Source organism: Musa acuminata, chromosome BXJ3-7 (assembly GCF_036884655.1).
Source record: "Musa acuminata AAA Group cultivar baxijiao chromosome BXJ3-7, Cavendish_Baxijiao_AAA, whole genome shotgun sequence".
In the NCBI taxonomy this organism is placed as follows: Eukaryota; Viridiplantae; Streptophyta; class Magnoliopsida; order Zingiberales; family Musaceae; genus Musa; species Musa acuminata.
Window position 1 is genome coordinate 34873526 of NC_088355.1, and position 142659 is coordinate 35016184.

The 142659-nt window shown below is 37.5% G+C and overlaps 13 protein-coding genes and 1 long non-coding RNA gene across 22 annotated transcripts; 6 read left to right on the forward strand and 8 right to left on the reverse strand.

Annotated features, from left to right (window-relative positions):
- Positions 1 to 10382: 10382 nt before the first annotated feature.
- LOC135641985 (cytokinin hydroxylase-like) lies at positions 10383 to 13180 on the reverse strand. Its single transcript, XM_065157714.1, has 5 exons — positions 12819 to 13180; positions 12497 to 12726; positions 12149 to 12390; positions 11422 to 11797; positions 10383 to 11085 (listed from the first exon to the last, which is right to left on the reverse strand). Exons 1-5 carry the CDS (start codon positions 13102 to 13104, stop codon positions 10663 to 10665), a joined length of 1557 nt encoding a protein of 518 aa, XP_065013786.1. The 5' UTR covers positions 13105 to 13180; the 3' UTR covers positions 10383 to 10662.
- An 11848-nt stretch (positions 13181 to 25028) lies between these two features.
- Positions 25029 to 26674, forward strand: LOC135642796 (zinc finger protein CONSTANS-LIKE 16-like). The gene is made up of 2 exons (XM_065159234.1): positions 25029 to 26172; positions 26265 to 26674. The coding sequence occupies exons 1-2, from the start codon at positions 25135 to 25137 to the stop codon at positions 26496 to 26498; spliced, it is 1272 nt and encodes a 423-aa protein (XP_065015306.1). The 5' UTR covers positions 25029 to 25134; the 3' UTR covers positions 26499 to 26674.
- Positions 26675 to 26917: 243 nt separating this feature from the next.
- Positions 26918 to 27689, reverse strand: LOC135642797 (uncharacterized). Its single transcript, XR_010498070.1, has 2 exons — positions 27339 to 27689; positions 26918 to 27226 (listed from the first exon to the last, which is right to left on the reverse strand). It is a non-coding gene; the product is annotated as an uncharacterized LOC135642797 (long non-coding RNA).
- A 4720-nt stretch (positions 27690 to 32409) lies between these two features.
- LOC135642846 (protein CURVATURE THYLAKOID 1A, chloroplastic-like) lies at positions 32410 to 37108 on the reverse strand. 2 transcript variants are annotated; one of them, XM_065159319.1, is made up of 7 exons: positions 36856 to 37108; positions 36461 to 36564; positions 36277 to 36384; positions 35968 to 36039; positions 35391 to 35451; positions 34549 to 34823; positions 32410 to 32537 (listed from the first exon to the last, which is right to left on the reverse strand). In XM_065159319.1, the coding sequence occupies exons 1-6, from the start codon at positions 37004 to 37006 to the stop codon at positions 34576 to 34578; spliced, it is 744 nt and encodes a 247-aa protein (XP_065015391.1). In that variant the 5' UTR covers positions 37007 to 37108; the 3' UTR covers positions 32410 to 32537; positions 34549 to 34575. The 2 variants fall into 2 exon arrangements, with proteins under 2 accessions (XP_065015391.1, XP_065015390.1); XM_065159318.1 differs by lacking the exon at positions 32410 to 32537 and having other exon boundaries at positions 34420 to 34823.
- Positions 37109 to 37674: 566 nt separating this feature from the next.
- LOC135642008 (protein PLANT CADMIUM RESISTANCE 2-like) lies at positions 37675 to 38824 on the reverse strand. The gene is made up of 4 exons (XM_065157751.1): positions 38490 to 38824; positions 38340 to 38411; positions 38041 to 38256; positions 37675 to 37934 (listed from the first exon to the last, which is right to left on the reverse strand). Exons 1-4 carry the CDS (start codon positions 38674 to 38676, stop codon positions 37861 to 37863), a joined length of 549 nt encoding a protein of 182 aa, XP_065013823.1. The 5' UTR covers positions 38677 to 38824; the 3' UTR covers positions 37675 to 37860.
- A 1259-nt stretch (positions 38825 to 40083) lies between these two features.
- Positions 40084 to 43610, reverse strand: LOC103992260 (formin-like protein 11). 2 transcript variants are annotated; one of them, XM_018828741.2, is made up of 5 exons: positions 42702 to 43610; positions 41629 to 42605; positions 41355 to 41545; positions 41026 to 41261; positions 40084 to 40956 (listed from the first exon to the last, which is right to left on the reverse strand). In XM_018828741.2, the coding sequence occupies exons 1-5, from the start codon at positions 43329 to 43331 to the stop codon at positions 40231 to 40233; spliced, it is 2760 nt and encodes a 919-aa protein (XP_018684286.2). In that variant the 5' UTR covers positions 43332 to 43610; the 3' UTR covers positions 40084 to 40230. The 2 variants fall into 2 exon arrangements, with proteins under 2 accessions (XP_018684286.2, XP_009410170.2); XM_009411895.3 differs by having other exon boundaries at positions 41629 to 43610.
- A 2686-nt stretch (positions 43611 to 46296) lies between these two features.
- On the forward strand, positions 46297 to 47611 carry LOC135642242 (cell number regulator 2-like). The gene is made up of 4 exons (XM_065158218.1): positions 46297 to 46635; positions 46716 to 46787; positions 46898 to 47110; positions 47228 to 47611. Exons 1-4 carry the CDS (start codon positions 46443 to 46445, stop codon positions 47299 to 47301), a joined length of 552 nt encoding a protein of 183 aa, XP_065014290.1. The 5' UTR covers positions 46297 to 46442; the 3' UTR covers positions 47302 to 47611.
- Positions 47612 to 65415: 17804 nt separating this feature from the next.
- On the forward strand, positions 65416 to 66500 carry LOC135642162 (cell number regulator 10-like). Its single transcript, XM_065158077.1, has 4 exons — positions 65416 to 65632; positions 65717 to 65788; positions 65885 to 66097; positions 66170 to 66500. Exons 1-4 carry the CDS (start codon positions 65416 to 65418, stop codon positions 66247 to 66249), a joined length of 582 nt encoding a protein of 193 aa, XP_065014149.1. The 3' UTR covers positions 66250 to 66500.
- A 2871-nt stretch (positions 66501 to 69371) lies between these two features.
- LOC135643515 (aluminum-activated malate transporter 4-like) lies at positions 69372 to 75461 on the reverse strand. The gene is made up of 6 exons (XM_065160556.1): positions 74998 to 75461; positions 74287 to 74424; positions 73914 to 74183; positions 73169 to 73305; positions 72921 to 73067; positions 69372 to 70345 (listed from the first exon to the last, which is right to left on the reverse strand). Exons 1-6 carry the CDS (start codon positions 75350 to 75352, stop codon positions 69653 to 69655), a joined length of 1740 nt encoding a protein of 579 aa, XP_065016628.1. The 5' UTR covers positions 75353 to 75461; the 3' UTR covers positions 69372 to 69652.
- A 3005-nt stretch (positions 75462 to 78466) lies between these two features.
- Positions 78467 to 83716, forward strand: LOC103992197 (probable glutathione S-transferase DHAR2, chloroplastic). The gene is made up of 6 exons (XM_009411808.3): positions 78467 to 78782; positions 78952 to 79042; positions 79141 to 79284; positions 80448 to 80565; positions 82116 to 82256; positions 83303 to 83716. Exons 1-6 carry the CDS (start codon positions 78581 to 78583, stop codon positions 83387 to 83389), a joined length of 783 nt encoding a protein of 260 aa, XP_009410083.2. The 5' UTR covers positions 78467 to 78580; the 3' UTR covers positions 83390 to 83716.
- Positions 83717 to 87981: 4265 nt separating this feature from the next.
- LOC135642381 (GDT1-like protein 5) lies at positions 87982 to 97919 on the reverse strand. The gene is made up of 12 exons (XM_065158502.1): positions 97765 to 97919; positions 97622 to 97690; positions 96626 to 96685; positions 96498 to 96545; positions 93973 to 94061; positions 93833 to 93869; positions 93703 to 93750; positions 88856 to 88924; positions 88726 to 88770; positions 88582 to 88643; positions 88411 to 88483; positions 87982 to 88316 (listed from the first exon to the last, which is right to left on the reverse strand). Exons 1-12 carry the CDS (start codon positions 97783 to 97785, stop codon positions 88242 to 88244), a joined length of 696 nt encoding a protein of 231 aa, XP_065014574.1. The 5' UTR covers positions 97786 to 97919; the 3' UTR covers positions 87982 to 88241.
- Positions 97920 to 101580: 3661 nt separating this feature from the next.
- On the forward strand, positions 101581 to 107165 carry LOC135643263 (uncharacterized). 2 transcript variants are annotated; one of them, XM_065160007.1, is made up of 8 exons: positions 101581 to 101761; positions 101830 to 101922; positions 102010 to 102205; positions 102338 to 102393; positions 102475 to 102553; positions 102650 to 102788; positions 105790 to 105907; positions 106697 to 107165. In XM_065160007.1, the coding sequence occupies exons 1-8, from the start codon at positions 101596 to 101598 to the stop codon at positions 106882 to 106884; spliced, it is 1035 nt and encodes a 344-aa protein (XP_065016079.1). In that variant the 5' UTR covers positions 101581 to 101595; the 3' UTR covers positions 106885 to 107165. The 2 variants fall into 2 exon arrangements, with proteins under 2 accessions (XP_065016079.1, XP_065016080.1); XM_065160008.1 differs by lacking the exon at positions 105790 to 105907 and having other exon boundaries at positions 106693 to 107165.
- A 541-nt stretch (positions 107166 to 107706) lies between these two features.
- Positions 107707 to 109866, forward strand: LOC103992200 (uncharacterized). Of its 6 annotated transcripts, none has more exons than XM_065160011.1 (2): positions 107707 to 108318; positions 109851 to 109866. In XM_065160011.1, exon 1 carries the CDS (start codon positions 107824 to 107826, stop codon positions 108286 to 108288), a length of 465 nt encoding a protein of 154 aa, XP_065016083.1. In that variant the 5' UTR covers positions 107707 to 107823; the 3' UTR covers positions 108289 to 108318; positions 109851 to 109866. The 6 variants fall into 6 exon arrangements, with proteins under 6 accessions (XP_065016083.1, XP_065016082.1, XP_018684060.2 ...); XM_065160010.1 differs by lacking the exon at positions 109851 to 109866 and adding an exon at positions 109299 to 109801 and having other exon boundaries at positions 107707 to 108333; XM_018828515.2 differs by lacking the exon at positions 109851 to 109866 and adding an exon at positions 108993 to 109801.
- Positions 109867 to 111698: 1832 nt separating this feature from the next.
- LOC103992202 (probable WRKY transcription factor 9) lies at positions 111699 to 113627 on the reverse strand. The gene is made up of 5 exons (XM_009411816.3): positions 113295 to 113627; positions 113088 to 113228; positions 112683 to 113003; positions 112484 to 112597; positions 111699 to 112400 (listed from the first exon to the last, which is right to left on the reverse strand). Exons 1-5 carry the CDS (start codon positions 113514 to 113516, stop codon positions 111849 to 111851), a joined length of 1350 nt encoding a protein of 449 aa, XP_009410091.2. The 5' UTR covers positions 113517 to 113627; the 3' UTR covers positions 111699 to 111848.
- Positions 113628 to 142659: the final 29032 nt, after the last annotated feature.

Here is a 142659-nt window from a genome sequence, read left to right on the forward strand (position 1 = left end):
GAGACTGGTTAATGACACGGCTTTTGATTTAAATGCTTATTTAACTCTTTGTTAGGAGTGGTCACGAAGGTCGCGCTGTCAAAGCGCCGAGTAGCGACGACTTTGTCTTCACCACAGCGGGTTGACGCTGCAGCTCTCGTTGGACGGGGATTGTTCGTCGGCTCTCGCTTTTGCGACAGTAGCTGTTTCGTCACCGTGACTGCTTCATTACGACAGAGAGAAGGGGAAGACTCCTTTTAACTCGTAGAGACAAACCATCGCTGAAGTGTGAATTTAACTCATTATTCATGTGCCAATAACACCACAAATTTGTTCTTTGATTATTTTCTTCCCTTTTTCTTCTTTCCAAACTCATGTGATCAGTGAGAAAAAACAAATTGCCTCAACAAATCTACTAAACCCCATTAATTTGCTAGGAAAAGTCCAACTGCAGGTCATCTTCCTGGTATGAACATTTGTGACCTTCATCAGAAACAATTCCATGAACCTTCGTGTGGGGCATGCAGAAATGAGGTTAATGTAGAGGCTTTACAATCACATGAACAGCAGAATTTATCCACTTATTTTGACTGGATCGAGGGTTCAACGTTAAAAGAGAGGGATTGATGATCATGAGATTGACTCCTCGGTTGCTACCTTTCTATGGTGGATTTGTAAGAATGTTACTTGTCTGATTGACTTTGTTTTTCATTGCATTATGGTTGATTTGCTTCCTAACCCGCAAGTGAATAAAAGGGTTTCTCTTATAGCTCTCAGATGGGAAGATCCAACATGAGTTGGTATAAGCTCAACAGTGATCAATAAGGTAAGGGTGGTATTGACTTTTTGATCAGAGATACTAATGGTGGCTGTTGGATTGTAGGTTGCAATGTTACCATTGACGGCAACAACAGCTACAGTTAAAGAGGGACTGTGCAATCTACAATCAAACAGCCACCATTAGTAGCTGTTGGAATACGCCAAATGTATCACAAGGCTAATCCAAATGAGCTGACTTGAGACTTCACAGACTAATCCCGACCCGTCCAAGCCCGTCCCATGGTCGGGTTGGGCTTGTGTGGGCTAAAGAGTGCAAATATAATTACTCCAAATGCTTGTAGAAAAATCGAGTCAAGTCTCAATTTGCAGCACAAAAGTGCAGTTAAGAACTTGGATGACGAGGGACTGTGCTTTGGCTTGAAATCGACAGACGATTAATTGCAGCAACATTTTCTGAACTTTTTGGAGAGAGTTTTCTGCATGGTCAACGCTTTCACGAGTACTTGATGTAGGAAACATTTTGATGTATGTTAATGTTGAATTAGTAGGCTAACATTTCACTGGATGATACTTTAGATGATGTTAAAAGAGCAGGCCATTTCACTGGATGATAAAGGCAAGTTTTCCTGGGAAACTTACAGCTTAGGAGGAACCAGTTCTATTATGCACCGAAGTGAAGAGCGATTAGTACTCGACAGCACTATCTCCACTGCCAGGAGCCTTTATCTTAATCTGCCCACAGATGATCTTCGCTGCTTTTGGTTTAGGTAAAACTGTTAGAATAATTTTTTTCTTCGGTTTCTCATAAATATATTAATTTATTATCAAAATATAAATATTAATCGGAGCAATATAAATAGTAGAATAATAAATCAATTAGAGACATTATTTTTTTATATAAAAAATTTAATGTAAAAAAAATCACGGACTAGATAATATATTTACAATAAGTTTTAATAACTAAAGGATCAACGCAATAACATATATTCATTTCATGAAAAAAAAAAATTTAATCTTATAAAATGAATATAGTAGGAAAACACTTTAAAGAGGATAAATTATAGATCGGTACCATTAAGATCGCAAAAATTATTGCAAGAATTCTTTATATAAAATTTGAGCCAAATCCAATAAAATTTAGTTGCACGATCATATAACAAAAACCCTAAAATCCTTTTTTTTTTCTTTTCCTTTTCTCTCTCACTATGCACGTCTTCTTTTTTTTTTTTTTTTTAATAAATAAGATTTAGGCTTACTGCCTAAATCATCTAATCCAAACCCAGATATGAGTTGGATCCAAAATTATTTTCCCTCTAGCTCATATGATGGGCTGTATTAAGCCCGCTTTTTGTCTACATGCTTTAAGCTTCTTTTTAGATAAATACTTTATCTATATATAATTCATTTTCATTGATATGTATCTTTTCCAAGTATAATTTTTTTATCTCAAGCATATCACGAATCCACCAGTGACAACATCAATATGCTTGGATCTTGTATGTTGAATTCAACATCAATATGTTGAATTCAACATCAATATGTTGAATTCTTTCTTCTTTTCTCTCTCACTGCCCTTATCTCTATCTTTTTTTTTATTTTATTTTTTAATAAATAAGATTTAGGTTTATCGTCTAAATCATCTAGTCCAAGCCCACATATGGGTTGAACCTAACAATTCTCTCCCTCTAGCTCATATGGTGGGTTGTACTAAGCCTACTCTTTGCCTACATGCTTTAAGTTTCTCCTTTGGCAAACACTTTATTAACATATACGATCCATTCTCATTAATATACATATTTTCCAAGTGTAATTCTTTAATTTCAAGCACATCACGAATCCAGTGACATTTAACATCAATATGTTTGGATCTAGAATGATATATTGAATTTTTGGAGAGATGAATGACATTCTGATAAACAATATATCTTTTCTATTTCAAGCCCAATTCCTATAGAAACTTTTTCATCCATAAAGTTTCCTTACATGCTTCAGTAATTGATATATATTCTGCTTTTGTGATTGTTAGAACAATATAATTCTATAACTTAAACTGCTAAGAGATTGCTCCCCCTGTAAATGTCATCAAGAATCTTGAAGTGGACTTCTTGAAATCAGTATCACTTGCCATGTTTGTATATGCGTACCCCTCTAGAATAGGTTCATCATTGCCAAAACATAAATATAACCTGGAAGTACCTCTTAGATATCTTAATATCCATTTCACTATTGTCCAATGTTAGAGAGAAATCGATTGACAACTCCAACTACATGAGCTATATCTGACCTAGTATAAATTATAGCATACATCAAACTGTCTACTACAGATGAGTAAAGCACTCTCGATATTTCTTATTTTTCTTTCTTACTTGAAGGACATTGTTTTGAACTAAGCTTGAAATGACCCGCAAGTGAAGGACAAACTGCTTTGGCTTTACTAATGTTACATCTTTCAATAACATTTTCAATGTAAGTCTCTTGAGATAGTCAAATATTCTTTTTCTTTCTATCACGAAGAATCTTCATGTTAATTATTTGTTTCACCGATCTCAAGTCTTTTATAGCAAAAGACTTAGCTCTCTTTTAAGTTTTTTAATTTTACCAATATCATAGCCAACAATTAATGTATCATCAACATATAGTAAGCGAATAATAAAATCATTATTTAAAAACTTCTTTGTAAATAGATCAGATGTGGTTCTATTATATACTTGGCTCATCATAAAAGAATCAAACTTCTTATACTATTATCCAAGGTGATTATTTGAGTGCATATAAGCTTTTCCTAAGCTTGCACACCAGATTTTCTTGTTGCTTCATGTAAATTTTTTCTTCTAATTCATCATAAAGAAATGATATTTTCACATCAAGTTGCTCAACTTCTAAATTTAAACGGGTAGCCAAACCAATAACAACTCAGACTGAGGGCGTTTTCACTAGAGAAGAAAATATTTCTTCAAAGTCAATACCTTTCTTTTGATTAAATCCTTTCATAACTAGTCATGCCCGGTATCTTTTTATAAGTTATTATTTTTGGTTTTCAATTTGTAAACATATTTATTTTTTAGAGTTTTTTTCTCTTTAAGTAATTTTATCACATACGTGTGGTTCTTAAGCAAGGATCTTATTTCTTCTTGTATGACTTTAACCCACTCATTCTTATGCTCATGTAGAATAGCTTCTTAGTAAGTTTTTGGTTCTCCCCTATCAGTAAGTATAACATACTTATGTAGAGGATAGATGGTTGTTGCTCTCTTGTGGATCTTCTCAATGAAATCACAGTTTATGGTGGAGGTACTTATTCAGTTGGTTTAACATCATCAACTATAGGAGTATCATCATCGACATTCTCACCATAATCTTCTTGTTCATCTCCCTCATGATCATCATAAACTACAGGTGAAAGAACTGGACCCAAACTCCAATGAATACAAACATATATTTTTGGCTTCTCAATATTATCACCATTATTAAATAATTAATTTTTAAGAAACACAACATCTCTATTTCTAATAATCTTTTTATTCATTGAATCTCATATTCTGTACCTAAACTCTTCATGACCATATCCTAAGAAGATACATGTTTTTACCTTATTATCAAAATTAGACATCTTGAGAATATAAACAAATGCTTTATACCCAAAGACTCTCAAGTGATTATAAGATATATCACCTTTCAGATGAACTGATGTAGACAGATTTATCAGGTCAACTGTAGTTCTCATAGCCTCCCTCCAAAATGACTTAGGTAACTTGGCATGAGAAAGCATATACCTAATCCTTTCTTCAATGGTTCTATTCATCCTTTCTGCTACATCGTTCTACTAAGGAGTTTTAAGAATTGTTTTCTCAAGACTAATACCATGGAACTTGTAATAATTCTCATTCTCAAAATGATCCCTATACTCGTCACCATTATCTACTCAAACACACTTTAATTTTTTACTAATTTCTCTTTCAATATTGATATGAAACTCTTTAAAAACGTCGAGTACATGGTCTTTAGATTTCAAAATAAAAGCCCAAACTTTTCTAGAATGATCATAAATAAAAGTAACAAAATAAAGAACACTTTCAAGAATTCTAGTTTGTATAGTACAAACATCAATATAAATCAAATCAATAACATTTGATCTTTTAGATAATAGATACGTATGAAAGGCAACTCTATGTGTTTTTTTCAACTAAGTAATGATCACAAGATTTAAGAGATGTACCTTATAACTCTAGTAAGAACTATTTTCTAGCAAGAGTTTGAAGTCCCTTTTAGCTGATATGGCCAAGCCTCTTATGCTAAAGATCTATACTTTCACCCTTCTGAATTACATTAATATCTTCTTTATGTAGTTTAGCTTCTATGATATAAAAAGAGTTAAGCTTCTTTTCTTTTATCATAATTAGAGAATCTTTAGTAAGTTTCCATTTGCTTTCATCAAAATAGCGTGTAAATCCTTCATCATCAAATCTATTCGTAAATATCAAGTTAAGACAAATATCTTGAACATGTCTGACATCTTTGAGTATCAATTTGCTTCCAATACTGGACTCCAAGCAAATATCTCCAATACGAAAAATCTTAGATGTACCACTGTTTCTCATTCTGACATTATAAAAATCACCAACAGTATAAGATACGAAGAAATCATCATGAGAAGTAACATGAAATGAAGCACTAGAGTCAATTACCCAATTATTGTCTTGAGCTACAAGACTAACATAACCGTTATCACAAACAATAATGATATCACATTTAGCAGCAATTGTATTAGTTTCTTTCTTATTTTTCTTCCTTTCATTATGTTCTCGCTTCCACCTACACTCTTTCTTCATGTGACCTGACCTATTATAGTGGAAACATTTGATATCTCCTTTAGACTTAGATCTTCCTCTATAACCATATGGATTTCTATTATGACTTCTTCCATGTCTTTCTTATTTTTCAGTAACAAATGCATTAGAAGATTCTCCATATTATTTTCTTTTGATATCTTCATTTAGCAAACTGTCTTTAATAATATCTATAGTTAAAATCCCCTCTAGCATAGAGTTACAAATTGTTACCACATACATTTCCCAACTTTATGGTAAAGAGTTGAGAAGTAATAATCCTTGCATCTCATCATCTATATTTATTTTCCTAACAATCGGCTTGTTTGCAAGACTCTAAACTAGGTTTATGTGCTTAACAATGTTACCACCATCTTTATACTTCAAATTTACAAGTCTTCTAAGGAGAAAAAATATATTTCTTGCTATCTTTTTCATAAAAAGAATTTCTAATCTTTGTCGAACAATATCAATTTCCTTATTTTCCACCGTGGAAACTTTATCTTTAAACTTGATGGGCTTATACAAATCTTTGCAATAGAGTAAATCTTCCATCGTGGAATAATTTGATGAGTTTAATTTAATCATATCATCTAACTATTCCATTTCAATCATATAAGAAAAACTAGCACCAAATAACATATTGCACTGATACCATTGGTTGGGAAAAACTATTATAGCGGAATAATTCTTTTATCTCTTTGTGTATCAAAATGAGTTTCGTATCAAAATACCAACTTATTACCAAAATATAAATATTAATTAAAGCAGCATAAAAAGTAAACAATAAATCAATCACAAAGTGAGACAACAAATTTTTATGTGGAAAACCCAATATGAAAAAAATCACGGGACCGTAGTCCACCTCAAACTTCAACTATCACCAATAATGATAACATATTTATAATAAGTCTTCTCCAGATAACCAAAGAATCATAATAATATCAAGAATTGACTTAATATTAACATATCATCGTCATCATCAAAGATAAATTTCATGAAAAAAAAGAAGATAAACTATAGATTGATGCAATTAAAATTATAAAATTTATTATAAAAATTTTTTATATAAAATTTGAATCAAAACTAAAAAAGTTTAGTCACTCGATCGTCTAACAAAAGCTTTAAAAACCTTATTATTATTTTTTTCTCCTTATCTTCATCTCTCTTTGTTTTTTTCTCACGCTGTCACTATTGACTGCATAGACACCTTCGCTGTGCACGTTTTTTTTTTCTTTTCATTTTTTTTAACAAATAAAATTTAAACTTACTATCCAAATCATCTAGTCCAAGCCGGCTGGACCCAAACATTTGGGTCTTAGAACTCATCTTTGATGAGCTTCCTTTTCCTGCTGCAAATGTCTGTCTATAGAAGAGCAAAACGCAGCGCATGAAAAGGGTGGCAAACCATGTGTGCGTCTCTCGGGTTTGAGGTTGACCCAAGTCACAGAAATGCTTGATGAGGCTTGGCATGAACAAAACCATTGCTTTATCTATCCTCATTCGTCTGCTTTAGCTTTTCTTATATGTTCTGTAGCTACGGCGATATTGGAGGTGTGTTTGCAGATCTCATTAGTCTAAAATTGTGCATCGTTGGACGCCCACAGGAAGTCTTAACGAGGCTTGGAATGTCCAAATATGAGGTCTTGCTTAAAAACCACGTTGCAGATGAACTTTAGCTTTGCTTTGCAGCTATATAATATCGAGAGGAGCTAAATCTTTCTTAAATGTGACTTGTTGGATACCCACTGGGTGCATGACATGTACATGACGCAGTCGTTGTGTCTATCTATAAAGAGATAGACACACTTCCCATGTGAACATAGCTTGCCACTAATTAATCATCATGGTCAGTCTAAGATAAGAAGATGAATTATCATCTAAATTAGTATGACATGTACGGGTTAATCAATGTAGTTTAGTATTGAAATCTAAAATAAAGTAATAATATATTTAAATTTATAAATATAACTTTTGATATTATTCAGAAATTCTTTATCTAATTTACGAAATGTACCATCGATTTGCAAAAAAAATTAGATTCATAGGAGAGAGGAGATAATATATGTAATCTTTTAATAATGTCACATATCAACACATCTATATATTCGTATATTTATTATCATAATTAATTTTTTTTATTAATTGATAATCATAATTAGAATCCAATAATATTCATAATATATCTTGCCTAACAATATAAAGTTACATAATCTAATATTCTTCCACTTAGCCAAGTAATTAGTAAGATATATTCAAAATAAAAAAAATAAAAAAATAAAATTTATATAACTATAATTTTACCCAATTGGATTTTAAATTTTAAAAATCATTCATATACACATGAATAAAAAAATAGATCAATAAATCTAATAAATATAATAATACTCTATATTAAGTCTAACTAGTAATGCGAGTCTATATATCATTAATATTATATTTCCTTTAATATACCACAACAACATTGTTATCCTTTACTAATGTAGTTCAAAATGACCTCATAATTTGTATTGTCAAATTAATCCCATTATCACATTCAAATTGTACATAATGTGAATAGAATAATAAAAATAAATAACTTTTTAAGTACATAAACAAGAATATCAATAATTATGTTGACTCATATATCATCATATCTTTTATGAATTATTTACTAACTCAATTATAGAAATATATTATTTCAAATAATTTAGATTGTAAATCATAATCGAATGAATCAACAATTAAATTAGATTGCTATAATTTAGATTATAGTAAAACTTAAATTATTAATTGACATTAGTTATTTCTGATTTTTTTTTTCCACAAGAGTATCAAGTTATTAAACGGACGCCCACAGAAAGTCTTAACGAGGCTTGGAATGTCCAACTATGAGGTCTTGCTTAAAAACAAACGTTGCGGATGAACTTTAGCTGTGCTTTGCAGCTATATATAATATCGAGAGGATCTAAATCTTTCTTTAATGTGACTTACCGATACCCACTCGATGCATGAACATCTACACGATGCAGTCGTTGTGTCTATCTATAAAGAGATAGACACTTCCCGATGCGAACAGAGTTGCCACTAATTAATTATCACGACCAGTCTAAGAAGTTAAACAATCATCTAAATTCGTATGACATGTACGGGTTAATCAACGTCGTCAGCATACCTAAAATCTAACTTCCATGTTAGGGACATAGCTGCTGCCTCTATGGTGACGGAAGGGGCCATGGGGAGAACATTGACTCTTTACATGCACAGGCCGCCGCTTACCTGTTCTCTTAAACCCGAGATGGTGCCATGGCCTGCGCGAGAGAGCCTCGATGGGGGACTTACCACCAATGCCAAGTCTCAGCACTAGCCGATCTATCTATCTTCCTATCGTGGTGGATGCAGGAGATCATGTAGCGTAAAAAATGACATGGTGCTCGAACAGTTCAGCGGGCGACCCCGCAACAGGCGATGAGTGCGCGGACGACGGCGAAGCTCATTGTGAGTGCGGCAATCTAAGAAGGCAAGCGGAGCACTGAGACTATTGTGACAGTGAAAAGGAGAGGAAAGTTCGGTCGAAAGCAACGAAAGAAGAGGATGGGGCTGTTTGATATCCAAACTTATTGGAGTCAGTTAAAATTGCTCCTCTTTTCGTATACTATTTCAGCACATTATCTTTGTTGTTTGGCACACAAATCTTTAGCGAATCTGAGTTAACCAAGCATCAACAATTCACTGAGTCCAACTAGAGTTTAAACGAGTTTCAATCCTGGCAAAAATCCAAGGTCGAGACGACTTGAAATCTTGATGAGCTTAGTTTCATGCAAGCTAAATGGCGTCCTAAAGAAGAATCGGTTTTGATTGGATGTGTACCACATTATGTAGGAAGGAGAAGTTTTTTATAGTAACAAATGGATTGAGAAAATGGTGGAATGAGTCATGACAGACAACGACAAGCAGAAAGCTAGATAATGGTAGAGAGGAAAGTTGGCAAGCTTTAAATCAAGTTGAGCAGCACTTCACATTAAACTTTAAGCTACAGAAATATCATGGGATGGCACATGAGAAGCCTCAGATGCTGCTTAGTTGCTCCTTTACGAACCTTTAGGGTTTATCCACTCTTCATTGCATCTAAGGACATTGCTCTCTGATATAAAGTAATTCGAGTGATAGCTTAATTTAATCCTTGAAACAAAGCACTTCGGAGTCCACCAACTGCCCATTAACTTAAAGCAAGCTCGTTAGGAAGACACGTGCTCCTGTTATTGAATGAACAATCGATTCAGATTAGGTTCCCGCACAAGCCCTCAGCTTGTTTTGAAGTTGAAGGATCAGCAGCTGTAAACCAACTAAGCCGATGAGTTTCTTGCTGCTTGTCAGCTGGAGCTGTAGAGCTCAGCTCGCGTAAGCTTAGTTCTCATTCGGTCATTTAGCTTTCCTAGAGTTGGTTTTTCTCGGTTCTACATATTGGAGGGTCAATATCATACATACTCTCTCAAGACACTAGTTTGTTCATCAACCGAGAAGACAATCTTTTTAGGACCAAGAATTTTATTTTGCTCATGAAATCATTAGCTACTTGGTGATAGTGGGCATCTTAGCTTAAAGAGATGGGCCCCCTGATGCTTTCTACCTTCCCAGTTCAAAGCTAAGCATAATGAGAGGGGCTGACAACATGAATCAAATTCTCTCACATACATGGGGGAACTTGTCAACTAGTTGCTGCACTTGCTTTGCAACAATCAATGGCGTTTCACATTCCCGTCTCCTTTTGAGAGGTAGGCCAACCTGCCAAAGTTCTCATCGGACACCAATGAATCATATCCATCCACATACCTTTCCTTAAAAAACTATAAGAAGCATATCCAGTACATTGCAATTTGCCTTATGATACACTTGGTCACGCTCGGTAGCATGAAAAACCTGTGCCTGCGGACTTCAGCGACTTACTGAAGGCGACTGGGCATTCAGAATGCTTGGCACATTATTTTTGCATCATATTCTTCTCATCTTCTGGTCCTCCTCAAAAAGCATGTCCCTCGAAGTCCTTAATACGACTCTCGTTGGAAGAAAACGGAAAAGGGATGTCTCGGTAGGAAGATCAGTGCCTGAGGGGTCTCAAGTGGACGGGGACGCCATACTTTGGCTTCAAGGTGAGGACGTTGATCGGCGCGTGCCGGTAATTATTGGAGATGGCGAAGCTGAAGCTGGAGAGAAGCATGGCCAGGATTATCTTAGCTTCCATCATGGCGTAGGCCTGCCCGACGCAGTTGCGAGGTCCGGAGGCGAACGGCAGGAAGTGGCGAGTCAGAGCAAAGGATCTACCGGCGAACCTCTCTGGGTTGAACTCATGCACATCCTCGCCCCAGATTGTCGCGTCGTGGTGGATCGCCAGCACCGGGATCCAAATGGACAGTCCCTTGGGAATGTGAAGGTCCCCCAGCCTTATATCCTCGAACGCCATCCTCGGTAGAAGGGTTGCAGGAGGGTACAGCCTCAATGACTCGTTAATGATCATAGTTAACTGCAAAGAACAAAGATCATGCAACGTAGTTATAAACAGAAAGCAGACGGGTATGCATCGTTGCGAGTCGTCATTGACACAGCTATAGTGGTCCTCTGGTCAAACCGTTGTGCGGCCACAAGTCCACTGATCCCATATCAACGAATACTTTATGCTCTACGTGATGATTAAGGTGGAATTCATTGCAGTTAAATTCGGTGACCGCAGCTACGTGATGATCATTATATGATTGGCCGGATCTCGTTATCATCATTATGAGTCATCGGATGGACTTCATCTGATATTTTATATGTGAATTGCTTTTTCTTGGTCATGCCTGGACGTGGAATTGCTTACCAGTGTGAGCTTTGGGAGATGCTCCGATGAGGGTGGGTCGTCCCCACAAACTTGCGCAACCTCTGCACGCGCTCGCTCTTGCCATGTCGGGTTCGTGGCGAGGAGCATGACAGTCCATGTGAGGAGCAGCGCCGAGGTCTCGTGCCCCGCGAAGAAGAAGGTCTTGCACTCGTCCATCACCAGCGGAAGGCTGTAGCTAAATCCCTCCCTCTTCTTCTGGGCCTCCGACAGCAGCATACCCAGAAGGCCTCTACCGTACGATGAACTCCTCCCTATCTCGACGCCATCTTTGCTGCTCTGTATGATCTCCATCAGCAGCCTCTCCACTCTTACCTTCATCTGTTTGATCTCCCTCCGGAACCTACTGGGAAGGAACCTGCAACACAAAAAATTAGATGTGCAATCAGTCAATGTGCGGAAAAGAACAAATCCAATTGAATTAACAATATGGTGATTCCACAACACGAAGAGGCCAGTTGTTCGAATCATGCAGGCCTCGAAATCTGTGCTCATGTCGAAAACCAACCGACAGCTGTGGACATGCCAGGGATGGAGGGAATATTAAGTAAGAAAAGAAGAAGATGATGAAAGAAGAAGAAGAAGAAGAAGAAGAAGAAGAAGAAGAAGAAGAAGAAGAAGAAGAAGAAGAAGAAGAAGAGGAAGAAGAACATCGCACGTGGATGCGAAACCATTCATTCTTTGAATAAGTTGGTAAAATCTGAGTCACCTGCTGCCGGGAATCCACAAGTAGCGGCTCGATAGAGCAGTGAGGCTCTGCAATCTCTCAAGAAGCTGGAAAATCTGCTTGCCTTTCTCGTAGCTGCTATCGAACTCGGTCCGGGATATTATATCTCCGGTAAGGCGAGTCAAGTAGCCTCCGATCTCCACCTCGTCGTCGCCGGTCGCGATGGCATCATGCATGGATTTGATCATTGTCTTCGTGCAGGTCACCATGTAACCGGCATGGCTCTGGGTTATGACATTATAGTCAAGTAGCGGTAAGTCGAGTTGGTACAAAAAGAAGATTGACCCGTTCAAATAACGAAATCGAGATGACACACAGGGGATCGCGTACTTTCAATCTGTCTGCCATGAATGCCGGAGACACGATGCGGCGCTGGTGGAACCAGCTGTGGCCATTAGCCATCAACAAGCCCTGCCCTACGAAGTGCTTGGATCCTTGCTGTTGGAGCCAAGACCTGCCGGTGATCTGCACATATTTGGATGAGAGGAGCTCCTTGATCATGTTGGTCTCCGTCAAGCACAACCTCGGCTCGCTGCCGTACCAGTACATGAACCTCTTGCCTAAAAAACGAAAAGCTTCGGTTAGAGAAGATGCTGGTGAAACTTTGCGTGCATGAAATGAGTTCAAGCACAAAACAAAGAGAGCTACGCACCGTAGATTTTGGACCAGAGGACGTAATGGGGCATGAGGCGGCCGACGATGTCGTGACCTATCACCTCCATGTCATCGGAGGTAGTCTTCTTGACGAGGACGGCTATGTCTTTTAGATTTCCGACAAGGAAGCGTGGGTCGGGGCCGTGAACTCCTTGCTCCGCCATCGCTCTCCTGATGCGCTTGGGAGTCAAGTAGTAGCAAGAGATGGTGATCCATACTGCTCTCAGCAACAAGGACAGAACGACCGCGCCCGGTATCAGTATCATGAGCGCCATGAACACCATCTTCAAAGCCTTAAAGAGAGAAAGAGGGGATGCGGCCAAGGAGGTAGACGGGAGGTGTTATGGCCACTGAGACCGTCAGTGGTTCTCTTTATATAAACCCCAGTGGTTGATTCCTTTAACTAGAAAATGCAATGTGTAGAAGAGTTGCATGCTTCAATGCAATTTGGCTAAAAGAGTAGAAGAGTTATCTGCAAGGATCCTCCTGCTGCAAGCCACTTAAAATGCTTGAGGAATAAGAAGCAGGAGTAAAAATTCAATAAAGAAGTGAAAAAGATCTTGAGAATTTTCAAAAGATAAGTTATGACCATGGATTTTGATACTCACTTTCATATTCTGTTCTTTGACAAAAACCAATTTGGTAAACAAAAGGGCCATGCTGAAAGCATCTGTGCTTCCACTCAAACCTCAAAAAGAAGTCTAAAAAAGAAGAAAACAATGTTAAGATAAGGAACATTTTTAACTTAAATATTGTGTTCACTGCATGCAGTTGAATAGATATCCATGGAAAGGCTGATAGATGTATTCTTGGCACAGTTCATGTAAAGTGCCAATCACATCCATTAAGTAAAAAAAATAAATTAAAATTAAAAGGTGTTCTATGTGTACAGTTCACACCCACCTTCTCTAGTACTAGTCCTTACTAAATCTCTTCTCCCATCCAATTGATTTGGTCTTGCCCATGCCCAAGCCAGTCTAACAACACTTCCCTTTTGTTTCTTAATCTGCTTTGGATGTGCATCTACACTTTGAATTATTGGATCAAGGCTCAGTGGGCTTTCATACATGGCATATGGAACAGAAGTGGGAATGCTTTGGCATGCCATTGTTCTAAATGTGATGGCATGCTTAGGAACTGCATTTCTTCCTCACCTCCCTCTAAAAAGTCATGGCTTTTGCACATAAATACTCTTTACTGATTTATTTATCCTTCTTTTCCAAGGTGACCGGTAACAGCATTAGAATATCTTGCTTTGGACTATTAACTCATAGTTCCATGCATTTCTTTATGAGTTAAATGTAAGCATTTTGCTTTACTTGAGGAGGTGTTTACCTTTAATCAGCAGTTTTTTACTATAAATATTTGATGTGTGTAGATTATATCTCTAAATAAGTTATGAGTTTCGTTATATTATAGAAAAAATAAAATTATATATTCATATTATAAATTATTTTTCAAAAATATATTTGTCAGAATGGGTTAATTGATCTATTAATTTCGTTTGGTCTAAACGACTGATCAAAATACTTAAACTAAAATTAATAATACTATACTCGTATCTTTATAAGTTAATCTTAATCTTTTAAGGTGTTATAATATCAAGTGCATTAATAACCTAACTTTTTTACATATTATATTATATATTTTTTAAAATATATATTATACAAAGATAAATTAATCTTTAATTTTTTCTTTTTGTATTAAATCTTGCATCCATTCAAACAACGAATATTGCAGCAATAACCTTGCTTCACAGGAATGAACTTGATAATACATGGCTTATTAATTTTATGTACTTGGATCATTGTTGTTACTATAATCCTTCTTTAGCTTCGCTATAAGTCATTATGGCTTATAATAAATACAACACAAAGAAATACCTGTTGCCTTAAAATTAAAATAAATAAAATTCAAAATAATTTAATATAAATCACGTCAACAATTACTTATTATTATTATTATTATTGTTTTCCGGTAATTCTCAATGCGTTTCACCAATTTGGAAACACCCAATGGAATTGGTTCCATCCATATCTTTCTTAGGATGCGTCGTTATTCTGAACACCTATATCTGGTTTTTGAATTCTACGTAGAATATGTTCCTTCCAACTGTTAATTTTTTTTAGATTTTTAATATTCTTTGTGTTTTAGAGAGAATTTGGAACAATTTAATGGTGAGAGAGGTACGGAAGAATCAACCCATTGAAACATTCTTTTTCGCCATAAGAATATTTGGTCTAAATATTTAAAACAAAATCAAATTGGCATAGGTTAAAAAAATAATTATTTATGAAATAAAAGAAAATTTTGATAATTCATTATTTCACTCTTTTCAATAAACCAAAGTGTAAATCGTACTATGAATACAATTATTCAATTATAATTGTTATATTTTATTTATATTTATTTTTATAAAAAAAATTAAATTATATTAAATAGCGTACCAAATGCTGACACGGATACATTCAATTTCTTATAAATAGCAACATTTGAATCTATTTGTGGCTTTCCCATGACATCACCAGAGATTTCATAAGAGCATATTGTATCTATTTACGCAAAACATTATCTTGACTCAATTTGTTTTGGATTTATTAGAGAAGCAATTTGATTTAATGTGCAATTTTTTGTAAGTGAGCACCGAGTCATGTCACAACTCGAGTCACAATCGGCTCGTGCACATCACACTTTTGGACGCCCTTCCACACTCGTGGCTTAAGTGGTGCTGTTCTGGTGCTTCTATATTAGCATGTACCTCCGACGAACCGAGCAAAACTCGATGGGGACCCAAAGGCACTTGGATAAAGAGGAGGAGCCCATGCTGACAGAGGTCGGAGCAAAGGCGTCTTGCTCCGAAGATTGGGAAATCATGGGATGCCACCAAGCCAAGTCACTCTCACGGATGCTGACACCGCTAAAATAGGGCCAAGATCTACTCGACTCATTTGGTGACTGGCTACGCGCAGACGTCTATGCAAATCCATCGTCTTGCTCAGCCACAGCATGGGCTCGACGTCGACATCGACATCGACGTCCCAAATCTGCTGTACACTCTGCCCTCCTCTCCGAGTTCAAGGAATGCAGAATATCCGTGCAGCTAAAACATGCAGTTCGTGTTCTCGGTGTGGCATCATGGAAGATGCTTGTGAAGAAACCAGTGGGATGTTCCAACTCCACTGGCTGTTAGATTCCTCATAGCTAAGTTAATTTGCAGTTCGTTTTCGGATTAAATTTTGATAGCAATGCTGTTGATGCTCTCTAACATGCAATTTAAAAAAATTAAAAGTTGGACGGATTAAAGATAAATATAGAATGATAATTTTATATTTATTATGTATTTTAATCCACAGTCAATCTATATGATTCGAGAATTAATTACTATGATATATGTGCATGATTTGAGCATATAATTGAAAAAAAAATTCTCCCTCAAATCTGTATAAATTAAATTATCTTAGATTATCATGATATTCTTCGTGGTATTGGAGCCTTCTTATTTTGAAGTAAGATTTTCTCTTTCTCCTATTCTTCAACGGAGTTATCTTAGCATTTCCTCAGTTGGGGAAGTGATTTCTTCATCCTTTATTGTTTTGGGACATCAACGTCTCTCATCATGGGCTTCTTCTAGCAAGCAAATCTATGCTCTACTTCACAAACAACATATAACTCCGGCACAATGCTAGGGATCAAGCTTCATTTTCTCATCGAAAACTATTTCTTTGATTTACACATGCAACTATAACATCATCTTCTTTCTTGCTATTCTACTTTAACAAAAATTTCTCTTACTCACCGATTCCTCCTCTCAATTTGTGCTTTCCTTACTGATTTACGATCGTTATTGTTACAAAGTAAAGCCTCCTCCCTACCCATGATTTCTCTGTTAAGAAATCAAAGTATATTTTTGAAATATCATAAATTAATATTTTTTTATTTTAAATAAAATTAGATAGAATTATAGGGATAAATAATTCTTAGTTTAAAAAGTTAAAATATATTTTGAAATATTTCAAATTGATGTCTTATCTTTTAACTAAGATTAAATAGAATTATAAATATTAGGAACTTTTATATTTTATATCTATAAATAGGTAATATATACATGTTTAAATCAATCCAAACCTCAAGTATTCAAGCTTATAAAGCTGAAGTCTAAGAGTCTTGTTTTTCTTTTTTAGAAGTTTAATATAATTTTTTTCGTCTTGATTTTTTTTATTTTATTTGATTTGTGTTGAATCTCGGGTTTTGATGATGAAGTCAATTGTCATTTGTTATCTAATCTATGTGTTGAGATAAGTGTGCAGGATTAACTACGATAAAGAGTAAGACAAGCAGCAGGTGTTGCCCCGGAGTCAAGATCAGGATCACGTTGGGAGTTCGAGAGTTCGACGGAAGTTCGGACGGTCGTCGGAGGTTCAGCGTGAACAGATCCGAGAAGTCCAGAAGCTTGCCAAGCGAAGCTCGTCGGAACTCGCCAAGTGGATCGTCGCAAGTCCAGGAGTATGCCGGATGTCCGCAGAAGGATCACCGAGGGTTATCGGTTGATCGACGGAAGTTGGCCGGAAACTCGCCGGAAGAAGCGATTGACGCATTGGAGCAAAGCTGCAGAAATTGTCTTAGAGTTAATCGTAGTTAGCACGATGATTAAGCATGAAAATGGGAGGTGATCCCATTAGCTTAATCTTGGGGCAATTGGGCCCCTGAAAAGATTCAAAGTGGGCCGAATGGAGTGAACCATTCGGACCCAGATTGCACCAGGAGGTGCAACCGCCCCAGCCAGGAGGTGCAACCGCCTGGGCTGTGGGGTTGAGAGGTGCAACCGCCCCAGCCAGGAGGTGCAACCGCCTGGGCTGTGGGGTTGGGAGGTGCAACCGCCCCAGCCAAGAGGTTGCACCGCCAGAGCTCAAGTTTCGAGCTCTGCCAGGCGATGCAACCACCGAGCTCAGTCTTCGAGCTCTGGCAGAGAGGTGCATCAGCCTGAGCTAAGTCTCGAGCTCTGCCAGGTGATGCATTCACCAAGCTCAGTCTTCGAGCTCTGGCAGAGAGGTGCATCAGCCTGAGCTTAGTTTGGAGCTCTCCCAGGTGATGCAACCACCGAGCTCAGATTTCGAGCTCTGCCAGGTGATGCAACCACCAAGCTCAGTCTTCGAGCTCTGCCAGGTGATGCAACCATCGAGCTCAGTCTTCGAGCTCTGGCAGAGAAGAGCAATCGGCTGAGCTCAGTCTTCGAGCTCTGCCAGGCGGTGCCACCTCTCCAGTTGAGAGGTGCAACCGCCTGATCCCAGAATTCTGGGATTTGATCGATTTGATCGTTTTGAGCTCGAATTTTGAATTGGGTTGGGGCCTATAAATACCCCACCCATTCAGCACTGAAAAGATACAGACATATACCGAAATCTTGATCTTTTCTGTGATTCTAAGAGCTCAAAAGTGTTGTAAAGCCTTTAAGTCTCCTCCTTCTGTTCTTCAAGTTTTCAATTGTAAAGTGAGGAGAGAAAGGTCTGTAAAGGTTGTCTCCTAAGCCTGTCAAAAGGAGAGAAATTGTAAGAGGGAAGTTTGGCCTTCGCCCATTGAAGGAAGGCACCTAGTTGACGTCGGCAACCTCATCGGTGGAGGAAGCCAAAAGTGGAGTAGGTCAAGGCTGACCGAACCACTCTAAATCTCTGGTTTGCGTTTATTTTCGAGCACTTTATCATTACTGCAAACCTCCCTCATCACTACTGCTCTCTGCGCTTTCACGAACAAATTCTAAGTGCTGTTCTTCCAAATCTGCACTCAGACGTAAACTCATATTTTCATACAGTACAGTTTACGTTTACGTTTGATTCTGCAGAACTGTTTTTCGTGCTTTTACGAACGAGCCTTTTTTGCAGTTTACGCTTACATTTTTATCCTATTAATAACTGCAATCTGTCCTCTGTGATTTTACGAACGAGTTTCAACATTTAGACGTAAAACTGCATTCAGACGTAAATCGGCTTTCCTCGCTCAATCGTCAGATTTCAGTTCACGTTTACATCTTGATTTCAACTGCATACTGCCTTCTGCGAGTATACAAACGAGTTTCAAAGTTTAGACGTAAATCTGCATTTAGACGTAAATCTGCGTTTAGACGTAAAACTGCGTTTAGACGTAAATCTGCGTTTAGACGTAAAACTGCGTTTAGACGTAAATCTGCGTTTAGACGTAAATCTACGTTTAGACGTAAATCTGCGTTTAGACGTAAATCTGCATTTAGACGTAAATCTGAGTTTAGACGCAAAACTGCGCTTAGACGCAAAACTGCGCTTAAACGCAATCTGCGCTTAGACGCAAACTGCACCTAGATACAAACTGCGAATTTGCTTTTGCATCATAATAGTTTTTGAACGAACGCAGCTTTTGGTTTTTAAATTAATATAAGATTTCCGCTGCACTAATTCACCCCCCCCCTCTTAGTGCTCTCGATCCTAACAATTTGATCTTCCGCTAGTAGAACATTGTTATACTTAAAGTGCTATGCTTGTATGTGATCCCACCTTTTCTTACTACTTTGTAGCTACTACAACAGCAATAGCAACTTATGTTTACGTCTACAACCAAAGATTGAAGGCTAGTTGCACCCTTTGACCAACTTCGTTTTAAATCATCTGATCTACTACATCAGGCACGAAACAAAGTAGATAAAGACTTCCTAAATTATCTATTCTTATCATATCAGTTAGGTTAGATCTTATTAGAAGAAAGACATCAAAGGCGACTTCATCATAATAGATTCGCTTGATCTAACATAGATATGATCTACTCTAGATTTGATTAGATATAATTAGTGTCATCCTCCATTTGCTATCTAGGATCAACAACCGTAATTGTCACAACACTAAATGTAGTGCAAGGAAGTCATCTTTTTTCAACAATAGCATTAACAACTTATGGTATCTCTTGTGATTACTTATATAGTTCTAATCAGTCTCTTTTTTAGACAACACTTATTATCAACATTTCTTTTTTCTCAAGTTTTGATGCTTCGATTGTTATTTTATCTGAAAATAATAGTTTTTCATAATCTATCATGCTCATATCTACTAATCTTCTATTTGGATATAATTTAGTGGGCTACATCAATAGATCTTTTCCTTCTCCATCCGAAAAGATTCAAATACTTAGAGAAATAAACTTAATGATAAATCCTGATCACATGTTATGGTTATGTTAAGATCGTCTTATTCTGCAATCTATCCAAACTTCAATCATTAGCTCCATAGCATCATCAATTTTTTCTTATAACACAAAAGTATAACTATGGTCAAAATTATAAATCAATCGCTCTCGCACTCACATTCTAAGTTATGAAAACCACTCAACAAGGGATTACTATTTTTTATTACATGCAAACTCTATAGGTTATTGTAGTTGACTTAGTTTTAACGAGTCATCTTCTAAGTACCGAAGAAGTCATCGTTCACACTCTCAACTTAGGAAATGAATACAAAGAATTGATAATTACTATTCGAGCATGTGATTCATCGATATTTTTTTAAGAACTATGTAACAAACTACTTAATCATAAAACCTATATGAAACAAGAAGAAAAAATGATCAGATTTGCAATCATAAGTCTCTAAAAAGATCTAAAGGCAAAGAAAACTAAAACAATCAAAACAATAAGAAAAACAAGATGCATTATGGACATGTGGGTAACCCAATCATCATCCATCACTCTACTACCAACCTACTAATCATTGTGGTCATTTCAACTCAAGAAGTAACTCCAAATACTACCATTACTAAGAAGCATGACACCTTAATAACTACTATAGTCACTGAAAAGTCGTCTATCAACTATGTGATAAGATTGATCAGACAATCAATATGTGTCATTCCTAACTAAAGTCCAATCACATACCTAATTAGCCTCAAGCAAATATTATGACTAATCTGACTACTTATTCAACTAATTATATTATCGATTCGGGTGCTTCACATAATATCAACTTTGACTTATAGAATCTATCCACTTCAACTAGGGTGGTAATAAAGACATTCTCATTAGTGATGATAATGGAATCCCTATCATTTACACTGGTTTTATGACACTTAATTTACACATGAATATTTGTACACTTGATGATATTTTATATGCATTTCATATCAAAAGAAATATTTTTTATATCTCTCAATTCTGTAAATAAAATAACACTTCTATTGAGTTCTGTTATGACTTATTTCTTGTAAAAGATTTGAGCAATTGAGTATCCTTAGTTTGAGGCAAGAATAAAGATAATATATACAAGTGGCTGTTAGCTCCACAAATCACCTAGCTAATCACTTTTGCTTCAATTGCTACTCTAATCTATATGTGACATCGTCGTCTTAGTCATCCATCATCCTTTATTCAATAATAGTTACCTTGGTCTTTACTCATTTTAGAAAGATGATCAAAAATTTCTTTCAATCTACCATTAAAATAGTTTATACTAATAGAGAGGTGAATATTAAGCTTTAACATGTTATCCCTCATCATGTGATATACAATATCTCAAGTCATCATCATACACATCTCAACTAGTTAACTCTCCCGAATGAGCACCAACACATAATTGAAATTGGTCTCACTCTCCTACACTAAACCTTCGTACCATTAATCTTTTGGTTAGTATTGTTATAAATTATGATCTACCTCATTAATTGTATGCTCATCCCAATCTTATAACACAAGTCATAATTTAAAAAATTATTTTATAAAATTTTAAATATTTAAAAACTTAAAGTAATTGATTATTTATGTTATCCCTTGCTACATCTCTATGCTTTACATAATTTAACATCAAGATTTATGTATTTTCATTAGGTACTCCCTTGAAAATAATATTTTTTAGTATTTTGATCCTCAAACTTATAAGATCTTTGTATCACATAATATTATTTTTGTTGAGTCTATATTTTCCTTCTAAAATCTTGCTCATTCAGTAATGTGAGCCACTATAATGATCATTCATTGTTGGGTTCATATCATTATACCTCAAACCCCCTTAAGCACACCTCTTACCACATCAATCAATAGTTCTCATTTAAACATGTACTCTTCTATTACTCTAGTTTATTAATATTTCACCTCTTCTATAATTTCTCCATCCACCTATTCACCAACTTACTTTATGATATTTCTCCATCCACCTATTCACCTCTTCTATAAACGGTCACATCAAGCAATACCCTCAACACCACAAATGATATTTTTGTCCTTTTCTCGACAAGTGATATCGAAGTGCATTAACTTGATGAGGCATATGTCATTGACTTTTCACCAATTCTTATACCATCAACATAACCTAATAATACCATCGAGTTTAAACATCACATGGCAACAAATACCAAAAATTACATCTTTAAACTATACTAAATCCTTAATTTTTATGTTACCTTATGCTCTCTACCCGACCCTACTAAACCCACAAGCATCATTAAAGCCCAAAAATAATATGTAAGAAATATAATGCTCTGCTTCACAATGTCATACAAAATGTCATCGGGTGTAAGTAGATCTTTCAAATTAAGTAGATCCTAGATGGATCCATTACCAATATAAAGCATGTCTAATGGTAAAAAATGTTCACCAATAATCAGGTATTGATTTCATAAAGACTTTAAGTCTAGTTGTTAAATTGATAATAATTTGATTCATCTTAAGTTTGACTATCACTTAAAGCTATGATGTACGTCAACTAGATGTTAACAATACTTTCTTACATGATAATTGATATATCTTTATATAGCAACTCATTGGCTTCATCCACAATTAATATCTAAACTATGTTTGTAAATTATGAAAAGTTATTTATAGACTTCATTAATCTCCAAAAGCCTAATATATTGAACTTAGCTTTTTTTTTTTATGTCAATTGACTTCATCAACTCCAAATCTGAAATCTCTTTATTCCTTACATAATTAATAGATCAATTATCCATCAAAGTCCTAAGAACCTTAAGATATTTTTTTCAAAGTGGAAGTAATGTTCATATGTTATAGACTTATTCTATCTCCAAAAAAAAGTACATTTAAAATCTATTATCAAGGATAAAAATATATATTATGCTAAAAAAGTTATCACCCTACCCTCCTTCACCAAGTCACTCAGATTATAATAGATAACCCTATTATGGATCCCCCACAATATTGATAGATACTTGTTCCTTATAATATTTTTTTATTACACATATAAATATTTCATTTATAATCAATACATTATCATAATTTATAGCTTCCACCACACTTTGGTTTGTACTATAATGTGATATCCTAAAGAGACTTTCAATCATGAAAATTTTCTTTATAAATACTCATTCCTTCATTTTTATACCTTCGTTGATGCTGATTGGATGGAAAATATGAATAATACAATAATTACATCAGTCTACATTATGTACCTTAGAATAAATATGATCAATTATAGTTTTAAGAAATATAATATAATTACAAGATCCACCACTAAAACTCAATAATGTCACCAATATACTATAGAACTTATGTTACCTCACAATTCACTCCAATAATATACTGTGATAATATTGGTGTCACCTACTTATGCTCATATTCGATTTTCTATTCTCACATTAAATATATTGTCATCGACTTTCACTTTGTTAAAGATCAAATTTTTACACATTAACTACGTGTTTCTCATGTCTATACTTTTGACCAATTAGCTAACTCTCTCATAAAATTTCTTGCCTATAGGATATTTCAATTATATCATTTCATTCTTAGATTGACTTTGATGAAAGCTCAATTTTCCAAGATATGATAAAGGATCATAATTGAGATAAGTCTAGAATGATAATTTTACATTCCTTTTATATCTAATTCTCAATCAATCTATTATTTAAGGATCAATTATCATGATTTAAGAAAAAAAAAATCTTAAATTTATATAAATATATATTATATTAATGAATTAGATAATCAAGCAGCAAATTGTTCAATCGGCTGCATATATTATTATACTTTCCTTAAAAGGGTTTTATGGGCTGGTATAGTCTGTCGCCATCTATCATCATCCATTCATTATGAGATGACTGATTAGAAGCCCAGTTATGATGATTGACATTTAATATCTGGCCACATCCTTTCTTTAATTTCTGCATCACTTTCGGAGACATTTATGGAACGAGTTCACAGACATACAACAATACCTGACGCACAGCTTCTTATCTCGGAACAGAGATGCTAACATTAACATGATCATTTAATTCTGAAAAGAGACTGTTTTCATCTGTTTAACCTTTGTTTTATCTCTGCAGATAAACAAATAGCAGATGCCATTACCAGACACCAAACAGTTTAAGTAAGCTAATCGAGCTGATGGCATGTTGCACTTGTGCAGCAAAATGTTCATCCACTACTTCACACACATGAACAACAGTGGATCACTGTTTCCCGTTTTCCCTCAGGTAAACGGTCACATCTGTACAAAGGAGCCCATTCTGTGGGTCAGTGAGCTATCGTGGCTCTCCAAATACCTTGCTCTATTCTCACTTCTGACAGAGAGTTGTTCCGCAAAAGTACAAAGGTACAGTAGAGGCCCACTGGAAATCCCCATACAAGTCTTGAGCGTACTCTGGAGTCGCTCATCCTCCTTCTTTGCCTCTGAAAGCTCTGTCTGTTCAGCCATCTTTGGATTTTAATGCTCCTTGCAGTTTATTATACATATTAAGATACAGATAGAGCTCTGTCAAAGATCACTGTATTAGCAAATCTGGAACAGATTTGCATCTTCGAGCACTCGCCAGTTCCTCGAGGATAAGATTGGTTCTGGCAGACACAGAGATCCAGAAGTAATCAGCAATTCCGCGTTGAACAAAACGCCCGTCGTCGTCGCCACCATGGCGAAATAAAGATCGAACCTTTAAGATTGCAATCCATGAGAGACGTTGACACTGAGCGACTTGTCCGGGGGACCGCCGCCGGATTTCCTTCTTCCAAACGAGGAATTATTGCTGCGGTCCCGGGCCGATGGCGAGGGCGAGAGCTCCCCCTCGTGGACCCCGCAGGGAAATCTCGACCGCGGCCAATGGGAGTGCCGGGAAGCGGATGCCCTTCCTCGCCTCGGCCAATGGCGTTGCGGATAAGGCCCGCGGCCGTGAGGAAAAGCGCACCACCGTCTCAAAAGTGCACCTCCGGTGGCCCACCCGGACTTCCTCCTTTTTATAACGTTCGCTTCTCTTCTAGTCTTATCCAGCTCCGGAAGATATAAGCCACGCTCGTGCGATATTTCTGTGCTGCAAGTACAGTGTTCTTGTGGATCTCCTCCAATCTACCATTGTAGCTAGTAATGAGCCTATACGAGAAGCAGCGAACGGCCGCGGTAGCGGCGTCGAGCGCCGTGGCCGGGAAGACGGCACGTGCCTGCGACGGCTGCGGACGTCGCCGCGCTCGGTGGTACTGCGCGGCCGATGACGCTTTCCTCTGCCAGAACTGCGACTCCTCCGTCCACTCCGCCAACCCCCTCGCTCGTCGCCATAATCGCATTCGCCTCAAAACTGCGACGTCGTCCGGTGCGCCCGATGTGGATTCGGACGATTCGGCTCCCTCTTGGCTCCGGGGGTTCAAGCGAAAGGCGCGGACGCCCCGGCCGCACCAGCATGCGAAAACGGCCTCTGAAGCGAGGACGGCGCATCCGACTGCGGTGCCGGAGCTCGTCGAGACATCCTTGGATGAGACCGAGGACGAGGAGCAGCAGCTTATCTACTGTGTCCCGGTGTTCGACCCGGCATTCGCGGAATTCCGCTCCCCTCCCCCTCTGGACGACTCAAACGCTCCTTCCGGCAATGAAGCTAAGCCGACGATGGATTTACAAGAGTGCACCCCTGCGTCCACCCCAACCATTAATACCGCCAATAGGCTGACCGCCTTCCTTCCGTCAGATATGGAGATTGCGGAGTTCGCAGCCAACATGGAGAGCCTCCTTGGCGGCGGTCTCGATGTCAGCGACGGCTCCTTCTCCATGGAGAAGCTCGGGCTCGTAAACTCTATAGAGGACGGCGTCAACTATTGCTTGGGCGATGCAGGGCGCTTGAAGACGGAGCAGCCGGACGACACGGTAGGGTGCCCAGTCGAGCTGGACATCGACATGTCGAGGGAGACGCTGGAGCTGGACTTCAACTGGACAGGGTCATCGACAGCTGAAGAAGAGGAATTCGAAGAAGAGAAGATAATGGTGGCCACGGAACAGCAACAAGTAACACAGAAAGCCAGACTGAGTCTCGACTACGAGGCGGTCATAATCGCATGGTCGAGCCATGGCTCTTCACCGTGGACTGACGGCGAGCGGCCTCAGATTAATCTAGACAGTTGTTGGCATGACTGTACGGTAAGCTCAGTACTCCCATCACCCAAAATATGTTTAAGCATTGTTTCTCTGGCGTTCGATGAAATGAAAACTGTGGTTTTTGGCGGACTTAGGGCATGTGGGTGGAAGGAGCGGACGCACTGGGAGTCGGGCATGGCAGCGACACCGGAGGGGGGTATGCGGATGTGGGGAGGCAGGCGAGGGTGACGAGGTACCGGGAGAAGCGGCGGACGAGGCTGTTCGCGAAGAAGATACGGTACGAAGTGCGGAAACTGAACGCCGAGAAGCGGCCGAGGATGAAGGGCCGGTTCGTGAAGCGAGCTCCGGGACCAGCGTTCGCTCACTGACAGAGCCTCTACAAGCAAATCTAGTTCTTCTAATTTCTAAGTGCTCGGCTTAGTTAATAACCGACTTCTGCTCTTTTTACCCTATCATTGTCTTTGGGCACTTCTGCTGCAAGAGACAGTTTTTGAGTGCCCATTGTTTTTATGATGGGATATATAATAAATCCACTTTTTCTTGATGTGGAAGGACTCAGATTTGAAAGATGAGATAGTTTCAAAAGAAAAAAGAAAAAAAAAAAAAAAAGGAAGAACAGGAGTTGAGAAAACCATTCCCAGGATATATTGCTAATATACTGTGTTTATGATAGAATATATATAATGTGTTCTAGCTAGCCCCTCGATTGTGAAGAACAAGAATATTCTGCTCTCAACTTAACCTTGATAACTATTTTCTAGGGACATGTTCGAGCAGAGCCTCTGGGTGATCAAACATCATTTTCAGATCTTCTAAATGGCGACAAACCATTTCAATTTATCAAAGTATAAAGGATTACAGGCAAAAGCACCAGAAGGAAAGGTCTCAATTGTCTGTTTCATCTTGATTGGTGCTCCGACCATGCAGGTCAAGAAGAACTCGACAACATCCTGGAAAACAGCAAGATTATAAGACTTCGCAACATTTCTCTTTTCCCTTACAGTCATATTTTTCTTGATTGCATCATCCCTCCAATTCAGCCAAGGGTAACCAGTAAACAACTGGGAATCCAAACCACTGTAGTGCGAAGACATATCTGGATCAGGAACAGGGAGAGGTCAGAAGTTTGAGAGCAAGAAAAGGTAAGAGAGATTTAAGGTGTTCATTGGTTTTTCTCATGGATTAAGTTGTCCTCAGAACACAATTACCTTGCACGGCAGTGTTGGCCATATGTTAGGACTTGGATGTGAGTCTCCCCAGCATGAAGAGATAGCTGATGCTTTCAGCTGATGAGAGTCATGGATAAGATACAGTGTCATGGGATAAGTCCAAGCAGATAATGCATAGGCTACAGAAAATTCCGTCCAAATAAATTTCCCCAATAGTATTCTCGATGTCACCATCCCCGTCTCTTTGACAAACCCAGCCAATGAAGTCTTTCTCCGTTGGGGGATCAAGTGAGAGCCATTGCAGATTGCATTCATCCTTTGTTGTCAATGACATCGCCCTCTGATGAATAATCAAACATGCTCCGTTTCAAATATTTGCTACGGCTGCACTGTTACGAACAAACTTCTAAACAGTATATTTGATGCAATACTTATGTATATTCGTGTCTTTTGATATGTTCATATTTTGTACAACATGTAGAGGGACGATCGAAAACTTAATAGTCTCATCTTAGTTAAGTTTGTGATCGCTTTAGGCTTGTAAATAAAGGTTGTATCATGTGGACATGCGCGAGAGATTTTCGGTCTGTAACGGATCATTTTACCCTTTGTTGTGCAACTGTTCAGAGCTTGTAAAGTCTATTTGTAATTTGCATTATCTATTAAGTGTTTTCGGAAATGTTTGCTTGTGGATCCCGAATGAGGCGTTTTCTCTAACCCGTTCTCTCTTTTGTGGGTCCTAAGGAACATGGGAGGTTTCGGGGAGGCTGACTTTTGCAGACGGACACGCAAGGGTGCCACACGACTTAGGCAAAACCAGCTAAGTCCGTGACAGATGGTATCAGAGCGGGACAAGCACTCATAGAAACACTTAGCGTGCAAACGTGGGGGACCTAGCGGGGCTGCGTTAAGGGCAGTTAGCACATGCGCGACCGTTTGGGGGAAAACATGCATGGAGATGTAGGGAAAAGGAGTCGCTCGAAGGAGCGGGCATTTGACATTGACATTCAGAGGAATGACCAACCCTTCACGCAAGAGGCACAACGAGAACAGGCAAGCTTGGAAGAATACGGAGTGCACAAAGGTTGGGATGGCTGAGTTTGAGCTATGGCTCAACGTTGACAACTATACTTGATGGTGCTCAAGACAAGCGAGACGCTTGGTAAAGGATGAGACCATACAAGGTGGAATGAGTTGTTCAGCGATTGAAAGAGTTGTGCAAAGCTCACAGAGGTGAGGGGAATTGCTAATTCAAAGAATTTGGTACTCATGCATAGACTTGTATGCGGACGATGGAATGTTCGCGGCCATCCCAAGGCGACCGAAACTCGACGCCATGGAGCATTGAAACTTTCTCTTCGGCATGTGAAGGATACGTACGTAGGAGGCTGAAGGGTGCAACGAGTTCAGCATGTTGCTAGGCCTTGAGTGGTGTAACGAGAGCTATATTGACGTGGAGTCGCAATCTAGCAAGTTGCAGGAGGCAGAACAATGCACAGTTTGTTCAGCAAATCGGAGTAGTCCAAGGGGATGGTGGTCTCCGAAACGAAGAGAGATGTTGCTCCAACGGGATAGTTATCCAGGAGGGATAAGTCTCGGCTCTCCAGAGGGAGAATCATGTGGGATGGACCTCACATGTTGAGGAGGAGTACCTCAACAAACAACAACTCCACGAAGCTCAATGGACTGAGCAAGCGACGAGGAGTCGTTGCATGATCTCGCTCGAGAGAATGCATTGGTGGATGTATTACGAGATCAAGTGGGGGAGCAACCCAAAGCAACTCAAATGAATGCACACTTAGAGTCGATATGGAGATCAGACTCAAGGGAGGGCTAACCCGTGGAATGGTGGGCGCGAGGGCCACCATCAACTCAATGCAAAAACGAGCGGAGCAACTTGGGTGTAACTTGGCGAAGTACCCAAGCCGCATGAAGGGAGCCAGCATAGAAGTTGGAACATGGAGCAGAGGCACGGTGCTTTCCTTAGACAGAGGTCAATGACACGAACTCTTGCAGAGGCAAGAGTAGGATCATATTGTTCCATGGGTCCTTCATTCTGACGGAGCGGACTCATCTTGCATGGTATAAAAGACGAAGGGAGCTTCTGGGCACATGCACCTTATCCCGGAAAAGCATTTGATGGAGGAACTAAGGTGACTCAATTTGCGGAGGTGAAGTTGGGTTCAGAAGGCCTTAACACGGGGCAAGAGGACGCAGAGGCGGGTACTCTTGAAGAATATGCCACAGTGTTGCAAATCAAGTTACTAGGCGACGGACTGTCCTAAAGCGGTGCTTCATCTAAGTGTGACCCAAGAGTGGGTGGATGAAGGTCGATTGCCAAAGGAGCGAACAAAATCGAATGTGGAAGAGACCCAACGATGTATTGGCAGAGGCCACACATGAAGGGTTCACAATTCGAGTTCATCCCACAAAGATCAGAATGCAATAGAGATGTCACCAGGAGGCGACATGGTGCAGCGGATCGTGGTGGAATAGTTCGTGGCAATGCGATATACACAACCAAGTCCCATGAGGGACTAGATCATATGGAGGTATGATCGGGAGCTACTGGAAGCTCCACTTCAGTGAACAACACGACGACAAGAAGGGCTATGGATTCAAGGAGTGAAGGCCATGGTACCGTAGAGGCGAGTCTTCCGTGCGTGCATCGAATTTTACATCGGATGAAAACCTTGGTCATCAGCATATAGGGGCTGGGTTCCACCAAGGGAAAAGTTCGTATGCAAGTACCAGTGAGTCCCATGGGAGGGACTTGATCATACAAAGGTATAATCGAAGCAGCTGGAGAGTTGGACTACTCTAGAACTCATATTCGCTTAAGAGAGCCCGGTATGTCAGAGGACAAGGTCGAGTAAGCGAACGTTGCTACCAAGGAAGCTAAGGAGAACAGAATCGGTGCAAACCCTACAACGTGATGGCAGAGGCCATGCATGGGAGTTGTAGTCTGTCTTTCCATCGACCAAAGAGAGCTGCTTGGAGAACACAGAGGTGTTGAAGCAGGGGGTCGAAAGGGGCGAGGAAGCGACGACGAGTCCAGAGGGACTTAGCTACCCAAAATCAAGCATCAGTTGGAATGAAGGTGAACTCAGAGGAGTGCCACAAAGACATATCTATTGATCATGAAGAAAAGGGATGCAGATGCGAGGCGACAGATAGTAGGGCCATGGGCATGGCAGCGCCATGGTACCGCAGAGGCGGGACTTCCGTGAAAGTCATTGATCTCTTGCTCTCATGGAGGGAGAGCACTTGGTCGTGAAAGGGGCCGAGGAGGCGGAGCATGCAGAGGCAATCTTCAAGTACCGAGACAAGACTGAAGGGCAAAGACCAAGAAACTTTGTAAGACCGGTGTCAACAAGCTTCTTATCAAGATAGCCGAAAATAAAGGACTTCGAGTCAGGCAAGAGTGCATGACCAAGGAACGAAGCAGACAGTACGCGGTGTTGTACCTTTGCTACTCAGTGGAGTAGGTGGCAAGGTTGATGGAGAAGACAGTACAATCCCAGAGGCGACCAAACCTATGAGAGAATCACTCCAAGTTGGGGTGAAAACTTCCTGCATTCCAGAAGTTCGATGGTATTGAGAAGGTGAATCACAGTAACTAACTCAACGCAAGGAGTGCAAACACTTCAAGTGCTTCAGAAGTGTGAGCAAAGAGCAAGCGAAGGCTAGTAACTAACTCGATGCATGGAGTACAACCTCGAGGAGGCGGGCGAAGTCAAGTAACCTTTGCCTTCTCAACTCTTAAGAGGATGGGCGAAATCGAGTACCCCAATTCTCTTATCTATCCAACAAAGGAGCTCTGCATATATTCAAAGACCCTTTGAAGATAATGGAAGATAATAGTTGTCAAATCCTCACCAACGGTGAGCAGTGTTACTGAGAGTAGATTGTCCGCTTCATTTCCCAACGAAATGCCAATCAAAAACGGAAGTGATGCGAACCTACTTTGATGTGACAACTAAGTGAAAGAAGAGTCAATGAGCAAATTTTGTGGAGGAATGACCCAAAACTTCATAAGTTTACGAGGCGATGCTCGTTAAAGCTCCAACAAGCATCCACCCAGTTCAAGTAGCATGAGGCATTTGAGAGACTAGCGCAGTAAGGATGGTCTTTTCCTTCATCTGGAGGATCCGCAGGAACCAATATGGATCAACACAACTCAGCCAACCCCATACTAGAGTTAGAGTCATTGGCGAGTTGAAGCAGCATGACATATCAAAGGTTCGACTACTCAAAAACAGTAGTAGAGAGTAGTTGGGAGCCAAGAGGTGCATTGCAGTTGGAGCAGAAGATTGAAGACTCAGCAAAGGCGAGAAGTTGTAGTGTCGACAAAGGCTTCGACGAGGACGTCAAAGGAATAAGTGAGGGAGAATGTCACGGACAAACTTCTAAACAGGATGTTTGATGCAATGCTTATGTATGTCCGTGTCTTTTGGTATGTTCATGCTTTGTACAGCATATAGAGGGACGACCGAAGACTTAATAGTCACATCTTAGTTAGGTTGGTGGCCGCTTTAGGCTTGTAAATAAATGTTGTGTCATGTGGACACGCGCGAGAGATTTTCGATCTGTAATGGACCATTTTACCCTTTGTTGTGCAACTGTTCAGAGCTTGTAAAGTCTGTTTGTAATTTACATTGTCTATAAAGTGTTTTCGGAAATGTTTGCTTGTGGATCCCGAATGAGACGTTTTCTTTAACCCGTTCTATCTTTTGTGGGTTCTAAGGGACATGAGAGGTTTCGGGGAGACTGATATTTACGAACAGATATGCAAGGGTGCCACACGACTTAGGCAAAACCAGCTAACTCCGTGAAAACATGGAAGATGAGTAAGCTCAAAAACCCATACTTTCCTAACTAGAAGAAGCAATGAGTAGGGCTTTAGGTAATCTAAAAAGTGTCGTATGTGTTGCAGCTTCTGGTTGGCATATAATGATTTTTTTGCCAAGATCACTATTGTACATAGAAAGGTTGATTCTTCGGTTTAGAAGATGACAACACACGATGATAGCTCTTAATTTGCTTCACACTTTTCTATCTAGCATTTCAATGGTGTAGAGAAAAAGGTGTTATCTTCCACATTAATGAGTGTCTACTTTCCACCACAAAATAGCATTCGATGGCCTGAGAAGTTTTCCATCATACAAAAACCATACAAAACATTATTCACTCCGCTTGATCAAAGACAGTGCAGGAGTAACCCAGATTCTTGATATACTGTAATAAACAAGGATGAAATGTCTAAATATGACAGATGTGCATAAAAGAACTTTGCCAAATGAGCGGTTAATAGAAAAAAAAAAAAAAAAAAAAAACTATGCTGGAGGTTTATAAGTAGCAGAAGCCTTGTCAAAATCACATTTCATGTAGTATTACAATGTTGCAAAGTAATAAAGAAAGAAGAGAAAAATACTTAAAAGAAAAAAAATCATGCAACTTGGACAGTCACTTAGCAATCAAAGACATCAACAGCTCAACCATGTAGGTGACAAGAAGAATGTGTTTGCGGTAAGTGATGCCAGCAGCAGATATGTTCTTAAAAGTATTAATTGTGCCACTGTCAACATCAATGGGAAAATATAACTGTGCACTTGCACATACATATACACATCCATACACACATAAATATAGATTATATATATCTGGAGTATCATAAATTATTAGAATTATTTTTCTTGTTAATAATATAATTGCACTGCCATATTTGTGAGATGCAATAGTCATGCTATTCACATCACAGCAACAAATTTATGAAATGCTGAAAGAAAAAAAAGAAAGAGAATAACGAGCACAATGGCTAACCAAATAGAAAAGCAGAATTAAGAAAATATTCACTTATGATACACAAATAACAAACAATTTATAGAAAGTTTTGATGTTCCAATTTCAGTTTCTTGGTTAGTGTAAATATTGTAAATATTTTGGTGGTCTTGGAAGTTCAAAAGATTCTTCCTACCTGTTTTCTATTTCCCTCCTACATGGAGAAGTGAAGGCAATCAGAATGGTGAGACAGATCCCTAGAATCTACTAGAAGGTCCGGCAGGGATCAGTGTTATCCTCCATTACTTTGAAAAAGATATTGCTCTTGGAAATTTTGCAGTTTTGGCAATTCCTATTTTAGAAAATTGCATGATTTTAAAATAGAAAAAGAGAAAAATGCATAATTATCTTGATTAACATATTCAATTAACACCATGCCACCATATGCGTATCTCCACAAACACAGAAATAATTCATCTCGAGGGAGACTCTTCTTGGCACTATATATTTTATATACCTATGTTTCTCTAATGTACATAATAAACATCATCGGGTACCCTCAAAATGTATTTAAATATGTTACAGTGTAATCCCGTCAAACTCGTTCTCACGATCCTAGAGTTCTATTGTACCTATTCTGATCTCAAACTTTCGTAGTTGGACCATTTTAAATTTACATTTTTTATTCAGGTGATTAGAGGATCTTTCTCAGTCCAAGTTAAGATCCAAATCAAAAGCAAATCAAGTCTCGGGAAGGAGTCCTAGTCCTACCCTAATCCTGCTTGGATAAGGAGTTTACATCTACTTGGATTAGGATAAAAAATGATATATTCAACCTTATTTTCAGAGGCAACTTTGAAAAGCCTCTAAAAACCCCATTATGGATGCAGTACATGTTAAGCAGATCTTTTTATTAGCCCGAATAGAGCGAGCAACATTTTGCAATGTGGATTAAACTTTCCATTTTTTGACTTCTATGATTATAGATTCCTAACTGATCAAAAGAATAGGGGAGGGAAGGTATAAAGTATAAATAAAAGGCCTTTTTTGCTTAGCCCTATTAGGAAGAAAATCCTATTACACACCATATGCATATTTTTTAAGCATCAATATTGACTTGAATCTCTAAAACATATGCATATTATTAATTCAGTATAGAGTGTACCGTTTATATCAATTTCATTGCTAGATGTGTATAATGAATCACGTAGATTTCGCATTGTTCCCCAGCTGAATGTAAACCCTAACTCAGCTCCTGAATTGCTAATTAGTGTATGTAGTGTGGACACAGAACAGAACATGGGTGTTGCACATAGGAAACATGAAAGCATATAAAAGATCAGAAAAAAATCAAATTTTTTTATCGTGACTAAGGAACAGAATCACAATTAGACTATGCAGCAATAAGGATAGAGATAAACCAATAGGCCAAAATACCCGAAGCGAACAAGATTATCAAAGTCCTCACCAATTCGAACTAATTGTATGATTCTATTTAAGCCGTGGGTTTGCGTTGGAACCCTTGACCGAGATCCTCGTCGGAAGGAAAGGAGGCAAGGGCGGTGACGGAGACTGAGGAAGGGCCCACTCTGCAGCGCCTCTCGACCATCTGGTCGACCGCGGAGGGGTCGTCGGAGAAGAGGGCCTCGACGGAGCCGTCCCCTCGGTTGCGGACCGAGCTCCCGGGTGGTCTGGACCGTCCAATCTCCAAAGAACGCCCCTTGATCACCACCCGGAGCTGAGCTGGAAGGAAATCCAACCATATCAGAGATCAGATGAGAAGAGGAGTCGAGAACGAAGAAAAGGTCGGAGGGAGGGACGATAAAGTTTTGGTGGACGGAGGCATCGGCGGCGGGGTTGCAGCTGCGGCTATATCGTTCATGGGCGATCCGCGTTGAGAAGATTGGAAAAAGAGAAACAGGGCCGTGGATGGCAAAATAAATAAATGAATTTATATTAAATACCACTGATTTACTATATATATATATATATATATATATATATATATATATATATATAAATTCGACTCAATTTAAAATAGATAAAGATAAACCCTTTGATTCACGAACGATTATCGATTACTAAGATTTTATTTTGATATAAAGGAATCTATTTTGATGTAAAGGATTAAAACTTTTTTATTTTGGTTGATCAGTAACTATAAATAATAATTAATAACTTTTTTATCGGCATTACAAGGAGGAAAATTCTCAGGAATAGCATAAGGCGCTGTTTGATATGCTATCAATGCATCTTAGAGAGGTCATCAAGAGAATCCTCAGAGATTGCCGGCTAACTACAGTTGTTCACCTGTTCCGACAATCTTCTTCTTCAAAGATTCAATATCACTCGCTAATTCTTTTCTGCTTTCCTGTAAATAACAAGTGATCTGTCAGGAAAGAGAAGATGAAGACAAAGAACAAGTAGGGCAAGACTAAGCATTACATTTTTATGACAATTAGATGTACCAATTTTTATGACAATTGGCATCGCATTTTGTCAAAACGAACCAAACAATATGTACACTGTTTAACATTTTAGACTTGAGATCATGTAAGCAATTATCCTAAGCTACTCTGGCTTTCCATACCAAGCAAAAGAATATTAGACATGCATGAAATTTTAGATACTTTAGAATTCTTATATTTACATACTTTAGCAGCTATAAATGCAATACAACCTATTTACAGATGATTTAGATGAGATATATTCTTTGGTAAGAATCTCTTCTAAGTCCTTTGGATAACTTACAATTAAACTCAATGGTAGTAATGATCATAAATAGCATTGGTGTTCATCAAATAAGTAAAATCTAAAATGACAAATGGGTTAGAAGTGATCAATTGCTTTGAATCAAACAGTAGAACATCTGTATCTTAAACTTTACCTTGAAAAGTAAATAACGGTATACGAACCATCCAGTGTATCCAAGCCCCACTAATTCCATGATCTTTGGAAGCTGAAATCACAAGTAAGAAGCTTTGAGGACAACATGACTTGGAACAAAGCAACTACATTTTTGTGTGTCAACTGTCAAAGATATCACGAGTTTGGCATCATAAATGCTGATTGCATTTCTGCCTTGACTACTCAAAATGTATCAAATGTGGCAGCATTCGATGCTATCACAAGGATTGATAATTGGTTCATAAGAACATACGAATCTGTAATCAGAGTCAATAATTCATCTTAATACCAGAGGAACTGAGTTGACAGCACCGACGATTATGGAAGATAGCCACACTGCAACAATTGCACCTCCGCCGTACAAGAAGACCGTGGATTTGTTCTCAATCGAGTCCCACTGCCATCACAGCTCAGTTGGATCAGATTCCAAGACAGGTAAAGAATGCTAATGTGCATGAATTGGGCAGGCTTACTTTGTCCTTCAAATCTGCCAGGAGCTCATCAGTTTGAACAGAGCCAGATGACTCTTCTGATGATGAAGATGCTCTTACCCGGAGCGAAGAAAACCTGCAATCATCTGCAAATAAGAACCTGAATCAGTCGTGCGATGTCACTTGATAACCTGTGCTTAATGCTAAAAGACACACTTGTTTTCCCTTTTTGATTCATAAAACTCAACTAAGGAAACCCTTTGGTATCTTCTAGGATTCACACTCAATCAAAAGAGGAAGAGAATCATGAAACTTCCTCAAAATCTAATCTTCTCTGTGCAAATTGTACCGTATAAGTGATTCATGGAAGTTCCCAACTAGAAATATAAGAGATTGAAGCTGAAGTTGTATAAGAGGCATGATAAGCGTAAGGATACCATGGGAGTGGGAGGAGGAAAGGGGGAGAGGCAGGGACGAGGAACGGCGAGGTCGCGGCGGGATGAGGACCGCGGAGCCGGGTACAGGGAGGCGAGCTCCGCCCAGCACTGCGGCAGCCGTTGAGGACGCCGCAAACGCCATCGCCGCCATGGAGGTCTGCTGCGAGAGGACCTACGGCAGCTGCCTTTCTTGCTTCGCTGCCGCTCCTGACTTCACTTTCCTCTGAGCACTAACCAATGGACAGGTGGCAGATAGGCTCCTTCTGATTGGTTGCTTTCCTGTCATTAACGCATGGTGGTATAAAACTGCGATACTGACACTCCGCCCAACTTACGTGCACTTGGGTAATTAATATTTCTGGCTCAATTATTTTCTTAGTTTAAGTAACTTTGAATTAATTGAATTTGATAAATTACTTTATAAATGACTCTAAAAAAATCCTTTACTTTGATAAATTACTTGATAAATCCCTTAATCATACCTATTTGAAAATATAAATATATTTTTTTTAATTAAATTATTAAGCAATTAATATTACGTATTTCTTAATTTAATTATTTAAGATTTATAATTTTGTTGTTGTTGACGAAATCTAACATCGATATCATCTTGAGGAGATGACGCGGAGTAATAATTGAGTGCAGCCTGGTTTCGCCGAGATGGGGCCCAAACATGACATTAATGTTTGAAACGAGGCTAAGAAATATCATCTGGAAGATGCGTGTACATCCACTGTTGTCCTACTTGAGTCAAAGTCCACCTTCCAAACATTAGAAAGTAAAGAACCGTGTGTAGACCGCAAATGAACAACTTTGGGCTGACATCTTGAACCATCAAATGCTTCATTAAACCATAATCCATATGAAATTAAGCATCCACGAGACATACATTATTTACTTTTCATACAGGAAGAAACGGGTCGTACAACCGTAATTTGTTCCGTAATTCAACAACTGCAGTCACTTAATTATAATAGCATGTACTTTCCAGGGTGTGTGCGTGTATCACCCGCTCATGCTTTGGACCGGCGGCGGCAAGGTCGCCGTTTCTCCCTGTCTCTCCATGTTTGCATGCCAACCTGCACAAAAGAAAAGGAAGTCAGATCATGCAGAACTCAGAGAAGAACTCACGAAGAGAGAGAGAGAGAGAGAGAGAGAGAGAGAGAGAGGGTGTGGCTCTGGAACCTATGCTCATGTCGAAGCCACGACGCTTGAGCTCTCGGTACATCTGGCAGAGAGAGCAGGACTCGCAGCAGCAGCAGTGGACGAGGCAGTCGGCGCAGGGCTCCTCCTTCAGCCCGTACTGCCTCCTCAGCTTGGAGCGGTAGAAGCACGAGTAAAAGCACGGGCAGAATGTCACGAACGCTAGAAGCGCGTACAGTGCCCCACTCACCCCACACGCTTCTCGGATATCAATCCATGGGTTCAGACAACCAAGAAGAACAGATTCCACGATTACATATATATATAAAGAAAAAACTCACAGGTGGATCCTTTGTCGATGATCTCCGCGATTTGGCCAAAGGTAATACAAGGGCAGAAGCAAGTGATGAAGCCTGCAATAACATGCGTTACAAGGAAGAACCAAGATGAGTAACAACAGTTGGGATGAAGAGACCGGAGGGATTGATTACAGTTGCCGACGTCGTCGCAGCAGTCGCAGAGGCCGGTCGACCATGGACCGGTCACCGGAGCTTGGATATGGAAAACGCCGGGAGCTAGGGGCACCGGAACGCCCGTGGTCGGTGGCGCCGTAGGGTAGTAGGGGCCCTTCGACTGCGGCGGCGGAGGGTAGTAGGGATCTGGTTTGGATGCATACATCGTGGAAGAACTGGACTTGGTTGATCTACAGCTGGAAGAAGAGCCACTTGTGGGTTATCTCGGGTGGGAAGATCGCTCTAGGAATTAGCTGATCTTGATTTTATATCATCCACTGGGTCATAGGCGAATGCGAGCAATGGAGTCATCATTGCAAATGTCACACCTTGACCAAATGCTTCGCTGGGTCTTCGTTGTGACAGACATCTCATCTTTATATATATAATCATCCTATGATATAATATATCTACAAGTTCCATCAAATTCTAGGCAATTAAGTAATTAAGCCCGATTTAAATATCCACTTTTCTACTTGAATTAAACCTAAATTTGATTAAAAGAAAAGTGACCTCACCATCATACTTATTCGAAGTTGGCTTTAGTGTATATATCCACAAAGCATGTGGAAGACCCTAATCTTAATTATTCTTTCACTTTGGAACACGGTTTGATTAGAAAAGTCATCTTCGTAATACAAATGAAAGAAGGAAAAGTCAAATAGGCGTGTTAGAGAGGATTGACATTTCATTATCAGCAAATAATTACGAGAAAATGATTGCCTCGCTCGTAGAAAGATACAACAGTAGACTCGTCTGAGAGACCGATCGTGCCTAAGAACGTCTCAGTTTAGTCAGAATAGCACTCAAGTCATATGCAGCTTCCAAAGCCTTTCTTCTGCAGAAACTTGAATTCTTCAAAAACAAAAACACCTCCTCTTTTCTTTAATGCTCAATCTACAGTCTATTTGTTAGCTTTCTAAATGAAAATAAAAGCGATCCTGATATAAAAACTATTATCGTAAGGATTGCTGAGGAAAACCATACTAATATACACTGACAAACCACGACAACATCTGATACAGTACGGTAGCCGGGAGGATTCAAGAACAATGAAGCATAGCTTTTTCCTACGGGGGAAACCAACGAGACAAAAGAACAGTGTTCTTGCGGCCATATGCAACTCTTGGAAAGCCAAAGGCAACGATCGAAGCCTGCCAAATTGGACTGTGGCCACTCCACTCCAATGATGAGACTTCGTCAGTCGTGTTCTCCGTAGAATTGTCTGCATTCCTAAGAGACTACTAGTCAAACTAGCTAATAGGTTGATTGCTACGAGAATGGTGGTGTCGAACCGTTCAAAAATAATATAAGTTTATTAAAAATATTAAAATTAATATAAAAATATTCATATTTGGTTATTTTTGTTTCTAGATCAATAAAGATAAATCTTATTTTTATATATAAATAAGTTTTTATTTAAATTTGGAAGTACTAAAAATACAGTGAGTCTATTCAAAAATAATAAATTGATAGTATTAAGTCTTATAAAAGAAATATTGGATCAATTCATTTATGTTCTTGGATTGTTTGAGGTAATACAATTCACAAATTAATTCGCATAACCAATGTAACATATTTTTATCAACACGTTCCAAAGCAATATCATGCCGAGGGTTATCTTCTCATCATGGCTTCTTCACACAAAAGAGAAAGAAAAATTAAGTGATGGCTCTACAATTGGAAGAAATATCATATCAGGGAATGAGGAGGAAGAAACTTATCCGCGTCTATCCAAAAGCAACAACGAAATCGGACCCTGATGAGTCTTCGAGTTGCCCACCTCTTTACATACTCGATCCAGCATGCACAGGAAGTCCCTCACGATCACGAAGATCCGAAGTGGGTTCGCTTCATCCTTGCTTACATCTCCATGATAGTACTCCGCGATGTTCCTGACCTGAAGCAACACTTGGTTTTCGTCATCTTTCAGCTCTTTCACTATCTTTTCGGCTTCATTCAGGAAGGATCTCATGCGATGCACGAATCTCTTGCTCTTGTCGTCAACCGTCATGTCTTGTTCTACTAACTGTTTCGACTGAGACAGTCCACTCGAGAGATTTGAGACGGAGCTGATCAGGACATCCAAGTCCATGCTTGCAGTCTTCTTGACGTTGCCGAGCTCGGTGATCAATCCCGAGACAAGTTTCAGACCTGTTGCCCTGTGATCCTCTTCTTTTTCCTCCGCCGTCTTCGACTTGTGCTTCTCTGTTTCGGTCTCCATTGCGTTTACACCTTCCAGTCGAACTATCTCTTGAACGACAAAATGCAGTAAGGTAGTCTTTCCATCAGTTCCTTTCACATCAGCCAGTTTTAAGAGAGCATCGAGCTTGAAGGCTCTTGCACCTCCTCTGATGGTTCCAACGTTCATCCGGTTTCCAGTTTTGAGCACGGCTTCCAGCAGTCTGAAGAAAAGCCTGCTGGATCTGAGTTCCTTGCAAGCTTCCTGGAAGCAAATTAAGATCGATTAGCACCCAAGTCTCTGATCAATAATAATCTGAATTCGAGTCTTCACCTCGATCATAGCAAAAGAATTTCTTAGATGTGCAACTTCGTCTTCGAATGTTTCCCTGTACAACATGACTTCACTCCTCTGGAACGCAAAGGATACTTGGAGTACCGCCTTGAGGAACTTCTCCGCTGGATCTAGTTCGTCGCCCTTGCCTTCGACGTTGGAAAGCTTTTCTTCTTCTTCCTTCGTTGGCGCCATCTTCACCAGTGCCTCCAGTTGTTGCACGGTCAATCCTTCACCTGACGAAACCCAACCAACAGTGTCTTGAAATTAAAAGAATCATGCCAAAGGATGAGCGAATGCGACTACGGAGTATTCGTTTCTGGATCTACCTAGCATCAGAGCATTGCGAACTTGCTCGGCATTCGCATTTAAGGCCTTCATCAGTATGGTGATGTTCTGCAGTCTCTTGTGCTCCATGACATGCTTGCCGGGAGATGGCGTCTTGCTCTTTCCCTCTTCCGTCCTGGATGAACTTCGCAAATTGTACCCGAAAAGTGATTCGATCATCTTCTCATCGAACCTGTAAGGATTCAAATAAAAGGTTGAGTAAGCACCGATCTCGTCCGACCAAGGAACGGAAGAAGATGAGGATATGTCGCTTACTCGAATGAGCTTGATCTTATCTTGTCCCATACCATGGAACGGTCGGGGGCGGCTCTCACTTTGTCCCAGTGCAGGGGTTTCAACTTGGGCAGTGGAGTACCATCTTTGCCGACCGGCGTGCTTAGCTGAGCCGGGCACGGTGGTGGAGGAGGGGCATGGCCAGAACTGCACCCTTTTGGAAATGGTGGTGGCCTGATGGGTGGTGGTGGAGGTAGTGGTGGCGGGCCTGGTGGCTTTGGAATGCGTCCATTACTAACCAATGGCATCGGAGGGGAGAACCCCGCTTTACCATTACCATTACCATCAGGGGAAACTGATTTGCTCTGATGTGGGCATGTCATGGGTTCTTTTGCTGCAGATTCTGCTGTAGAAAGCAAGTCTGCCTTCGAGGGAGCAGGTGAGCTTTTCAATTCATCGGAAGGCGACGACTCAACCGACGCCATTTCTAGCTTTGAACAGAGTTCAGTGCTTTCGAGATCATGAGATTCAATGCTGTGGACGAAGCCAAGTGTTGAAGGTTCACTGCGGCTAAGAGAACTTCTATCCTCAATGCGAGGCGCAGCTCGAGGTCGAGAATCGCTTCCTCCAAATCTTCTTGAAGAAGAACAGAGGAAGGAGTCCGTGGGAGCTGTTACCTTCTGAGGAATCACAAAGTTTCTTGCAGGGATTGCTGAGGTAGTGCCATATGAAGATGATACATTGTTGTGGCTCGATGAGGTAGATCTGTAGGAACTGATTGGAGAACAAATCTCTGAACGGCGACTGAAGTTTTCCTCTGACGAACTCACTGATTGATTCAAAGGATGAGAACTTACTGAGTGGAAGGAGTCGGAGTCGTCGTCATCGTCATCGTCACCGTTGTCGGAACGACACGCGGTCTCCGCCGGAAGATTTTCCTCGTCCAAACAACTGACATTGTCCGACTCACAACTCTTCATGTGTTCTAAATTAGTCATGCTTTCAACCGAGGCCACGCTCTTGAGTTGAGGTGTTTGATGGAGACTCAAATCACTCTCCAGGTACTTGGTTAAAGAATTCAGATAGAACTGGTCCGAGCAGGGATCGAAGCTCACCTTGTTGGAGGGAGCAGCAGCTGCGGACGCTTGAAGCTTCGGTATTCTGCAAGGGAGTAGCATCAGCCTTTCCGGCCTCTTCTTGGATGTCCGTCTTTGGGCCCTCTTGCAGGCTAGAGTGACCGCAACACCAAGAACGACCAGTGTTGCGCCGGCACAGGCCACAACAACGACGATGAGTATCCTTCTCCGGTGCCTTTCTTTGGCTTCGCTTCCACTCCCGTACTCCAGGATCTGAACTGGTGCAATGTGAGGCCGACGGTGCAATGGCGAGGCAGGAAGGACGTGGGTTTTGAACAGGGGAACAGGAGCAGGGGTTTCGGCTCCAATGGCAGGGGCAGGTGCTGGGGAGTAGGCAGCTCTGGCGTGCCCTGCTCTTCTGTGCTTGGGGATCTTCATGCCGAGGAGAAACCTGACCCTTGTGATCAGCCGAGTCCCCAAATCTCCACCGGCATTGTCTTCTCCTGACATCGCTTCGACTCGGACCTCCCTCCCTTCGCTCTCAAACTGCAGAATGGTCCTGCTCTCATGCAGAGCCCAAGATGCGTCCATGAACCGGGAGTTCAAGAAGAGGAAGGTGGAGACAGCGACCAAAAAGAGCATGCGAAGGAACCTGGAAGCTGAGACCATGTTCTTTGGCTCAACTTTTCACCACGGCAGGGAAGAACAGCAGAAGGGGGAGGGGGGGTGGGAGGAGTTAGCAAAAGCTCATAAAGGAGACGAGAAGCCTTGTTTCTCGATCATTGAAGTTGGGTGGCGAGGTGGATCCATTGCAAAAGGCTTTAATGCTACTCCAAGGAATCCCTGAGCACGGCAGTTGTCTGCAGTAATGGCCCTTTGCTTATTTTGCCTCATGAGCTATCCTTTACCATACCCTTCCTTCCTCCTCCTCCTCCTCCTCCTCCTCCCCTCCCTTCCCTCGGGTCCTTTTTGTCTCCCTCTGCTGCTGCGTTAGGTGGGATATCACTGCCTTTGGATCCAAGTATTTACCCTGTCCTCTGCGGCCACCCTTTTTGCGTTTGGATCTTCTGATCTATTGTCCCATCATACTCGCATAACCAGCAATCCTCTCTCTGCAACCTGAACTTTTCTGAATGATAGCATGGGATTTGAGCCAAATGGGTTTTAGCAATGAGCTACGCCTCTCGGGACCAGGAGGAACTCATGGAATGTTGTGTATGGGGGAGGTGCATCAGTGGACCACCATTTTTGGTTGGAACTTTTGCTTGCTTCTCAAGAGTAATGGAGTTGGGAGACTTCAAATGTTTCCTTCGACGCCCACTCCTTTTAGTGCATGGAGAGAGTCAAATACCACGTAGTAGTAGTAAAAGATTAGGAGGCATTGGTCTTTTGACTAACGCAATTTGCATTGCCACATCTTTAGGTCGTACACTTCCGTGATTGATGGGGCTCTTAAAATTAAGTATTGGCCTACGTTCATTAGTTGAAGGCACTACTGATCTCACCTACAACATCAGCTACATAGTTAATGTGTTGTCACATGATGACCAGCTTTTCTCATTTACATTCGTCCAAACCTAAGTCTGTCCTTCGGAGAAATATTGTTTCTTCGTTAGCCCACCTTATGCCTGCACATTCCTTGAATTGCCTCTGTGAAATTGCTCAGACGACATGCAATTCTTGGCCAGAGAATTCATTCCATGTCCGGAAAACCATAAATCTAAAGTAGAAATGGTTCCTTCTCTGATGTCTCGCATTGACTCATCTATTCTGAGTCATGCTCAGCACAATTGAATTCTAGTCTAAACAAGGGGAGTGCGGGTTGGCTGGTTCTCCTCCTTCACCTGTTCTTAGCTTACCTGAAGAGCAGCTGCAATATGGTAAAGCCATTATTTGGTTCCTTTACTCCCAAAATGTTCATTCATTACGATGATTGCGCAGCAGAACACATATATATACACATATATATAATATATAATTTTATATATAACTTTGAAGGAAGGCATTTCTTAGGCAAAAATACACCAATGTTGTACAGTGTGATAGTTCTACATATATATAGAATATATAATTTTATGTGTCCAGTTAGCATCAACTTTGAAGGAGGAAGGCATCTCTTAGGCGAAATACACCAATGTTGTACAGTTTGATAGTTCTACCTTAAATTGGATTGACTGCTATTCATAGTCAAACACGGAAAGAAAAAGATGAAACGAAAACATTATCCTTTTATATAAACAAATTAAACTAAATCTATTTTTGATGGGAAAAAAAGTTTTAAATCTGAGCTATAAATGTGTATGGAAACGAAGAAAAGATGTCGTGACAAAGAAATACATCAAGCACCATAGTGTAATATCCTGATTTATTTTTGAATTAGAAGTGGATAAAGATTTGAGTTGAATGATAAGGATTCATGAGTATGATGTCATTAACCTCGACTTAAGGATCTTAGTTCATCGATTTAGATTTAATAAACTAATAATTTAGTTATCTCAACGAGTCTTTCATCCTAAACTACATTAATACTTGTTAGATATTGTGAATTTATAATATCTTAAATTATTTCATACAAAAAGTGAATAAATATTCAAAATTAACTTATAAGAGTTGATTGATGTATTATAATTAACTTGGGATTAAGTATTTTAATCTGTAGTTTATATTCAATAAGTTAAGAGATCAATCTAATTCCTTGGATCGTTTCTACGTTTGAGGTAACTTTGAATACGGAGACCTTCTTTTGTTTCTTGATGATGATCTAAAACTAAACTCATGAACTTATTAAGATTGATAGAATTTTTCTTAACGTTCTCGTTCATAGAAATAATAGAAGATAAGAACAATAGAATATAAGAAGCTTTATTGAAGAAATGAAAATACTTGAGCTTGAAGGATTTTCCTCAATAAAATAAACAGAATAGAGAGATTTCCTGGGGGAAATCTTATCTTCTATCAAGTTGGGGAAATTATCTTCTATCACTCGTGTCCCTCTCATATGATAATATAAGAATATAAAAAAGAAAGAGAGAGAGAGTTTTTATTCCTTTTGATATATAGGCCTCCTAATCCATGGACTATTAGCTCAAGTGCATCTCAAATAATTGCATCATTATGCTTGTACTACGAGGGCTTATCAACCGCATCAATGTGTTAATCAACACATAATCATGAGAAATGGATCATTCAGAACATATGAACATAATATACTTCTAATTAGAATTTAAAATCAAACTTCTCCTTAACAAGATAGATGAGACGATTAGGTAGGATCTTACATTCTATTCATTGATTAGATTTAGATGATTCATGGCAACCATCATAGCTTAATTCTTTTTGAGAATCCATATGTCCTTTATTTAAATCTACTTAAATTTAAGTTTCTTCAAAAGAATATTTATCATTAGAAATTATATATCACTTCAGGAAATTTCTGATCATGCCGAACCAATCAAATATAAAGATCTTTGGGCGAAGAAAATATATGGCTGATTTAGCTTGCAAATAATGTCGGTCACACTGTGCGCTTCGTCTTCGTCCCAATGGGTTGGCGTCTTCCATTGGCCACACTAATAATGGCGGTGTCTCTTTCGACAAAGACAGATCCGTTGTTGACCCACCTTTTAGAGCAACCAGCGAAGCCGTGGTCGAGTAGGTACAACCACATGCCGTAATGCCTGAACTCCTCGCTCACCTATAACAGTGGCTGATGGATATGATATCAAGATCATCTCCAAGCCCTCTTCCCCCATCTCCCACTTGATCAACTGCTCTTCCACCATGTATCCATCCAAACAACCACAACCCTACTACCCTCCACCGCCGCCGCCGACGACCGACCCCTACTACCCTCCGCCGCAGCCGACGATGGGCGTGCCGGTGCCGACCGCCCCCGGTACTTTCCAGATCCAAACTCCGGCGGGCGGCGCTTGGTCCACCGGCCTCTGCAAGTGCTGCGACGATGGCAGCAACTGTAATCGAGCCCTCCTCCACTTTTACTCGGTAATTCCTTGGTCCAATTGCTGTTGTTAAGCATCCGATTCCTTACTGCAGGCTGCATCACTTGCTTCTGCCCTTGTATCACGTTCGGTCAAATCGCGGAGATCGTCGACAAAGGAGCCACCTGTGAGTACTGTTTCTTCTTGGAGTCATTGGATCCTCCGTTCTTTTTTGTTGTCTGGCTTTTTACTGCATGGAGGATTGAACGGCGAAGCCTTTGATCGGTATCTGTGAAGCATGCGGGACGAGTGGGGCGCTGTACGCGCTTATAATGTATGTGACGTGCTGCCAGTGCTTGTACTCCTGCTTCTACCGCTCCAAACTGCGGGCGCAGCTCGGGCTGAGGGAGGAGCCCTGCGCCGACTGCCTCGTCCACTGCTGCTGCGAGACCTGCTCCCTCTGCCAGATGTACCGAGAGCTCAATCGCCGTGGCTACGACATGAGCATAGGTCTCTCTCTCTCTCTCTCTCTCTCTCTCTCTCTCTCTGTGTGTGCTGACTCTTCGTGTGTTCTTCCTTTTGGGAGAGAGGGAGACTGAAGCAACGGCGATCTTTCCTTTCGTGCAGGTTGGCATGCAAACATGGAGAGGCAGGGGCAACCCGCAACCATTCCGCCACCGGTCCAAGGCATGAGCCGTTGAGATCTCAACTCAAAGTCCAGTGCTGCCATAATTAGGGACTGCAAGATGTTTGATAAAATGCGAGGTATGGATTTCGTTGTTTATTACTAAACGTCATATGCAGATAATACGACCTATAAGAGAAGAATAAAATCAATGTCTGCGGTGGGCATGAATTGGATGATGATCCAAAGTCGTTTACTACGAGTCTACAATTGAGCATTGTTTGGAAAAGTGGACTTTCACTGTGATTGGCCAAACCTTATCGTCCTTTGTGATTGTAGCCTCACTTCAGATACATGGACATGATGTTTGGGCCCCAATTCGTTCACACACAGGCTGCACTCAATTATTATCTCTGCATCATCTTGATATGTTTCTTCTCCCGCTATCATTAATTATATTAAAAGGCGGCACTAATTATCTATTCCTATCACCCACGTCATGGAGTTATCTATTATATATATAAATACAAACTTATATGTTTCTATCAAAGTCATCACATGGAATATTATTTAATCATAACTAATGTGGATATTGATCATAGACTCATAAATATTTTTTTTAATATTGTAATATGTATACTATTATTGTTTTATATATATATATATATATATATATATATATATATATATATATATATATAATGTAATATCTTTTGAGTGATATTTTAAAAAAATATATATTTGGATATTTTCCAATTGATACTCTGCTTTTTCCCAAATAATACCCTTAATTTGATAAATATCCAAAATGCCCCTTAAAATTTTTTTTTCGTTAAAATTTTTCATCCATTTTTCATCAGTATTAAACTGTTATAATATTTTTATTTGGTTTGTTTATAGTATTTTTTAATAACATTTATAGTGTTTTTATTGATGTATTGAAAATACGTGGCATCTTCTTTAGTTATCATTGCTCATAGATCATTACAATATAATATTTTTAGGTTTGTAGTTAGTTTAATTAAGGTTAGGAGTTCATTTCGCTTATTTACAATATTTTCGAGTAAACTTTGTAGTATTTTTATTTTGGTGACCAAAATACTATAACAAGTCAAATTTTTATGTTTATTTAGGTAAATTATGATAACTTCTCATATAAATCATAGTATGATATTTTAAATAATTTCTAGTATGTTTTGATTCTGAACTCATTTATAATATTTTTAAATAGGCTTTATAATGTTATTATCATAGTGACCAAAACATTATAACATGTCAAAAACATTATAGTAAGTCAAAAATATTATAACATTCAGAAAACCTTTTCAGGAATAGTTTAGATTTTAAATTAGGAGTATTATTTTAGAAAAACGATACGGATTGAGAAATAGTCAAAATACAGATATTTTCTAAGAAAATCGCCTGTATCTTTTTTTTGGCTTTATCCTTTTCATTTAAGCATGTCATTACCACAATAACTTCATCGAGAAAATGCTAAATGAGTCTTTTAATTGCTCACATCCAACAAGGTGCATAATATTGGCTTATATGCTAGTAATGTATGGGAGTGAAGACGTGAGAAAGAGAGGTATCAAAATTGATCACATTTCTATTTGTAACCCGATCTTTAACAACAAACTGTGGACGATATGAATCGCGAAATCCAATTACAAACACAAATACATATAATACAAATGATTTACTTTGAAGATTATCTAATGCTTGCAAATATATTGCTTGTTTTAAAAAAATTATAAATAGTCCACTTATAGGAAAAACCTACCAACTATATGAAAAATATGGAATATTCATGTCTAGTCTCATATTGAAATAAGATTTCGATCTACTTGTAAGAGGCAAATATTTGTATTATTATTAACATAGGCTTAAATATCTTAAGTCATTGGTTTACACTAAAAAAAATTCAAATTTAGTTAAGATAATTAAATCATAGGTGTTGTAATTGATAATAGATGAGATTTCCTTAACTGTTTGAGGAAATCTCTCTACTCTGTTGTGGAAAATCTTCTAACCTATACGAAAATTCTCCCTTCTAACTTGTATAAAAAGAAGGGGATATGTTAATAATAATAACTTCTTCTACAAGTTGTTTATCTATTTATTTTCTAACATGGTATCAGGAGCAGTTCCTTCTTAGCGACAGCAGTATCGTCGTGTGTTAGTCAAGCGGCCATAGTAACACACTGCCTCAAGCTGAGTCATTGAAGAAGCACTAAGACACAGATTCAGAGCCAGTGCTAATGAGCATCGTCTTGGCTCTGCTCATCCACTCCTTCTCTTCCTTCATCGCCGGCCTTGCTCCCTCTCCTATTTGCTGCCTACAGCAGACACTCTCCGTCGCCGCCACATAAGGAGGAAAACATTCTCTCACTGCCTCCTCAATAGCGGCGAACAGCGAACAGTGGTGTCTTCCTCGTTTCCCGGCCAGCAGCAGTCGCAACTGCTGCATCTTCCTTCCTCTACCGCAGCAGCTTTCGCTACCGCTTCCCTCTACACAACGACGCCTCCTCAACGGCGGTGTCTTCCTCCTCAATAGCGACGAATGATGAACGGCGGTGTCTTCCTTGCTTAACGACGGTTGCCGCGTTTTCCTCCTTCGCTGTCGCAACCGCGCCAATAGTAGCCGCAACCGCTGCATCTTCCTTCCTCTACCGCAGTAGCTTTCACTGTCGCTTTCCTCTATACACCTAATTGCTGCAGATTTCTTTCACTACAGTTTCCTTGAGTACCGCTGTAGATTTTCAAGGTCATTTCCCGGCAAACCACAGTCTTAAGTATCGTTGCAGTTTTCGCGGCCATCTTCCGACGAACTGCAGCCTTTATAATCTGTTGCAGCAAGCAGCAATCCACAACAGCTGCCGACAACTTTGGGCACTGTTGTAGATTGCCCAATCTGCTGCAGCAAGCAGCAATCTATAGCAGCGGCCCCCCCTCCCTCATTCTCCACCTTGTGTGACTTGAGTACACAAGGTTCACTGCATTGCTTCTAAAAAAAAAAATGTCTTCGTTCACTTCTTCTGTTGTTTCAGTTCCTGTAAGGACTCCCACTTCTTGTTCTTCTACAGGGCTTATCTCCATCAATGCTGCCACGCTGATCCCCTTTAAGTTATCAAAGGATGACAACTATGCGTTCCGATGAGCTCAATTTTCTAATCTTTTATTTGGATACGACTTGTTATGTTACATTGATGGCTCCTTCAGTTGTCTCAACATCCCCGGAGATCCCAGTCCAGTACCCAATCCAGCTCACAAACTGTGGCTACATCAAGATCGTCTCATCCTCCAAGCTATTCAAGCGTCAGTTGCTGGATCCGTTGCTCCCTTGATATCTTCATGTGTGATAGCTGTCGATGCATGGTCTAAACTGTAAACCACCCTGGTAAATCGTTCGCGTATTGAGGATGAGTTTGCAAACATGTTGTGGATACTGAGGATGAGTAAAACCGGGGGGTTGTTGCATAAAAAACATCTTCGGTTAGAGATCCCTGCATAAATGTATTATTAACATCCAATTGTCGTAATTGTCAGCCTTTAGTGGTAGCTAGACTCAAGATAAGCCGGATTGTAGTGGGTTTAACAACAGGACTAAATGTCTTAGTGAAATCAACTCCAGGTCGTTGATGAAACCCTTTTGCGACCAAGCGTGTCTTATATCGGGCAACAGAGCCATCTGGATTCCGCTTAATTCTAAAGACCCACTTACACCCGATGATATTTTATGAAGGATGGAAAGGAATGAGATCCCACGTTGAATTATGCAGGAGGGCATTATATTCCTCACTCGTGGCAGTACACCAATGCGGAGATTTTTGGGCTTGAGTGAAGGTGGTGAGTTCAACGTTGGGGGATGAGGAATTCATGATAGCTTGTAGATTAAGTACCTGACGAGGTTTAAAAATACCATGCTTAGAGCGAGTGGTCATAGGATGATTGGAGACGATAGGATTGGGAGGTGACGTTGGGTGAGGATCTGTGGCACAAGCCAGGTCAAGTGGAGACACGTCAGGGGCACTTGGGCGAGAAGGTGGTAAAGAGGATGGTTGTGTTTCGGAACATATTGCCCCATCAATTGGGGAAGAGTGGAGTGGAGTAGGTGTTGGGAAATCATTGGGGGCGACATCATATGCGCAGCGGAAGAACAAGAAAACAAAAATCCCCGATTCCCAAAAAGATGTTCGTCGTCGTGCGAAGATTGGTGCGCAAAAATCCGCAAAACACAAAACTGCGTATAGAGATTGTGTTACCTAGGGAGATCGTATATCCCTGTTTCCTTGCAGATCCTTAGGAGAGGGTGAAGGAGGTCAAGCATCCTCCTCTCTAGCGGTGATCCACACAGTAGGGTTGCGACGACGCTCCTCAAAACTCCAGGCCTACTCTGAGGTGGAGAGGGAGAGGAGAATAGGAAAGGCAAGCAAAGACTCTAGCCTATGAGGCTGTGAATCCCTCCTATTTATAGAGATCCAGTGTCAAACCCTAATGGGTCCTTCCCTAGTGGGTATTGGATCTGCATCCAATAAGACAAGGGCTCCGTCGGATATCTCATATCCGAACCTCTACTCATCGCAATGCCTACCATATGTGTGTGACCCTCTAGCCCCAATATCGAGCTGGTCGTGAGTCATACCTGTTAGAACTCCTTCTAACTCAGTGAATTATTATCTTTGTAATAATTCACTCGACTCATCGACTACGGACGTACTAGGCCACTACGCCGTAGTCCCCAGACGATACAGGGGAATCCAATCCATTGGACCTGTCTATCCTCAATTACCATGTACCTATAATCCCTCATCCATCTAATATCCCAGAGACCGTATATCGAGCATGGTGTTGTCAGACCCATACGGTTTCTACTCGAGTCTCGCTCTAATCGGATTCTCCCGGAGAACTCTTTCTCTCTCAACCCGAATGACCCTGGCCAGGGATTTGTCTGAGCAAGAACACATAGGATATTCCTCTCATGACGTCGAGAGTGGATGATCCTCTATTGACACTCAATAGCCCTCGTAAGGTCGACTACCACTCCCAATGACCAGCTGTACTAGATCTGGGAACAGCCAAACCTATAAGTCTGGTATCAAAGAGTGGAGCACTCATACAGGACATCCTTGGTGTCTCAAGTCTAAGGACCAGATACACCACTAGGACTACGGAATCGCTGTCTGACAATAAGGCATCATCAACCATCCAGCATTCCGTAAGCGGATCAATCAGTGAACTCATTCTCCAATGAGCACCTGTACTGTATCCCTAGTGTCCCTACACGAGCAGCTATGAGACCAGCTGCATCCATCATATGGACGGGTATACAGCACACCAGTCTGTCCGGTTATCACGATGTCCCTCTCGAGTAACCTATAACCGGGATTATTAAGGATATGTGTTTAAAGGTAAATCGATCTCATTATCGTGATCTCATCACGATCCGATTCCCATTGCACAAATCCAAGGACATCACAATATATATATAAATATATATATATATGTATATATATATATATGTATATATATATATACATATATATATATAAATAAATATATGTATACATATATATATATGTATACATATATATATATGTATATATATATATACATATGTATACATATATATATATGTATACATATATATATATGTATACATATATATATATGTATACATATATATATATATACATATATATATATATACATATATATATATATATATACATATATATATATATATGTATATATACATATACATATATATATATATGTATATATATATATACATATATATATATATATATGTATATATATATATATATATATATATATATATATACATATATATATATATATATATATATATATATATATATATATATATATGCATTTATACAATAGTTATAAAGTGATATACGCCAAAATATAATAAGCAAAAAAGATTCTGTATCAAGTCACACGTGCCATCACTCACGTGATTGGCTTGCTGGGCACCTATGACTAGCAATCTCCCACTTGACCTAAAGCCAATCACCTATCTGTCTGATCCCCATCAGACTCCTGTGACGCTCATAGACAATCTGAGACAACGGCTTTGTCAGTGGATCTGCAATGTTATCTTCGGATGGAACTCTTTCCACTGCTACATCTCCTCGGGTTACGATCTCTCTGATAAGTTGGAACCTCCTCAGAACACTTCTGATGAGACCCGGGTTCCCTTATTTGAGTAATCACCCCATAGTTGTCGCAATATAAGGAAGTCGACTTGTCGCTATCTGTATCGACTCCCAAATCTGTGATGAACTTCTTCACCCAGACTCCCTCCTTTGCTGCATCCGATGCAGCGATGTACTCTGCCTCTGTGGTCGAGTCAGCAGTGGTATCTTGCTTGGAACTCTTCCAGCACACTGCTCCTCCATTCAAGGTGTACACATACCCTGAATTCGACTTGCTATCATCGACATCAGACTGAAAACTTGAGTCAGTGAAGCCTTCAACCTTAAGGCTATTATCTCCATATACTAGTAAAAGATCCTTAGTCCTTCCCAAGTACTTAAGGATACACTTTACTGTTTTCCAGTGCTCCAAGCCTGGATCCGCCTGATACCTGCTCGTGACACTCAAAGCATGCGCTATATCAGGCCTAGTACATAGCATGGCATACATGATAGACCCTATTGCTGAGGCATAAGGTATCATATCCATGTTCGCCCTTTCTTAGAATTTTCAATGCCAAACATTTTAACAATGGTTTCTATGTACGTGGACTGAGACAAGCCAAGCATCCTTTTGGATCTATCTCTATATATTCTAATCCCCAAGATATAGGATGCTTCCCCTAAGTCCTTCATGGAGAAGTGTCTAGATAACCAAGCCTTTACCGTGGATAGCGTTCCTACATCATTCCCAATGATCAGGATGTCATCCACATATAACACCAAAAAGGTGATAGCGCTCCCACTTATCTTCCTGTATACACAAGGCTCATCTTCGTTCTTAACGAAGTCATAAGATCTGATTACCTCATCAAATCTTATGTTCCAACTTCGGGAAGCTTGCTTTAGTCCATAAATGGATCTAAGCAACCTACACACCTTATCTGGGCAGTTCTTGGACACGAATCCCTCAGGTTGCATCATATACACCTCCTCCTCGAGGTTCCCATTAAGGAATGCGGTTTTCACATCCATCTGCCAGATCTCATAACCATAGTGTGCTGCAATAGCCAATAGAATTCTAATGGATTTTAGCATTGCTACGGGTGAGAAGGTTTCGTCGTAGTCAACACCTTGCCTTTGACGATTCCCCTTAGCCACTAACCTTGCTTTATAGGTCTCTACCTTTTCATCTACTCTGATATTTTTCTTAAAGATCCACTTGCAACCGATGGGTACAATACCTTCGGGCGCATCAACTAGGTTCCAAACCTTATTAGAGTACATAGAATCCATCTCAGAATTCATGGCTTCTTGCCACTTCCCGGAGTCTATACTCATAATAGCCTCCTCGTAGGTCTGAGAATCAATATCCTCTACATCCTCTCCTCTAATATGTCCCACATATCTCTCAGGAGGATGTGATATCAGACCTGCGTAAAGTTGAAACTTGTGTATTAGGTACCTAAACAGACTTGGGCTGTAGAGTGGTGCTTGAGCTTGGTTCTCCAACCTCGCTCAACTCTATCATTCTCCCACTGTCTCCGCCAATAATGTGCTCCTTCTCAAGGAACACTACTCTCTTAGCTACAAAGACCTTTTGGTCCTCGAGATGATAGAAATAATACCCACAAGTTTCCTTGGGGTATCCCACAAATTTGCATCGCTCTGTCCTTGATTCTAACTTATCGGGGTTGTGTCTTTTAACGTGGGCAGGGCAGCCCCAAATCTTAACAACCTTAAGATCAGGCTTCTTCCCTATCCATATCTCATATGGTGTAGACACTACCGACTTAGTTGGAACTCTGTTCAGTAGGTAAGCTGTGGTCTCTAGGACATATCCCTAGAAGTAGGTCAGCGAAACTCATCATGGACCGTACCATATCTAATAACGTACGATTTCTCCTTTCAGAGACACCATTGAGCTGAGGTGTGTAAGGAGGTGTCCATTAGGATAATATCCCATGGTCTTTGAGGAACTGAGTAAACTCTGTACTTAAGTACTCACCTCCTCGATCTGATCGAAGAGTTTTGATACTCTTTCCAGTCTGGTTCTCCACCTCATTCTTATACTCTCTGAATTTCTCAAAGGCCTCGGACTTGTACTTCATTAAGTACACATATCCATACCTTGAGAAATCATCAGTAAATGTAATGAAGTAGGAGTAACCTCCAATGACATGAGTTGACATGGGTCCACATACATCATTATGTATGAGTTCCAACAACTCAGTGGCTCTCTCTCTCTAGTTCTACTAAATGGAGATTTGGTCAGTTTTCCACGAATGCAAGGCTCACAAGTTGCATATGACATATAGTCGAATGGATCTAGATATCCATCATTTAGCAACTTTTGAATCCTTCTTTCATGGATGTGACCTAGCCTACAATGCCACAGGTATGCACTATTCAACTCATCTCGTTTCCTTTTGGACACATTTACATTCATGATATGTGGAGTGGTGTCTAACATAAATAAACCATTATGCAATGTTCCTTTCGTGATGATCTTATCATCTAATAATATCGAACAACCATTGTTCTCAAAAACAAATTTATATCCACTAACTATTAAACATGAAATGGAGATAATGTTTTTGATAATAGAAGGAACAAAATAACATGCATCTAATGCAATAAAAGCTCCACTAGGCAGATGTAGGGCGACCTCGCCAACAGCTAATACAGCAACTTTTGCTCCATTACCCATCTTGAGGTCCATCTCGCCTCTCTCTAGTCTCCTAGGCCTTGCCAGAACCTGCAACGAATTGCATATATGATAAGCACTACCGGTACCCAATACCCATGTGTTATCATAAGAGTCTGACAAATGGAGACTGATCATGAATGTACCTGAAGCTTCATCAAGCTTTTGTTTCGCCCTTTCTGCAAGGTACTCTTTGCAGTTTCTCTACCAATGCCCATCTTTACCATAGTGGAAGCACTGGCCTTTGTCCTTTGCTGGGTCTTTCTTAGCAACCTTTGCTTTACCTTGTTTGCCCTTGCCCTTTCCCTTCTTAAGGGACCTTTCTGCTTTCCTTTTCTTTCTGGTCTCACCAGTGTAGAGAACTGGCTTCTCTTTCTTAATAGTACTCTCTGCCTCCCTCAACATATTGAGGAGCTCTGGGAGAATCACCTCAAGCTTGTTCATATTAAAATTCATTATGAACTGTGAAAAGGAATCTGGTAGGGACTGAAGTACAATGTCCACACACAAGTTATCCTCTAGGACCATTCCTAGACCTGTGAGTTTCTCTATCCACTCAATCATCTTTAGGACATGGTTCTGAACCGGTGTCCCCTCAGTCATCCTAGCGCGGAAAAGGCTCTTGGATATCTCATATCGTTGAGTCCTTCCCTGTTCCTCAAACAATTTGCGGACATGTAGGAGAATGGATCTGGCATCCATCTTTTCACGTTGTCTCTGTAACTCTGGAGTCATAGAGCCCAACATATAGCACTGAGCAAGAGTGGAGTCATCAATGTACTTCACGTAGCGAGCGATCTCATCCTCGCTTGCCCCTTCTTCGGGCGTAGGCATCACTGTATCAAGGACGTACACGATTTTCTCCGCTGTGAGAACAATTCTCAAGTTACGGAGCCAATCCGTATAATTTGGACCAGTGAGGCGGTTGACATCAAGTATGCCACGTAAGGGATTTGAAAGCGACATTTTCTGAAAATAAAGATGTAGCAGAAATGAATAACATGAAGATTTTGCAAGAAATAAACTATCAAGATATGGACTTCTATCTTAATATGCTCCCACTATTTTACTATCGAGTCACGCGACACCCTCAGCACGTAAAACGGAAGTCTCCGGCAGACTTCTAGTGGGGATCAGGATCCAATCAGCGTCTTAGTGTAACCTCGAGGGACTCGACCAATCACACTAAGCCTAAAAGGTAGGCAACTGTTACCGATCACAACTCCTTGTGATTCCCGTCCTGTTCGGCCTCCGAATCACCATGGCCTCGAGGGACTCGACCAACCATGATGCTCGGTTAAGTCAACACCTTCGTTACAAGATGAGTCTGATTTGATGATATACCCTCGAGGGACTCGACCAAGCATACCATGCCCTCAGGTCACCGGTGACATCTCTGTGTCGTAAGCAAGATAGCGAATCGCGATATAGGTGAGTCTCGAGGGACTCGACCAACTCAACCTACACCGGGAATCGGTTCCTACTCATAACGATGGAAGGCCACGTGGGTCAATCTAATTGCCTCACGTTTACCGACTTAATATTATCGAGAGATGTTTCTATAATTTAGTCTCCTAATATGACATGTCACACATATACATATTTAATATATATCTACATCGCATGCAAATATATATACATATCTAGTATGTGTATAAGCAATCACACAAGATGATCATGGACCACAACCTAATATGATTAGGCCCGAGCCAGTAGGCCTAATCACTCACATCAAGATCTATGTGTGCAACGGTGCATCTCCATGCCCTGTGATCGTCCATCTCGTCCTCGTCGGTTTCGTCGACATCTTGATGCGTCTCCATGCAACACGATCGTCCGTCTCGTGGGTCCCGCTATCGCATCCACGCTCCCGCTGCGCCTCCTCATGTGATTACAACTTAATCATAGGCACGCAGGCCCGACAATAAACGAGAAATATAATGGAGGTTCGCAGACCTCAATAATAAAAATCACAAGTACACACATCACACGGTCCATGATCATCCGTCCACACATCATACATCACATGTATAAATAATCATCATCATGTAGGACTACTAGATAATAATAAAAATAATAATCAACTAAACCTTTTAATTAATTAATATTTTTCTGAAATCAGGGACATGTAGGAAATTTCTCAATTCCTAAAGGTATTTTCATAATTTGGACAAAAGACAGAAATTGGAATTTCTCAAATTCACAGGGGCAAAACTATCTTTTTGCCCAAAACCCTAATTCCCTCTTACTGCTGCCATTGCCGCCGCCGCCACCCTGCTGGCGGCGGCCTGTGCGGCGGGGCGAGGGCGCTGCCCTCGCCTGCAGGCGGCACGCCCGCTGGCGACGATGCCGCTGCGGGTGGGCGCCCCCTTCGAGCGCCGCTGCCTCCGCAAGCGGTGCTGTCCCGTCGGGCGGCCGCCCCTGTGGGGGGAGTTCCGCCCGCGGGAGCAGCGGCGGCAGGCGTCGCTGCCCTGCGGCGGCAAACGCTGCTGCCCTTCGGCAGGCCGCCGGCCGGCTGCTGCAGACGCAACCCCTGCGCTGCACGCACGCAGATCGAGGGCAGCAACTGTTGCTGCCCTTTCTCGCTTTTGCGTCAACGATTTTGACGTCAATATTCTTCCTAAACACAACACACGCAGTTCAAAACCAATCATTCGCACGAACAACCTGGCTCTGATACCACTGTTGGTAAATCATTGGGGGCGACATCATATACGCAGCGGAAGAACAAGAAAACAAAAATCCCCGATTCCCAAAAAGATGTTCGTCGTCGTGCGAAGATTGGTGCGCAAAAATCCGCAAAACACAAAACTGCGTATAGAGATTGTGTTACCTAGGGAGATCGTATATCCCTGTTTCCTTGCAGATCCTTAGGAGAGGGTGAAGGAGGTCAAGCGTCCTCCTCTCTAGCGGTGATCCACACAGTAGGGTTGCGACGACGCTCCTCAAAACTCCAGGCCTACTCTAAGGTGGAGAGGGAGAGGAGAATAGGAAAGGCAAGCAAAGACTCTAGCCTATGAGGCTGTGAATCCCTCCTATTTATAGAGATCCCGTGTCAAACTCTAATGGGTCCTTCCCTAGTGGGTATTGGATCTGCATCCAATAAGACAAGGGCTCCGTCGGATATCTCATATCCGAACCTCTACTCATCGCAATGCCTACCATATGTGTGTGACCCTCTAGGCCCAATATCGAGCTGGCCGTGAGTCATACCTGTCAGAACTCCTTCTAACTCAGTGAATTATTATCTCTGTAATAATTCACTCGACTCATCAACTACGGACGTACTAGGCCACTACGCCGTAGTCCCCACACGATACAGGGGAATCCAATCCATTGGACATGTCTGTCCTCAGTTACCATGTACCTATAATCCCTCATCCATCTAATATCCCAGAGACCGTATATCGAGCATGGTGTTGTCAGACCCATACGGTTTCTACTCGAGTCTCGCTCTAATCGGATTCTCCCGGAGAACTCTTTCTCTCTCAACCCGAATGACCCTGGCCAGGGATTTGTCTGAGCAAGAACACATAGGATATTCCTCTCATGACGCCGAGAGTGGATGATCCTCTATTGACACTCAATAGCCCTCGTAAGGTCGACTACCACTCCCAATGACCAGCTGTACTAGATCTGGGAACAGCCAAACCTATAAGTCTGGTATCAAAGAGTGAAGCACTTATACAGGACATCCTTGGTGTCTCAAGTCTAAGGACCAGATACACCACTAGGACTACGGAATCGCTGTCTGACAATAAGGCATCATCAACCATCCAGCATTCCGTAAGCGGATCAATCAGTGAACTCATTCTCCAATGAGCACTTGTACTATATCCCTAGTGTCCCTACACGAGCAGCTATGAGACCAGCTGCATCCATCATATGGACGGGTATACAGCACACCAATCTGTCCGGTTATCACGATGTCCCTCTTGAGTAACCTATGATCGGGATTATTAAGGATATGTGTTTAAAGGTGAATCGATCTCATTATCGTGATCTCATCACGATCCGATTCCCATTGCACAAATCCAAGGACATCACAATATATATATGCATTTATGTAATAGTTATAAAGTGATATACGCCAAAATATAATAAGCAAAAAAGATTCTGTATCAAGTCACACGTGCCATCACTCACGTGATTGGCTTGCTGGGCACCTATGACTAGCAGTAGGAACAGAGGAAACATGCAAGTGTTGAACTGGAGTGATATAGTGCGAATCAGGAGGGAGGAAGTAGACGAAGTCATGGGAGGCTCGTCCGATTGGTTCGAAGGTATACTCCAGTGAGATAGTGAAGTGGTCGGTATGGCAGAACATGGAAGGGTTTGGAAAGGAAAGTTAGACTCAACAAAGACAACATGACGTGATATGAAGATTTTGTGAGTGTGGAGATTATAGTAGTGGAAAGCATTATGTTCAAGTGAGTAACCAATAAAGACGCAAGGAGTAGATCGGGATGTTAACTTATGAGAGGCATAGAGATGTAACCAAGGATAACATAAACAACCGAATACTCGGAGTTTACGAAGGTTAGGGGGTTTGTGAAATAGTGTGTCAAAGGGGGATTGGTATTGTAGGACTAGTGTAGACATTCGATTAATAAGGTAGACAGTAGTTTGAAAGGCTGTTGTCTAAAAAGTTGAAGGCATGAAAGCCTGATGTAGAAGTGTGAGTCCAGTTTCTACTATATGCCGATGTTTGCGTTCGACAGAACCAACTAGTTGAGGAGTATGTGGGGGAGACTTGAGGTGTTGAATGTCACAAGCTGAGAGATGGGATGCCAGGGCTTGATATTCACCGCCACAATCAGAGTAGACTATTTTAATGGTAGACTGAAAATAGTTTTCGACCAACTTCTGGAAAGTGGAAAAAAATGCGAGAAACATCAGATTTATGGGAAAGAGGATATATCCATGTGTACTTAGAAAAGTGATCTACAAAAATAACATAAAATCGGAACTTATCAAAAGATAAGATTGGAGCAGGACCCCAAACATCAGTATATATAATTTTAAAAGGTTTAGAGGAGGAAATGGAAGATGAGCCAAAAGGCTGCCGATGACTCTTATTACTAAGACATGCATCACAATGCATCATAGAATTAGTGAACTTAAAAAGAAGAAGAGAGTGACGAGAAAATAATTTCTGCTGAATAAAGGACGAGAGATGACCAAGCCGACGATGCCACACATCAACTGGAGCCGCAACAGAAGAATGAACAGTGGGCTGGGTTATTTGAGAGGCTGACGGCCATTCGTAAATGTTGTCTTTATTCGGGCCTTGGACCAATGATGCCCCCGTGCTCAAGTCCTTAACAAGAAATGAATCAGGAAAGAATTCAATGGAAGTATTGTTATGTTTGCAAAATTGAGAAACAGAAATGAGGTTGCGTTTAATATGAGAGGCGCATAAAACATCATCGAGGGTAAATATAGTAGAGTCAGAATTAAGCGTTGTGGAACTAGTATGAGTATGAGTTATAGGAAGTCCTTTACCATCACCGATGATGATATTTTCATCGTCGCCATAGGGATTGTGAAGAGACAAATTCTGAAGATCAGCGGTGATGTGATAAGAGGCACCAGAGTCGACAATCCAGTTGGACTATAGTCAGGATATTTGCCTGAGGCCAGTGTGACAGAGCAGGGAGACGAGAACGAGACCGGCAAACTTTAGTGGAGTGGCCGACTTTGTCACACAGTTGGCAAACGACCCGTCTTTGATGGCTCGATAAGGTAGGATGCCAAGACGGATGATGGCTGGAGTTGCCACTTTGCGAGAAGTGATGACTAGGAGGATAGGAGGGGTGTTGTATAGAACTCACATAATCAAGAGGCGCATTAGCCAAACCTTAGGTGATGTTCGGCGAGTACCAAGTGCTCTTCTGTTTAGACTTGTGACTGACTTGAGCCGTGACAGTCGATCCAGGCAGTTTGTCTACACGCTTCAAGTACATCTCATAGTCAGTCAGCTTATCATAGAGATCTTCAAAAGAGACTGGTGAGTCGCGTGCCCGAATTGCAGTAGCCAATTCCTTGTAGTCGGTGTCGAGACCATTGAGGGTATGAATGACAACCTCTTCGTCACATAGGGAATGACCTATCAAAGCCAAGTCATCAATGATAACCTTGATATGTTGTAGATAATCAAAGATAGTACTTCCCTCTTGTTTTGTCACCATAAGCTTGGATAGAAGACTGAGCTTGTGAGTACACGAATGATTTGCCAGGGTGGTTTACAGTTTAGACCATGCATCGATAGCTGTCACACATGAAGATATCAAGGGAGCAACGGATCCAGCAACTGACACTTGAATAACTTGGAGGATGAGACGATCTTGACGTAGCCACAGTTTGTGAGCTGGATTGGGTACTGGACTGGGATCTCCGGGGATGTTGAGCATGGCCGAAGGACAACTGAAAGAGCCATCAATGTAACCTAACAAGTCGTATCCAAATAAAAGATTAGAAAATTGAGTTTGCCATGACGCATAGTTGCTACCCTTTGATAACTTAAAGGGAATCAGCGTGGCAGCATTGATGGAGATAAGCCCTGTAGAAGAACAAGAAGTGGGAGTCCCTACAGGAACTGAAACATCAGAAGAAGTGAACGAAGACATTTTTTTTTTTTAGAAGTAGTGCGGCGAACCTTGTGTGATACTCAGGTCACACAAGGTGGAGAATGAGGGAGCGGGGGCCGCTACTATAGAATGCTGCTTGCTACAACAGATTGGGCAATCTACAACAGTGCCCAAAGCTGCCGGCAACTGCTGTGGATTGCTGCTTGCTGCAGCAGATTATAGCAGCTGCAGTTCGCCGGAAGATGGCCGCGGAAACTGTAGCGATACTCAAGACTGCAGTTCATCGGGAAATGATCGTGAAAATCTACAACAGTACTCAAGGAAACTGCAGTAAAAGAAATCTGCAGCAATTATGAGTTGTGCTCAAATTTGAATCAACTTCTTCAAATTTGTATAAAAAGAAAGAAATATGTTAATAACAATCAACTTCTTCTATAACTTGTTTATCTATTTATTTTTTAACAGTAATGTCATTAAAATCTCAAATTTGAACTTTAACGAAAGTTATTGTTGTTAGCCCAAGGAATCACGAAGATTTTTTTTTGTTAAATTTTATAAATGATATAGTGATATTTCCAAGGAAACTATAAATATTAGTTAAATAAGACACTTTTAATGTTATTACAATTAATCAGCTGAGGAAGCTCTTATTTTTTAGAAAATTTTATGAAAAATTCATAATATATAATCAAATCAACAGACGTTTAGTTTTGGTAAAAAAAGCTGAAAATTTTGACATGAAAAAGAATATATGTTAAACAATAACTATTTTTCGTATTTTGACGACTTATATATAATTTAATTGTTGTAAAAATTTACGTTGAGAAACACGGAATAGAATAGATGGGGTGAGAAGGATATAAAAAATTGGCGTGATTAGATTATGAGTTGTGCTCTAACTATATATAGTTTATAGCATCATCATCTTAGCCTTTAAGTGTTTTGCAAAGCCCTAAATTTAAGTAAAAATTTCCTAGGCTTTTAGAAAGATCGATCATAAGTTCATTCAGTGAAGCACAAGATTACTTTTAGGAAGATCAATCATAATATTCTTTTGTTAGATGATACCTCCCATCATTTTTTTCATTTGGTGCTTCATTTTTAATTAATATCCTTAATGTCTTTTGTTGTCACCAATATCTGGTCACCTTCATCTCATTGCTTCACCTGTCACCTCCATCCCTTTAGCAAAGTCGTCGTAGTCACTTTCACCTATGCCACTACATCCTTAACATTGTCATCCCTTATATTCGAACATATCATGCTTGCACTACTTCTGTCTCTTACGTGCTTAGCACAAACTTAAACGCATCATTCAACTCTTCCCACTTCATTGCTTTCGACTATAATGCTTTTAAGCATGGGTGTGACATTTGACTTTACTCTTATTATTGGTACATTCATGTCTCCACGTAGATCACCATCATCAGTGATGCCAACTTAGAGAACCATACTAGTAGTATTAACATCCCATGAAATAATAGGATAATTATTGGATTCTGTTAGGCTTGTGTGCCCTTTGCTCACTTGACCATATCGGTTATCCACGAGTATTATCACTATCTGGTACTAAAGTGTAGACCTATTATATCCTCTACTCATGTGGCTCCATCATCACATCCAGCATCGAGATCTTATAGAGAAAAAGAGATCGAGGTAGAGGTAAAAGTGATAGGGTAACAAGGTTGAAGTGATGGAACAAAAACGATAAGACGAAGACGGTCCCGATGGAGCATTGACGATGACAAGGGACATTTAGGATAGTAGAGAAAAATAAGGGCACAAAATGAGAAAACTGAAAATGAGGATATCTTTCTAAGAAATTAAAAAATAATAATTTTTCTACCAAATCGTCCAAAATATTATTATTATTTACATATATCAACTTTACATACGTAAAAGACAGCATTATACGTATATGCTTTTAGTTGCTTTTGCCACGTATCTATTTTCACATACATCAACTGACAAGTGACCTGAATAGCTTTTACATATATCAATTTTTACACCGAACTCTCTACACACACAAACAAATATCCTATTCTTAGAATCCAGTTCAATCCAAACATGAGAGTAGTAAGGTAGGCATCACATGATGCTCTCAAATGTGTACCCAAATAATGGAAGTCCACGGGATCGCCAACTTTGAGATTATCTCGTGGAGGCACGTCTGACATCTGCAATCAAAATTTCCAACGCATGTGCAGATGGCGTCGTACCATTGCTCACAGCAGTTTTTGACTTTGTCCGAGTCAATTCCTTGTTCCGGCCGTCGTTTTCTCGTCATCTCGGACGGTTTTGTCCCATAGGAGACGACGCAGCCTCCTCAAAACGTATATGAGACTCAGCTCTGCAGGTAGCGTTTACCAGATATCTTATCATATTTCCACTATAATACCTTTCCTCCGAACTGGCACGGAGTGTTCCTTAAGCTTCTGAATCTGACTTTGGGCGATTCAGCAATGCCAAAAATAATAAAACTACGTGTGCGATAATGTCGATGATATATTTTTATCGGATATGTTCTCACTTCTCAGTCACATGGTTTGTTTCCTTAAATTACTTGTTCTTCGTGTCATCATGCGGAATACAAAGTCTACCAGTGATATTCTACGTTTTGTTGAGCAGTTCATCTCTGACCTTACCGTGTATGCCCTTCTAATTTATTCGATTAGGAACTTTCGGTGTGATAGGATAGCTCGATCGTGCACAGCCAGTCGAGCAGGACTCGCATGTTTATATACGGGATGCTTCTTGCATTCCTCGCATCAGATATCATCTCTGTATCTGTCATTGTCTCCGAAGAAATGTATCCATCCAAGGTTGGTGGGCCGGCATCTGCACCGCCGGTGACCGGCGTTCCCATGGCTCACAATGCCTTTGGTGGTGCTGAAACCCAGCCGGTGTGGTCCACCGGTCTCTGTGATTGCATGGATGACTTCGGCAACTGTGGGTTCTTCTGTCGCCGTCGTCCTTATCGACGTCGTGATTGAGATGGCCTAACGTTGTTCTTGTCTTTGTCCATCGACGCAGGTTGCATGACTTGTTGGTGCCCGTGCGTTACTTTCGGCCGGGTCGCGGAGATCGTAGATAGAGGCACAACCTGTAAGTTCCTTAGCTTCAATTTGTCTTCTCGCGAGCAGCAGTTTACGGTGGTTTACCGGCCCGAGTAACGTGTGCATCGACGATGTAAACATGCAGCGTGCGGGGCGAGCGGAGCGCTGTACGCGTTGATAATGGCGTTTACTGGCTGCCAGTGCATATACTCGTGGTTCTACAGGACGAAGATGAGGGCTTATTACAACTTGCCCGATTCCCCGTGCTGCGACTGCTGCGTCCACTTCTGCTGCGAAACCTGCGCTCTGTGCCAGGAGTATAGAGAGCTCAAGAACCGTGGATTCAACATGGCCCTCGGTCTCTCTCTCTCTCTCTCTCTCTCTCTCTACAGCAGATGATAATGAAGGTTCTTCTCGTTAAGTATTGCAGGGTGGCATCTTAACGTGGAAAGGGAGGCCGGAGGAGGAATGACACAGCCACCAATGATGCAGGGAGGCATGATGCGTTGAGGAGATCATGAGAAATGGACGAGTGATGCTTTCGGTGATGTCACATGTAACAGTAGCTACCGTAATATCTGCTCCTTTTTCTTCGCTTGTATGTGGTGCAATGTAATATATTCATTCGCTCTAGTGTTGTTCTTGTCTTGAATAATTGGCGAACAAAGGATACTGTTGTTTGGATCCAATTCTTGTCTACAATGTTTAAAGGGCGTATGTGCTATGCATATATTCGAACAAAAAAGATGGTTTTACGTGGATATTGATCTTATCTTTTCGAGGCCTTCATTTTCATTTTGTATGGCTACAATTTAGCATATACATCACCATAGACCTTTAATTGTTTTATGAAATTGAAAACACAGGTAGATATATTTAATCATACGTGGCAACGACATGCATTCATTCTACCCACGCTTGCCTGTCCGTCTACCTTCCTTCTGATTGGAGTAGCAGTTGCAAGCCTCGTTTCTGGTCACATCACGAGACGGGTATGCGACGCGAGTAGCGACGTGCTCGGGTAGGTGAAAGTATTGTTCTGTTGCGAAAGTCAACTTGACTAACGAAGCAAGTGGCTCAAGTCCAACAGAGAGATACATGGCAATTGGCTTGGTGGGTCCCACGATACCATCAACCTACTACAACTAAAGTCTTCGGTGAAAATGAAAGGAAGTGACAAGAACAGATCAAGGAGGATGAATGCAACCTTATCCTTGAAAGATTATTTTTATGACTTTAATATCTTAATCTAAGGTCATTATTTTATGGTTTATAAGGCCATCAGCATTAGTGGAAATTTTACGGTTATTTTTTTAATATATTTATCTAAGATATTTTTATTAATGTGTCTAATTAGATAAGATATATTATAAATCTTACTAAATTTTGATTATGATTATTGATCAATAATCTTAATTTTTTATGAGATAATCTTGATGGTAAAGATTCTCCTAATTATTATCATAAGTCTTACTAAATTTTGATTATAATTATCGATCAATACAAATATATATTTTATGAGATAATCTTGATGGTAGAGACTCTTCTAATTATCATCATAAATCTTATGTTTTCATCTAAAAATATTAAGATTTCATCGGGATGAAACACCAAAGATTATATATGTAAAGAATAGAAAGAGAAAAAATATATGAATATAGTTCTTCTTGTATATCGTATGTTCGTACGTCAAATAAATTTTTTTTTGAATGGTATCAAAATGTATGTAAATATTAATATATCATATTTGATTTTGATTCTTATATTAAAGTTTTTAATAATAATAGGATAATTATAATTTTTATACTTACAATTTTAGGAGGATTTTAATGGATTCAAGTAATTTTGGAAAAAAAATTTGATTAGAATAGAAGGAATAAAGTTAAAATTTTAAACAAGAAAATCATAATAATTTCTAAACCACGGGGCGTTATACGGTAAAATGTAAATACTGAATTATTTTCTAGATAAATTATCTCGAAACTCATGGATAGAATTATAAAATACACCATTGTGATGAGATCCATACCGTTGATCATCAACATGAGCATTCTAGCCTCCAAAGAGTTGTTCATCGTAGGACAGGACCTCTTTAGGTTTTTTCCTTTTGGATCATATTAAACATGTAAGTTTGTCCAATCCACTTTTGTGAGCATTTAGAAGGGAATGTATAGGCCAAAGTCAGGTCCAAACTTGGATAATTAGATTCAACTCGAGGACACATAAATTGCAACTGAGGGACAAATACCTAATTAGTTACTAAGGTTTGGAGTCAAAATAGATGGAATTAGTAAGTATCCTAGCAGTTGTAAACGGGAAGTCAATGAGCTTCTAAAAAGGGTCACGAGAGATCATTAACCTATCAATTATTGATTGGCAAAGGGAAAGAACAAGACCAAAAGGAATCGAAAATAGCATACCTTTGACATTGATTCCACCTCAATCATACTAGACTCCACGACCATACCTTTGACATTAAATCATGACACCGAGTTTTTTTTTTATTTTTTCCTGGAATAAAAAATCTAATCATGACATCGAATTTTTTTTTTAATCTTGTAAAAGTATAAGGGACAATTTGATCGATCGATCATTGGTGTGGCTCATAGGCTCACGAGAAATTATCTGCTTTAGGAGATAGATGTACCCATACGATTTTATCATTTCGGAGCAATGTGAACTTCAAAAATCATCTTTAAGGATAAAGGAGATCTATCGGGTTCATAACAGCTTTGATGATTGGGGTGATGATTAAACTGTCTTATTACTTTTTTATTTGATGATTGGGGTGATGATTGCTGATTAAACGAGAGCTTTAACATTAGGTATTTTGAGCTTAGTAACTTTCATTCTAAATTGTCTTTAGTAGCTTTGGTTAAATCGTAACAGCAATCGCTTTAGCAATCACTGCTCCGGTGTATATCCCCTCTAAGCGATACAGATGATCTTTGCATTCTCAAAGCTCCCGTATCCCCTTTGCTACAACTTAATGCCATGAATCTTTTGACCACTGATGATTTTGGTCTTACAAATGATGGCTTTGTCATCGAAGACATTGAAGAAAGAATATCGTATGGCCTCCTCTATAATGATAGGCTCTCTACTTGAAGGACTCTAACAAGCCCTTCAACACAACTTGCACTCCTTCAAAGTTAAAAGACGTACTCGTCAACTACATCTCCTCCTCCTGCAATGGCACATCAAAATCATAATTATGAATATTCTCTCACTTGCTAACCTGTTAAATATTATGAGATTCAACCAATTTTTACAGAACAATCAACTCTGCTATCCATGAATGAGCATCCCACTTTTTCTAAGGTGCAGCACATTCCCCTTTCAATTCTTGTCTACAGGTCTCCAACGCCTCAGTTTTTGGTAACCCCCAACTAATTTATACAGCATTTTCCTTTCAAAATAAACTCATACCTTTCACAATGATTAAGCACAACAAAAGTTTATAGTTTCTTTCACAATCCATTGCTTTTCTAAAAACCTAATAAATAAAACAAGCAATTGTCTTTAGATATCATTCAGGATGTCAAACCACAAAAGCTCCACCTTCTGAGCCAATTTACCATCGCTGAAACAGTACAAACGACTTGAAATGAATGGACAACATTCCCAGGATATGGCTATCGGAAATAATAATAATAATTTATAGGATATTGTTGTAAAAAATACACGGGGTTATATTTTTTGGGTCATCTGCATGCCCAACTGATACCAGTAGAATCCAATTTCTTGTCATTATATGTTTACATGAGCCTTTGGATATTTACATGCTTGCGAGATAGCAATCTGATTGCCAGACGAGAACTCTAAAAGTTCTCCAAAAGTTTTAGCTGCAACACCGATATTTCACTGCAAAACACTCCGTTAGGAATCTTCGAACAACGAATTCCTTGACCCTCTAAACTAATTCCTCTTTTCTCACATGAAACTTCCTGATTCTGGTCCACAGCCCAGCAGTCTCCGACACTGGTTCATCTACATTCCCCTTGAAATTGGCTTGTTCACTTAGCTCTTCAAATGCATCCACCAAATTTTGAAGCCTCGCAACAAATTCAATGAGAAGCGAAGCAAACGTTGCCAGTGACAATGCACTAGCGCTTTCATAGGTTCTCGACTCTTCTCCATTAAGCATGGCTTCTAAATTAAACGACTGCCTTCCAGGCCACTGCATCTGCCTCTTGAACATGGAGTCCATCTTTGGCAGAGAACCGGTGTCACTTGTGACTAAGTTGTGAATATCAGAACTTGTAGAAAGTGGTGGTGATCGATGATCGACAACTGCTTCACCATTAGATCTTCCTGTGTAGCATTTGCTATCATCTTCCGTGATGTTAGGTCTGCCAGGGATTCCCTTTGTTCCATCAGTGAACTCTACACCCTCCCAGCTTTCTAGATTCACTAGAAGGTACGATTTCCTGTCTATCTTCTTCTGCAAAACTTCAGCTGCCTCATGGACTTCAAAGAGAAAATTTGGTTTATCCAGTTTTCTCATTGTCTTAATTAAATCTCCAAGCTCGCGTAACACTTTAGCACCTTCAAAACCAACTCTCTTCAGCTCGCTGCTAAAAATTTGTCTGCTTTCTGGTGGGGCCTGTGATTTTTAATCACACAAGTGGCAACACTGGTTAAAATGAAAATGAGAACACTTAAGACTTTTATTATGCACATGCAAGTGCATAATACATGTGCTAAAAATCAAATAATTACAATAATCTGCGGGTTCCAGATTATCACATTAATTACATAAATAACAAAGATAGCCTTATACTTGCACAAAGTACCATACTGTATCGGACTTTAACATGATCCACTTCTGCAGGAAGAGAATTCCTTTTTATCAGGTACGATTAGTAAAGCACAGACAGATGAGATTTTAACAGGTAAGCGTAGTAAAGAATAGATAGTGGAAGGTTTCTGAAGAGAATTCCAAAGTCATGCATCTACAAGGATCCTTTTATATCATTAGTTGTACAGAAGAGAATATCCTGAGGCAGTCCAAGGATTCTAATATCAACTACAAGGATCCATTTCTATCATTTAGCTATATTGAAGTAAATATTCAGAGACAACCCAAGGATTATCATATCCTTGCTATTTCTGATGGTCTTCTTTCATCTTTGTCATTTCAATTTGTATTTTCTAGCTATTTGACTAACATTTTCACCCAGATATGGCATGATGACTCATGGTGATGAGAAAGGATCATTTTCTATATGTTGCAAAGCAAGGCAAACTAATTTGTAGTTGAATATATTCTTCAAGTGAAGATTGATCCATGATTCTAGTTTATCATGTAATGAAAATTAAGCATAACTGCACCAAGTATAGTATTCCAAGGACTAAAGAAGTAGAGTTGGCCCGGAAATATGTACATGACATCTCTAACTTTTTCAAGTTTTCCAATGATGCAGAAATAAGCAATTTTACTAGCCAAGAATTACCAAGTGTAATGAAAATTTTGGCACAACTTCTGAAATTGACAAACCTAGAAGGATCCAACTCCAACAACCAACATGAAAGTTTCTACATGGATCAAGGAACAATTCCTCAAACAAATAATTCCCTTGAGAAATATATGCTTATTCCTTTATGTACATGGTGCCAGTTTTTGTTATTGAGCAACAATAGTAGGACATCAATTAAAGATGTGGAATTATTTTATGGAAATCCCGTTGATATTTATGTTCCTCCAAAAGTAGACCTTTAAAACTCTCCGATTATGACATTGATTAAGATATACTAATAACTTAAAATTAGGACTATTATGAATCCATGATTGCAGTGTAGGTTCCTGAATCTCTAGCCTACTATTTGATGTATCTTTTTCATTTATCTTTTTTTTCATATAATATCATATCATGTCGATCACTCTATTGCATGTATAACAGCCAAACTTGGAAGATGTTATATAATAACATGTCATGCCATCTATCATATCATGTGACTGCAAAAAGATTCATGCTGCTCTTATTCAGAAGAAAGAAGTATGGTATAATTACGGTACAATTCACCAAATCAACCACGATATAAGGAAGCTTGTGGAAAAAGTCATAAGAACTGAGCAATACTTGCACCCAATGGCAGTTCCAAATATAGAGCTTAATAGAGGCAGAACTCTTCAGCTGGAAAATCCTAGTACAAATTATGTTTTTGTTTTTTCAATGAGAGTGATGCTACATTCTAAAGCAGTAAGACAATAATCCTTCTTTTGAACTTTCTGCCACTTTACACATTTTTTATACTATGCTTCTTAATGCGATTTTGCACCTTCAATAAAATTAGGCCTATAATAACCCAATAAGGCCTATAATGACCCAATATGTCAAGACCACACCCAAAAGGCTAAGAGAGTTCTTTTCTCGCATTGATCCCATAAAAGACCAGTATTGTTCATTTACCAAAATTTATGTATGATAAACACACACCGCATATAATTTTCTGTTTATGATATAATCTGCTTGTTAGAATTCTAAGGTTCAATTTACATAACAACATCATGATCGGTTCATTGTCAATCCTAATCATGTTCATAATTAGTTCATGATCAACCACAATAACACATCTGCTCTTTGATGTACCACAGTCAAATATGAATGCGGACTGGACTGGTACTCATACCATTCAATGACTAGTCATGAGTTATTATTCAAATCCTATGGCCCTACAAGCACCAAAAGCCTCTTCTGTGTACACCCAATGGACTGCCGACTTTAATCATGTAGTTGGCCATAAGTTATTATAGACCTCAATTAAGTTTTGTTAGACTTGTACAATTTCTTAAGACTCATTCATGCTCTGTCTTCCAAACTGTCGACCCAAGAACATGGTCCTATCACTTAATTTCCTTGCTACATATTGTCAGACAGAAATCTTGCCTTATATGCCACTAAGACCATGCTACATAATTTCCTTGCTACTACATATTCTCAATCATCAATCTTATCTATGCCACTAAGCCATGTGGTAAGATAATGTTATCCACTATTATTTAGGATTCTTAGAATCAATGATAGACTTAGTTAATCATTTTAATAAAAAATATTTCCCATTCTTACCAGATTCAATAAGCGAAAACAAATAAGAACAAACTGAAAGAGAGCTTTCAAGGAAATATAATGTACTAAATCAAACAATGCTAGAAAAATAACACAAAAAAAGCATCCTACCTGAATCTCTGATAGTATACAACCATGTAATGCCATAACCATGAAGGCACAGTGCCTGAGCGAACCACTAACTTTAACATAGCACTTCCAGGGATAATTCCACATTTTGTAAGGACCATGTGGTGGCTCCCAGATAGCAAAACCTAACTATGATAAAACATGGAAAAAAATACTTATAAAAAATACTCATCTTCCATTCAACCAATGACAGATTTCAGGAATGCATAGAAGTTCAAAAAGATACATACAAGAGCATCCTCTTGACTTGTTGATTGTACAGCAGATCGATACCCACTGTACAGAGGATCATCATAAGCCTGGTAAGTAAGAATTTTTGAAGGAACTCTTTCATATTCAACGCATTGAAGGTATCCATTGACACAACCTACAGAAATAACAACAGGATCAGCTGATAAGTATTATGGTTCTACCAATGAAGGATTTTAATTTCAGTCCAACACCAATTTCCGTAACCTACTGGAGTCGTGTGATATCAGTATGCACCGAGTAGTATACCATTCTGTACTGCCAAATTTCATTAAATAACATAACAAAAAAAAAGAATAGTATTGTACCAATACCAAGATATATGTTTCAGGAAAGGTACTTGGTTGGACTGGAAAATACTGGTGGGTATTTATCAGTCCATCTGGTATTAAAACCTTGCTTCCAATATTAGACTAATCCAGTTATAACTTCAGATTACTCTGCCAACTGAAGATTACATTTCACTTTCTGCCTAACTCTCTGTAGGCAGAAAAAAATTGTAGTAAAAAAATTGCAAAAGTCTTATGTTCAAAATTTTGAATCAATTATTTGACAATGAGTTCAAGTACCATTGTGCAAAATGTACCGATTATCAAACTATTGGAAACAGATTACATTGCTATAGTTGTTGAGCCTGGTCCAAGTCATGAGCACCAAGATGTTTCAAAACTTCAAATCAGATACCATGTGAAATGATAGGATGAAGCGTATTCATATAATAATTACCTTCCAAAGACTTAGCTAGACCTGTGAAGTTCTTTGCTACCAGGTTGTGCAGATCCTCTCCTGCCCAGATTGGATAAATGCAAATATTTATTCCCAAACCAACACCAGCTCCAAGAGCAATTAATAGAAACCGGCTCACTGCAGTCTCAATAAATGCCCTTGTCCTATATCCGGACACCATTATGAAACAAAATGTGAGCAAAAAGACTCGAAAGCCATATTCATAAGGCTTCATTGTCGGGTAGAGCTTTATGAAGCTTGCAAAAAATCCTGCATCGGTGATGGATGAGAAATGAAAAAAAGGAAAAAGTCAGTCCTATATAATGCAAAATACTCAACGATGAAAGCAAGAGACAGGTGTTATGCATCTCACCAGCAACAAAGATGCTAATAACTACAGTTACTTCCTCCAAATCTCCGGTGAGTATTGCTAGTTCTGCAACACCTAGAGCAAGGCCTCCGGCAAGTAATGTTCCTAAACCCCGATTAAGCCCTTTGCTTAGAGTGGCACCTGCATGATGCAGACTTGGATACTCAGGCTGGATTAAGTATGCATGGGGCAAGAATTTAAAAGGAACTAGTAGGAAAATTCATTAATGGGCCTATGATCTGCTCACTCAGAAATTCTCACAAGTAGATAAAAGACTAATTACAACTTCTTTATCTTCTAGCGGTCAAACAGCTCCAATAATGTTCCATCAGTCTTCACACTTTCTCTAAAGAATGTGTTACAAATGTAGAATCGACTCTGTTGACCATGATGAATGACCGTTATAAATTAATTTACAAAGTCAGCTCACTTTTTATAAACATGAAGTAGACTAATTGGCATGTCCATTAATCCAAGGTTTATTCCACCAGAAAAAGAAACCTCCAAGATCTTATACTATACATGAGGGAATCCACATGACAAAGCATGAAGAAGACAGTATCTGATATAAGGAAGCGCATTCATCTTCAAAGCACAGATAAGCAATCAAACTGCGATTTTAGGCATTTTTCGTGTCTCGGAAAATAAATTTGCACGAAGAAAAATAGACGACATGAAGATCTCATCGATCATTCAAGTTCCCACCCACCCCACCTATGCTGAACTCGAAGACCACGACGACGGTGAGGATGGCCCAGACGGAGTACTTGGTGAGGTCCCGGAAGGGCTCCCGGAGGAAGATAAGGAGGGAGATGAGGGTGAGGGCGAGGCCCATCTTAGCGGCGAACACCACCTTCCGTGGGTCCGACCGCCCGAACTCCCAACCCTCGACGGCCAACCACCGGATGAAGGCCCACGCGGCAGCGATCCGATCGGCCAGGCGGCGGAAGCAGCCTCCCTGCCGGGTGGAGGGGTCATCGTAGAGGTGGGGGAGGAGGGTGGAGGAGAGGAGCCGTTCCTTGCTCCGCTGCTCGAAGTTGTAATGGAAGGATCCCAGTTTAGGGGCCATTTGGTGGTGCGTATGGAGTTCTCGGTTACTTGCGGTGGCGAGAGAGAGATAGAGAGAGAGAGAGAGAGAGAGAGAGAAGCTTTTAGGCTTTTCAACGTCAAGGAGGAGTGGGTCGACGCGAAGGTTAGATGGGAAAAGATAAAAGAGGGAGAAGCGACGGCTGATCACATTCCACCAACTATAAATGGCGAATTTATGGGGAAAAAACTGTTTTTAGCTTTTTCCTCATAAAGGTACCTAATTTTTTATTTTTTATTTCCTAATACCAGCTACTTATTATTATTTGACAATCTACCCATTTTTGCTCTTTTTTTTTTTTTTTTTTGGGATGGATTGAACCCCTACGATAAATCTATCCTTTTATAATATTTTTATATTATATTTATATAAAAATATTATACTTGAATTGGTTCATTTTATCCCTCCATCCATAGGCAAAGAAAATAAAAAGAGATTGATGGATTGATATTTTAAATATTAAACAAAAAATACATTATATTTTCTGCGAAAAACTCAAAAATTGATCTTTTTCGAAAATTCAGCCAACTACGGTTAGGATCTATTTATATTTACATTTATACCCCTATATATATATATATAGCCTCAAATTACTTCAAAAGTAGGACTGCTAATGATCGAAAAATTCTCATATTCTAAATGTATATTAAATTGTCTTGCCTTTAATTTTATGTATTAAATTAATTTAAATCAAAAGAATCCATTATTCTTTAGTAGTAGTGCATCCATGCAAGTGTAAATACGTAAATTTAGAATTTAGTAAAATAATTATATGTAGAGGGGCTATATAGTAAGAAAACTCAACATACGAGCCGCCCAAACCAACATTTCTTAATAGCGCACGAGATACACGAGGGGGTTTCATCGTCATTTCAGTTTCATTCTGTGCGGTGCCGGCATGCCCCCGAAACATGTGGTTGGAAATGATTTCCATTCTCAACCAAGAAAAGTGGACATGTCTTTTTTGACTGTTCCCTTTATTGGACGGTCCAAATATATATATATATATATATATATATATATATATATTTATTTATTTATTTATTTATTTATTTATTTATAATTGGTCAGATATAGGCTTGTTATGAAAATAATGGTTTCCCTATCGGCCGTTTGGCTTTTCGATACAAAGAAGGGTTGTCAACCCCGTGCTTGTGTAATCTGCAACGACACTAACAAACATTCTATATAGTGTACGATTTTTAATTTCTAATAAGATGACAAATAGCTAACAAACGTCACAAATTTATTAATTAATTTTTTTTATTTTTATAATCATTTAAAAAGTAATCATGGATGACTTTACCATTGTGTGAAGGCGTTCTTATCCAAAAATTTGAATACATGTATTTATTTTTTGTCAGGTACATTTTTAATTTTATTCTATTATTATTTTATCCAATCGATTAATCAATCATATGGTGGCCTACCATCTTTGATGATGATGATTGCTTTGCTTAGAAGATTGATTTAGCATTCTTAAGATGCAGTCAGTGTGTTAGAGATCAATCGATCATAATCTGTCTTTGTGTTAAGGAGTAGATCTACATGTAACCTTTGTTCTGAGAAGTAGTAGGTCACCATTGTTTAAGCCTTGAAGGCATTCATCGATGGGCGAATTCTTTTTTTCCTAAGAAGCATTTTCATTTTTAAAATTCTAGAATATATATATATATTTCTTATAAATCAATCATAAAGTTAATCAATCTCGTATAATATTTTTTTTTATTGTATTATATTTTTTACAAAACATTAAGGTATTTTTAATAATATTATAACATAGTATATAAACACTATTACACAATACCTTTGTACTATATTATAATATTTTTTATATTACTGGATTGATTCATCATGTGCATTGATCGCTAAGAAAAAAGACAGACGATTGGGGTATTTTTATTTATTAGAAAAAATAAAAAAAGGAGCGTTTATGAAAAAAGACTCAAAAAATAATTTTTTTGCTAATGGATATTTATAGGTCAATGTAAAAATGTTATATAATTTTAGTAATAGCAAAAAAGAAATATTATTTTTATAGTACTTTTACACAACGTTAACGTATTTTTAATTATAATAATTTTATTTTAAATAATATTAGGAAAAATATTGTAACATAGTATATAAACACTAGTACACAGTATCTTTGTACTATATTATAATATTTTTTTATGTTACCTATTGTAGTTAAAAATATTATAATTGGATTGATTCACGATTGATCCATAAAAAAAAATAGATGTTTCGGATATTCTACTTATTAAAAAAATAAAAATTTTAAAAATAAGGAGCGTTTCTGAAAAAAAAATCAAAAGATAATTGTTTTGTTAATGAATATTTAAAGGTCAATGTAAAAATGTTATATAATTTTAGTAATAGCAAAAATATTATAATATAATAATTATATATATTTTTATAAAAATATTGTTTTTATAGTATTTTTAATTATATTAAAAAATACTAAAGTAGTACAGCAATATTATAATACATTTTTTTTTATTTTTAAATAATATTATAAAAAATATTATAACATGGTATATAAACACTATTACACAGTATCTTTGTACTTACTCTATTATAATATTTTTTTATATTAATTAATGTAGTGTAAAAATATTATAATAGGATAGATTCGCCGTTAATCCATAAGAAAAAAAAAGATGATTGGGATATTCTAATTATTAAAAAATAAAAATTTAAAAATGAGGAGCGTTTCTGAAAAGAAATCAAAAAATAAAATTTTTTTGTTAATCAATTTAAGTCATTAATCTTATTGATCAATTTAAGTTATTATGTTAAACTAAATTGGGATATCACACCCGAATCATAAATATTAGCCTAAGCTGAAATGAGCACCACAAATTCTTCTGAAAAAGAAAGAAAAAGCCAATTTTTCGAATAATTTCTTCAATTAATTGTGTTTTTCTATTCTCATTTTATGAGGAAACGATTTCGCTTCACTTCTCCGCGACATGTGATTCACGTGAGCCGCTGGATATGCAGGCTTCACTTTCATCCGCCGTCCATTTCCGATGGCGAACGCGTGCACGTCCCATCTTAAATCTCATCCGTTGATGCCCTACCCGCGCAAACGTCACCAGAAGGAACACCCGTTCGTTCCATCCCATCCCACCATCGCAAACCGCATCCATCTCGGGGTGCTCTCTTTCGTCGTGTACCCACGGCCGCGAGCGGCGAGGGGAAGCAGCGATGTCGGCGGCGACGGCAACCATCGCTCCCGCCGCCTTCTTGTCCCGTTCCTCGTCCCTCCTCGCATCCACCGCCGCCGTCCGCCTCCGCTCATCCCGGCGCTGCTTTCGTGTGCTCCCCGTCCGCGCCTCGTCCCCCTCGGAGCCCCCTTTTGAGGTCTGCGTCAAGGCGTCCATCACCGTCCCCAACCGACTTGGCGATTGTAAAGCCTCTCGATCTCATCTCTCTACTTCCCCCACTCTCATGAATGATTCCTTTATAATGTTCTGGTGGAACTAATTGGAACTATGTACTAGACATGTTTGTCTAATTGTCGGTGGTTTTCAGCATCGATGTTTGCTAGAATTAGACCATTCGTAATGTCTGTTCAGGTCCTTTCTCGCAAAGGGTTCTCTTGACCCTCGAGGAGAAGCGTTTATCGTATGACATGAAATTGGTCGATCTGGGAAACAAGCCAGAATGGTAAATCTTTAATTCTTGTTCTGGTAAAGGAGGAGCAAAATGCAAGGGATGGGATGGATTCATCTCATGATATGTTTGGTTACCATTCACTGCTCTAGGTTTCTGCAAATAAGCCCTGAAGGAAAAGTTCCTGTCATTAAGCTTGATGAGAAGTGGATTGCTGATTCAGACATTATTACAAAATCATTGGAAGAAAAATACCCTGTTCCGTCTTTAGAGACGCCTCCAGAGAAGGCTTCAGCGTATGGATTTCACTTTTTTTTTTTCTTTAAATTTGTCATCGGATTGGTATTTAGTGAAAGATTAGATACAGTTTTCTCTCTCTTTTTTTGTTGGTTCAATTATTTTATATTAATTCATAACTCTTTGCAGTATTTCATTGGACAGAAAGCATGCCTAAGTCATTTAATTATAAGCTATCACCTAGTGTTCCCAACAATTTTGAGAGTATCATGCTTGTTTGATGGTTATCTCAAATAGAAATCTAGATTAGCCATCTAAGAGTTCCTCCGTGCTACCTATATAAACAATGGAGTTATACCAGGAACAGGTGTTCTATGTACATGATAATTAGTGATTGAAAAATAGGCATAAAATACTGTTATAATTGTTACCGACTCCTTGTCACTTTTCTACAAACTCAAGAAAAGGGAGAAAGAACTTTTGGAATGTGTGCAATCAAGAGCCTAGTGCTAGTGTAGAAAGTAGTTTCTGCAGTTCACTTTTTTTATGCTTTAATGATCTGTTGGATATATCAACTTTTGTGATCAAGGGACATCTTTGATAGTGTCACCATGTAATATGTTCTCTTGATTCTTGAGATGATGTGATCCATTACTAACAAGTCCTTTGGCTCATTACTGAATGGGTTATGTTGAGGAGTTCATCAATGACACTAAACCATTTTAGTGGTTCTGAGACAGTTACCATGATGATGTAAAATCCATGACATTTGAATTTCTTAGGTAGCTTTTTAATTATCATAGTGCTATTTTACGAGTTTATCACTCTTGCCATTGGCAGCTTCTTGCAGGAATGAGGTAATTTATCACATTTTGAATCATAAATATAACACATAGGAGACCTGTACTAATACCCTTACATCAAGAATTTATTTTCATATTAATCTTGTTGTAAGTGTTTTAATCTATCTTTTGATCACTCACTGAGGTGTCTGGAATATTGTCTAGAAATTTCTACAAATTGTGGTAACTTGTAACTACACTATTTTGGAGTATAAGACAGCAACCGACGAACCGATTTACCTAATCCAGATCCAGTATTATCAATCTCCTTACTTTTTTCCCAATCTATTTACTTTCTGTGAACAACTTTTATTTACATTTGATAATTTCTTTTTACATCTTTTTAATTTGATATGACAATAACATGACTTTTCTTGTAGTGGTTCAAAAATCTTCTCAGCTTTTATTGGTTTCTTAAAAAGCAAAGATCCTAATGATGGCACAGAACAAGCCTTGCTTGATGAGCTGACTTTGTTTAATGAATACTTAAAGGACAATGTAAGTTTGTCTTGTCATTTTGTTTTGAAAAAAAAAAAATTCATACTACTTTCCGGTCATGCATTTACCGCCTTTATTTTTTGAACTGTCTACTGGATTTAAAATTGTGTGCTACATGTATTTAGGGCAGCTTTTTGACATATTCATGTCCTGTTTTGTTGTTAAAACCTGTTTTTTTGTTAATGCTGTCTAAGTATAACTTTTGTTGAAGACAAATGCCTACGGTTTCTTCTTTATGTTTTATTTAATGATTTTATCTATCCCTATTTACTTGTATTATGTTTTATTTTATCTTTGAAAGTTGCATGTGTGCAGGTGGTATGGTTCTGATTGTATTATTGTCATCGAATGTGAAAAAAATATGAAGGCCAAGACATTAGACCAGCAAAGCAGTGTATAGTTTGCCTTCTTGCTGAAACTTGTTAATCAAATTTGATATTAAATGCTTGATTTGACTGATAGAGTCAGGAACACCATTTGCTAATTTGAAAATATACCCATCCCATTTATTTTATTATTGTTAGCAATGATGGATAATAAAGACTTGTTTGATACTTCAATGACTTTTTCTTTTTACATTCAATAATTAAACCAAGAAGTTAAAAATTAGAAGTGTTACGGTAAGTAACTTTTTTAGCCGTGACCTGGGGGTCGACGCGGCTGGATCAGGGGTCCAAACGGCTGGGATCAGGCGTGACTGGGGGGGATCTTGTGACGGCCGATTGTGAGGGATCTGGCTGGAATGCTCCGTGACGCCTGGCTGGGTCGGCTTCGGTCGAGTACCTGCATAAAGGTCGGGTCGGCGGTTCGGCCCGACCCCTCCGACGATCAAGTCAGTGATTGGGAGAGGAGTTTTTGGGAGAAGTCGTGCTTTTGTGTGCTTACCCGGCTTGTTTGAAGCCCGAGGGTATTTATAGGTAAATTCGATGTTACCTGATGCGCCATCCCGCCGGGGCAGGGCCGTACACCCAATTGTGTCTGTCGTCGTCGTGGGCGTTGCGTGGGAGGCCGAGCCGCCGCAGGGTATGGCGAGCCTTGGTCGACGCCTTCCCCTGCCTCGTCCGGTCGTGTGAGGTCAAACGATGAGGTCGTCTGGGTACGGTGAGCGAGGGTGCACATTACGTTGGTGTTAATGCTCGCCCCTTAGGGCAGTGTGCCGTCCAAGTGTGCCCGACGTCGGGGTGTATTACGTCAAATCTGGTGTGTTACGTCAAATCCGTTTTTACCCCTATCAAGAAGTATGTCAGACTTATGATATTTTTAGCTCTTTAACATTTTTAAGTTGATTGATTTGAACAAATAAAGCAGATGCCAAGTTCTACTTGTTCGCCATCATGGAATTTTTTTGGCTAGACATTTTTTGTGAATTGTATACTTGATTCTGCTCTTTGGGATTGACTTGAGAATTCATTGTGCAATATACAACAGTAAGTTTCATGTGGATAACCATCTAGTTCTTGTTCATTTCTGATTCCAATGATTGAATTTTTGGTAGTGGTTACAACTAAATTAAGAAACTTAAAACTTGGTTTGTTTGTTTTCTTTGTCAGGGGCCTTTTGTGAATGGTGACAGTATATCTGCTGCTGATTTATCCCTTGGGCCTAAGCTTTATCATATGGAGATTGCCCTTGGTCACTATAAGAACTGGTCAGTTCCAGAATCACTTGCATATGTGAGGAACTACATGAAGGTATGTAAAATAATCTTGAATTTTCTGGGTTTTTTAGATATTTTGTGATTATATGGTTAATCAATCCGTTATGAATATTATGACAAACTTTATTACTGCACTTTCAATACTTTGTTTACTCTAATATATTTGGTAAAATGTATGAGGCATAATTTATATTATATTTCAGTTGATGATTAATCATTTTATGTTCTTCATGAGATATCTATCCTATGTCCAAAAAAGCAGACAAGAATATTTTACAACATTTCTCTGCTTTCCTAAATGTGATACATGTGTGCAAACCATTTTCATCATTTAATCAAATGCCTTTCCACTTTATTATGGAGACTTGTTTGTAGACAGTTATTGATGGAGGATTATGATAGAGACAAATCTGGAATAACAATTTTGCATTCCTTGCATGTTTCAATCCAATCTATGATATGAGGATCAAGCACCGCATGATTGAGGGAAACCTCTCCCTCAAATTTGTATAAATACATATTACCTCATTGAATGAATTCATTAAACATTATAGCAAATTCTTTAGCTATCTTCAGAGGACAACCAAGAGTCGAAAGCAATTATGGATGAAAATTGTGGAAAGTATTGGAGAATACTCACTAACTGATTTCTAGTTTCTGTTTTAGAAAAGTATATAGATAATTGGCGATATTTTGGTTGGATTTCATATCATCTTGCTTCTCTTGTGAATAGAGAATTTCTCTGCATTGTTGCTAGAATTTTGTTAAATCACAAGTTATGTCATTGTGTACAAGCAGATTTTTTATATTTTGTTTCTGTTGTCATGTCGGTACTACGGTAAGTGATCTACACATTTTAGCTGATTTCATCCCTATCACGAGTGATAGTTCTTCACACTTCACTTGCTTGCTTCCGTTAGACTTTTACCTCATGATGCATGTTTACCTTTTCTTAAAGCATGAATCTTAGGTTATATACAATCTATGGCAAGTTGATATATCCATTAAGAAAGAAGTGATCTTTTTCCTTTTTGTTCTTTTCTTTCGCCTTCCTACTAATGCAAGTTGTTGGTGTTGCAGTCGATTTTCTCCATGGATTCATTCGTCAAGACTCGGGCACTCCCAGAGGATGTCATTGCTGGATGGCGTCCAAAAGTCATAGGTTAAACCATTTAACAACCCTCATATATTTCTGCTTGAATTTAGCATGGCAGCACATGAAATGCTAGTCAAATTTTGGCTTCAGTTTTTAACATGATTACTATATCAGTCTGTTGCTAATTCGTAGAAAGGCTTATGTATCTTCAGATTTACCAAGCTTTGGGTTTCTTTTATATTTATAAGTGAGGTAAAAGCCTATATCTGGTTTCATAGGCTAATCTGTAAGAGGTCCAGTAGGAAAAGGGTGATCACATGCTCTACTTGAGAAATCCTTATTGAAGTTCCAATTTACATATGAATACGTTTATCAATATCAATGATCTTTAGATGACACTTCCAAGAGTATTTAAAGAGAACAATGCTTGACTGGGGCCTTTAACCCATATAAACATTTTTCTTCCTTGCACCTCATGCCCTTTCTTGAGCTCATCTATTTTTTTATGGAGATAATTTTAGATCATATAAAACTAAACTAATATTAAAGGGTAATATGATGATATCGTGGCCGACATATGTCGCTTAATATATTCTTTAAGTTTTTTTTTCCTCTCATGTTTATTGTCATCATCGTCTTGTCTTCTCCTTCCGATTTCTCTCTCGCATCTTTCTCTTGTGTGCATCTTCTATGCTTCCGTTACTACGACGTCTTTTCTAATACCCACCCACCCCTTTAATACTCTTTTTTGTTACTAAAATATATCATAGTTGGCGAGCTTACTATCTGATCCTTAACATATCATAAAGTTAAGACCGCAAAATAGCTCTTTGGGCACCGTTAACCCTGCTTTATTTTTGTATTCGATTCACGAAATGGAGATTCACTCAATCTAAAATCTATTTATACACTAGATGAAATCCGTTTCATAGTGTTAGTGCTCCTTATAGTTGAAAAAATCTCGATGGAGCCAGTGCAAGTAGTCTCCTCGGGCTAGAGTGTCCGACTTGCAAGAAGTTGTACAGGGTGTTCTTTGATACGAACCTTTCTACGCTTTCAGAGAGTCGAATAACAAATATTGCAAGAGAATTCGTTTGCTCTTGGTATTTTTGAAGGTATTATTTTTCACATGCGAGTATAATTGGCGATGCGGCAATTGGTCATGTTTCGTGCGATGTCGTGACGCGTCGTGGTGGCCACCCACGTGTTGCAAATTAGCCCCAACATGAAAGCTGACGTGGGGTATGTTTGAGTGACTTGTGTCAGTCTATGTCCACGTGGATAGTAAAGTGTCGGATACATACAGCACATAGAAACAAGGATAACACATAATTTGTTCTGCTATTATTCTTGTATACTCCTTCACATCTTTCACACCATCGACACGCATACATAGCCCACCGCGAACACGTTGTGCACGATATGTTCTAGACATCGTACGATTAGCATGCGCAATATTTAAAGCACCTCGTAATCGTACAAGTACAATTTAACACCTTAGAGAGAACGAAGAGCTCATATAAACACTCACATTTTATATAATGGTTACAATTCATCGATTGCCCGAGAAGACGCTATAACAATCCGCTCCGGTAAGGCAAGGGGTATTTGTGTTAGATTATGTGGCTCTATTAATAAGATAAAATATATATAATAGAGCTAATTGAATTCTATAATATATATTAGTTAATAAAAAAAAAATTATATCATAGTAGGATTCTTTAAGGGATGTTTTTGATAGGAAGAACTCGCCCAATAATTCATCTATTATAACAGTTTTATACTAACAATTGATATCAAAACCTAAGTTCTTGATATCAAATATCGTAGATATATTATTTTCTGATTTACGTTGTTCGAATGATTCATATTTTATCGATCTAAATTTCTATCTATTTTGTCTTGTCGTCTACTTGCAAGCGATAATCTATTTTTCTATTTTATTTGTCCTATCATTTGATTACGATCGATGGGGTTCCTAATAAATAAATTATATAACTTCTTTTAAGTTATAGAATGATAAGAAACCTAACTTAAGATATTTACATATTTAGAATTATCCTACGGAGAAAAGGATCTTCAACTCACATAAAAGAAAATTAGATTTACTAACTATTTTTAACTATTTTATTATTTATTCAGAAAAGTTCAAAGTTCAAAGGGATATATATCTTATTGTCCTAATTATGGTAGGAGGATAGTTAAATATGATAATATAAGATTCCTATAAAATAGTGAATCAATAGGAGTGAAAATCTCAAAATTTAATTTTGATATTGAGGAGATATAGATTGATACTCCTTTATTATTCAAGAGATTGTTATTACTCAAATTATTAAATGATTTGATAAAGGTTAATAATAAAATAATATTACTAAACTCTCACATTATATTGATATCGCTATTAATGATCTTGTAGAATAACCATAATTGACGGTCTTAGGAATATCTTGAAAGGAAAGAAATCCTATCATTTATGGTTATTATATGCTATTTCTATAGGAATTATACAATGATATAGGAATCAGAATGATTCCTCATTGTTTTCACATGTCATGAAAAATAATGATTCTGAAAAGTAATATAATGTAATAAAAAAGAGTTAAAATCAATAACCAGAATAGTGTTTGATGAATTCGTTGAATTGTTCAATAATTATAAAAGAAATTATTATATAAATATGATTTAAAGGATAATATCGAACGATATAATGATCAAAATTATAATTAAAAATTTTACTCATAAAGAATATATCAGTCAAAATATTTAGTTTTTAAATGAACTCATTAAAAATCATCATGACATTAATGACTCATTATGAGTTTGAGTTACGATATAAAAATAAGTTTTTGATTAAGGATCTAGCTATGGGTTCTCTAAACAATTTATAGAGAATATAAAGATAATGATCTTAAACAAGCTTCAAGATAATGATATATAAAGGTTCTTGACATCATTACTTTTTTTCTTCATATTTAAGAAAAATACTATTAATCGGTATTTATATCAATATGAGTAAGTTTATTATATTAGTCTTATATATGGATAATATTTTATTTACCAATAGTGATCTTGGTTTATTATACTAAATTAAAAAATTTGTCACAAAGAATTTTAAGATGGTTGATATGAATGAGACATCTTATTATTATTGAATTATTTAAGGATATATCTCAATGATTATTAAGACTATCTCAGAAAAGAATATATTAACCAAGTCTTAAAAGGATTTAATATACAGCTTAGTTCAATAAATATAAAATTTTAGTCAAAAGTAAATGCTTTAAAATGATTTAAAAAGAATCAAAGAAAGAAAGTATTTTTTATATATACACAGTTAGAAGTCTATGTTCAAGCTTATCGGAATAGAAAACACTAAAGAACTGCAAAGAAAGTAATAAGATATCTAGAAAGGACGAATGATTACGTACTCACATATATGAATTATATCAACTCGAAATGATGATATTTTTTAAATATTGATTTTATAAATTACCTCCATAATAAGAAGTTCATCTTGTGAATAATATCTATATCAATTAGAGAGATAATTTATTATTATATTATTAATAATAAAATTTGATTTTGTAGCATGTTTTGAGCCATTGATTAAACTTTATGACTGTAAAATTTTATCTTAGGCAGTGTGGTCAGACTCAATTACTAAATCACTAAAGATATTTTATGACATTGTAGTAGTTTTCTCCTCTAAGATAAGTATTATTACATCTCTATGCATTATTATATAAAGTACTTAGATGGTCAGAGAAAGGAGTCCAAAAATATCCAATATCAATTAATTACTTGAGTTATATTGTATTGGTTGTTGATTAATTCACTTACAATATAAAGTATTGTATTTTGAAAGAACATGTTCTTATGATTGGGTTTATAAGCAACTCATAAAGGATATAATGATATATGTTTTAGTGGACACTATAATTGATATTCGTACTTACATACTTAAAATTATTTGTTTCTAGTATCTTATTCATAATTATATATATATATATATATATATATATATATATATATATATATATATATATATATATATATATATATATATATATATATATATATATATTATGGTTGAATGTGATGATATGATTGTAGACAAATTATAAGAATCATTTTGGACTGTATTAGGAAAGAGTAATAGTGTTGTGATACATAGAAAGAAATATGACAATGATGATATACAACCGTTATGACTCATATTATTAGTCAGACTTAATATAGTATTATTGTATTTATTAGACTTATTGGTCTATTTTTAAAATTTACGCGTGTAGATAGTTTTTTAAAATTTTAAAATCTCATTGGGTAAAATTATTTTCAAATAAATTTTATTTATTTATTTTTTATTTTAAGTCTTCATGTACTTTATTAATTAATGGGTCAAATGAGAGAATATTAGATTATGTAACTCTATATAATTGGATAAGATATATAATAGAATTAATTAGATTACAAATATTGATGAATAGAAAAGAAATTCATATTTAGGATTCCTTAGGAGATTCTCTTAGTGGGAGAAACTCTCCTAATAACTTATTCTAGATCCTCTATTCTCACTTATAAATAGACAATACCTCTAAAGGAAGCAGGATATAGTTGAGAGATTACAGTTTTTCTCTCAACCCTCATGAGAGATAAGAAGGAAAGTCTAATTCTCCTTATAGATTGACAACATATTTTGAATATAAAGACCGTATCTTTACATATTACACAGAGATCATTTTCAGATACATATCATAAAAACCAATATAATATTATTTGATTTTAATCCTAGCATAAATTTTTTTTTTGCATTACATATAACAGTTTTTTGATCGTAGATTCTCCATGGCTCATTGAACAGAGGATGATATACATGATCAACTACATTTAAGTTCAAAGAAATTGTGGAGCAGTCAGGATTCATGACTCTCCTGTTACTGATAGAAAGGAAAGCAGACCAAATATTAAGAAAAGTACGCCGCTGGAGAGTGCAACCTAAGAAATCGGATTAAAGTATGCATCAACTCCAACGATAGTGTTGTGTTTTGTAACTTTCAGGAATAATGGAAAAGAGAGGACAGCTGCTTACCATTTTTTCTGATATCTGGGACGCCAAGCTCTTTCCTCCGAGTACTGCTGCTGTGGTGCAGAATGCTTGTCCGCTGCATCAAAATAAACGAAGCAAATCCACACTGAGCCGTTGGGCTGAATGAATGAAATGAACCCACATATAATGAGAATTGAGGAATGGATGCCATACACGATGCCCCCGAGAACCACACCAAATGGGTTTTCATCAGAGGCCAACCCGATTGTAGCTATCTGAGAAATACAAATGGCTGAATTGAGTAACCATACCCAGTCAATGCGAGGAAAAGATTAATCACATTTAACCACGAGTTACCTGGCTCTTGTCACCCCACTCGCCGAAGAAAGTGATGGAGAATGCCTGGGTTATCAAAGTGGCAGGACGGTTCGCATGACAAAACAATACATTTTTTTTATTAATTTAGTCTTTTAACTAAAACAATTACCTTTAGGAAGACGGGCGAGAAGAACTGAGTTAGAAATGGCCTCTGTTGTTTCTTTAAGTCTTCCCTCACCTGATTATGGCAAAAGCATTTACATTATAATCTCTTCCAGGCAACAGCTTAAAACACTGGAATCTAGTAATAGGGGAAATTGACTGTTGTGTTTATCTGATTTTGCCAATTTCGTAAAATGGAGATGCCTTGGCACTTAGGAATCAAGTAGTCTCGGTAATTTCTCAATGTGTTATGTTCAGAGTTCTTAATTGAGATTAACTTGGAATTCTTGTAAAATCATATTTGATAAATATGAAACAATTACACTAAAACTAACTAATATATTCACACTGTACAAGGACATCTGTCAGCATCAAAATTGCAGAAGAACCTTAGACACCCATTGTATCAAGAAGCCATTAGTTGTACATGGTGGTCACGGATTCATGTTAAGTAATTCGAGATCAGAAAAAATAAAATTCTCCTTAAGGGTTCAGTAAACTCTATGTACTGATGAAATATTGTTAGAATAATTTTTTTTAACTTTTGCAGACAATATTAAATGTATGGAAAAATAACTAGGACTAGAAACGTCTTGAAATAACCGTATGTTTGGCCATAAACAAACTGAAATTGTGCCTTCTAAAATATTTGATTGAACGCTGCAATTGCTATTTGAGAAGAACATGGCCAGCAAAGTAGCACAGGCATAGTTCAACAATCGCAAATGAATTGACTTGATTAAAAATTATGTAAATGATAAAATGACAAAGAAGGAAAGAAGAAAGCCAACAGATCTTGGCCAAATCAAAAGGTTTAAAATCTTGGGCACCAAATCTGTACCTATCACCAGCCGGACTAGTACAGGTCCAGTTCATATTGGCATATTGACACATGGTATATTAGTATATGATGCAGTAACTCCCTGGTCATAGCATACGTAATAATATTTTTATTGTATAAGAAACTACTTACACCATGTATTCTTCCAAAGGTAAAAACCCTCTTGTCATAGTTAAACTAGATCTTGAAAAAGGGTTTGATAGATTATCTTGGACTGCAATTTTAAAAACTATATCCTCCATGAATTTTCCTCTAAATTTTTAGATTAGATTCAAGCTTGCATTTCTTTACTGAGCTTATTTGTCTTATTAATGGTGAAATCTCTTCATCTTTTTCTGGCCACTGTGGGGTTCGACAAGGTGACCCCTTGTCACCCTATCTATATATTCTTGCTCAAATTTTTACAAATATGATAAATCAAGCAACAAGAACAATACAACTTACCCCCTTTCTCTTGGGCCTAAATACAAAATTAGTCATCTTATGCTTGCAGATGACTTATTACTATGCTTTAGGACTAATGCAAAATCTTGTTTAACAATTACGAAAATCTTTAGAGATTACGAACGCATTACTAATCAACGTATTAATTTCTCTGAATCAGAAATATTCTTTTCTAAGTCAGCTTCTAGATCTTCCATAAATCATCAGGTTTGCTCAACATTGGGTTTCAAACATGGTTTTTTCCCTTTTAAATATTTAGGTGGCAAAATTGTCCCTTGAAGGGTCACCTCATCAATTCACAAAGAAATGCTCAGTTAGATTAGGGCAAAACTTGGTAATTGGTATTGTTACCACCTTTCTCAAGCTAACAGAATTATATTAATTAAATAAGTCCTAAACTCAATTCCCATTCACACTTTAAGTGTTACCTAGATGCATGATACTTTGTTTAAAAAAATAAAACCTTGATAAAAAAATTTCCTTTGGAAAAACTCATCTCAATCTAAAGGTCTACATCTCATAAATAGGAACACAATAACCTCCGGTAAAGAGGAAGGTGGCCTTAACCTTCATGATATTAATTATTTCAAATATACTTTACATCACAATTTTTAATTTTGAGCAGTACATACCGGTTCGACAACATAACGATATACGGAGCGCACGCAACCAGGCAGAACGCTTAATATCGTGCAATATCAGATGATACGAGGGTATATCGGACGGTAATGGTCAAAATTTCGACCATTACCGCTTGACACAGCTCGATAATGGTCGATTTTGATCGTTACTACTCGGCACAGCTCAGTAACGATCGATTTTTGCTGTTACCGATTTGTAACAGTGCTCCAACGGTCATTTCTCATGGGTTTTAAACTCATTTCTCCCCTATTTCATTCCATTTGACTCTCACACTCTCTTAAACTACCTCAAACTCATTTTTTCTTACATTTAAACCTCCTAAATTCTACAAAGCAATGATTTATAAATTGATAATTCAAATAATTTTCTGTATATATTTTAATATTTACAAAAGAGCAATCCATAACGAACCAAAATACGAACCTTATACAAAGCTATTCCTCAAAGTCTGAAAAAGATATGTGTTATTATTCTTACCTAATTTATATTGATTTTTCTAAACTTATACTATTACTATATTTATTTCTAACTTAAAAACTCCTATCCTAACCTTTTTTTTTTTTTAAGTATTTTGGAGGATTTTACACCTAAATTAGGTGTATTATACTGAGCGAAGCTCGAAACTCCGGTATGATACAAAATTTCAATCCTTGCTTTATATGCCTCCTGTATTAATCGCAATCTAAACCAAGATAATACCCTTTAGAGTAATACCCTACATTCTAAATATGGAACGATTCATCCTTGGAGCATTCCCAAATTTAAAAATATAAGTTGTTGTAGTTGGAAACTCTTCGTTCAAGCAATGTCTGAATCAAAAGAGGGTTTCTCTAAACACAGAGGGAATGGTTATAACACTGAATTTTATAAGGATCCATGGATCCTTCTCAACTGGCTACCTCTTTATATTAATGTTAATCTATTGCCTGCAGATTGTAAGGTTGATGTGCTGATCCAATCTAGTAGCTAAAATACCCAGTTGCTATTGGACATGTGCATGCCTGACTTGGTTTTTGCTATTGAAGCCTTAGATTTTGCTCAGGTCCATTGTGATGATAAATGGATCTGGAAGGCCCATCCTTTTGGAAAACCTGTTTCAAAAGGTGCATATCATTTATTGCATCCATCCAAACTTGAGCGTTGCTAGCACTCCACAAAGGTTCAAATCTTCTGCTGGAAACTACTCCACAAACGTTTACCAACTGCAGACAGACTTATACGTTTTAACCTTACTATTCAATCCAATATCCCCTTTGTCTTACCACCGGTGAATCTATTGATCATCAATTCTACCACTGTTCCTTCACTTCCCAACTTTGGGATCTATGGCAACAAAATTTTGATATCAGTTTTACCCAAACAATTTTCGGATTTGGGAGATTGGTTAAAAGATGGTGAACTTTTGGGATTGGGGAAACTGCTACGAACAGCTATAGTAAACCAGTTTTGGTTTATTTGGAAGATACAAAAAAGCCCTCTTTAATAAAAAAGTGCCTTTTATAAAATGGGCCTGGTCAGAAGCTGTATCTCATACTAGCTATTATGCTCGATCTATATTGTCTAAAGGGACTAAAATGAGCAATACTATTATACTTCATTGGTAAAAACCACCTGTAGGCTGGTTCAAACTGAATACTGATGGAGCCTCTCTTTTGCAGGATGGAGGCATTGGATACATTATTAGAGATCATGAAGGAAATTTCTGTGCTGCTGGACAAAATTTCATAGACAACAAATCTGACCTTCAATGTCAAGCTTTAGCAATCAAATTGGGATTACAAACTGCAATCACAAAAAAAATCACTCATTTGCAATTGGAAACAGACTCTTAAGGTTCTTCAAGACCTGCTGATCACCAACAATGATACACCATGGTCTATTTCAAACACTACAGCTGATATCAAGATTCTTCTACAGGAATTTATCACTTTTAATGTGATTCATTGTTATAAGGAATGTAATCAAGCAGCCAATTGGCCTGCTAGAAATGCTAGGATTCAAATCTCTCCTTGTTGTGGGAGGCTTCTTTTCCTACAGAACTTTGCTCCCTTTTGTATAACAATTTGCCCGGATCCTTTACCAGATCTATGTTAACTTAATATATTTATTTTTGTTGAAAAAAAAATATATGCTGCAGTATCAAGAAGGGAGGAGGTGGATAAGGAGAAGAAGAGTAGAGGAGGATGAGAAGAATTAGAGAAGAGGAGAAGAGTCCCAGTAGTACTGGATGATGAGTGGACCAGCAAAGGCAAGCAGAAAGTGAGTGGGTGGCGATGACATGCCCTATACCCAAGGCTCAGGTGTCATGGTTGATCAATTGATCGATCAATATAGAGAGAGAGCGCTCAGGGGTTGCAATTAAGAGAGAGACAATGAGAGAGAAGGCAGGTTTGATATATTTTATAAGTTTTAATTAAAAACTTTGAACCAGATCCAGACAATGGCTAGTTCACGGCCTGGTTCTTCGTCGAACTAGTATCTATCTCCTAACCATGGTTAATGTTAAAAATGATAAAACATAAATGAAAAAGAAGCATGTGCCCATCTATGCTATATTTTTAATTACTTTTCTATCAAGTTTCACATATATCCACAGGAAGAATATGAAAACATAGTCTAGAAAATTAAATGTCTGGTGAACACATAAGATGTGTACACTGTATGCACAAGCCTAAATACCTTAATCCTAGTCATTTTCATTAAATACAAAGAAATTAATATATGACAGCTACACATGAAGGCACCAGCAACACATCTTTATCAATTCTGAAGCATTAGTTATTTGATTTTGAGTCATGAACTTTTAGATGTATATTTTCAGTAAGCTGAACAGATAAATGAAGAACTGTCTTGAAAGTTAGATGTTTAAGACTCAAGAAATCAACATATAGACAAATATGCAGACGTCAAATTAGATGTCAAATTACCTTAGAATCTCCCTTGTTGCTTCCAGTTTCAGCCTTCCAATCAGCGTTCTAAATGGATGAAGAAACTTAGAAAAAGATTTATCCATGATAATAGATAAAAGAGCAAATACTTTATATTATTTCAACTGACCAATTTAGCTTCTACTTCTTTCAATTCTTCAGCCTCCCTAAAGGAAAACGGCAATGGTTTTCGTACTATTCAGAAACCTGATATGAATTATAAAGCAAGAAAGATAACCGTTTGAGGATAAGGTAGAAAGATAACCATACCCTTCTTCTGTAAATCCTTCCCACAATGACCAAAGCCCAAATCCAAAGAATAACACAGTTGTTAAATGGTGCGACCATCTACGAGAAATCTGTTCAAGTGCAACCCCATTCTTAGCATGTATGAGAAAAAGATAAGAGACAGAAGCATGATCTGGTGACTTTCTATTATAAAATAATGAACAACTATGCAAATATGAAAATATGGAAAATATTTAATAAAATTGACAAAAGCAGAACTTCCTAATTCCTATTCAGCAAGTCTTGGAAACCAGCACAGATAGCCTAATTGATCCTTGAGGTAATGAGTACAATGACACAAAATATGAAGCAACATATGTTACAATTTCATTTTATCATTCATTTCTGAGAAAACCAGATTATTGCTACCAAAAATGTATCAACTTGGACAGAGTCAAAGACTATGTTAAGAATGAGCTTCTTCTAGTTATTTCAGGAATATCAAGTTCTATAATTACTTTAATATATGGCAAGCACCTTAGTCAAATATATGAATCTCTACAGAAGATAAAAACTGATAATTATCTGTCATGAATTTTATGACAGCAGTTACCCACACAAAACCAGAGTGCACTATGATTCAAACCAAGCTTCAGCAGTAACTTTTTAGAATTATTACATAGCACCTAGTATTACCAAAAAAAAATGATTTTCAGAAAACCAATAGATCATGCTAAAATCCCTGTTCCCCTCAGAAGTCTCAATTTCTTGTAACTTAGGTACTACTGTCAAACATCAACAACTAGAATTGAATGATTGGCTACAATGCAGTAGTCAGTAGCAAATCATCTTCATGGTTTTTATATAATAATTAATCATTAGATGCATGGCATTGAATGTTATTTTGGCACTATGTACATCTATGAAATAATAAATCACTGTGAGTACTCATTGATTCAAAGGAGCAGTATAGTGATTTAACTAAAATTGAGAAAAGGAGATTGAAATGAACTCAGATTCATCAGACAGTAGTATCTGTTAAACATGAAATGTAACAATATAGAAATGTTGATTCCTCTCAAGGAAGTTATTTTTATCAAATCCAAGATAAATCTGAACCTTGCCATCTTTTTCTTGTGTCTATTTTTCTTGCTTAGAGCTTGTTTAAGACTTATTTCATGCTTAGATTACACCCTACTCCATATCATTGTAGTTAAAGTTTCTAAACTGAAAAATGCTATAGATTGGCTACTCTGTATCATTGTAGTCCAACAAAGTAGCATGCTCATCAACTTGAAACACCATTATTATAAGCAATACATCCACTATGACTGCATCAATCATGATGGAAGAATAACAAGGAAAAAGTAGTAGATGACCGATGGATCTCATGATGTGACCAGATGCACTAAGGTCTCTTGAGAAAACAGATAAATGAACTTGATAGGCAGGCATTTAAGCAACCATTTTTTGAATTCCTTGAACCCATCATGTTAGTCAGGACTTCCAATATGAGGATAATAAGTGATAATTAAGTTGGTGGTACTTTTGAGATAATTAAGAGTGCCAATATGAGACGATCAGCACCATTTTAGCCCTTAATAGAGTGCATTAGGGACTTTTCTAGATTATTTGGCTGGAGACCAACATCAGATATCAATGATATAACATTTGACCTCATGACATCCCCCATTAGAATGTCAAATAGACCACGACAAATGATTTCTATAAACAAAAGAAGAAAAGGGATTTTGGTAAGACAAGTGCGACGTGGTTAAATTTTGACCATATCACTCCCAATATGGCTTGGGACAGTTCATGGTTTCCACTCAAAAGTGTGGTTTTAGATTGTAATTTTCTATTTAATATGAGAATACATGAAGGTATCCTGATGAGGAGATCGAAAAAATCTTCACTTGGATAAAGTCCTTTAAGGAATGGGACCTTTATATTGTAATCCTTGTATGTGATAACTGATCAGTACCCATCAGGATGAGCATTATCAATTTCTTGGTACATTGCAACATGAGATTCATCAAAATATATAAGGTTTTAGGATGGTTAAAACTGACTAAGAAAGAATTTCAGACTATTGTGAGATTTTCAATATTTTTAGGGTCAATGGTTTATGGTTATGACATACAAGGGATTTGGACTGCATTTCTGGGCTTGTAAACCTGAAAAATAAAGAAAACAGAAAATAAAGATTACTTGGAATCATACTGATGCATCAGAGTCACACCTATGATTAGAAGGATCACAACAGTGTCTCGTGCATAACAACACATCACACACAAAAAAGAAAGAGATGAGAAATATCTTACATTAAATTGCCATAAAATCAAATACATCCAATTGCTGTAAAATCAAATACATCCAACTCACTAGAGAACCAGTAGCAATTTCCACAAAACTAGCAAAACCCAAGGATCTATCTCACTGGTGAGTTGCTACAGTACATGTAATGAATGTCTCAACATAACTATCACACAATGAATGGAATACAAATCAAAAAGCAGAAGTTTAAAATTGCAGAAGTAATGATTCTTATATCTTGAACAGCTTACCAGATTTGGGGCAGCCCAACCAAGAGATGCAGAGAGAATAGTCATGACCTATAGTGTCGCCCAGAATGTATGTAAAGGCATACATAGTTACAGCTTGATAAAGGTAAAGATTAAGGCAAGGAACTCACAATTAAGGCTGTTAAACAACCTGATAAAACAAGCTTCCGAGGATGACGCATTGCCAAGATCTTAAATAGAAAATATACAGTGTTAATTAAATCATTGTTCAGCCTTCAGACTGTTACAGAATAACAGAATCCATCTTCCCGAACTTAAGAATATAAGCATCATATAAGTCTCAGGTGATAATGATTGAAACAAGGCAAAACATTCAAGAGTTGCACTATAAACAGGCAGTTCAGCCATCCGGTAAAAGACGAAAAAATATCAGAAAATTTTAAAATAGATAAAAATAATGCCCCCGGGTATTGAGAAGAGATTCTTATGTCAAACTGTGCTCTATGGACTTATTATTGGTCAGACTCTATGGACTTTGATAAATGTGATTCAGTAGATGAAATATAAAGCAACTCCACGATCTTGCTTAAAGTATATCCAATCAAAGAATTACAATGACAGAAACAGCAAGGTAGCAGAGTGTGTGCAACCAATGGATTGGACAGGGAATTCGGCCAAGGCAGATCTTTAGTTAAATTCCTAAAGATGTTGTAGGATAGAGAAAGAGAATAGAAACAAGAACTATTGTCCTATCTTGGATAATATTAATATAGTCCCACACCATATCAATCAACACCTGATCGGAGCAAAAGATCTTTACTAATATCTGAACAACTGACTTCAACTTCTTACTAAAGCCAGGAGTTGACTTTCCCGTATGAGCATTTGGTAGATGTATCAGCCCGTGAAATAGTCAAAGAATCCCAGACCAAATTGGTCAACAAAAAACCAGGAGAACTTAGGGTGATTTTAGACTTAACGCATGCATTTAAAGCCCAAGACTCCAAGAACAATAGCTCGAACAATGATATCGAGTTCCAACTTCGATTCAATCATATCGCATTCAAGTTGCAGTACCAAATCAGAAATTGCAGTCTAAGAATCAAAGAGGCACTAATCCCAGATCTAAGACCAACATAAAAGGAACTCAAGGAATAAAGATTCACCGCGGCTGCGAAGAAGGTCTTGTCCCCGATCTCGGAGAGCACTGTCATGGCCAGCGACTTAGTGAACCCCTGATCGATCGCACAAGAAAAGGTTAAGCAAGCATCATCAACTCTCATCTTCATACATATCAGGAAGCGCGTACCTCGATGAGAGACAACCCCATTTCCTTCGCCAGTGTCTTCGGAGCTTTGCTCGATTCGATTGGAAGACGAGAATTGATAATATATATATATATATATAGGAAGGGCGAATCGCGGCCAACGCAGCCGAAACTTGCCGAGCGGATGGTGTTCACGAATCGGCTCGGTGGTTGGGTCGTTTTTGCTGGCCCTTAAAAAATGAAAAAAGTAACAAAGTCCTTTTTTTAACTACGCCTCGACGCCTACACCATGGGATCCACGTGGGCAGCGTTGACTCACAGATCGCCACGCAGGGGTGTAAGCAACCTGCGGGTAGAACTAAAAGGTGCAGCTAAAATTAGCGAAGAAGTGGGAAATGATTTGTCGTATCAACGTGATGTTATATTCCTCGAGTGTTGTCTCGGCTGTTTTGTCCTCCAATCGGTATAGACCACGTTGCACCTCATTCAAAATACTCCTTTACCCATTCATCGTCTACTCTATGACTACCTGCGATTTTATTGGCCTCTGAGTGGTCCCACAAGTGGTTCACCGATGAGCCTCACTCATGCCTCCGATCACGCCTTTACCTGCGACTTTTTGCACGCACCAACGTCGAGCAATTTTAATTTTTGAGAGTTGTTTCCAATTCAAGAGTTCTTTTCCAAGTATTTACCTCGCACGAAAAAGTTACAATAGGAGTTTTGAAGAAAATGTTCCACGTAAATGGTTAATTACGTACTTATTCATTAGCCGAATTTATTTGCAATAGTTTCCTAAAAAAAAATATATAATATTTATATATATAAATATGATAATTTTTTAAGACATGTGATGGAAGCTAAACAGTAAAGTGATCGAGGATTCCAATTCTATTATAAATATTTACTATGCATAGTTATAATATTTACATGTGCAAGGAGTATAGTAGAAAGAGTGGTTTGCTAGGAAATATTCACATTTTAGGTATTTTTCAATCGAGACATATATTTTCTTTTTTTTTCTCAAACAGTTTTCCTAATTTAAAAATATATATATATTATTTCTTTAAAAAAATTTCATCTATTATAATGTTTTGGCTTGTTACCATGTTTTTTTATATGTCATAGTATTTTGGACACCACAACAAAAAAATACTATAAAACTTACTTAAAAACATTATAAATAAGTCAGAAAGAATTAAAATATATAAAAAAATTACTTCATATATTATACTATAATTTAAATATATATATTTATAATAATTTATGAATAATATCACTGAAATAAAAAATTATCTTATTATAGTATTTTGGCTATCATGATAAAAAATGTAAAATTAACTTCAAAATAGCGTAAATGATTCAAATGAACTCCTAATCTCATCCTAACTTATTATAAATTTAAAAGTATAAAATCATAATGATCTACGAGCAATAACAACCAAAAAGACTTGATATAAAATTACTTATAGTGTTTTTTAATAGATATTTTTAGCACATCGATAAAAATACTATAAATTAAAAAATAATATAAATAAGTCAAATGAAAATATAGTTTAAAACTGAATAAAAAAGGGTAAAATTTTGACGGAATAATTTTTTGGGAGATATTTCATATTTTTTAATTAAGAATACTATTTAAAAAATAAAAGGATATGAATTGAAATGTATAAAAATATATGAGTATTTACTTTAAAAATCATCCAATTAAAAAAATAAGTGGAGCCTCATGTGGAAAAAATCAAATCAAAAATCAATATTCAAAGGAAAGGGCAACTTTTGAAGCCAGTTTACGGTGACCATGGATTTTTAGATGAATGGATGTGCTCCCCTCGAGCTTGAACGGCAAGCTCCATTTGCATTTTATCGTGTTATATTACAGTCATGCTACATGCCACGTGTCCTATCAGATGAGACGAGTCACGTGTCGCTGAGTCCACTCGCTTGCGACGAGTGGGAGGGACAAGTCCACGCTTTCGCCGTTGATCTCACTAGAAAAAATACGTCTTTTTCCTATATTTTTAAATGTTTAATTACTTATATGACTTCAAGTAGAATAATGGCGAGCGTTGAGCTTTCTCTATCTAATATCTCGTGCGCGACAAAATGTCACGTATCGCACAAAATTCTCGAGTGCAGTACATATAATTGTAATATACATTTATCTTCTTTCACCAAATATGTAACGAAAATAACCTTAATTGCTAGAAAAAAATTATATGTATATATATTCGATTTTCTTGCCTATATATACATATAACTTTTATATTTTTAAAATATTAGTTAATTGTTTGGGGTGATAATAAGTATTATGGATGAAATTTTGAAAGAAGTATTTTTTTGAAATAAGTTTGAAATTTTTCTAGATAATGTCTCGTCTTTAAAATAATTTCATAGAGTATTTTTTTAAAATAACTATTTAGTCTTTGTCTGTAATTGTCCTAAGTTTCCCTATGTTTGACCCATCTAATGATGAAGGCGTAAATAAATTAATAATAAAAGTGTAGCCTCCTTAACCAATGATAAAGATTGGTAGCTTGCCTTCCTCTTTTCCTCGCTAGTGATCAACAATAAGGGCACGTCTGCTCCTTCCTCGTGAATAATTGATGGTGAGAAGATGGTGCAAGGAGACTACATGACCTTTCTATAATTAGCGACATATGGATGAGGGTAGACAACACTCCTTTTTTTTTTTTACCCATGGCCAACAATGAGGGGTATTGCGTGTGATGATGATGGTTATAAAGGCTGCACCTCTATAGTTCAACGAAGAGATCCACTCAAAATAGGGGTGGTTGTGGATTAGACGAGGCAAGATTAAAATAATCTTTTCACATTAATTAGAGTGTGTGTGAGGATTTTTTTAAAGGTGAGATATTCTAAAACAAATTCACAACGACATAGCTCTTTTTTTTTTTTTTTTTTTTTTAATTCACCCTATTATTTAAGATTATTTAGCTGTAATATGTGTACTAAAAAGGCTTATTCTTGTTCCAATAATGACAATGTGATGTATGTGATAACGAATCATCAAATTCGTTATGATTTGTTAGTGGAATCGGATTCAGCAGTATTTTCTCTTAATTAAATTCACATAATAATTAGCCTTGACATATTTGACTGAAAAAAATTCTATAAGTGCTTTTTGATCATTTTTATTATATAGATAATCAATTGAATTGCTTCTTTCGCTTGATAGAATGACTATTTTTTAGCAAATACTGTATTATCGGGTTAAGTCATGTCCATATCATGATAACTCATTTTCATGTTGTAATCAATCAAGCTGTCAAACAAAATAAAATATTCTAATCGAAAACTCATATACGTGTAATATATAGTTCATGGTAAGAATTGACGAAATAATAATATGTTGGAATCGATCTTGGTTTGAGTGTAATTTCAATGCAAGCTTGATGTTCGAAAATCTAAGCGGACAGAGTAGTCAATAAAAGCCATTTAATCCACGCAAAACACCGAGTGCAAGTAGGTCCGACGGGTACAGGTCAGGATATTATCACAGGTCCACTCCCTGTCCACATTTCGGTGGAGAAGAAAGTTTGAAGTCAGTGGTGGAAAAAGGTCCAGTTGTGTTGAGGTGCTTCAGCCAAAAGAGCAACATTTTCCGCATACTCACGGGTCGTTACCCCCTACCAACTCGCCTTCTGATTGGATAAACGGGGCCCACGAGCAATAGACATACGACGAAAGCGCACCCGGTTCAGGTTCGATGCCTTTCGTCACCCGAGCGGGGTGAACTGTGGGTTAATAATTTTCCGGTGCCCAAAGCGAGACTCTCTAGAATTCAATGCAAATTCCACTGCTCCTGCGGAATATGCCGAAAGCTTAACACCAAAAGATTCCTTTTTCTGAATGCGCTCTTGGTGTCATGTGCCCCCCAAATTCCCGTTCGGATGGGGAGCTCCAAACTGGCAGAGGAACGGTCCCTTCCCCATCTCTCCCCAGCCAAATCTCGTCTCTGCCTCAGACCGTGCCGATACTTGTTTGCATTTGTGGATCACGGCCGGTTTCAGTCAAGGTGATCATCGATCATTGTTTTCTCATCTCAGGATCCTGAGACCTTACTTTGAGCACAACCTGTTGCAGGACTCGGAGGAGGAATCAGGGTTTTCATCCTTGAAGAGCTCAAAGCCTGCTTATCGAGATCATCCTCTGGCCGGGTGCTTCTCTCATCTAAAGGTTCTCGCGTTCTATGTTCACCGTGGGTTGCTTGCTCTCTTGCTTCTTTGTCTTCTAATTCTTGGCATTGACACTGTTTGATTGCAGTCCGCACAAGACAGGCTGCCCTCATGGGTGTCAATGGACCTTCAAATACTTCTGGAATACTAGACGGGATTCATGGGGTGCAGCTGGTAGGAAGGTCAGCATTCGAAGTTGAAAAAGCACTTCACTGTAAGGGCGTCGATCGTTCAACTTGCAGAGGTGTGGATATTGCTGAGACGAGCCAAATATTGCTAATCCGGTGAGTTATATAACAAATACATCGATTAAATCCATATCCAGGTTATCTTGTCCGTATCATTCACCTAGCGAAAACCCTAACTATCGTGTATCGAAGAACAAAAAAGCAACTGACCGATTTATGTGTTGCCAGAAGGATATGGCAGCAGAGGCCTTCGTGCTTGAGGCCAATTCGTTGTACGCTTCACGGTATGTGTAGGATAGAGAATTTCCCTGATAAACTCACATGTATGATTTATATCTTAAACTCAATGTTTCTCATTTAATTAGGTGATCGGAACATTACAGAATCTGTTGCCAATGTTTTAACTTCGTTGCCTTTTGTTGTTCTTGGATTGCAGGTGCCTAGGTAAGTTTATAAGAGAATAGCTCGACAAAAATATTTGCCGACCTATTTTTTCCTTCTTTCCGACAATATCTGAAAACTTGTAAATTAACTCTGCAGGAAGAACACAAACACTTCACTCTATGCTAATTCATTAATTGGAGTAGGGATTGCTTCAAGTCTATATCATTCCTCAAGAGGAGTACTCCGAAAGTATCTAAGATGGGCTGACTATACAATGATAGCTGCAACTACTCTTGTAAGTAATAGATACTTAACATCATGGTTGAAAATTAATGACTGACTTGTTTCTTTCTATATTGAACCTATTTATAAGGATCTAAATTAACGTGTATGTTCAATAACATGCTTATTGAAGTTAAATAACATGCCACTCAGGAGTTCGATGCTATTTTACAAAAAATTGAGTGGTCAACCCCATGTAGACCTCAAGAGATGATGTGTTGCCTGCGCTCATAATTAGACATGTCAAGTATATCCCAATATACTTAAATATCTGCTTTCTCTCCTTCCTTCCCTATTTCTTGCCCCTTGGTTCCTCCTTGTGCCCTCTTATTAATCCAACCATCCTCTGACACAAAGCCATTATTCTACTGTAGTGTTTTATCATTTGCTAGGAGATACACATGTAGAACTATACTTTGTCTTCACAAAATGATGAGTATTCTGTGCTGAAAATGTTGTTAATGCTAACCCATCATTCATGTTGTAATGTGGCTTGAATTTTACAGTATCTGATGAATTATTTTCATATTTTCTTGTGATCTGTATTATGTAGAATATCTCAACTACTTGTGATTGGGTTGAGTTCTTGAGGGGTTAAACTGATGCTGTAAGAATTTTATTGTATTTGCTCCATTGATAGGGAAGTTTCTTCTCTGGTCTCTCCCATGGCTGTGGGTCAGAAAGACATTTACCTATTACAGAGATGGTGCGACCATATGATTTGATTCATTTCATTTTTTTCTTTTAGTCTAGTCATCCTAAGTATTACGAGAAAGAAAAGGGATGTGGTTCGGGATAGAAAGAACCAAAATTTTGAAATAAGGTCATGCTTGGTGCAGGTGACGTTTGGAGATAGAAGTAGAACAATTCCTTCTGTCTTTGTTAATTCACTTGTTCTTTGGTGTGGCTTTATATCTTTTATAATCTACTTGTTATAACAATTCATATTAAGACAAGATCATGCACTTGTTCTTTTGTTTCAAACTGAAGCAGATGTGAAACACCTGCTGGTTAAGATTTAGAAATGCTTCTGTAAGCATAATCCTGATATACTAGTTAATCCATGGTAAAGTGCATGCCAAAGCTCCAGTTATATTTACAAGTGGCTTTGTGAACATATCACATCTAGTCGTCCTAAGTATTACGAGAAAGAAAAGGGATGTGGTTCGGGATAGAAAGAACCAAAATTTTGAAATAAGGTCATGCTTGGTGCAGGTGACGTTTGGAGATAGAACAATTCCTTCTGTCTTTGTTAATTCACTTGTTCTTTGGTGTGGCTTTATATCTTTTATAATCTACTTGTTATAACAATTCATATTAAGACAAGATCATGCACTTGTTTTTTTGTTTTAAACTGAAGCAGATGTGAAACACCTGCTGGTTAAGATTTAGAAATGCTTCTGTAAGCATAATCCTGATATACTAGTTAATCCATGGTAAAGTGCATGCCAAAGCTCCAGTTATATTTACAAGTGGCTTTGTGAACATATCACATCTTGGATACAAAGATGTCCACTAGGTGTCTACTGATATGGTACTCCTATCTCTTTTGATGTGAGGAAAACATGTGAATTGGCATAACTAAAGGAAAGCATGTGAATTGACAAAACTAAATTTTATGTCAATTTCTGAGATATTCTTTGGTTTATTAGTTTTTGGATTGTGTATGTGCTGTGTTACAGAGACGATTGGACCTAATCCATAACCTGCTTAAGTCATTCAAAGCCATTATCCAGTAAGCTTCAAAAGTTTGGACGTAGGAGCATTTCTAGAGCCTCAAGATAAATGTTTACAACTATTAGATTATTGGGACAGCTGATATCTTGTTTTATAAAAGGACTAGAGATGGAAACTAGCTTCGACGAGTCATAGTCACCAAAAGAATAGGGACCAGTAATCCTATTTTCAGAAGAAAAAAGGCCCATATGAGAGAGAGAACCCAAGAGTCCTACTTTTAGGCTTTGAGCACAAACCAGCCGTCTGTGCAGATGACTTTGGGGCTCCTTTTGGGCCAAGGTTTTGACCCTTAGAAAACTTGTTGTACCAGGAAATCTTAGGAGTCCTCTTTGGTTATTATTTTCAGCGACATTGTGTGATTTGATGGACTACCGTACAATTGTTTAGATTTCTAATTAAAATTGGAGATTTGGGCATATGTAGCCCCTACAAATCAAAACTCTGTAAGGCATGAAGACTCGTTGCATGGATTTTTGTGTTCTTTGTTGCACTGGATTTATTATTAGTTGATAATTACTTCTTTTTGTTTTTTTATCTTTAAAGGGATTTCTACACAAACTGATTTAATCTGATAGAAGGTAAAATCTTATTTGTTTGGTATCAGAGTAAAATTAACCTACATTGAAAATCACCATAACTTATCTTTTTTGGAAGATGCCTGCACCAAGGGCGCAAAGATTGAGCTCAGAGATCTCTTTAATTTGATTATGATTACTGTATTATGTTATATAAGTTATCTAGTGATTAATAGTCGTATTGGCAGAACATTCTGGTGGGTTATGAGGAGTAATGAGATTGCCAATAGGGAGAGCTTTTGCCCACATCTTTATTATGATTGTGCTATAACAAGGAATGGCATTTCAGATATCACATTGTATTCATGATATGTGCATGTGCATCAGGTGTGAAATTTACTAGTGAATATACAGTGGTTTTCATATGTGCTAACTGCTATTACTTCAACATGTATGTTTCGTTACCTAATTCATTTATCTGTATATACACATATATATCCTTTTTAGCTTGTGAGTTTTTGCATGTAAATTAAAGAGGGTTTTACCTCATGGTTAGCCCACTTTGTACCTATTTCTTCTTAACTAATGCATGCTCATACATTATACTCAAGATTGCTTATTTTGTGATTTCATATGCTTTTTAGTCTATATACGTAAACAGCTTTTGGTCACTCTAGTGCTTGATTGTTTGTACTTTTTGATACTCTTTTATGCACTTTTCTTCTCTGTCTTGGTGACTTGTGAATTATTTAATTTTGGTAGTGTCTATCACGGTCACTCAGAAATGAGAACCCAAAACTTTTAATGGCGGCATCCACATTGCTTTTGCCAATTCAGCCATTGATGGTTTCAGCTGTTCACACTGGACTAATGGAGGCAAGTAACTAAAAGCTACTGTGATTAGCAACTTTGCATGGCAACTCAAATCTTTGTGTACATGTAAACCATATATTTGCTTTGTGTTGCCAATCTAATTACACATAATTAAGGTTTAAATATCTTTTGCTTGTATTCTTTTATCTTAACATTTCATTATTTGGATTAGATAAGCTCAGTTATAGGTGATGGACCCCCCTTGGAAATCAGCATTTAATTTAGCTATTAGACTAGGAAGTGTTGCTCCATCACATTTTGTATTTTAGATTAGGAAGTCTTGTATACTTTCCTTCATGGTTTAAGATTGTGTTTGCTGCTTGATTTCACCAGCTTGAAGTACAACCACAAAGTACATCTTTCTAATCGCTAATCTTTTAAGGTTTCTGCTTGTCACTTTATAAGTTATCTTGGTCAATTAATTGATACCATTTTGACATGTTTGATCTTGGAATGAGCGGTGGTCATAGGATTCTGCTGAAATTTCATGGACTCTTGTTAACTTTATATTGTGCAGCCAACTATTATACTGGAAAATTTTTGGATGATAATTATGATTAACCGTTAAAAATCTGCACCATTGGCTTGTATCTTTCTAAAATATGACTAGCCTTCTAGCTTAGTGGTTGCTGATATTCACATAGTGGATGCAAATTATGGTTATTTTTTTACATATAGAGACCGAATGCTACAGGCTATTTTACAAAGTTGACTAAAATTCTTGTCGTACACAGTTTAAATAGTTGACCCATGTTAGCTTGATATATTGATTGTCTTGTTGCTTACTCTCAGGTAGCATTTGCCAAACAAGCATTGACAAGACCAAATCTGAGGATGGCACACAACCTACACAAAATGTCTTCCCTACTGGGAGCGGCACTTTTCATTGCTGATGATTGCTTTCCTCAAACGCCCTATCTTCATGCAGCTTGGCACCTTGCTGCAGCAGTTGGGGTTGGGACATGTAACAAGCTTCTTGAATGACTTACCGGCATCCTAGCAGCTGTTCTTCTCATTTATTTGATAATCAAGACAATCATGCAAGAGCCAATGACTTTTAATTCGTCGATATGAATTTATGTGACAATGTATCCAAAGTTTCTTTCAAAAGTGGAAAAGAAACTAATTGGCTGCCTCAATCATCTATCAATTGAGTTGGTCTCAGGAACAATTCTTATTTGTTTGATCTTCTCTTGAGAATTCCTCTTGGAATACTACAAAACAATCCTATTATTGGAAACGAAAGCTATATACATTTTTTCTCTTGCTTTTGTTCCAGACTGATTGCATGTGCCGTTGTGGTAAATTCTGTTAATAGAAGAGAGACAATTCTGGAGACCAATTAAATAAAAGGGGTTTTGCGGACATCTTGCATATATCATTATTGCATAACGTGATAGGCTTGGTGAACTCATAAATTTGGATCATGTATTGTCAAAGTTTTATCAGTTAAATTAGCTGACACTTTGAAGATATTATAATATTATATTATTACGAAAAATATCTTTTATAATAATAATCAATAAGGTTCCCACATTATTTTATTTATAGCATAATTGGAAGGCCCTTCATTTATAGGATCTCATAAAATTGATGTGTGATAAAAACAGTGTTGTTGATTCGTCTAATTTCTTCATTAACTTTATTAGATTTCATGTTATTAAGTAATTTATTCGGTTAATTGTTTAATATTTTTATCGTGCGAACCTGACACCACAAGTGTGCTTACAGGACGGACCGGTCCGGTGCGGCCCGAGCCGAGCCGGGCCGGCAGACAAGTCTACAGCCTCTAGTTTACCATGTTACGCTCAGCCTTAGGGTTTTGGCTTTGGCGGCTTTTTGAGGGCGAAGCCTCCGCCGATCGTTCAGCAGCTTTCTTCCATCCCGGCGAAGATCCCTGTGGAATTCCTCGATCCGCTGCGAATGGCCACGCTGAAGGACGTGGTAGCCCGGCGGCCCATTGCCGCCACCATCCGCCTCACGGTGCCAGCCGGCGGCGCCCGCCCCGCCCCGCCCGTCGGCCCCGCCCTCGGGCAGTACCGGCTCAACCTGATGGCCTTCTGCAAGGACTTTAATGCGCGCACCCAGAAGTACAAGCCCGACACCCCCATGGCCGTCACCATCACCGCCTACAAGGACAATACCTTCGAGTTCATTGTCAAGTCTCCCACCGTCGCCTGGTTCCTCAAGAAGGCGGCCGGCGTCGAATCCGGCAGCGGCCGCCCCGGCCACATAGTCGCCTCTTCCATCACCATCCGACATGTCTACGAGATCGCCAAGATCAAGCAGGCCGACCCCTCTTGCAAGCACCTTTCTGTCGAGGCCATCTGCAAGTCTATCATGGGCACTGCGCGCTCCATGGGCATACAGATCGTCAAAGATCTCTGATCAATACCGCCGCCCTCGTCCGCTGCCATGGTTAGCTTCTCTAAGGTTATCATGCGTTTTCTATTAGGTTTTTGGTTTGCCTAAAGACTGTATGTGCGTTGCCATATCCGTCCAATCTTCTTGATGATAAATTAATGCTTCTTTCTCGATTGGCAGTCTTGTGTTTCCAAGTATCAGCCCTAATGAATTAAGTTTTAATTTCCATAATTCACACACTGTTTTTACTACTACGAAAGTTTTTGTTTGAATTCAGATGCATTTTTATGTGGAGATGTGAATAGTAAAACAAGTTAAATTCTTCTGCCAGTAAAAGAATTGGTCGAAGAAAAACTGAATTAGACTTAATGATGAACCATTGCAAACAACATGACACAGTCTTAATGATGAACCAGATTGAACTTGGTCTTGGGAATTTGCAGGTTTAGACGCAAACTTATGAGCATCACATGATTTTTCCTGGTATAGTTTACCTCAAAAAATCAAATTGTGAAATATTGAAATCTCTTACAATGTTTCTGAACTCAGACCTTAACTCAGTATTAATCTTATCAAGTATCTGAACTAAGATCAATCTTCAGCAATTTATCAACTAATTTGAAGAATGGCATCCACGAAGTGGTAGCCACTAATTTCTCTGTGATACAATGCAAAACTTTGATATAACTAAAGTTATTGTTTTGGCTGTGTATTCTTCTTTGTGGTAGTATCTTTGAAGACTTGCTACGTCGAACTGTCCATAATAATTAGGTTTTCTAATCAGCAAGGAAAATAGGTGGTGGCAAATCATGTCAAACTTGGATTAGGAGCAACATCTTGACATTTTGAGTATTGTCACACTGTGAGCTTTTCCTATCTTTTTGTATTTATTATGCCGTCTATTAACCCTTCATGACATTATGTATATGATTTAGCTAACTGAATTGGGAAAAAGAAGATTATTGTCGGCCATCATGTGCTCCTTATGGAATTCTATGATATTGTCGCTAGTTTTTTTCTTTTTGTGTCAGTAGGCACAACAATTGATTGGCAACCTTGGCTAGAGAGGGCAGGTTCCTCGTAGATCATCAGAATGTTGTCAGATAATACTCAGCTCATGACAGAGATGATTGGCCAGCTTCAGTTTGAAAGTACACTTCCAGAGAGGTTCCTCACACCCTCTTCCTCTTGCCATTTATGAAGTCCAATAATTTGTGCAACGGAGAAAATAACAGGCTATGATATACTTCATTAGGAGAGAAGTAGATTTCTTGCTATTCCAAGAGAGAGCAACTCCATTACACATTGTATTGTCAACCACAAAGCTGGAATGAAGGTGGGGATGGTGGTGAGGAACAAGTCTGTTCCATGTTCTAGCTAAAATTTGTGTTAGGGCAAGGGAAATTTAAGAGCATGGTGCATCCATAAAACAAAAAGACATTGTAGATAACATTGGTGTGAACATCATGTTAGATGCTAACATGTACCATAGATTACTTTCGCTTAGCATTTTGAATTAGTGATCCGGATTCGATGAGTCAATGAGTGAAACTATGTGCATACGCAAATTGCTCGATCTATGGCAGGTACACATCTATTCTTTTCACTTTTTCAATCTTTCTTCCATCTTCATTGCAATTTTCATGGTTCTGACTTGAACGACATGCTGCTTAAGGAAGATTTGGACACTTGTTTTGAGATTCAAAAAGTCAGCCACCTCGTGGGGCAAGAAGAGTTTGAGGAGAATTGCTAACCATGTCGTGAAGCAATTTGACCTTATAGAACAAAACCTAATATTTCGAAGGTGTTGACCATATATGATCGTACTAGATTTACATGTGATTCCAGCTTGGCAGGCTTCCTCCAATATCCAAATATCATTTTGACTATTGGAATCATCAACAGGTGTTAATATGCATATGAACATAAATTTAGTGATGACAAAACATATTCGACTTCTGATAGTTACAATTATTAAATGTGATGTAACATGTTGGACAACAATATTCTATTTGAATTATATATGATTCATATGAAGAACCTTTTGGTCCTTTTAGATCTTTTAGATGACCAAGGGGTCATCAATTTTGTGAAAGGAACATCCACAAGTTTCTTGGTTGTTTCTATCTACCATCACAGGCATCAAATTTAATGCCCACTGAAGTAATTGATAGTTCTCAAACACATACGTAGGGAGTTCAATTTCATGGCTCATAGTTTCGCTTCCTCTTCTTTTCCTCTATGTGTAGCAGTCTTTTGTATCTGACGTTTAATTATATAGATATTTCTTTTTATTTCAAGAAAAAAAAACCCATAATAATGAATATATTTCTCTGATCAGGTTCACATTACATAAGGACTCACTCTTTTATAGTACATGAACTTAAACTTTTACAAAGTTAATCAGAGCCATTAAAATTTTCCCCTGCTCTGAAAAAACTCAGAATCTACAGATATCAGTGATCTATATCTGATTCCCGGGGCCAGAATTATACAAAAAAGATTCTCATTAAGACTTGTACATCAACAATAATTTAGCATGTCACACCATCTGAATGAGATATTAGATTGCTATACTCTATTGCTCAAATATTATATCCCTCATCAAGGAATATTAGCTATTATCATGTCAATGTGACGAAGTTTTGCAAAAGAATTATTTTGCACTAGTAATAAGGGCTATTATATATATAAAAAAAGAACTTGGTGAGTGAAACTAGCTATATATATGCCTTCAAGCTAGGTATCTCCAACCATGAATCCATGCAAAACATTGGTCTCGAGGCCAGTTGAGTGTGTGGGATATGGGTACTAGTTCATCATTATGATTTAGCAATGAGATATGGGCAAATTTGGTTTGTTCATGATATAATCTTGAGGTTTTAATAAGTAAAATTCAGAAAGATAAAATATAATGATATCATTAGGAAAAAGAAAGTGTAACTGGCATTTGGTGCCATTTCAACCAGCTTTAGAGCATATGTCAACTACTCTGCTATCAGTAAGCTAAACCATTTATGAACAAGATTGAGATGCATGCTAAAACTGTCATGCTTATATGCCAAGGTGAAGAACTTAGGGCTAACTCTTCTGAACAAACACCATTAAGTATCTAAGATAGGAGTCAATGCAAAGAACATTGGCAAATCAGTTGTTGATTTCAACATTATTTCATTAATAATTTCCCCACAAACAGTAGAAGTAGAAAAAAAAAAAAGGTGACTTTCACTTGACAATGCATTTGTTGCTTCTACTTTCTTTTTTTTCTAAGAATAATGGAGGGCATGATCCTCAATTTAAGGAATTGCTTGGGTCAATTACTTGGTTATCATCTCTTAACCATGAAGATCTTGTAACTTTTCTACATTGTTTGCTGCTAGAATTCAATACCTCCAATTTAATTAGCTACAATGAGAGAAAAAAAACCCATATAATGACTGAGCAACCAAATCTAGTTAGTATCTTTCGTATCACTAAAAAGAGTTTGACGAGCAGTGAACAACGACAAGGCAATCATTTAAGCCTCGACATGAAGCAAGAATCAATGCCGCAGTAAGGTTATAAACCTTCCTTTATTGCTACGCTTAGTGCGGGGAGGCAGACTCGAGCACCCAATGGTTGCTAACTCTGCTGCTGCTCTCCCCGTCCTTCCCAGCCAACGTCGCTCCGCTAATGGCTGCTGCAACTGTGACGGTGAGCTTTGGGTCTGCAGCAGTAGCACTAGATTTTTCTGCTGAATACTTCCCGTCCTCACTGTTCCAGACCCCCTTACTTGATAGCCAAGAACTTCCACTGACAATGGCGGGATTCGAGGAGGATACAGCCCATGGATACATCGGTCCCAAGAGACCAAGTTGCTGTTGTCCATGGCCATTGCTGCTTGCTGCACCGAAGAAGCTGGCGAAGCTATTCGTGGTCGGTAGATGTGGAGAAGGACTTGCTAGGAAAGGGCTCAAGTACGATAATGGCGGATGGCTAGAAATAGAAGATGAGGAATTTGTCTCGTTCAACAACGTGAAATTAGATGCTGCTGTTGCTGTGGAGGCTAGCGCAGTTGCTCCGACTGGTAGAGGATGGTTGTGCGTCCCTTCGTAGGTGGTGACAAGTATCGACATGTCCTCGAGGCATCGCTGCACCTGTTTGATACAAACATTAACGTGAACGAAGCTCGAGTTGATTGGCAGAGACATTGGAGATCGGCTTTGGTTCTGCAAGCTACCTGCTTTCGAACTGGGCATCCTGGTGCCACGGTGCATCGATAATAGGCTCGCGGGCATGGGTTCCCTTTTGCCACCTTTTGCCCGTATTTTCTCCATTGGCATCCATCATTCATCTACAAGTACTCTTTGCAAAGGAGAATTGATTAGCTCGAATGCATGAACGCAAAGAGGACCCAAAGAGAAGCATGTAAGACTTACGGTAGGGCCTTGGCATCTTGCTCTCACTGAGACCCTAGTCTTTCTGTTTGCTGGGTTGATGCTTTGACTCGTTGTCATGGACAATTGGCCAGTTTGGAGCTTGGCATCGAGTGGTTGACAGCTTCTCAGGCACTTACCTTTCTCCTCAAAGCTTGCATCTTCTCTTTCGTGTGGATCTGAATACGTTTGCAGGCTCAAAGATAAGCCCAACTCCTTGTCATCAGCCACCATCGATGGTTGTTCCTTGATCTCTTTGCTCTCACCGGGATTCTTCCGCTCTAGCAACCTCTCTTCGGCAAGCGAATTCGAAACTTGACGCTCCTAAATGTACCAATTCATGTGAGTTGAATGATTGAATTTTTCTGCTGGATGGAAGAGAAAAGATTCAGGTACTAGAATGATTACTTTTGGATGTCGATCCTGTTGCTGCATGCCTGCAAATTGCATCTGCAACTCATGGTAGTCTTTCCAGGTGCGATCGATGACATTTCTTAACAGCTTGTTCTCTTCCTTCATTCGGTTCATCTCAGCTTGCAACATGCACAACTGCAACGACATCTTAGCAGAGATAACGGAAGGTAAGAACACAGTATGTTGTGCGAGCGAGCTAACCTCATCCTTCATGGGCTTCTCATGACTTTGATCTTTCTCCTCCTCCTGGTCCTCCTCATGATTGCTACTTTCCTGCTTGTCTTCACCTTCCTCTTCCTCCTTTCCTACTTGTTGTTGATCACCATCTTCACGACCTACTTCTAGTGTTCTTTCCTCATCTTCTGCTGGCTCCAAGGAGAGATCTATATGCATTATCCTCTCCTCCCTCTTCTCCGACGACATGATCTTGTAGTTGATGTTCACCTTCCGATTCTTGCTCAGACTTCTGGTCTAAATGATCTTATCGAGGCAATGGAGTCAACGTCCAAAGCGATTAAAGGCTGAGAAGAGAGAGAGAGAGAGAGCTTTCACTTATGCCAACTAGTAAATAGAAATATGGGGAGTACACGAAACAATGATGGATCCAATCCTCAGCCAAGTGGGATATTTTTAAGAGCCTGCCTTGGTGGGTGCTACGGTCAACGCCATGGAATTTTGAGAGTTGACTTCCGTATCATCACCAAAACCAAACACAAACGAAAGGCTGCTATAGGTTACCATGAGACGAAGTTTCTCATGGATAGATACATCGTTGGATTTAACTTGAGCCTGACGTTATAATTCTCAGCAAATGGATTGTTTTCTGCACCACCTCAGGTTTGGATTCCACCTCCTCCAAGTCGTCTTAATTTTATGCATGCAATCGCATTTACTGCGATGATTAGTGTAAGGAGCCACCATCTTCAACCTTGGGATCGAGGTTTTGGTCAATGAATTCTCGTTTATCAACAACATCTTCTTGTCGTCGTACACAATACATATATCTGCTTTGAATTAATTGCTTAATCAAATTCTCTTGGTAGATGATTTGATTAAGAAATACTGCAAAAAGAACATACAAATCAATAACTTTAAAAAAAATCTTGGATTGTGAACAATGAAAACAACGTCACTTTTGGCATCTAATTCGTGCATCCAACTTAGGTAAAAAAAAAGAAACTCTTAAAAGATATTATTGAGAAAAATAAATCATGATAAGATTATTTTGATTATCTTAATATTTTGATACTATATTATTATAATTTTAAATCATAAAAATTATGATAATTTATTATTATTATTTTTATCAAATAATAAGGATCATGATATGAACGTGATTTTTATATTATGAAATAATTTAGATAAATATTTTATATTTATTATTATTAAAAAATATATAATTATTATATTTTATAATCTTTCTTTATGTATATAAATTCATACCCACTATCAATAAAAAATTAAACTAGTCATTTTTTTATACTATTAGAGTTTTATTCTTTAACAAGCGCTCTTTCTTGCAAGTTTCCTGGGGTCTTTTTTTTTCTTCACTTTTTCGATGTGATCGATAATATCTTTTTAATTAGTCACTCATCCCGTATCATTCCCAACTCTTTTACTTTTGAAAATATTCTTATCTCCATTAACGTTGCACCCTAAGCTTCTCAAACCCATGTCGACAAACTATATCTCTTGGCATACTCAATTGTATTCTTTTTTAATCGGTCATGATCTTATGGATTATGTAGATGATACCATTATTTGTTCTTTACAAATCTTGAAGTTATTAACCCTAAATATATTTTTTGGATCTGTCAAGATTATCTTTTTAGAAGTGCTATCAATCTCTCTCTCTCTCTCTCTCTCTCTCTCTCTCTCTCTCTCTTATCATTCCTTATAAAGCCTCTACAAAATTCTCTCATGAAGTGTAATCTAAGTTTTTAATAATATATGCCAATTAATCTCGTGATCGTCTTATACAACTTCGAGAAACTCTCTTTTAAGTTTTTTAAAGGCACACAATTTAGACTATATGCAAGTTATCAAAATTTAAGCATATGCACTTATTATGGCTCATGCATCTTCTAATGATAAAGAGATTATTTTTTATATATTAAATGGTCTTGGTTCATATTACAAGTAGATATTGACTATGATTCTTACCTGTGATAATTCTATATCTTTTGAAGAAATTTATGAAGCTTATAATTTAAAGTTTCAAATCATATTGTTTGTTCTTATAATTTACCTTTATCATTATCATCTTATCATCCTTTCTCATGCAATTTATGCAAATATAATAAAATATATAATCTTTCATTTTTTATATCCTCTTTCATAAGTAATTCACTTTTTGAACTTATATATCATAATGTTTAGGGTCCTTCACCAATATAATCTCATGATAGATTTAACTAATATTTTTTATTTTTCTTAAGTTCAAACATGTTGTTGAAAAGTCATTTCAACTATCCATTATTTTATTTTACTTTGATAACGGTGGTAAATTTCAAATGTTTTATAGTTTTTTAAAACCAATGGAATCTCTAATTTTCTTACCCTTCTATATACTACTAAACATAATGGGATCATGGTATATCATCATATCGTCAAAACTGGTCTCACACTCCTTACTCAAGCTTCTTCACCTCTTAAATTCTAGTCTGATGCATTTGTCACGTTAACTTATCTTATTAATCGCATACTTATTCTAGTCTTTAACATAATTTCACCATTGAAAATTTTATTTGGATCTGCTACTAACTATAAATTATATGTTTTTGAATGTCTATATTATCTATAGTTAAGAACTTAGATCTATAACAAACTAGAAGCTTGATCAAAATCATATATTTTTCTTAGATATTCTACTAATTAAAGTACCTTTAAATTTTTTGATCCATCAACCAATTTTTTTTTTATTTCTCACCATGTTGATTTTATAGAATATGTTTTTTTCTTGTAAATTACTTGACTCTTTTTTTAGCTACACTAACTTCTAATAAATTTATTAATTTAGTCCCCTAAATTCTTAAGCAATCTCATATTATCATTCCTATTTAGGTTGAAATGTAAACCCCACCCATCAATCTAAATGCTTTATCTACTTAATCACCCATCAGGCCCTTCCTCAATAGTACATAATGAACAACATATTACATCATCCATCCAATTGTTTCATAAGAGTGCCATGCATAAAGAGATTTCACAATAAGGTTTGATTTCAGTATCCATTATTTTAAAAAAAAATTGTTTAACATGTCTCAAAGAAGTTATTGGTCTACACTAATTCACTCAATGGCTACTAGATCCAAAATTGTAAAAACAATTTTTTATTTTCATAAAATAATCCTAAAAATTTATTTTTGAGCCATATACTATCAATCAAACATTAAAATTTCTGGAGTAGTAATGTTTAAAAAAATATAATATTTTATTACGACATAGGACTTAGTCTCAACCCACCTAAGTTAAAACTTCATAAGATGTAAATAGGTTTTTTATACCAAAAAAAAATCCCGATGGATCCATTAATAAGTATAAAGCAAGTCTTGTTGTAAAGGGATCTCGTTAATGTCTAGGCTAAGTACCATGATATCTTTAGCCCAATTGTAAAGTCAATAATAATTCATATTATTTTATGTCTTACCTTATCTAATAATTGGGGATGATGTGAATAATATATTTCTTCATTGTCATATTTCTGATGATGTATCTATGAGATAATCTTTAAGCTTTATTGATTATAATCTTCATCATCTGAAAATTATGTAAGACTCTTTATGGTCTTAAGTAGGCCCCTCGTGCTTGGTATCATGAACTTTGAACATATCTAGTCTCAAATAGATTTCATAATTCTCAATATGATAATTCATCGTTCATTTATTCTCATGAGTGAATGATTATATTTTTACTAGTTTATATGGATGACCTAATTATTACTAGTAATAAATTAATAATAATTTATCACTTTATTTAACAGCTTAAATGAGTTTTCTATCAAAGATCTTGGGTCCCTCAACTAATTTCTTAATGCGTACATCATCTACACAATAATGGTCTATTTTTTTCTCAACAAAAGTATATTCATAAATATTCTTGATCGCACAAAGATGATTGAAACCAATATCATTACTACACCAATCTCTACAAGTATTCCTCTTATCTTATCTGATAGAGCTAATATAAATGATGCCATTAAGTATCGTCAAGTTGTGATAATTTACAGTATTTGACGGTCACTCATCTAAACAATACATATGCACAAGCCTACTTTTAACCGTTGGATAACTATTAAACATTTTCTTCCATACTTAAACGATATTATTGATCATGACTTATTTCTTTAAAATAATTCTCTTCTATTGCCTTATGTATTTTAAAATATTGATTGGACATCTAATAAAGATGGTAGAACATTTACCGGTGCTCATGTCATATTTCTTAGTTATAATCCAATTTCTTATAGTTTCAAAAATTAACGCTCTATTGCAAGATTTTATGCGGAGGCTAAATATCAAGTGGTTGCTTCTACAATTATTGAATTTTGTTAGATTCAATCATTGCTATATGAATTCTTTATCACATTATTTGATCCTCTATTTATATATTGGGTTAATATTGAGATAATATATCTTTGTGTTAATCCCATATTTCACTCTTAAATGAAGCATATAGTTATCAATTTTCATATTGTTTGTGTTAGTTCGACAAGTCCCATAGTCCCACATCGAAAAAATCAGGCTTGTTATCTTCTATTGAAACTATAAATAAGGGTCTGGGCTTTGAAGTCAGAAGAACCCAAGTGTTTGCTTTAGGTTTAAGTCACCACTTAGTTAAATAGTTTGGGCTTATAGTTTGGGTTTTTCTTGTTTAATAGATACGGGTGTTTTATGGCCTAGGAACATCTTCCTAAGGCATTTGTAATAGTCCCTCTTTCTCTTTTATAGTAGTGATTTGCTCCTCTTTCGTCCATAGATGTAAGTCAAGATCAATTGACCGAACCTGGTTTCGGGATCTTTTGGCAACGATGACAATAATAAAGATCATTGTCGAGAAATTCGATAGAAATGTCAACTTTAGCATGTGGCAACTCAAGATGGAGGCCATTCTGGTTTAAGACGGAGTTGATTTGGCACTACAGGGAGCTGAGAACATTCCAGATGGTACTCAAAGGAAGATCTTGCGGGTATGGATAAGAAGGCCCGATCCAGCATTATTCTAAATCTCTCTAACGAGGTTTTACGAGAGGTAGCTACGGAGATTACGGCTAAGAGCATATGGGACAAGCTTAAAGTCTTGTATATGAAGAGGACGGTAGAGAATCGTCTCTACTTAAAGTAGAGTTTGTATATGCTTCGGATAATTAAAGGTACATATACTCTCATATCTTGATAAATTTGATTTCTTGGTTATGGATTTGGAGAATATAGATGCAAAAATTGATGATGAGGATAAGACCTTATTACTTTTGTGTTCTCTTCCCCAATCTTTTAAGCATTTCCGTGATACTGAGATTTATGGAAAAGAAACAATTTCGTATTAGGAAATTAAATCTGCACTAAAATCTAAGGAGCAGATAGGAATATCACTGGGAAAGTAGAGAGAATCAGGCTAAAAGTCTGATTGTCAGGAGTAGAATGGATAAAAAATAATTTGATAGTAATAGATCTAAATCTAGATCTAAATCCAGGCATAGAAATTTAGAATGCAGATATTTTCATAAAATGGGGCACATTAAGGCTGATTGCTTTAAATTGAAAAATAAATTAAAGCAAAAGGAAAAAATTGTTGAGAAAACTATTGAGTCCGCTTCAATGGAAATATTTTATTTACTACTAATAACAAGACGAGGTCTAAAGATGAATGAATTTTAGATTCGGGTTATTCTTTGCTCTTATCACATGTGTCATAATAGAGATTTATTTTCCACATATGAATCTTGTAATGGTAGAATTATTTTGATCGGCAATAATGCAGCATGTGATGTTATTGGTAGAGGAACAATCTGAATTAAAATGTATGATGGTATTGTGAGGACGCTCATTAATGTTAGACATGTTCCTAATTTAAAAAAGAATATCGTCTTTTTAGGCACCCTAGAGGCCCTAGAGGCCCTTGGGTGTAAATACACAGTTGAAGGTAGAGTTATGAAAGTTTCTAGAAGTGCCCTTGTTGTTATGAAAGCTTGTAGGTATGGTAGCTTGTATATTTTGTAGGGAACTACTGTCACAGGCTCAGTTGCAGTCTCATCATCATCATTGTCTGATTCTGACATCACCAAATTATAGCATATGCATTTGGGTCATATGAGCGAAAAATGTTTGAGCATGTTGAGCAAAAGGGGTTTACTTTGCGGATAGAGTACTGGGCCATTAGATTTTTGTGAACACTGCATTTTTAGAAAGCAGAAAAGAGTCAGCTTCAATTCTTCGGAAGTTCACAAAATAAAAGGTACTCTTGACTATATTCATTCAGACATTTGGGGTTCAGCTCATGTTCAGTCTAAGGGTGGTGCTAGGTATATGTTGAGTTTCATTGATGATTATTCCAAGAAAGTTTGGGTTTATTTTTTGAAGCATAAAAATGATATTTTCCTAACATTTAAACAATAAAAGGCTTTGATTGAGAAGCAAACAGGTAAATAGATTAAGCAGCTTCGAATAGATAATGGCATGGAATTTTGTGAAGGTGACTTTGATGAATTATGCAAAAATGAAGGAATCGTTCGGCATCGCACTATTAGGATGACGCCTCAACAAAATGGTATGGCCGAACGTATGAACAGAACATTCTTGGAGAGAGCAAGGTGTATGATCTCAAATATAGGGTTGACAAAGGATTTTTGGGCAGAGGCGATTAATATGGCCTGTTACGTTGTCAACCGCGCTCCTTCTGCGGCACTTAACTTTAAAACTCCGAAGGAAGTTTGGTCAGGTACTCATGCTGATTACTTAGATTTAAAATTTTTTGGGTGTCCAGCATATATGCATATAAATGAAGGAAAATTAGAGCCTCGAGCTAAAAAATGTATTTTCCTTGGGTATGCTTCTGGGGTGAAAGGATACAGATTATGGTATTGTGATCCCAAATCCCCAAAATTTATAATCAGTAGAGATGTTACTTTTGATGAATTATCTATGTTATCTTCCAAAAGGAATCTACTAGTTGTACAAATGATAGTGCGCAGAAGCAGGTGGAGCTTGAGATTAGTAGGTCTGATTCTTTTCAGTCGAACTCTTCTACTCAAAGAATGCCAGTAGATGGTCCCAAGTCTACTGACGTAGATGATCTAGAGGAAGAGCAATATTTCATAGCCAAGGATAGACCATGGAGAGATATTTGACCACCACAAAGATATGCAAATTTAGTTGCATATGCTTTGTTTGTTGCAGAAGAAACAAGTGAAGTTGGTGAGCCTACTTCCTACTTAGATGTAGTTTCTTATGATAATTCCGCTAAGTGGTTGATCGCGATGAATGAAAAAATTGAATCTCTCTATCGGAATAGAACTTGAGATCTTGTGAAGCCGCCTTCGGGTAAGAAAATTGTTGGATGCAAATGGGATATCATTGCTGAGGGAAAGGTCTTTGTTCAGAAAATTCATACGAAGGACAATCTACCTAATATGCTTACGAAGCCTCTTCCGGTTTACAAGTTCAAGCAGTGCTTGGACTTGGTTAGTGTTCATTGTTGAGGATTGCCCGTTAGAGCTTTTATGAAGAAGGTGGATCAAGTTTTGTTGGGACATGCCAAGGTGGAGATTTGTTAGTTTGGCAAGTCCCATAATCCCACATCGGGAAAATCAGACTTGTTATCTCCTATTGGAACTATAAATAAGGGTCTGGGCTTTGAAGTCAGATGCACCATAAGAAGAACCCAAGTGTTTGCTTTGGGTTTAAGTCCATACTCAGTTAAATAGTTTGGGCTTATAGTTTGGATTTTTCTTGTTTAATATTTTCGGGTATTTTATGGCCTAGGAACATCTTCCTAATGCATTTATAATAGTCCCTCTTTTATAGTAGTGATTTGCTCCTCTTTCGTCCATGGATGTAGGTCAAGGTCAATTGACCGAACCACGTAAATCTGGTGTTCTTGTCGCTTCTTTTATATTTTCATTTTATTGTCTTTGTTGGGTTGCCAAAATTACCCTTTGATAAATTTCCTAAGGCTAGCTCTAATAGATTTTGATATAATTCATAATAATGAGCTATGTGTCTCTCACATGGCATCTTTTAATCAACTTATATATGCTCTTACTAAGCCTTTGTCTCATCAATAATTTCTTCTACTTCGATCCAAGATCGATGCCTCTAATGAGAGCACCTTAATCCTCTTAATATTCTAACAATATATTATCATAATTTTAAATAATTTATTATAACATGGTATCATAATTCTATCAAATAATTAGGATCATTATCTCAACATGATTTTTTAATGTTATAAAATAATTTAGTTAAATATTTTATATTTATAATTAATTTTTATAAAATAAATTCATATTCACTATCAACAAAAATTAAAGTTAATAATTTCTTTGATGGACTTAAAATGACATATTTAGGGTTATTAATCCCGCGAATCCCTCATGCATTAAGATCTAAATGTTTGTGCATGGTTAATACATATGAAGTCCTGCCTTGGGCTTTGTAATGCAAAATGGACAGTACCTAAACCTGTAGTTTCCGTTCTATAAATTAATGGCTGATTCCAACTATGGTCAACTCCTTACAATATTCAAGAACAAAGCATAAGTTGTCTCTACGTGAGGCATTGGAACTAAGGGTTATACTAACAATTAGGCATCTCCCTAGTGGTATTGAAATCAACAACCATCCACATTAACAAATCCCGAGGCAGAAAGCTTGTGAGATGAGCCTGCAAATTGTCAACACGAAGACTACACCACTCCTACCATTCTCTTCCCCGGAGTTTTCTATGAGAACTGCCAACCAACCTCCAACACAGAGAGTACGAATGAATGGTTTGGAGTTCGTACTCGAAGCCATATCATTGTGGAGCAGCCAGCCAACAGTATCTTCCATAGTTTTATGAGTCCAGGTTTGTGGTACAGTTGACGAGGCTATAAGTTGAAGCCTTCGCATCCCAAGTTGGATATGGGAACGAAGTCCCATCAATCAATCATCTTTTAAGTCTCCCTGCCTTGGGAGTGCTAAGACAATAAATTTATGCTTCAGATCCTATTTCAGGGCGACAGCCACGTGTGATAGTGCTAACGTCGGATTAAAATGGATTAAAGATACCGGGGTCAATCAGATACAATATTATGATTCGACTATATGCAATGTAGTTTGAGACAAGCTCTTCCATTTAGGGATCCAACTAATCTAAGTTGAATTTGGTAACCACTGAGATCTATGGAATCTACATATTTGTTTTTTGATGTCAACTGTCTTTGTGACAGCCCGGCCATTTGATCTTAATTTAGTCTTATCCATTTTCATGAGTTAGAAATCGGAGAGGAAGCAAAGTGTCTCATGTAATGTAGATTTCATGAACTAAGAACTAACATAAAGAACTTTGTGTTACTTACTGTAATCATGTAGTTGAGAGCTATCTTACGCCTCACTCTAGTTTTTGTTCTCTCTCATTTTGCCTCTTGCAGTAAATTGTAATGGTTACGATCTTTGCAGTTCGTACTGCAACATTAACTTCTCTATCAGGTAGTGTTCAAGCATGTAATGCAGAGACAGCATTCTATTGTGAATGGAGTCAAAGCAACTTCTGCTGGTTTCTCCATCGTGTATGCTGGGTAAAAAGTAGCTGTTGATTTCATATTTTGATTGAAAGTTCCAGGCACGAAGACTGCAAGTTTTGTGAGTTTGCGTTTGTTAGCTGATCTATTTTATCCTCTAATGCTATTGCTGCCATGGACTGAACTTCAGTCACTAGTTGACTAAGCATTATTACTAAATTAGGTCATGTTTAGTTTGCATCTCATCATATGGATTTGGATCATCTTTAGACATATGAGTTGAGTTATGTTTGACTACATGAACTAAATTATACCTGACTATATGAGTTGGATCATGTTTGATTATATTGGTTGGATTATACCTTATCATATGAGCTAGAAACTTGAATAATCTTCTTCTTGAAACACATAGGACTTTTAATGATATATAAAATGACAAACAAAACACATAATGAAAAAGAAATAATAAATTATATCTTAATGACTTTCAATTATGAGATATTTGATTCTTCCAAAACTTCTTTATTGCGTTATGAATTATTTGAAGTATTTAATAATTTATATGATGAACTCAAAAAAATTGATAAGAAATATAATTTACTAAAAAGGAATCATGTATTACTTACTAATGAATTTAATATATTAAACATTATGCATGGAAAATATATATTAATATCTTGTACTTCTTGCTTTAAATACGAAGATTTAAAATTATCTAATTTTGAGCTTAAAAAGGAGTCATTTAAAAAAAAATTATATATTTTAAAAATATAAAAGAAGACCTAATTATCATGAATGAGAAACTAGAATATATTTAAAATTGTCTAATATTGAACTTAAAAAGAAGTCATTTAAAAAATTATATATTTAAAAAAAAAGACCTAATTACCATGAATGAGAAAATAGAATATTATTTAAAGAATCAATTGACAGTAATAATATAATAAAATATCTAAAAAAGAAAATATATTTTTATAATAAATATTAAAAAAAAAAAAAGTCACTTGATATGATTCTTACTAAACAATGTTATGTATTTATAAAAAAAAGTATTGGTTTTACAAGTAGAAGCAACCAACTAAATTTGTAAAAAGACTTGTATTATATATTTTTCCTAAAATTAAATATAACTTTTGTGAAAGGTTTAGTTACTATGCTTACGCATGCTCTTTTTTTAAATATAGTCCTCCTAAATTAGTTTAGGTTCATAAAGAAATTATGAATAATTTGAAGCCAAAAATCAAGAAATATAGTTCTAACCACAAAAGACTAAAAGTTAAATAGATATGTAGAACGAACTTCTTGTTTCTTATAGGTATATCTCCGAATAAAAGTTAGGAGCAAAAGATAATATTCTGATAGTTGATGGTTAATGCATATGCCTGGAATTCATTAGCTAAGATGGAGGATATATTATTTCGGAGACAATAGTAAAGAAAAATCAATAGTATTAAAAATATTAGTAACAAATCAAATCTTTTAACTAAAGATATGCTTTTGGTAAATGCTTCGAAACATAACTTAATAAGTATTAACAAATTTTATGATAAGAGATATAATATTAAATTTAAATCTAATACTTCTATAATAGAAGTATATAATAGAAAAATCTATGATAGCTTTAAGAAATAATAATGTTTACTATTGATCTTTTGATCTTGATAATTTTTGTGATATAACTTATTTTTTTTATTTTAAATGATGATATATGGCTTGGGCATCATAAGCTAGTATAAAATTATTTTCACAAATTAAAACTAAAAAACTTTTAAGAGGAATGTATAAAATTAAATTTGTTAAAAATAATTTTTTTATGTGTGCCAAATAAATCAAGTAAGTACCTTTAGACCATTGTAACTAATTCACATAAATTTATTTATACTTATTGATATTACTTGTGATTGTTGACGATTATAGTAGATATACTTAGACATATGTTAGGAACCCTTCAATTTCTGAGTTTCTGAGTCCTAAACTGATGTAATATTTTCTTGAGTTTTCTAGTTCCAGTAAAAGTCGACTAGAGATCTTATTTGAGATTTATTGTTTTGATTAGGAGTCTAAGTCTTAGTGGACTTAGGAGTTGAACTCTATCAATAGGGATATATTTGCTTCTTTTCTTCATAAAAAAATAATATTTTAGCCTTTAACAAATCCTAAGAGGACGATCTCTTTAAAGTGATATTATCCCTTTCTTCCTCTTCTTCTTTTATGATAAAACCTTAGGATTCTTACTATATGGTATCAACGCAGCGATCCTTGGTATTCCTACTATAACTCCTCACATCCCCTCTCTCATCGTAGTGCTCTCGGTCGAGCCCTTTTCTCCCCTCTCTTCGCAGTTGCTATTGCATTTCCCCCATAACTCATCATGGTCTCCTTTGCTCTTGTTACAGAAATTGTCGCATAGAGGGCTAGGGTTTTCGTAGGGACCTTTAGCGCTCCCACAACCTCTTAGTAATTATAGCGAGCCCTCAACAACATTGCTCCTAGTTGCACAGCCATCGCTACCTCCTAGCCCTCAATAGCAGTGATGCCTCCATGCAGCGACCGCAACAAGCATTGTTACCTCCCAGCCCTTAGCAGCAATGATCCCTCCACACTGCGACCGCAGTGGGCATCGTTGCCTCTTAACCCTCAGTAGTAGTGACCCTCCATGTAGCAACTGCCATGACCACCGCCTTTGCCCCCTCCACTACCATCTCTCTCCTTAGCCACACCTTCGTTGGAGATGTCATTGCCAGCGTCTCCTTCCAGCAGCGCACCTTCTAGCTTGCTAATCTATAGTTCCCAACCTCTTGGTGCTTTGCTGCTAACCAATTGCACGATCGCTATGGCTTCCCAATCAAGCCCTTCTCTTCTCTCCCTTCGTCGCCATCGCGGCGTTTCCCCCATGACTTATCGTTGTCTCTTCTACTCTTGCTATAGACACAATCGCACAAAGGGCTAGGGTTTTTGCAGGGACCCTCAATTCTCCAACAACCTCCCAATAATCATGGCAAGCCCTTGGTGACACTACTCCTAGCTGCACTAACCATTGCTACCTCCTAGCCCTCAACAGTAGAGATTCCTCCATGCAACAACCGTAGTGAATATCACTGCCTCCCAGCCCTTGGCAGTAGCGACCCTCTATGCAGTAACTACAACGAGCCCTCAATGGCACTACTCCCAGCCATGCCACCATTGTTGCCTCCTAGCCTCTCGATGTCCAGTGCTTTATCGACATCCTCGCAACCACCCTTTGTGCCCACAATGCTACCACCAATCGATGTCACAGTTGATGCCCTTGACCCGACACTAGAAATAAGAGTTGGGAATTATAGATATGTAGTCCTATGCAATGGCTACTAACAATTCAATGCAAGCTCAACTAGAAGCCCTAGAATCTAGAATTGAGAATCGATCGTAGAAACTCTTAACTATTTCAAAAAGAGCCTATTAGAGAACTTCAACAAGTTTCAATAAGATGAAAGCTCAAGTCTGGCATTGAACTGATCTGAAGACATAGGAAAAATGTATTAAGAATATGACACAAGCTACCTATACATAAAGGTGAAATTTCTAAGATGGGAAGATGGGAACTTGACCAGTTGGATATCTAGGGTAGAATTTTTTTTTTTTTTTTATAGAACTCAAGAAGAATTTAAGGTGGAAATAACTTCAATCCAGTTAGATAGATATGCAATGTAATAATATGATTGGTTTGAAACCTATCATGAGGTTCTCTCACGGGAGTAATTCAAGAGAGGACTTCTTGTTTGCTTTGGACTATCTGAATATGAGAATGTTAATAGGCAGCTCACTAAAATTCGTTAGACTTCTATGGTGCTAGAGTTTCAGAGCATGTTTGAATGATTATCAAATCAAGCTAAAGATTGGTCCAAACGGTAATTAGTGGGTACATTTATAAAGGACTTAATCTAGATATCTGATGTGAAGTCAAGACTCGCTAATCCTGCACTATGACAGCTGCGATCTCATGTATACATTTGTATAAGGAAAAAATTAGCATGGAGAATCACTAAAATAAAAGTAACAATAAATAAATGATTAACAAGCTACCCACCCTATCCATTCCCAACTGAAACTCTAACACCCGATGACTAACCAAAGAAGAATTCAAAAAAGATCAACGAAGAGTTTGTGCTGGCATTGTAATGAAAAGTAGAGTAAGGAGCACTGATACAAATATGGGAAGCTTTTAATGATTGAACCGATCGAGAAACTGGAAGTTGACAATGTGAACTCCGATCATAAAGGTATGGATATTGATGATGATAATGTTATACCTATCACACATACAATGCATACATTACCCGACTACTCTAAACCGCAAACTATGAAAGTTAAAAAAACTTTGAAATCGGTTTGTTATTATTTTAATTGATATTGGTAGTACTAACAATTTTGTGGATAGTAAGGTTGCTGCTCGATTAGCCTAACACATTGAAGGCTATAACAAATTTGAAGTAAAGGTCGTTGATGGATGGATTCTAACTTTTGATAGCAAGTGTTCGAAGATAAAACTGATTATGCAGGGCTAAGAATTGCTTATGGATTTCTTTTTGCTACCCTTAAAAAAATTTGAAGTGATGCTTAGAATTGGATGACTATCAACCTAGGTGATGTCTCTTAGAATTTTTCTAAACTAATCATGAAGTTTTTTATTAGTGGAAAGTATGATGTCTAATGAAATTTTTTTAAACTAATAATGAACACGATCTATCTAAATACTTTTGGGTTAAAACCATTAATACGACATACTATGTCATGAACAGAGTTCTTATAAGACCATATCTATCTAGAACTACTTATGAATTATGAAATAATAAAAAACCTAACATCTCATATTTTAAAGTTTTTGGTTATAAATTTATTATTTTAAATGATAAAGATGCTTGAGGAAAATTTAATACAAAATCTAATAAAGGTATTTTTCTTGGATATTCCTTTATCTCTAAAGCTTATCGAGTTTTCAATAAGGGATCCTCAGTCATTAAATAATCTATTCATGTTATTTTTTATGAATATTTTATAATTAATAAAAATAATTCTGATGATAATTTTGAATTTGATAAAATGAATTTGAATGAGGATGCTTCTCCCCAAAGCAACTTGATTATATCTATTTGTAAAGAAACCTTACCTAAGTAATAGAAGTATATAGATGGACATCTTGAAGAGTTAATTATTAGAGATACATCAAAAGATGTTTTGACTTGTTATTTATTAAAAAATATTTATATAAATGCTACTTTTTTTTTAATCTCGAATTATGCCTAAATACATTGATGATGCCCTTAAAGATGGCTTATGGGTCTTGACAATATATAATTAAAGACCCTTTGCTATTTGTTCTCATATGATTTTTTATTTTTACTAATAACTAAAGATGATATTTATCCAAATGAATCATGATCTTTCACTTATTTCTCGATTTTCATGACTTAAGATTTATTTTGTATGAATCAAGATCTTTTACTATTTGTCCTCCTATAATTCTTTCTTTTTGCTAATGGCTAAGGAGGATATTTACCCAAATGAATCATAATCTTAGATATATTTTACATAAATCAAGACCTTTTACTATTTATTCTCTTTTTTTTTTCTTTTTACTAATGACTAAGGAGGAGATTTATCCAAATAAATCATGATTATTCAGTATTCATGACTTGAGATTTATTTTATATGGTTCTTTTATATTCATGATTTGTATATTTAATTTTGTTAATAACAAAAGAGGAGAAGAAGTAACTTATATATTTTTATTAATAAAAAATTAGGAGAAATAGTAATTCATGCTTAGCTTATATGTTGAACAAGAAGACTTATGATGCTTTATAACTTTTTATTAGTAGTAACTCATGCCTAATTTTTGTTAATTATTTTTTAAATTTAAAATTTGGTTAAATATTTAAGTTTGTGTTAGGGAAAATAATGGCACAGGAATAGCATGTGGTGGATCGCCATTTAAGATCAACATGGGAGCTCGCACTGTATCCTCACATGGGAATTTATAAGAAATGACCATTGGAATATGACAACTAGACCCTACCTCTCGGTTTTCCCTTGATCACACCACTAGACCCAACTTCTTTTTCTATAGGAAATTCTAAGATTTTATTTTTTGTTCTTCTATTGTGCATACGATACTACTCCAGATTTCCCAATAGTGATATCAGAGTCAAGTTATTCGTATGAAAGATTGGTTTTTAAACTGCATGTATTGAATCATGTAAAATTATTTTGCATGATTATTGTAATTTTTATCATAGTTTTCAAATCTGAACTACGTGTCTTCTCTCTGTTAAAAGGAGCTTTAAATCAATATTTTGTTGCTAAAATTATCGTCACATAATAGAGAGAAAAGGGCAACAATTGTTATTGCCCTATGGTTTGGCCAAAGGTTGCTTGTAGCCTTGGCCAAGAACATATCTGACTGCTCTCAGCCTGGCCAAAAGCAGTAAGTCCAAGAGTAGTGAAGGGGGCTCTCGGCCTAGAGGTTAGGGGCCCCTATAACCAGGTTTCCTAGTTGCAAGGGGTAGCCCTAGTGACAAGGATTCCTAGTTGCATGGGGTAACACAGCCATGGTTTCTTGGCTATATAAGACACCTTAGGGACCAAGGATCCTTGGCTATCTAAGGTAATCCTACGGCTAGGGATTCCTAGCTATATGGGTAACCTTGGCAGTTAGGGTTTTCTGGCCGCATAGGGCACCCTAGGGTATGGTATCCCAAAGGCTATAGAATAATTAATTAAATAGTTTTAGTTCATTATTATTATTATTATTATTATCTAGTAGTCCTATATGGTAATGTGTATATGTGATGTGTAATGTGAACGGATGATCATAGACTATGTGATGTGTGTACATGTGATATGATTATTATTATTATTGGAGCCTACGAGCCTTCAATTTTTCTCATGTATTATCGGGCTTGCATGCTTGTGATTATGTTGTAATTACATGAGAAGTTGTGGTAGGAGCATGGAGGTCATAACGAGACCCACGAGGTTGAGATGGACGATCACGACACATGGAGATGCACTGATATGTCGACGAAATTGATGAAGATAAGATGGATGATCATAGGACATTGAGATACGCTGATACACACATAGATCATGATATGTGTGATTGGATCCACTTGCTCAAGCTTGATCACATTAGACTATTGTCCATGATCATATGGCATGATTGCTCGTGTGATATGTGATTGACTATATACTTACTAAATATGTATATATATATATATATATATATATATATATATATATATATATATATATATATATATATACACACATATATATATATATATATATATATATATTATATACATATATATATATATATATATATATATATATATATATATATATTTACATGTGATGTACATATATATTAAGTATGTATATGTGTGACACATAAGGAGACCAAATTAAAATCTCATCTTTCAATAATATTAAGTTGGTAAATGTGAGATGATTAGATTAACTCATATGACTTTCTATCGTTATAGGGAGAAATTGATTCCTAATGTAGTTTAAGCTGGTTAAGTCCCTCGAGGCTCACCTATATTGTGATTCGAGATTTTGCCTATGATATAGAGATATCACCAATGACTAGAGGATATGGTATACTTGGTCGAGTCACTTAAGGGCATATCATCGAATCAGACTCATTTTGTAATGATGGTGATAACTTAATCGAACATCATGGTTGGTCGAGTCCCTTAAATCCATGATAGTTCGGAGGTCGAACAAGATGGGAATCACAAGGAGTTGTGATCAGTAAGAGTTGCCTACTTTTTTGAGCTTAGTGTAATTGGACGAGTCTCTCGAGGTTACGTTAAGATATCGACTAAATCTATATCCTCATTAGAGATCCGTCGAAGGTCTTCGATTCACATATCGGAGGGAGTTGTGTGTTTCACAAGAAAATAGTGAGAGTAGATTAAGATAGAAGACCATATCTTGATTATTTATTTTTTTATAAAATTAATATATTATTATTTTTGTTGCATTTTTATTTTTTTTAATATTACTTTCAAATCTCTTATGTGGCATGTTTGATGTTAACTACCTCATTACTCCAAATTATACTGATTGACTCCTTAACCTGAGAATTGTTCTCATGGCGGAGAAAATCATATATATACTTGACATAATGATAACTACGCTTGAGGAAGGGGCAAGCGAGAATGAGATCACTCGCTATATAAAGTATATAGATGTTGGGCTTCATGACTCTCAAGTTACAAAGGCAGCATGCAAAGATGGATGTTTGATCCATTCTCTTGCATCTCTATAAATTGTTTGAGGAATAGGGAAGAACTTAGTGATATGAGATATCTTAGAGTTTCTTTTGTGCTAGGATGATTATGGGATATCAGTTCAGAACCATATCCTTAATATGATTGAGTAGATAGAGAATCTCATAGGTCTAGGAATGGTCCTAGAGGATAACGTGTGTATGGATCTTATGCTTCAATCACTACTAGATTCCTTTATTCAATTCATTATGATTTTAATATGAACAAGCTTGAGGTGACTCTCCTTGAGCTCCTTAATATGTTAAGAGAGGCTAAGAGTACCATCAAGAAAGAGAAGCTAGTTCTCTATGTTGATGAGACCAAAAGGAAAAGGAAGATAAAGAAGTCCCTTAAGAAGGGCAAGGGCAAATCGGGTAAGGCAAAGGTTGTTAAGAATGACCCGACAAAGGATAAAGGCTAATGTTCTACCATAGCAAAGATGAGCGCTATAAGAGAAACTGTAAAGAGTATATTGCAAAGAAGGCAAGATAGAAGCTTTATAAACATTTATAATCAGTTTTCATTGGTTAGATTCTTATAATAACATACGAGTATTAATACCCGTAGTGTTTATCACATCTGTAATTTATTGTAGGTTTTAACAAGACCTAGGAGACTGGCGAGATGGACCTCAAGATGGGCAATAAAGTAAAAGTTACTATAATGGCTATTGGCGAGGTCACCTTATATTTGCCTGGTGGAGCTACTATTACAATGGATGTATATTATTTTGTTCTTTTTATCATCAAAAATATTATTTTCATTTTATGTTTGATAGTTAATGAATATAAATTAGTTTTTAAGAATAATTATTATTTAATAATATTGGATGATAAGATTATCACTAGAGGAACATTGCATAATGATTTATTTATACTAGACACTATTTCGTATATCATGAATGTAAGTGTCTAAGAGGAAACGAGATGAGATGAACAATGCGTACCTATGGCATTATATCCAAATGTTGTAAAAGAATGGATATCTAGATCCTTTCGACTATAAGTCATATACAACTTGCAAGCCTTGCCTTCATAGAAAGTTGATCAAATCTCGAGTTAGTCGAACTAGAGAGAGAGCCAGCAAGTTATTGGAACCCATGTATAGTGATGTATATGGTCTCATATTAACTCAAGTCATAGGAGGTTATTTTTACTTCACTAATGATTTCTCTAAGTATGAATATGTATACTTGATAAAGTATAAGTCCGAGGTTTTTAAAAAATTTAAGAAATATAAGAATGAGAAAGAGAACAAGATAGGAAAGAGTATTAAAACTCTTCGATCAGGTCGAGAAGATACGTACTTGAGTACGAAATTCACCTAGTTCCTCAAGGACTATGAGATTCTATCCAAATAGACACCTTATTATACACCTCAACTCAATAGTATATATAAAAAAAGAATCATACACTGTTAGACATTGTGCGGTCCATGATGAGTTTCATCGACCTATCTGGTAGAACCCTATGGTTTTATCATAAAAGAAATGAAAGAAATGAAAGAAAAAAGGGATAATCACTTCAAAGGGATCAACCTCCTAGGGTTTGTCATAACAGACTAGAATAATATTTCATTGATTGATTGATTTAAAAGAAATGGTTACATCACTATTTATAGAGTTCCACCTAGAGTCCATCAGGACTTGGACTCTTAATAATAATTAAATATTAAATAAACCTTTACTCAACTCTAACTAAGTAGCATCAAACTCGGGAGCTTCTCTTTTAGCACTTCAGTCATAGGCTATCTGCAATGCATCACAACTCGTTAATCAAGTATGGTCTTTGCTTTTTGATAGTGTAAGCAATAGGTCTGTCTTTCAGTGTAGTAAGCATTACAAGAAACTCTTGGTCATGTATAATCAATTTTTATCTTTAAACATCTGCTATTATAAGTTAAAATCCATACATCAGCGATTTTTACTTCGAATCTATCACAGCCTTCAATGTTATGGGCTAATCGGTTAATAGTCTCATAGTCCATAAAATTGTTAGTGCTACCAGTGTCAATCAAAACTATAACATGCTGATATTCCAGAGTTTCACCAACTTTTATAGTTTACAGGTTAGCGTTGTTAGGATCAAGAGCACTAAGAGAGGGGGGGGAGGGTGAATTAGTGCAGCGGAAATTTTTCAGTGATTAAAACCGAAAGCTGCGTTCGTTTGATAAAAAATGATTTCGATGTAAAAGCCGATTCTAAGATTACTTAAGATTAAGCGAGATGACGTTAAAGTAAATCTACAAAGGCAGTTTGCAGTTTATGATGAAAATCAAAATGCAAGCGCAAACTGAAATGCGACGTTTGTACGATAAAACCAGTTTACGTCTAAATGATAATTTTGAAGATACTGAACTTTGAGATATGTTTTATATATGCGCAGAAGGCAGTTTGCAGTTATGATTGAAATCAAGACGTAAACGTAAACTGAAATGTAATGATCGTACGAAAAAGTCGATTTACGTCTAAACGCAGATTCGGAAAGTTCTGAACTTAGAAATTCGTTCATAAAAGCGCAGAAGGCAGTAGCTATTTAGGAGGTTTGCAGTAAAGATAAAATGCTCAAAGGAAATGCAAACCGAGATTTAGAGTGGTTCGATCAATCTTGACCTACTCCACTTTTGGCTTCCTCCACCGACGAGGTCACCGACGTCAACTAGAGGCCTTCCTTCAATAGGCGAAGGCCAACCACCCTTTTACAGTTTCACTCCTTTTGACGGGCTTATGAGACAACCCTTATAGAAATTTTCTCTCCTCTCTTTACAACTCAAGACTTTGAAGAACAGAGGGAGGAGAATTTTTTGCCTTTATAACAATTTTGAGCTCTAAGAATCACAGAAAGATATCAAGATTTCGAGTGTAAGTTGCTTCCTTTCAGTGCTGAATGGGTGGGGTATTTATAGGCCCCAACCCAGTTCAAATTTGGAGCTCAAAACTATCAATTCCCGGAATTCCGAGATCAGGCGGTTGCACCTCCTCACTAGGGCGGTTGCACTTCCTGGCAGAGCTCGAAGACTGAGCTTCTAGGCGGTGCCACCTCTGTCAGGGGCGGTTGCACCTCTCTGCCAGAGCTCGAAGACCGAGCTCAGGCGATTGCACCTCCTGACTGGGGTGGTTGCACCGTCTGCCAGAGCTCGAAGACCGAGCTTAGGCGGTGCTACCTCTTGTCAGGAGAGGTTGCACCGCCCAGTCTCGCTTGGAGACTGAGCCCAAGCGGTTGCACCGCCCAGTCTCCCTGGGAGACTTAGCCCAGGCGGTGCTACCTCCTAGCTTGGGCGGTTGCACATCCCACAACAATCAGGGTCCGAATGGGTAGATCCATTTGGCCCAATTTGAGTTTTTCAGGGGCCTAATTACCCCAAGATTAAGTTAATGGGATCACCTCCCATTTCTAACTTAATTATTGTGCTAACTACGATTATTTCCTAAGACATTTACTGCAACTTACTCCGGTACGTCAATCGCTTCTTTCGGCGAGCTTCCGACGAACTTCCGTCGATCATCCGATGAACCCTCGGTGATGCTCCTGCAGACTTCCGGCAAACTCCTAGACTTGCGACGATCCACTTGGAAAGTTCCGACGGGCTTCTTTGGCAAGCTCCTGGACTTCTCGGATTTGTTCCCGCAGAACCTCCGATGACCGTCCGAACTTCCGTAGAACTCTCGAACTCCTAATGTGATCATTGTCTTGACTCCGGCACAAACCCTACTGCATGTCTTTCTTCCATCGTAGTTAATCCTACACACTGAAAATAAAAACTTCGATCGAGACAATTAATCCTAAGTAATTAACCAAGTTGTCCGGCATGTCATTGGTCCCTCGACGCTTCGTCCGATTCTTCGGTGCATCGTCCTTTCCTGCGGCCTATTGCCCAATCGGCCAGTTGGCTCCGCAACTCCGATATCCTTGGCACAATACCCGCTCTTCTTGGCCCGATGCCCGAGTCCACGGCCCGAAGCATTTTGTCGATACGTCGACCGATCCACCGACCCGACGTCCAATCTTCTAACATGTTCCTCCGGCACAACATGATTTTCCTGCTTTAATTGTCTCATCCTGATCGAGGCATCCTGCGTCACTCAAAACGCAGATTAAATCATAAACATATATCAAGTAGTTTTATCATCAAAATACGAGATTCAACAATCTCCCCCTTTTTGATGATGACAACCACTTGATGACGGAGTTAAACTTAACTCCCGGAGTTTAAACAAACTCCCCCTATTAATATGCCATATTGATAAAACCTTGAATTCAAACTGAATTCAAGTCATTGCAATATTCATCATGAATACTTGCAACACGTCATCATGAACTTATGCATAACATCATACTTCTCCCCCTTTGTCATTAACAAAAAGGAGAAGTACCACAATCAAGCGTTTGTGATATTGGTTCAACTCATTGCATGAAAAACATAATATCAAGTTTTATCATCATGCAAGTTTGCTATTATCAAATATCAACATGTAAAATTGTGATGTAAGCTTTTGATATCATAACGCAAACATTTCAAGTGTTTATCAATTGTAGCATTTCATCACATGGTAAGATATCAACGCGTAAAATTACGATACAAGTTCTTGACATCTTAACACATGATGCAGACATGGCATAGTGCAAATTTGGCAATCATAGCATCAGTGTTCATAGCATCAATTCATATAGTTCTCCCCTTTTGTCGTCAACAAAAAGGAGAATGATATAAGCAAATTTTAAATATAAGTGCGATGCCATAAGCAGGTTCATGTCATTTTTCAACAAAAAGTGAAAATATACCAAATATCCAAACATTTCAAGGAAAACATGACATGGAGATAGCTTTGAAAACTTCTTCCATTTTATTTGTTATTTTCTTTTTGCATGACGGTGGAAAGCTATTTCTGAGCTTACTCGAATGAAGTTAAAATCGATAAGATATTAAAGCACGCTTCATTTTTACAAGTATCAAGATATGTATCAAATCCTTGTACGTAAAAATGACTTCCTTTTTCAAGAAGGAATTTATAAGCAGGAATTATTTCATCAAATCCATTTCTCAAAACAAAATATTGTTCACATGATAAGTGTATAAGAGATGTATTTGCTGATTGATTCTATATGTCAAAAATTAATGGTATGAATTAAACTTGATATGACATATGCTTATTAAGTCTTGAAGAGGATAATTCGAAAATCCAATTGTTAGGATTCCAATAGTTAAGAGAATCCGAAAATAAAATTAACACTTTCATGCATTCGGACAAGGCTGTACTATTGATTTTCAAATACAATCATGAGGACAAAACATGCTTATTATCATGGAAATTTTTGTATCCAAAGCACATAATTTCCAACTTGTTATTAGGGCATGTAATTGTATAAAATCATCATGGCAGTCGAGTGATTTGATCATTTAATCAAGAAAGTTCGAAAATTAATTTTAACAAGTTCAATCATTCGGACATATTTTTGCCATAGTTTTTCAAATACAATTATAAAGATAAGACATACTCATCATCATGATAGTACGATAGCAAGTTTACAATATACAAGCTAGCAAAAAATTTTAACATTTTAAGACACGAAAGCTAGCAATTTTCTCTTTGAGATATGCACATTAGTAACTCTTTCTCCCACTATGTCATTGGGAAAGAGAAAGGAAGACCCTTTACATTAATTTCTAAATCATGATAAGGGAAGGTTTCAATCTTATTTGTGCATCATTATATTTTCAAATTCGAACATGCACAATTTCAAAAAATCTTATATTTCATTCATGTATGATACTGAATAAATCAATCAATATTATGAGCATATCATACATGATACTCAAATTTTTAACTATTTATCAACATTTTGATCATGATACCAAACATTCATCATTTAGAGTATTCATGACATTAAATCAACATACATCATTTTAGTAACAACTCATAGCATTTTAAATCATGATTTACATCATATGCAATACATTACATCATAATTGAAAAGCTCAAGTATTGCATGCATCATTGCAAATCATAAATGCTTCATATCATGATGGTATTAATTTTGTCAAATTATATCTTACCATGCATGATCATAACTTTTCATTTGTATACATCAAAATAAATTAATAAATATTTCATGTATTCATATCATCACATAAGGAATATCAAGAAGAGTTGGTAATGAGATTTACGAATCATGTAGACAAATTATGAATATTAAGAGACATATTATAATTCTTTTTAGATAACTCAAATAGCAAAAAGAAAGAATCACAGTAACTTATTTTGATTTATAAAAAGAATTCTCAAGTTATAATTCCAAGAAATCACGATTCATTTCAATAAATTTCAATAAGAACACATCATCAAAATCTCAACATTACTTTCAAGAGATTCAAAATGGCATAGATAATTTTATTGATCTCTTAGTGAAAAAGTCAATATGGTAGAGAAAAATAAATTTTCAAGAAAAATACTTTTCTCTTTTTAGTTGTTTTAGTTCATATGATTTTATTTCATCTATGCCAAACATGTAGCATGTTTTAAAATCAAAAGTGCAAGTTTTATTACGACAAAGATCAATAAGGCACTTTCATTATCGTGAAAATTGAAAATCACAAGATTCATCATCCATAATTATAAAACCAATAAACATGATTTTTAAAATCTCATGCATAGAATAAAATCATGGTATCAAAACATCATTATATCATCAAGCATGATTTCATATTTTCAATCAAAATCATTTTATTTGTTTATCATAAAATATGTATTTTTCATGATTATTTTCAAAACTACTAGCATGATCATAAAATTTTCATTTTCATCATATATATATATATATATATATATATATATATATATATATATTAACATGTAATTTTCAAGAAAATTAATTCTATATTAAAAAGAAAATGTATTATGAAGAGCATCATGTAATTTCAAAATAATTCAAGAGAGTTGAGTTACTTACCTTGTAGTCGAAGCCCGTCAAAGCCCAATTCACCGTTTCACCTTTGGAAGTTCTTGATTCATCCTTGGTTGCCTTCCTCTTCTTTGGCCTCTTCTTTCATTCAAGTTCATTGTTTATTTTAGATTTTTGTTTAATAAACTTATTAAGATTTAGTGTTCGAAGTTCAAGTTTATCATTGTCATCACTTGAGTCATCGCTCAAGTGGCATTCATTTGTCCGGAGTTTCAAATCCTTCTTGTTCTTTAGAAGGTGATTGTGTTCAACATGTTCATCATGTGCATTGTGCACCATTTCATATGTCATCAACGAACCAATTAGTTCTTCAAGTGGTAAGTTGTTTAGGTTTTTAGCTTTTTGTATTGTAGTTACTTTTGAATCCCACTTCTTAGAAAGAGAATGCAAAATCTTGTTTACGAGTTCAAAATCCGAAAAATATTTTCCAAGAGCTCTTAAACTATTGACGACATCCGTGAAACGGGTGTACATGTCGCCTATAGTCTCGCTTGGTTGCATTCGAAAAAGCTCAAAATTATGCAATAAAAAGTTAACTTTCGAGTCTTTGACTCTACTAATTCCCTCGTGCGTGATTTCAAGTGTTCGCCAAATGTCAAAAGCCATTTCACATGTAGAAATCCGATTGAACTCATTTTTGTCCAAAGTACAAAATAAGGCATTCATAGCCTTTGCGTTTAAAGAAAAATAGTTCTTCTCCAAATCCGACCATTTGTTCATCGGTTTAGAGGGAAGTTGAAAACCGTTTTCAATGATATTCCATAAATTCAGATTCATAGAAATCAAGAAAACTCTCATTCGAGCTTTTCAATAAATGTAGTCCAATCCGTTAAATAACGGTGGACGAACAACCGATAAGCCCTCTTGAAGAGCCATTTCTCTCGGGTGTAAATCCGAAATGAGAAATACCGGGCTCTGATACATATTGTTATGATCAAGAGCACTAAGAGGGGGGGGGGGGGGGGGGTGAATTAGTGCAGCGGAAATTTTTCAGCGATTAAAACCAAAAGCTACGTTCGTTTGATAAAAAATGATTTCGATGTAAAAGCCGATTCTAAGATTACTTAAGATTAAGCGAGATGACGTTAAAATAAATCTATAAAGGCAGTTTGCAGTTTATGATGAACATTAGAATGCAAGCGCAAACTAAAATATGACGTTTGTACGATAAAACCAGTTTACGTCTAAATGAGAATTTTGAAGATACTGAACTTTGAGATATGTTTTATACATGCGCAGAAGGCAGTTTGCAGTTATGATTGAAATCAAGACGTAAACGTAAACTGAAATATAATGATCGTACGAAAAAGTCGATTTACGTCTAAATGCAGATTCGAAAAGTTCTGAACTTAGAAATTCGTTCGTTAAAGCGCAGAAGGCAGTAGCTATTTAGGAGGTTTGCAGTAAAGATAAAATGCTCAAAGGAAATGCAAACCGAGATTTAGAGTGGTTCGATCAATCTTGACCTACTCCACTTTTGGCTTCCTCCACCGACGAGGTCACCGACGTCAAATAGAGGCCTTCCTTCAATAGACGAAGGCCAACCACCCTTTTACAGTTTCACTCCTTTTGACTGGCTTATGAGACAACCCTTACAGAAATTTTCTCTCCTCTCTTTACAACTCAAGACTTTGAAGAACAGAGGGAGGAGAACTTTTGGCCTTTACAACAATTTTGAGCTCTAAGAATCATAGAAAGATATTAAGATTTCGAGTGTAAGTTGCTTCCTTTCAGTGCTAAATGGGTGGGGTATTTATAGGCCCCAACCCAGTTCAAATTTGGAACTCAAAACTGTCAATTCCCGGAATTCCGGGATCAGGTGGTTGCACCTCCTAACTGGGGCGGTTGCACCGCCTGGCAAAGCTCGAAGACTGAGCCTCTGGGCGGTGCCACCTCTGTCAGGGGCAGTTGCACCTCTCTGCCAGAGCTCGAAGACAGAGCTCAGGCGGTGCTACCTCCTATCAAGAGAGGTTGCATCGCCTAGTCTCGCTTGGAGATTGAGCCTAGGCGGTTGCACCTCGTGGCTAGGGCGGTTGCACCGCCCAGTCTCCCTAGGAGACTTAGCCCAAGCGGTGCTACCTCCTGGCTTGGGCGGTTGCACCTCCCACAGCAATCAGGGTCCGAATGGGTAGATCCATTCGGCCCAATTTGAGTTTTTCAGGGGCCCAATTGCCCTAAGATTAAGTTAATGGGATCACCTCCCATTTCTAACTTAATCATTGTGCTAACTATGATTATTTTCTAAGACATTTACTGCAACTTGCTCCGGTACGTCAATCGCTTCTTTTGGCGAGCTTCCGACGAACTTCCGTCGATCATCCGATGAACCCTCGGTGATGCTCCTGCGGACTTCCGGCAAACTCCTAGACTTGCGATGATCCACTTGGAAAGTTCCGACGGGCTTCTTTGGCAAGCTCCTGGACTTCTCGGATTTGTTCCCGCAGAACCTCCGATGACCGTCCGAACTTCCGTAGAACTCTCGAACTCCTAACGTGATCATTGTCTTGACTCCGGCGCAAACCTTGCTGCATGTCTTTCTTCCATTGTAGTTAATCCTGCACACTCAAAATAAAAACTTCGATCGAGACAATTAATCCTAAGCAATTAACCAAGTTGTCTAGCATGTCATTGGTCCCTCGACTCTTCGTCCGATTCTTCGGCACATCGTCCTTTCCTGCGACCTATTGCCCAATCGGCCAGTTTGCTCTGCAACTCTGATATCCTTGGCACAATACCCGCTCTTCTTGGCCCGATGCCCGAGTCCATGGCCCGAAGCCTTCTATCGATACGTCGACCGATCCACCGGCCCGACGTCCAATCTTCTGACATGTTCCTCCAGCACAACATGATTTTCCTGCTTTAATTGTCGCATCTTGATCGAGGCATCCTACATCACTCAAAACGCAGATTAAATCATAAACATATATCAAGTAGTTTCATCATCAAAATACGAGATTCAACAAGCGTAACCGGTTAATGTATGAATCATATGTATGGTAGGTCCAACATCTTCATTAGAATCTATACCTTCATGATCGGAGTCCAAATTCCTTTCGGTTCCTCTCCAATTGGTTCCGTCATCAGAAGTTGCCCTTGTTTACATCGGTACTCCATGCTCCACATTTCATCATAGTACAAACCCCTTACTGATCTTTCCTTGCTAATTTTTTTCTCATGTAGATGTACGAATGAGATTGCAGCTGTTATAGTGCGGGATTGACAAGCCTTAACTTCACACCGGATATCTAGATTAAGTCCTTTAATAAATATACACAGAAGTTATTGTCGTTCTGATCAATCTCTAGCTTGATTTGATAATCTTTCAAACCTACTTTGATATTCCCACACTGTAGAAGTCTAACGAATTTTGGCGAGCTGTTCATTAACATTATCATATTTTAATGGGCCAAAGCAAACAAGAAGCCCTCTTTTGAACTACTCCCATGAAGGAACTCCATGGCTAGTTTCAAACAAATTGTACAATTGAATTGCATCTCTGTCGAGCTGGATTGAGGCCACTTCTACCTTAGATTCTTCTGGGGTTCTGTGAAAACAAAAAAAAATTTCTGACCTAGAGATCCAACTGGTCAGATCTCCATCTTCCCATCTTGGAAATTCCACCTTCATGTGTGAGTAGTTTATGTCACAATCTTGGGACCTTTTCCTTATATTTTCATATCTGTGCAACGTAGAACTTGAGCCCCCATCTTGTTGAAATTTACTGAGGCTCTCTACTAAGCTCTTTTTGAAATCATTAAATGTTTCTTGCAGCTAGTTCTCAATTCTGATTTCCCATGCTTCCATTTGTGCTTTCATTGAGTTATCGGTGGCCATTGCGTAAGACTGCAATTTGTAATCTCAACTCCTATTTTTGGTGTCTGGACTAGGACATCAATCACTGCCCTATTCAGTGCTACTATTGTGACCTAGATGATGGCAGCACTGTGTGAATGAAGGGTTGCTGTAAGGATGCGGGGGTGTAGCTGTAGTCACTGCATGAAGGGATCACTGCTATTGAGGGCTGGGAGGCAGCGATAGTGGTGCGGATGGGGGCAGCAGCACTAAGGGCTCGCTGTTGCGGTGGCTGCGACGACGCGGATGGAAGGCAGCATTACTCTATCTCTATCGCACTACATAAGGAGGCACTGGTGACACCGAGGGATCACATGCGATTAAGGAAATTATGGTGGCTACGGCGATTATGGTTGCCTTGTTTTGATCCACTGGTGGTGGCGCGATGGTGGCGCGGTTGGGGCAGCGTCGCCGATGGTAAAAGCAACAAGGGGGTTGGTCCGCTAGCCAGGAAACAGTGGCCGCGACCCTTCTCGCTCGAGTAGGGTAGAGCAGCAAGGAGGGAAGGTTGCTGGCCAAGGAGCAATGATGACGGTGGACGCTGGCCAGAATGCAGTAGCTACGGTGGGGCTGGCCGAAAGCAAGGAGCCATGGGGCCCTTTCAACCAGATGGGCTTCAGAGGGGAGAAGATGTGGTTGTGGCAGTTACGGTGCTACGAGGAGGGGAGTTTGCTGGTTGGGGAGCAGCAGCGGTGGTGGTCGAGCCACCAAGAAGCAGCGAC

What these genes read in the sequence shown, in the direction of transcription:
- LOC135641985 (XM_065157714.1), bottom strand. Translation starts at nt 13,104, where the DNA reads ATGGTGTTCATGGCGCTCATGATACTGATACCGGGCGCGGTCGTTCTG. An exon ending in TTGTGGATTCCCGGCAGCAG is followed by an intron (nt 11,798 to 12,148) that starts GTGACTCAGATT and finishes TTTGTGTTGCAG; the next exon opens with GTTCCTTCCCAGTAGGTTCC. An exon ending in ATCTCCCAAAGCTCACACTG is followed by an intron (nt 11,086 to 11,421) that starts GTAAGCAATTCC and finishes TGTTCTTTGCAG; the next exon opens with TTAACTATGATCATTAACGA.
- LOC135642796 (XM_065159234.1), top strand. Translation starts at nt 25,135, where the DNA reads ATGAGCCTATACGAGAAGCAGCGAACGGCCGCGGTAGCGGCGTCGAGC. An exon ending in GTTGTTGGCATGACTGTACG is followed by an intron (nt 26,173 to 26,264) that starts GTAAGCTCAGTA and finishes TGGCGGACTTAG; the next exon opens with GGCATGTGGGTGGAAGGAGC.
- LOC135642846 (XM_065159319.1), bottom strand. Translation starts at nt 37,006, where the DNA reads ATGGCGGCGATGGCGTTTGCGGCGTCCTCAACGGCTGCCGCAGTGCTG. An exon ending in TGGCAGATTTGAAGGACAAA is followed by an intron (nt 36,385 to 36,460) that starts GTAAGCCTGCCC and finishes CTGTGATGGCAG; the next exon opens with TGGGACTCGATTGAGAACAA. An exon ending in ACCGTTATTTACTTTTCAAG is followed by an intron (nt 35,452 to 35,967) that starts GTAAAGTTTAAG and finishes TGTTATTTACAG; the next exon opens with GAAAGCAGAAAAGAATTAGC.
- LOC135642008 (XM_065157751.1), bottom strand. Translation starts at nt 38,676, where the DNA reads ATGTATGCATCCAAACCAGATCCCTACTACCCTCCGCCGCCGCAGTCG. An exon ending in CTGCGACGACGTCGGCAACT is followed by an intron (nt 38,412 to 38,489) that starts GTAATCAATCCC and finishes ATGTTATTGCAG; the next exon opens with GCTTCATCACTTGCTTCTGC. An exon ending in CATCGACAAAGGATCCACCT is followed by an intron (nt 38,257 to 38,339) that starts GTGAGTTTTTTC and finishes ATATCCGAGAAG; the next exon opens with CGTGTGGGGTGAGTGGGGCA.
- LOC103992260 (XM_009411895.3), bottom strand. Translation starts at nt 43,331, where the DNA reads ATGGTCTCAGCTTCCAGGTTCCTTCGCATGCTCTTTTTGGTCGCTGTC. An exon ending in TCGCAATGCTCTGATGCTAG is followed by an intron (nt 41,262 to 41,354) that starts GTAGATCCAGAA and finishes GGGTTTCGTCAG; the next exon opens with GTGAAGGATTGACCGTGCAA. An exon ending in ATTCTTTTGCTATGATCGAG is followed by an intron (nt 40,957 to 41,025) that starts GTGAAGACTCGA and finishes ATTTGCTTCCAG; the next exon opens with GAAGCTTGCAAGGAACTCAG.
- LOC135642242 (XM_065158218.1), top strand. Translation starts at nt 46,443, where the DNA reads ATGTATCCATCCAAACAACCACAACCCTACTACCCTCCACCGCCGCCG. An exon ending in CGTCGACAAAGGAGCCACCT is followed by an intron (nt 46,788 to 46,897) that starts GTGAGTACTGTT and finishes GTATCTGTGAAG; the next exon opens with CATGCGGGACGAGTGGGGCG. An exon ending in TGGCTACGACATGAGCATAG is followed by an intron (nt 47,111 to 47,227) that starts GTCTCTCTCTCT and finishes CCTTTCGTGCAG; the next exon opens with GTTGGCATGCAAACATGGAG.
- LOC135642162 (XM_065158077.1), top strand. Translation starts at nt 65,416, where the DNA reads ATGTTTATATACGGGATGCTTCTTGCATTCCTCGCATCAGATATCATC. An exon ending in CATGGATGACTTCGGCAACT is followed by an intron (nt 65,633 to 65,716) that starts GTGGGTTCTTCT and finishes CCATCGACGCAG; the next exon opens with GTTGCATGACTTGTTGGTGC. An exon ending in TGGATTCAACATGGCCCTCG is followed by an intron (nt 66,098 to 66,169) that starts GTCTCTCTCTCT and finishes TAAGTATTGCAG; the next exon opens with GGTGGCATCTTAACGTGGAA.
- LOC135643515 (XM_065160556.1), bottom strand. Translation starts at nt 75,352, where the DNA reads ATGGCCCCTAAACTGGGATCCTTCCATTACAACTTCGAGCAGCGGAGC. An exon ending in GGTCTTCGAGTTCAGCATAG is followed by an intron (nt 74,425 to 74,997) that starts GTGGGGTGGGTG and finishes TGCATCATGCAG; the next exon opens with GTGCCACTCTAAGCAAAGGG. An exon ending in CAAGTCAAGAGGATGCTCTT is followed by an intron (nt 73,068 to 73,168) that starts GTATGTATCTTT and finishes GTTTTATCATAG; the next exon opens with TTAGGTTTTGCTATCTGGGA.
- LOC103992197 (XM_009411808.3), top strand. Translation starts at nt 78,581, where the DNA reads ATGTCGGCGGCGACGGCAACCATCGCTCCCGCCGCCTTCTTGTCCCGT. An exon ending in CCTCCAGAGAAGGCTTCAGC is followed by an intron (nt 79,285 to 80,447) that starts GTATGGATTTCA and finishes CTTTTCTTGTAG; the next exon opens with TGGTTCAAAAATCTTCTCAG. An exon ending in ATGTGAGGAACTACATGAAG is followed by an intron (nt 82,257 to 83,302) that starts GTATGTAAAATA and finishes TTGGTGTTGCAG; the next exon opens with TCGATTTTCTCCATGGATTC.
- LOC135642381 (XM_065158502.1), bottom strand. Translation starts at nt 97,785, where the DNA reads ATGGGGTTGTCTCTCATCGAG. An exon ending in AGACCTTCTTCGCAGCCGCG is followed by an intron (nt 96,686 to 97,621) that starts GTGAATCTTTAT and finishes TTTCTATTTAAG; the next exon opens with ATCTTGGCAATGCGTCATCC. An exon ending in AGTGGGGTGACAAGAGCCAG is followed by an intron (nt 88,644 to 88,725) that starts GTAACTCGTGGT and finishes TGTATTTCTCAG; the next exon opens with ATAGCTACAATCGGGTTGGC.
- LOC135643263 (XM_065160007.1), top strand. Translation starts at nt 101,596, where the DNA reads ATGCGCTCTTGGTGTCATGTGCCCCCCAAATTCCCGTTCGGATGGGGA. An exon ending in AGCCAAATATTGCTAATCCG is followed by an intron (nt 102,206 to 102,337) that starts GTGAGTTATATA and finishes ATGTGTTGCCAG; the next exon opens with AAGGATATGGCAGCAGAGGC. An exon ending in CACTGGACTAATGGAGGCAA is followed by an intron (nt 105,908 to 106,696) that starts GTAACTAAAAGC and finishes ACTCTCAGGTAG; the next exon opens with CATTTGCCAAACAAGCATTG.
- LOC103992200 (XM_065160011.1), top strand. Translation starts at nt 107,824, where the DNA reads ATGGCCACGCTGAAGGACGTGGTAGCCCGGCGGCCCATTGCCGCCACC.
- LOC103992202 (XM_009411816.3), bottom strand. Translation starts at nt 113,516, where the DNA reads ATGTCGTCGGAGAAGAGGGAGGAGAGGATAATGCATATAGATCTCTCC. An exon ending in AACAGGATCGACATCCAAAA is followed by an intron (nt 113,004 to 113,087) that starts GTAATCATTCTA and finishes TGGTACATTTAG; the next exon opens with GAGCGTCAAGTTTCGAATTC. An exon ending in CAAGATGCCAAGGCCCTACC is followed by an intron (nt 112,598 to 112,682) that starts GTAAGTCTTACA and finishes GAGTACTTGTAG; the next exon opens with ATGAATGATGGATGCCAATG.